This window comes from Apostichopus japonicus, chromosome 6, assembly GCF_037975245.1.
Source record: "Apostichopus japonicus isolate 1M-3 chromosome 6, ASM3797524v1, whole genome shotgun sequence".
Taxonomy (NCBI): domain Eukaryota; kingdom Metazoa; phylum Echinodermata; class Holothuroidea; order Aspidochirotida; family Stichopodidae; genus Apostichopus; species Apostichopus japonicus.
In genome coordinates, this window is record NC_092566.1 from 17,042,765 (window position 1) to 17,168,368 (window position 125,604).

Genomic DNA, 125,604 nt, shown 5'->3' on the forward strand with positions numbered 1-125,604 from the left:
ATTTAACTTAATCTTCTTGCATACAGTTGAAAACTTACGTGTAGCAGTCACATGGTTCGATGAGAACGAATACGGTAAGCACAGGCGCCAAGGGGAGACCTGTTGAATGATACAAAAAGCTCTGAATGGTAGAACCGGAAGGAGGAGGAGGATATTGACCTTAAAAGGGTCATAGGGTGGCGCAGTGCAATAATGTTACCAGTTCTTAGGGTGGCGCAGTGCAAGAATGTTACCAGTTCTTAGGGTGGCGCAGTGCAAGAATGTTACTAGTTCTTAGAGTGGCGCAGTGCAAGAATGTTACCAGTTCTTAGGGCGGCGCAGTGCAAGAATGTTACCAGTTCTTAGGGTGGCGCAGTGCAAGAATGTTACCAGTTCTTAGACTGGCGCAGTGTAAAAAATGTTACCAGTTCTTAGGGTAGGGTAGATCGGAGTGTATATGTATATGAGACAGGTAAATTAGGAGTGATTTAAATGAAACCAAATATAGTAGTGCTCTTTTGCATGAATAACTTGAAGGGTAGACCAAGTTTTCCAAAATATCGAAAGGCTTTCTAATGGACAACGATATCTTGACAGTTTTGCCAGTTTGGCAGTATAGATTGTCCTCCTGGTTGTACGAGGTGTACACGTTCTAAGCTAGGTCAAAATCTCTTCGGGTTCTTTCAATATTGTTAATCTTATTTATGACAAACTAACTAACTTTACCTTGTACGAAGACTGACTTGTTCCTAACAATATTTTACATGTTTTTTTTTGCTTTTTTTAAAGTTTAATAAAGGAAAACACTACTTAATTGAGACCATCATCAAGCCTAAGTAATGAGAATTCAGAGTCAAATATCCACTAGTATAATTTATAATGTGTACTTTATAGGTGTGATCCTACTCTAGAATATAATGTTCTCCGGATTGTGATACACTATTATAGAACGACCTTCTAATGGAACACTCAAGGCAATGTTCTCCACATAGACAAAAACAAGAAGGGTTATTTTACAAATGTACACCACTGGCAATAGGTTGCAAGAAGATATAACATACCGTAAGCAAGTGCAAGGGAAACGGGAAGGAAATGAGGGATGTTACTTCGTTCATATTTCACAAACAGGAAATACATATTTACTGCTTCTACCGTCATCCAGCTTACTGCCACTAAGCAGAAATATTGTATGGCGGATGCAATATATTTGCAGTGTTTGGGTTCTTCAACTGCCCAATCATGAGCTAGAAATGTCACGTAGAAGGCTATCAAGCTGATACAGAGGTTGAGGTGGATCTGTGCTGATTGCTTCACTCGCAATGCCCTAATAGATTTGTAAAAGAAAAAGGGTTTGAAAATCCTTCAGCTGGAACGAAATTTCATATAATGCGAGTTTTATGTAACGTTTTTATGGGATTGCTTCTATGGTAATTTATACAAATAACAACTATTAAATTTGTGTGCAAACTTATTATTGTCAGAAAAGTTGAATGACTGGAGAAATAGATTAATAATATGTTGTCATATGAACAGAATAAGTTTGTGACCGATATATCCGAAGGTGTTTTTTATCCTTAACTTACTTAATTAGCACAAGTGATGATGTGCAAATAGTGAGACCGAGTATAGACAAAGAAGATCCAATCCATGTGACAAGTTTCATGACATGATCTAAGACTGGAGGAAGTTGTACGCCCTGTAAAAGAAACGCGTGGAATATAAGTGACATTCGTGACACGACTATGGCTCACAATCGAACCCAATTGACTCGGCGTTGTAGTATTTTATAGCTTTTTTCCTAATTTTGCTTTGACTACTTTATTACTCTTGTAACTATATATTATTTGAACGTTATAAGATGTTTGCCATTTTCCTCAATTACGGCGCTTTCAGATATTCTTGTTATATAAAAATAAAAAAAATAAAAATACAACTTGGGTCTCGCCAAATGGAAGAGCGAAGAACCAAATTGACCTTGTGTTAGTGAACAAGAGTATGAGGACCTCAGTACTAGACACAAGAACACAAAGGGGTGTAGACGCAATAAGCGACCACTACCTTGTCAGATGCAAAATAAGACTGAAACTGTGTAAATATTTGAATAGATCAAAGGTAAAGCCTAAATTAGATATTGAAAAGCTTAAAGACAGGCAGATGAGAGAGCAATACAATGTAGAGGTCAAGAACAGATATGAAGCCCTGGATGTCGAAACACTAGAGGAATGGTGCGAAGGGCTGGAGAAAGTATATGTAGAAGCAGCTGAGATGACAATAGGGTACACCAAGAGAGTTAGTAAACCTTGGGTCTCAGCAGAGACATGGGTTAAGGTAGATGAAAGGAGGGAAATTAATACGAAGATTAATAGCACAAAATCAGAGAGGATCAAAGAGAGATGGAGAGAGACTTACAGAATAAAAGACAGAGAAGTAAAGAGAAGTGCGAGAAGTGACAAGAGAAAGTGGATAGACAAAATGGCACAAGATGCCCAGAGAGCAGCAGAGAATGGAAGGCTTAAAGATGTTTACGCTATAACACGGAAATTGACAGGTAAATGGAAGAGCACTACTGCTGCTGTTAAGGACATAGATGGCAATATTATTAAAGACAAGCAGGCTAGAAAAGCCAGATGGAAGGACCATTTTAGCTCTGTGTTAAACAGAGGCGATCCAATGAACTGGGTTCGTGAAACTGATGAGCGTATTGAAGCAGAGGTTGAAATCGATTTAGGTGTTATTACAAGGCTGGAAGTACATGATGCATTGATTAAGACTAGCAATGGCAAATCCCCAGGTTTAGATCAAGTAACAGCTGAATTGTTAAAAGCTGATGTAAATGCTACAGTGGAAAGACTAACAGACCTCTTTAATATAATATGGTCAGATGAGTCAACCCCAAAAAGATGGAACAAGGGGCTAATTGTTAAAATCCCCAAAAAGGGGGACCTCACAGATTGCAGCAACTGGAGAGGTGTGACATTGCTGCCAGTTATGAGCAAGATCTTCGGAAGAGTGCTCATCAACAGATTAAAGGACGGAGTGGACAAGGTGTTGAGGCAAGAACAAGCTGGTTTTCGCCCAAACAGGAGTACAACAGAGCAGATATTTACACTGCGTAACATCCTAGAGCAGTCAAATGAATGGAACTCACCTCTGTATGTGCATTGTATTGATTTTGAGAAAGCTTTCGACTCTCTACACCGCAACAGCTTGTGGAATATATTGAAAGAGTACCAGACACCAGACAAGATAATTAGAATTATGAAGGCTTTATATGACAACGTTGAATGCGCAGTCGTGGATGAAGGTGAAACAACTGAGTGGTTCCACGTAACATCTGGGGTGAAACAAGGATGTGTCATGAGCGGGTTCCTGTTTTTGTTAGCAATAGATTGCATGATGAATATGCCTGAATACGAGCCTGACATGACGGAGTAAGAACGTCTTCTCTCTCGGGGCTATAGATATCGGCTTTTTAAAGATATAAATCTTCCATCAAAGTTACAAAAAGATTGAGAAAAGACAGCAATTATACGTGCTAACATAATTGTAAATAACATGAAAAAGAGAGGAAGACCACCTGGCAGTTTTGGGAAGAAAAAACGGAACACGCTTGCATCCCAATCGAACCTATCCTCCAGCCTAACAGGAGCCCCCTCGACACAACACAACCTAGGCGTGGCATCAGATTCCGAAACGGACGCGGACACTACAACCATGTCCGAAAGCTTTACAAGTATGATCGACAAAGTTATGTCAAAAATTTCTAGGAATTGCAGTTGATAAAAGACGAGTTTGGAGAAGCAATTGACAACCTCTCGGAATCTATCGAAGAATTAAGAGGTGAGAACAAACTTCTTAAAGAGAGCTACTCAACTCTGGAAAAAAAAGTCGCTAAACTAGAAGAAGAAAAGACGCTCCATGATACGATGCTTAATAAGCAAGAAAGATTTTCTCGCCGAAATAATGTTAGAATCATCAACGTTAAATCAGTACAGGGTGAAAATTGCATTGAAATTGCACAGAACGTCTTTAAGGAGACCGGAATACCGGATTGTAAAATAGAGAGAGCCCATAGAGACGGTAGGCCCGTGGAAGGAAGAGAAAGACATATTCTGGTAAAAGTGTCTTTTTATCAAGACAAAATTAATATTTTGAGGAAGACAAGAAGAGCTCTCGCCGATAAAGATTACTATATCGTGGATGACCTGTCGATAACAGACCTAAAGGAAAAAAGAAAATGGAGCCAGCAGGTTCAAGAGCTATTCCAGGCTGGGACAAAGCTTCGTTTCGTTGGTGGAGCATGGAGAGGAAGTGATGGAAGACCATACAACTTTTCTTAAATCGGGACTGGAGAGTGGAAAATCTTATCAGTTCGAGTGAAACCATGTATATTGTGATAACAATAACTTCTTCTCTCCGGTTTCGTCTTTATTTCTATTGAAGATTCTTTAAGGTATTCTTTTTTGCCCGTTTGGCTCGTTTCCTTTGTTACCCAACATGGAGAAACTGGGTTTTTGTCTGACGGACACATTTTGCTATCCGTTAGGTTTGATTGTTTTTTTTCCTTATTTATTACTTACTCCTTCATGTCACTTTAAAAATGTTTCTTTTGATTCACAATTCTATTTAACTTTAATGTATTATGTCTGTTACTACCCCTTCAGTACCTCACAAATGTATATAAATGGCGGCTGATTTAACCATTGTTTCTTATAATGCTAGAGGTATTACACAACTTAAGAAACGGAGGCAGCTTTTTTCTTATTTACATAGGCGTAAGTGTGATATTTCTTTCATTCAAGAGACCCACAGCTGTTTGGGTGACGAAAGTTATTGGTGCAATGAATGGGGTGGAAACATTTTTTTCAGCCATGGTTCTACTTGTAGTCGGGGGTGGCTATTTTATTCAAGCCAAACTTAGATTTCACTGTTATCAAGAAAGAAATTCATCAGTGCGGTAGATACATCATTATTGATATCTTGATTCACGATATTGTGCTCACGTTAATTGCTTTATATGCCCCAAATATCGACTCCCCGCAATTTTTTACAGAGATCGCTGACAAAGCAAATTCTTTCAAAGGCGATTCCATTCTGTTTGCGGGAGATTTTAATTTTGTATTCAACTTACAACTGGACAAAATCGGTGGCCAGCCAAAGACTAACTTTAAGGCACGTGATGAGTGTATTGCATTGATGGGTATCTTTGATCTCATTGACGTGTGGAGAGAAAGAAATCCGTTGTGCAAAAATTTTACTTGGAGTTCTAACGTAACTCCTGGCATTCACTGTAGGTTAGATTTCTTTCTTCTCTCTAGGAACCTCCAGCATTGTATACATAGCATAACCTTTTCTCCTGGTATTCAGTCCGACCATTCTATGGTTAATCTTAGTCTAGCCATTCATTCTGAAAACAGAGGCCCGGGATACTGGAAATTCAATAACGATCTTCTAAATGATCATAATTTTGTTGCCCTTATTAATGACCTGATCAGTAAAAACCTGTCAACCGTTGCTTTTGCGGACCCATCATCACAATGGGAGTATCTCAAATATTGTATTAAAAGAAATAGTATGGTTTTCGCCAAAGCCAAGGCCAAAAAACGCCGCCAGAAAGAAGGTGAGCTCCTTTCAAAGATTTCTTCTTTAGAACAGCAGCTTTATATTTCGGACACTGCTATTATTCGCTCACAACTAAAGGAGGCCCAAAATGAGCTGCTAGGAATTTACAATTATAAGCTTCAGGGCACAATCATTAGGTCCAGGGCTAGATGGGTTGAGGAGGGGGAGAAAAACACAAAGTATTTCTTAGGTTTAGAAAAAAGAAATAAAACCAATAGCTCAATTCGGAAACTTCAAAAAAATGATGGCTGTGTTTTGACTAAGAAACATGATATATTAAAAGAAATAAAAAGCTTTTACTCCTCTCTTTACAGAAGTGCAAACACTAGCTTAGCAAAGAACTTCCTTGATAATCTTCCAAATAAATCTCTAAGTGTAGAAGAATCTGATTTATGCGAAGATTCTCTTTCCCTAAATGAGTGTAAACATGCTCTTTTTTCGATGGTAAATGACAAAGCCCCAGGTTGTGACGGTCTGTCTGTTAACTTTTATAAGAAATTTTGGCCAGCGATCGGCCAAACTTTGTTAGACGCATTTAACCATAGTTACCTCAGTGGTACTTTGTCGAAAGAGCAGTCTAGAGGAAGTGTAACTCTTATTTTAAAAGATGGAAAGGATCCTACTTGCCTTACAAGTTACCGTCCTATCACTTTACTGAATACCGATTACAAAATTGTTGCTAAGGCACTTGCGTCACGATTAAAACTCGTTATTCCTAAAGTAATCGGTCCTCAGCAAAGCGGTTTCGTTAAAGGAAAATTCATTGGCGAAAATATTAGATTTGTTTTAGATCTAATTAATTATACTTCTGAGCTAAATGTACCAGGTTTTCTTTTTATGATTGACTTTGAGAAAGCCTTTGACAGACTGGAGTGGAACTTTATCCACTCTACTCTCACTTTCTTTAATTTCGGAAATAGCTTTAAAAAGTGGATTCATGTTCTTTATAACAACAGCAATGTTTGTGTGTGTAACAATGGTTACACTACAGGCTTCTTTTCAATTAATAGAGGTGTTAGGCAAGGCTGCCCCTTAAGCCCTTACATTTTCATTCTGTGTGCAGAAATTCTAGCATTAAAAATTAATTGTAATAATATTATAAGGGGTATTAATATTGCCGGTAAGGAAACAAGGTTGCTTCAATACGCGGATGACACTGTTTTTTTCATTGATCATAACAGACAGTCTCTTAGGGAAATTCTTTGTGTTCTTAATAACTTCAAGCTCTCGTCTGGTCTTGCCGTGAATTTGAGCAAGTCTTATTTGTTTCCGTTGGGCCCTTTTATTCACCATAGTCCAGTGTTTACTAATGATTTCGGTATTAAACTTACTCAAGGTCCAGTAAATTTCTTAGGCATTGTCTTTACTAATAATGGCGACGATCTATTTCGGCTGAATTTCATTCCTAAATTATCCAGATTAAAAACTTGTTTACGTATTTGGTCTACTAGAGACTTAACCCCAGTGGGAAGGAATACTATTGTTAAAAGCCTCGCGCTTTCTCAGCTAGTGTATCTGTTTTTAATACTTCCAAATCCGCCAAAAAGCTTCATTAAAGAAGTTGAACACATCATCTTTGATTTTGTTTGGCATGGCAATCCAGACAAGGTTAAACGTTCATCGATGATAAATTGTTTAGGTGAGGGGGGTTTAAAAGTACCTCACATTGAGAGTTTTGTTAAAAGTTTGAAGTGTACCTGGATTCGCCGTTATACAAATGATTTGGATGGACCGTGGAAAATTTTCTTTGATCTCTACTTATTATCTTTTGGTAAAACACTATTTTTTAAATGCAACTGTAAGAAATCTGATGTCAAAAACATTTCTAATGGTTTTATTAAGCAAATTTGTGAGGCATGGTGTGACATCACTTATATGCCACCCACTGACTCTTTCGGAGATCAATATTTGTGGAATAACTCTCTTACGCATTAATGGTAATGTTGTTTTTAACAGTATTTTGTATAGAAAAGGCATTTTTTTTGTGGGCGATCTCTTCGACGAGAACGGAGCTCCTCTGTCTTTTAAAGCTTTTGAAAATAAATACCAGCTGCGTGCTTTCCCGTTTACAACTTATTGGGGCTTAATAAATGCCATTCCAATTGAATGGAGGAGGTCTGGCTGTTGTAAAGTTAATTTTTCTAATCCATCTTCTACATTGTTTGACAGGTGCACTCATTCTTATTCAGCCTCGCAATTCTGTTACCCACTCTATCTCAAGAAAATCTCTAGGCCGCCTACCGCCATTCAAAAGTGGCAAAATACTTTTGTCGACATTACTGAGCACGACTGGCGTCGCATTTTAAGTATTCCTTGGAGCACTCTTTCTGAGGCCAAGCTTCAATTCTTTCAGTTTAGTTCTGCACAGGATTCTAGGTACTAATAGACTTTTGTTTTTGATGGGGAAGTCAGAATCTCCACTGTGCTCCTTTTGCAAAATTAACGAAGAGTCAATCGAGCACCTCTTCTGGGATTGCTACGTGACGGCAAATTTTATCCTTAATGCCGAAATGCGTTTCTTAAATAAACAATTCTTTTTCTCCAAACAAGATATCTTTTTTGTTTTTGGCAACGTTTACTGTCACCCTTACAACTTCTTAATTATCCACCTGAAGTATTATATTTTCGTATGCAAGACAAGCAACACCGAGCCAAATATCGATGATTTCTTTTATAAATTTAAATTTGCTTTGAGCGTCGAAAGTTTAAATTATTTTAAGCGAAAGCAGCCACGGAAAAATAAAGTGAATTTCCCGGAGCTTAGAAATGCCTTTTCATATTGTCCAAACCTGTTTACGTAGAAGTCTCTTATTTAGCTGTGTGTAGTGCAAATGGTTTCTTTTGCTGTCTACTTACATTAATTGATACTTACTGCAGTTGCTTGAATATGTAACAGACCATACCATTGTTGTTTATGCAATGTATAATTTTTTTGTGTACCATGTTAAGTGATCGTGAATACATATGGAGGAGAAAAAAAAAAAAAGATTGGATGATGAAGAGAGTACTTGCAGGAGAAAGAAGAGGCATCAGATGGAGATTTACCACGCAGCTTGAGGATCTGGATTTTGCGGACGATATTGCCTTGTTATCGGCAAAGCATTACCACATCCAGAAAAAGACAGAGAAAGTAGAAGAGATGGCAGGAAGAATCGGTTTGAATATGAATGTGAAGAAATGTAAGCACATGAGAATGAATAACAGGGTAGATGCGCCACTGAAAATCAACAACATAGAAGTGGAAGACGTAGAAGAGTTTGTATATCTGGGGGCCAAAGTCAGTAAAGATGGAGGAGGTACAGAAGACATCAAAAACAGATTAGGAAAGGCACGTGGTGCATTTAGAAACCTAAGAAGAATATGGACAAATGGTGCAATAGGCAGAAAGACAAAACTAACACTATTCAAAACGCTTGTAAGATCAGTGCTGTTATATGGAAGTGAAGCATGGAAAGTGACAAAGAGAGAGGAGCAAAAGTTGGATGCTTTTCAGTTCAAGTGCATACGAAGAATACTAAAGATACCTTGGACAGAACTAGTTAGCAATGACAGAATTATGCAGCAAACAGGCATAAACAGAATAAGTGTAGAGATACGGAGACGCAGATGGAATTGGATTGGTCATATTATGAGGAAGGAGACAGGAAATCATGCAAGAGTAGCAATGGAATGGGCACCAGAAGGAAAGAGGAAGGTTGGCAGACCCAAGACGACTTGGAGAAGGACAGTAACTAAAGAGAGAGACAAGAATGGCTGGAGAAGCTGGTCCGATGTGAGAAGAGCTGCAGAAGATCGACAGGGGTGGAAAGAGAGCATCTTGACCTTATGTAACAGACGTTACGGAGAAGATTAAGAGAGAGATATAAAAATACATACTCTAGAAATCAAATATGACGCTAACCAACTCGAAATCATTTGTGGTTCCTATGCATATAGAAATATAAAAATATGTATATGAATATGAATATATATATATATATGTGTATATAAATATATTAATATATATATATATATATATAAATATATATATATATATAAAATATGTATATATATATAAATATATATATATATATATACATATATTAATATACATATATATATATACATATATATATATATATATATATATATATATAGATATATACATATACATAAATATATATATATACATACATATATATATATATATATAATATATATATATATATATATATATATATATATATATATATATATATATATATATATATATATATATATATATATATATGCGTTTACATGATATCGTTTTCTTGGACAATGAACTGACCATTAAAACAGTAAAGCTGGATAGGTGATCACATTTGCATACGGTTAAATTTCCTTCCATTGACGTTGAACATCCGTCAGTTGACCATATGCCGTTGTTAGTGCCATTGGGAACATGATATACGCACAAACGTTGATCGCAAACTTTGTCTTTCTGGGAAGGACAAATAATAGAACAGATTTGTTGTTTGTTTTATTATTCCAATAAAAGGACTTTTGGTATGGACTATAGGTGTATTCATTTATTTTTAGTTCATGGTAATTCTTTACATTTACAGACTAGGATATCTTCAAACATTGTACGTTTACATGCATTGCAATTATCATTAAGAAAATAACGACCAGTAATGACAATACCTAAACAGATATACCGCATACCACGAATATTAGTCGCTAGCTCTTCAAGCAAGTAACCAGGCCAAGGTATATAGGGACAGTGCCTCATCCCAATTGGAGCTACTCTCATGTGTACCAGCTACAGAACACTAATACTGTACCGATTCTGGAATATCGGTGCCCCTCTTTTTATTATTTGTGCCTCTCCAACTTACATTTCGTGGCTATGGACACGTGGCTCATGAAACCCACGTTAAAATGTGATGCAATATGTGTAGTTGCCCATAGAAAAGGCAATGAAATGTGCACTTAACTGTTCATTTACTTAACTTACACGTAATTAAGGAATTGGTCAACTTAATTTCCAATACTCCCAGACAATCTCCATTCTGACAGGCCTATTTGTAACTTTATGCCTGCGCTAGTAGTGTTAAGAACATGACATGTAAGCATATCAAAATAGTCGGCATGTAACCTACCATTTATCGCGTAACATACAGTCTAAAACTGCTAAATTACAAGGCAAATTATGATCGTTATCTGCAAGATGGTACGCAACTTTTACCAAGATAACAGTTTAACCTGAGTAAGTACCTCGGGAAGGAAGAACCGTAATACAACACGCGGATCTAGGTTTTCCAATGGTAATCCATCAACATTAACTGAAATGACTTCACTAGAGATGATGTGGCTGTTCTTCTTGGTATTTGAATTTTCTGTCCCGAAAAGGCTTGCATTTTTATATATTACAAAGCTTATCGGAAGTGCTCTGTTATTCGTCTCATCTGTAAAAGCAAGAAGAAAAGGAACTCAAATTTCTAAATCTACCGTCTGAATCAACCGACTATAATATTTGTCATGTTACTTGATGGAACAAACTGTGAAGTCTGGAAAAGTCTGGAAAGTGTGTCGTATACAATAATTAATTTTATAAAACATGGATGTTGGCAATTATATTTAAATGTATTGATGTTTTGCCGCGCATGTTAAGGGTGATTAATTCATCCCAGCCAAGTAATGGAGAACGCCCGATATCAATGTCAACATCAATTTAGCCTTGTAGGAACATTGTCAAAAAATTAACATATTCTCAATGTAAATATCTTGAAAACCATAATTGTACTACAAACACGACTAGCGCTCCTTTCTATATTTCTTTTTTTTTCTGCCCAAAAGTATCATTTTAAACTTATTATACTTTTAATGCACTACACCACAACATTCCTGTGGTCTATGTGTAATTGTGCAGATATTAAAATTTTAAAAAAGCATCACGATATGAAAATGGACTCATCACAACTTGAGTAATTCTTACCTTTCATAGCTTCTTCGAAAACCTCTGGTGGAAGGTAAATTGACGTTTCAGTGTCATCAGACCGCGTCTCATTTACATCGTTATAGATGACAGTATCATTGGATTGCGACTTCACCAGTGTTAACCCCTTCGTTATGCTTGGATTAAATATAAGTGCTTTCACTACTATATTGTCTTCGGTTTTCGAAAAGTTTGTCCCAGTTTGCTGAACGTGTGATATTTGCAGTTCCAATGCGGCAATAGTTCTTCCAGATGGCTGCCCTAAGTTCATGAGTTCGCTGGCAGTTGCCACAACAGAACTTGTAACCTATTAAAGCCAAATATGGATCAATTACCACTTTATCTTAGGAAAGCAATCTTGGATACGGTTTCATACATAACAACGTATGTGCAGTAAACACGTATAAAGTTATTAAGAGTTAAAAAGTTTAAAATGTTTTTTTTTTTAACTTACTTGAGTTGTGGTTAAATGTAAAGTAAGCTATTAGTATAAAAACATTTTGAAGAACTACAATGCACACTATTCCCAAAGTACGTGTCTTAAATATTATTTTTCATCCCTGTCGATGAGAATTAGTTGAGACTAGTGGAACACTAGAAATTGTGTCACGCGTTAAGCGATCATCAGACAACAGAGAGTTGTCTTGTGAACGCTCAAAGGGTGAAACCCAAAGTAACAACTACATGTAATCCACTAGTATCTACTAATTCTCATCTCTACTTCGCTCTGTCCACCGGACATAGAGCACTTTGCGCACTCTGCACACGATAGACGCCAATCAACCATATATATATATATATATATATATATATATATATATATATATATATATGTATATATATATATATATATATATATATATATATATATATATATATATGTATATATATATATATATATATATATATATATATAGATATATATATATATATTTATATTATATACATATTTATATATATATATGTATATAAATATATATATAAATATATACATAAATATATATATATATAAATATGTATATGTAAATATATATATATTATATGTATGTATACACTATATATATATATATATATATATATATATATATATATATATATATATATACATATATATATATACATAAACATTTATATTAGTGTTTACACGGGTCCAAAAATCGGGAACCGGGTACCCGAGGGCCGTTACCCGTCGGGTATCCGGGTACCCGGAAAAAAATTGTTTACCCTCGTGTATCACGATTTTCAAGAAATTACATATTGGATGCTGTAATAAATGCATTATATTCTCTACTGACAATGTTTTCATGTTCAGATACGTAGGTGTAAGATAAGGTATAAAATCTCCCTCAATAATTTTTATTTGCTTCTGTTTCTTTCATTAACTTGTTAATAAATTAATTATTTAATTTTAATTAGCATTACTACTAACATCGCACTGCCGCCGCTGCTTATGCTAGCTCGTGCACGTCTATTGGATCAAACCATATAAATATCCAATTTAGCTCTTAAACAGTTTTTAATACTACTAGGCCTACTATCTATTATGCAGGCCCAGGGTTCGCATTAGCCGCGAGATTGCGCGATTCGCGCAATTTGATCGCATTTGGAATAAACGATTAGTAAAAAGCCACTTGCGATTACTATTTTTTAGTTATCCCGTCTATAATCCATAAACATCGCGTAAAATTCCTTGTCAGCCTTTCCTTCTTTGAAATAAACGAATGAATAAATAATAATTTCTTCCACATGGTAGCCTAACACCGCACTAAGTCAATGAGAAATCTAGCTAAGCCTAACCATCTGTTTATCTGCTGGAGTTGTGACGCAGTTATAAGACATCCATGGAATACTTTCGTTATTGCTGTTACGTTCGACCACATGGTTGCCTAACACTACACTAAGTCAATAGGGGTAGTCTAGCCTAGCCATCTGTTTATTAGCTGAAATTGTGACGCAGTTATTCGATATCTATGGAAAGCTTTCGTTATTGCTGTTATCTTCGAACACATGGTAGCCTAAGAACACACTAAGTCAATGGGAAATCAGCCTAACCATCGGTTTGCAATTTTTTTTTAAACAATCACACTTTGCGTATGATTCGGGTAATAAATTAGGAACCGGGTAGTATATCGCGTCGAGCGGCCCCCTTCGTTATTGCTGTTATCTTCTACCACATTGTAGCCTAAGAACACACTAAGTCAATGGGAAATCAGCCTAACCGTCGGTTTGCCGATTTTTTTTTTTTTTATAAATCACACTTTGCTTAGGATTCGGGTAATAAATTAGGAACCGGGTAGTATCACGTCGGGCGGGTACCCGGGTACCCGGATAACCCGTGCAAACACTAATTTATATATATATATTTATGTATATATTTATGTATATATATATTTGTATGTATACACTAATTGAACGTGCATTTCAATTGAGAAAAAGCTTGAACTAACGTCTGGTGAAGAACTATTTTCGTTAGTGATGGCTTCATAAGCATCAATCAGTTTGTTTATGTCGTCTTCTTGAAGCTCGTCAACTTGGAGTGCTACCTGGGCTATGTCCGCAGCTATTTGTACCTCGTTTTCTTTCGTTATGCTAGTCTAAGTGAAAAAGAGAACATAAACAACTATTTATGATTTTCTTTTGTAATGTATAACTGCAAAAGCTGGAATTGGTGGTCATAGATACACAGTGCAATCAACCTGAAAGTACATATGTGGCCAATACTGGTGATCTTTAAATCCAATGTGTCCCTTAGAGGATATTTCTAAACATAGTTATTTCTTGGCAAGATGTTACTTCAAATTTTGATTGGTTCTATGTCATACGTATTCATTAACATTACCATTGCATGACGAGGAGGTGGGGGAGGGGGTTAATAACCAGTGGCGTCGCTAAACATTTCAATCTTGGGTGCATAGCACTTCATTAGGGGGGCACAATGTTATTTGTTAATGCTCTCCTGGGGGGCTAATGAGAGGGGGTATGCCACTCCCCTTTGAGAAAGTTTTGATGAAGTAAGAGTCCTCAGATGCAATCCTGGTTCTATATGTTGTGCAACTTGAAGTAACTTTATGTTCAAGAATTTTCGGGCTTAATCTGTCCGACATTTATGTTTTTAATTGAGGCAGATAAGGTTTCTGTTTGAGTATTATTCGAACACCACAAATTGTATCTGGGGGACACTTGGGGGGCACGATTTTATTTTGGTAGGGCACGTGCCACCCATTGGCGACGCCACTGTTAATAACACCAATGAAACGTCTGTAAATGGTATCCCATAATAGTGGCTGTCGTTCAAGTTTTAAAATCGCCACTTTAATCAGATCTGAATGGTTGCTTAAATCAGAAAGATTTATCATTGCTATATCATTATTGCCGGCTAAATATTTGTTCAAAAATGTATAGAAATTTTACTATTTTTCTAACGGATACTTTTATAGCAATTAGCAGAAGAACGAAGAAAACAGGATCAAATCAAAATAAATGTTAATCGCTTTACCAATTTGGTGTCTCGATGATGCCTAGTCGAATACATGACCAAATAAGATTGATATGTTACCTGTTGAGTGCTCACATGAACAGAAAATTCCTTTAGTCTAGTAGTATTTTCAAAGGGTTTGAAAGTCAACAGAAGTCCATTTGTAACCCTATCCATGTAATGATCGTGGATGAAAACTGGCTTATAACACGCCTTCTCTTTTCGATGATTCTCAAGGAAATACGAAATAGTGGGGTACTTGCCTCACCCATTCTTGCTCCTGGGACCGACAATTTGAATCCCCTGTATCCGACGGGCGAGAGTATACCTCAGTATCCGACCACTTTGTCAAATGCTGACGGAGATCATTGAAAACACAGAACCAAGCCCATTTACCGAGGAGGATTTGAACCGGGAACCTAGAACTAATCCGGCTATAAGTATATTGTTTGATTATACCACACACTGTCTTACGCTTCTCCGTAACTTATTGATTCAATTGGAGCAAATTGAAAGTACAAAAAGGAAGAAGCGAATACTTTAATGCTTCTTTTGTCATATTATTAATATTTCACAATACTTACGTTTGCTAGTCTAGTAACTTCCTCGTTGGCACCCTCTCTTGAAAAACATTTGATCAGTTTCGGTGTATCCCACCCTTTTCTCCCACAAAAACGTTCGGCCTTTGGTAAGTCAACTGTGTAAAACGTATATACATCCAGTAATTCTCTACTTGCACCTTTTCAGCTAAACTTGAAAAACATACGTCCAAATATATGATACAAATTAAATTGCTCAGGATAAAGTACATTTGCTTTAGCCTGATTTAAATGTGTTATCGCACTGGTTTGACTTGTCAACAATTATAGCACATGTGACAATTGTCTCGTAAAAATATATTACATATTTAATTTCTTTAATTCCTCTTAGGGTCAAAGCTGTAAATTCTCACCCATAAATTGAACAGATTGTTACATAATCTTCTCCACATGCTTTCATATATGATATGTGTCAGTTTGTAGTTCTGATATGCTCAAATACGTAGTAACGTCATGTTTATAAAGGGCCTTTTTGCAGGTAACTCTAGGGTTACTCATCTTGCTCTGCTAGAATTTATGGTACATCGATCTGATTGAATAAGCTTGGTTTATTTCTGGCAAATTAAGGGAACGTATGATCTGACTCATATTAAACTAAAGCGCTACTTTTATAAAACAAAAAGGGATATATGAATAATTAAAAGTGTGCTTACTTTTGTTGTTTTTATCTTCACAGGTATCGGAAGAATTGATAGTATTTCCTTCGTTCCCTTTTGGAAACGTCAGCGGAACTCCAAGAAGGGAAACATCACCCTCTGGACATTTATCTGCTTGTAACAATGATGAAAACATATCGGTAGTGAAACGCCAAGAGCGCTTTTAACAGTCAGCCAGCACCGAGCTTTGCCACTCTGCAAGAACACTAATTCTTTTGTCAGCAAGAAAATTTGCTTCATTGAATTGAATCCATAAAAATAGCAATGGGACATATTTTGTTGACCGGTTATATTTTCGTTTCTAATTTAAGGAAATTGATACAGATCTCAATAACCAATTTTTCAGTAAGCATCTTCGGGTTATTGTTTCTTAAGAGTTTCATTTTATTCAATTTAATAATGATATGTCGTTGGTTCTTTGCTTCTGTGACAACGGTCCCAATTTTCATTTATACTGTTAAGCTATTAAGCAAAATCAAACTCTCTCGTGTTCTGTCAAATATCTGCACTAATGTAGTAATATTACCTACACGTCGTCACACAACTGTCTTGAGTGTGTTTATATATAGGTACCCCCATGCTAGCATTTTGTCAACCCTCAACCTTAGAATTCTATTCATTTCCTCCAGACTCCCTAACTCAGTTTGTACTTCTGCGACCAACTTCTGTTGCGGTAAACCTCGATGCCAAATACGTATAAATATGCATAAATATGCAAACATGCTATATATATATATATTATATATATATTTCTATATATATTTATTTATATATATATATATTTTATATATATATATATATACATATATATATATATTTAATTATTTATATATACATATATTTATATATATATATATATATATATGTATATATATATATATATATATATATATATATATATATATATATATATATATATATATATATATATAACCCTAACCACAAGTACGCAGACGCAACAGAACAGCAGCAATACACGTAATTGCATCATTTCCAATTTTGTTCTTCCTTTAAAGTGGTCCTTAATAAACTGACTGTAGTGATTTTTTGTCATTTCTTTTTTCATGCTTGGATGTTGAAGAGGATGACATAAACTACTGGTAGTTTAAACATATGAAGGATTGAAGAAGATTCCGTAGCGAGAGCTAGCAGATGGGTTGGAGAGCACTATTCCAACCTTTGAGCTCTTCTAACTCAAAATCCAAACTGTCATGGTGGCAAACGTTGAATATACCATGATAGTCAGTTATCATATGGTGGGTAGGACATGTCAGTTGAAAACTTATATTAATGCTCCAGCGGCCTTGTTATGTGACCAGTCTATTGTGTAAGTCAATGGAGCAGTTAACTGTGGTATACGACACCAGTAATCCGATAAGACGTTTTTGAAAAATGCTGGTTTTTCATTTGCGTTATAGATGCAGTACCAGTCACGACTGATACATGAGAACCTCATTAAGGTAAAGTTAACGAGTTTTACCGCAACAATATGAGTCTGTATGATGTGTGCTGTGGAACCTTTCCTATATGACCATTCATAGGAAGGAATATGTGGTAAATTCATTGATCTTCCTTTGTGACGTTTTTGAAATAAGGTATCTTAAAGTGGATACTTTATGTAGCAAGCGTGAACTGTAAGCAAAACAAGTGAACTGCTAGAGTACGCACCAATCCAAAAACATTGCCTGTTCTGTTTTCTTTATTTGAGGTTGTTCTTAAGATTTTCAAGTGGATGCATAAGAATATATGCACTCATATTCACTGGTATTCAGTTATAGCTTTGCAACCCTGTAAGTAATATATCATAGACAGTCCATGGCCACCACAGAAAAAAGCAAACTAAAGGCAAACACAACATATTTGTCGCTATTGATATATCATGTATGATGCGCACCTCCTTTTTCTAAGCTCCCGATTGGTGCAAAATGCGACACACGATTACAAGTAAGTTCTTTTCGCTAAAGTTTCGCTTCGCATATTTAAGTTTTCTACTACAGACAAGAAAATAGATGTACATTTGAACTGTACTTTTAAGTACACTAGCAGAGTCAACAAATATCAGGTGTCAAGTTTGGATTTTGAAACCAATGACAATTGGACTCGATTGACGTCTCTGTTTTGATAACAATGTCTTTTATACAAGAACATGACAATTATTTAATTCGACATTTAATCCAAACATAGATGACTATTGTTATAAAATACTGCATGGACGTTTATCAAAATATGCTCAACATTGTTTTCCTGGTCGTAAATAATTGAGTCACAAAATATATAAACGACACAGTTGTCACATCTGAATTTCATAGTAAACATGACCTACCAAAGGTCGTGATGTCAATGTACAAATTCATTATCCTTATTTTAAGCATCCATGCTATACATTAATAGCACTACACATATTTAAACAATATTTTTGGCAATTAAATTTCAAAAACAAAAAAAATCATACCAGTAATTATAAGAGCATTATAAGAGCATGCAATAAGACTTACAACTAGTCTTTCTGCTGTTACCTTCTTATTGACCACTCTTACTTGCACAACATTCAAATGTATCAGGGATAAAGTTCAGAATTATATGTAATCTCATTCCTTACCTCTGACTCTAATTATCTCTACTTTTCATTTTGGTCGACTTAATTTATTACATAAACATGCCTCAAAATATGCCATCCCAAATGTATTCTTTTGTGGGGCAACTAGGGCCTCGACATGCCCTTAAATGATGGAAGTCGGCTTGAACCACACCGGGGCTACACCCCTCTTTATTAAACCTCGGAATCACTTCTGGCGCTATCTTTTCATGCACATACCTATCAGCCTGAGGAATTTACGTTGCACCGCTCCCACCCGCCCCACTTGTGAAAACTATCTATTCCAAAACATTTAGATTATTCTCCATTTTCCAACGATTATACAATCTCATTTTATTTCTTAAACATCGTGTTTCTCTTTCAACATTCATATTTACCCTTTTTTTCTTTCAAATCATGACAAACCGTTCCAAAAGAAAAAATTCCATTTAGAAGCATTTGCTCCAATGTTTTGAGGTAACTTTATGTTTTTTGGGGTGGTCAAATGCACATGTCCCACTGCCCCTCGGCGTTTGTGACCTGCTTCCCCACTACCTGTCATACCTGTTAAACTGCTCTGCTCCGGTTGGATTGAACTGTCATCGTCGGTTGGCTGATCTGTAATCGGTACAGTTGATTCTGCAATCATGATGAAATAAAGTAAGTTTCACAACCTTAATCACATTCAAAAGCAACAAATAGGAAATTATTTTCTGGCTTCTTGTTAAGGAGTAGCTGGCACGTTCGTTCCTTTCGCTTGCTGTCATATAGTAGAGTCTGCTAAGGTGGAAATTCTGTTTAGACACGATACGCATAAAAATATAACTCATATTTATTTATTCATTCCAAGATTGGCGACAGTTCATCACCGCAGTTTCTGCAGTGTATACGCAAGTTAATAAACTACACTACATTGGTATGGAAGTTCTACGTAGCCAAATCAGTTGATATTTTTTTGGTTTTTTATGATAATTTTTTCTTCTTCAAATTTAGCCAAAAATTCAAAAGAGCGAGCCTTTTTGTCCTTCCGATACATCGTGTAACTTGTCAACTTGCCAAAGCCGAAACATGAAATGAGCACAAATAACTGAACAACAAAGTATACAAGAAATAACGGTGTGAAACCAATGAAATATAAACTAAACAATCAAACACAAGAAACAAAGAAGCTAATTACGTTTAAAGAAACTTGTACAATTATAATGTTAAATATATAGACACATGCCTCTGTTAAGGTCTACCAAATGTGAATTAGTCTTAAGATCTCTATTGGGCTCGAGCTGTTTACGTTTTCTTCATATTAAGAAAAGCTTTGTTATACCAAAGTGAGTTTTAGGTTATTGAACAGATCAAGAGAGTGGTTCTGCAGATTAAAACTGCATGGGGACACTTTTAGGTGTATATTTTTTGTTATGGTTATTGAAACGTAAGCGAAATTTGTTGTCTGATTCAACAACATGTATGCCATAATCACAAACGTTACAGTGAGATATGTATATGACATTTTCACAATCACTATGGCGGCGTTTCGGGAAATTTAACATTGCGGATATTTATTTTGGCTCCAACCGTGATATGTTAACACACTTCACAACTTAACAACCGATATCACCTTTGCGGGACAGATGGAGAGACGAAAAGTGTGAAGAATACCAGCAACCGCTTGAGAAGATGGGGTTAACGCAATGCAGGAATAAGGGTCGTTATCATACTAAAGAGAGTATGGATCATCTTTGAGATATTATTACAAAGTAAAATATCAAAGGAATGATTAAGTACAATGTCCTCACAAGTGATTACCCCGTTGGCGAGAGGGATTTTAGTGTAAAAAGATGTAACAACCATAGAAACCAATAGAACTCCACTTGGGACGCCGGTAGTGAGATTATTGATAACTCTTAGACATGTGTCGTATCCTGTAAAAGGGCTAGCGATGTTATGCAGTAGGGGAGTAAGGAAAGAATCAACAACTTCTAGAGAGATGCATTTACCTTTGGTATTAACTGAAACCTCAGCCAGTATACGTTCACAAGTCTCTGTAACCGTACTTAACTTCTTTATTGCGATTGTATGGTTGTATGTTTAATAATTCACTGTATTGGAAGTGTTGTATCTTGTTTATAAGTTTTAAATATCTTACCACAATTTTCTTCGTCTTCGCCGTTAATACAGTCGGCCGTGCCGTCACATCGGAATGATTGTGAAACAGTGATATTTTCGTCACAACGAAATTGAGCCACCGTCGGACATGGCAGACCTTGTAAAAATAACAATATTGACACCTTTGGGTATAATCATTACATAAATAAATCTAACGTTCTATGTAATTCTAAACACTCAGCAAATGATTGACAAAGCATATACTTGTAAAATATGTTATAATTTTTCCTATATTATACTTTAAATAAATGGACCCAAACACATATGGCGTTATGCGCCTTAGGTAGGCTATACTGCCTAAAAACAACATTAAATCAAATCAAATTTCATCTTGAAAACTATTATTTAGAAATATTAACGATTATATATTGTATCTTCGGTGTCATTCTATCCTGAAAGAAACTGATTTTATACTGTTGACAAAAAAAAGATAACTTTTTCAATATAACGTATTACAAAAGGCTTGATATCTCTCACATGTGGACATTTCTTTATGATTAATATTATAACCAATCCGTCGACAAATTTATTGACCACTAACCTGTGGGGCCGTGCGGGTGCCTTATTTAGGAAAAGCGTTTAAAGTGGAAACATAATTACCTAACCCAAACGGTAACAAACAGATGCAACTGGACAGCAGAAACAAACGTAATGGAATCTGCGTTCCCATATTGTCCTTCCTTTTCAAAGCGTTTCCAATGATATAGTAGTATGTTCAATTCACTTAGCTGGTATGGTTAAGCGACGTAAGTAATGTTTCCCTAAACACAGAACAAGTACGGTGCGTATGTCATAGCCAAGTGAACTCGATCAGCACTTTTTGAATATGCTGGTTGTCATTTGAGATCCACACAGACCAATCCGTCGACAAATTTATTGACCACTAACCTGTGGGGCCGTGCGGGTGCCTTATTTAGGAAAAGCGTTTAAGGAGGAAGAATGAGCGTGACAAGGAACAAAGTAATAAGTGATACAATTAAAGCAAAATCAGGAGTAATTACCTAACCCAAACTTTAAAAAGGAAGGACAACAAGTACGGTGCGTACGTCATAGCCAAGGGAACTCGATCAGCACTTTTTGAATATGCTGGTTGTCATTTGAGATCCACACAATAACATGCGGTCATAATTTTGGTAAGTTTAACATTTCTTTATGCTGTTTGATGTAATTCTGTACTAACAGAAGCATTACAAGAATATATCAACGGTAAATGCATTTTCATCATGTACAATAGGAGAATGATGTATGTCTCCCGCTGATTGTTTTAATTTTATTTCCTTCATGATAATTTCATGTTCGTTTGAAGTTCAAACTTTTTGTACCAAAAGTGTACTGTCAATGATTCCGAAATCTCCAGAAAATAACGTTTTGTTCTTCTACAAATTTTGATTTGATTTCATAAGTTGCCTTGTTATAACATTGTACCAATTAATCCAGGAATAAAGCTTATCAAATTAGTAACCTAAATGTTCTAGGAAATTAAATGTATTAGCAATTTTGAAGATCTTGTGTGCGATGTTACATTAAATGTGTAAAGGTAGCAAAGAATTGCTAAGCTTTTTGACTATCTGGTAACAAGTTTTACATTCTATATGCCTCTCGCTTTTTTCCTCTTTATCTTTTGCTTCGAGGGGGTTGGAGGAGGGCACGCGGCCAAACCTTCCAACTAACGAGTGGCTAAATCATGTCATCTAAAAGTTTGAATTTTTTACTCTGCTAAGCTCTTGATAAAGTCTCTTATAACTTTTTTTCTGTCTGTAGATTCTCCCCAGATTTTAAGGCATCCATCATAAGTATTTACTCTCCAGCTCCTCACACTCCTTCATAAGGAGCATGTTAAATTTGTTATTCATATAGATCTCAAATTAAACGCTTCTTGGACATTGTTCCTCTAGATTGTCATGCGTTCTTAACTTGACTGCTCGCTTGTATAGGTGAAGACTACTTGGGAAGTTTTCATCTTCACTAATTCGCTAACTATGAGTAATACTTTAGGAGTTTTTTTTGTGACAGTGAAAATCATTAGCTTTACAAGACCAATTTCATTCGAGCTTCCTAATTATTGAATAATTTGAATACAAGTAAACTGTTTTGAAGATTTCCCTGCAGTTTGCGACTTGTATAAAGCTTTATTGCTAGCATATAAGAATTGAAAATTGAATCAATGTAATTTCATCCCTCTTCTATCACTATATGAAAATACATCGCACGGATTTATTTCAAGTAAAGCGGACAAGTAGAGTTATTGGGAATGATGGCCAGTTATTGGTGGCGAATGCTGGTGATTATTGATTGACAGTTCCCGTTGATTGACATACTGTAGTATCATAGTGCACGTCAACCTTCCTCTTTAGTGTTCTCCTACGAATTGGTGCCAGTGTTGTCATATTTGTTGTATTTCAGTGTTCTGTATTTATGTTGTATTTGGTGACATTCAAGGGGCAAAAAATAAAGCGGTTTCAAATGTTAAACTTATCGTTTCTAGGATCACTCTTTTGAGTCTCTTTGTTTCTTCAAATCATTACGACGAGCTATTTTTTCGCACGCCAGATTGACCTTCCCAGACTGTTATACTTCTTCAAATCACCCGACTTCAAAGTCAGTACGTGTGGATGCACCATATAAAACCCTAGGTAGAATTAGTGCTACTAAGAGTTCTTTCTTTTTACAGCCTGCTTCAGCGGAGCCACTCTTTGTCCAAACAAAGCTCCAAAACCAAACCAGGATAAGAAATAAAATCCTCCGGAGTCTCAGTTGAAGCTTCCCAAAACCCTGTTTGTCTTAGCCAAACTTTCAGGAAAGCCAAACCCAACACCTTAATATCCCAATCAGAACCTAGAAACATTGAAATAACATCAGGAAACCCAGAGTCTACAAATTCTCTTCTAAAATCTAAAACAAATGCGTCCAAAAATAACTCCGCAGTTGTTTGTGGTATTAACCCTGGTTTTACTGACAACGAAATTAAAGTAGAACTTATTGATCAGGGGAATAAACCAAATTATGTTAAATATTAATAACTAAGATAACCAACAAGGAAACCTGGAAAGTTAAAGTTAGCTTCTTGGTCGCTGACGACAGAGACAACCTTGTTTAAAAAAAAAATAGTTCACCCTAGGATGTTCCATACATAGAGTAGAGCAATACCAAGATAGTCCACCAGTCCTCCAATGCTAGAAATGTTAAGGCTTTGGCCACACATTCGACAACTGTTAAAACGAAACAAAATGTCTAACATGTGGTGGAAACCACACAGTATAAGAGTGCACACATTTAAAGAAAATAAACATACTGAAAATTGGAGGCAAACATGTAGCACTATACAAACTTTCAAGAAATAAAACAGAACAGACCTGATGAAAGTTCAAAACAAGAATCTCATTCCCAAATAGCCACTCCGCAACAATCGAACTAAAAAATAGCATTGATTCCTCCTCAGTTGACTTAGTAGATTCTTTGTTGAGCTCTTCAAATTTGTTACCGAAAAGGCGCTATCATTTTAATAAAAATGACATTTGAACCTTCATATTAATATTATTTATTTTTCCTTTAAGATATGGACCTATTATCGCAGTTTTATTGCCTGGTTGGTAGCAGAAGGGGCCGCTCTATCACATAGGCCTCTTTTGGGAACGATTAAACAAATCACGATTTCGGCCAAAAATTGAAAATATCATAAAGCTACACCCTTACCAAAATGTCAAATTTCGACCAAAAATCGAATCTTTCCGATTTCGATCAGGATGAATTATATCGGTTCCCGTAACTCATATCTGTTGTTTCATCTATAAAAATCCGTTGACTGAGCCATCATTTTTATAAAAATGACATTTGAACATTCCTATCAATATTATTTAATTTTCCTTTAAGATATGGACCTATTATCGCAGTTTTATTGCCTGGTTGGTAGCAGAATGGGCTTCTCTATCACATAGGCCTTTTTCGGGAACAATTAACAAAATCACGATTTACGCCAAAAATTGAAAAAATCATATACTCTTACCAAAATGTCAAATTTCGACCAAAAATCATATCTTTCCGATTTCGATCAGGATGGAATATATCGATTCCCGTAACTCATATCTGTTGTTTCATCTATAAAAATCCGTTGACTGAGCTACCATTTTTCATAAAAATGACATTTGAACATTCATATCAATATTATTTAATTTTCCTTTAAGATATGGACCTAATATCGCAGTTTCATTGCCTGGTTAGTCGCAGAATGGGCCTCTCTATCACTTAGGCCTGTTTCGGGAACAATTAACAAAATCACGATTTCGGCCAAAAATTGATTTGGCCATTATCCGGATATCCAAATTTAGAAGTAAGGTAAACAGCTGGGTGTTGACAAGGAAAGGGCAAGTACTGTAGAGAGTGGAAACGTACTACGAGGCGGAGTCGGACAGGAAGGAGCAGTAATGGAGGTGAATATGGAGAAAGGAAAATCATTCGAGTGAAGATAGCCATCAGGTGTGAAGAGAAGAAAGGGGATGAATGGGGCAGTGATGAAAGAAAGAGGCAGGGGAAGTATGTCCTACCATAACTTCGTTGTTGTGACCACGTGGTTGAACGGTTGGAAGGCAGTGGATCCACTATCGTTCCATGCAAAGACGAAATGTATGTAACGGTAACCAAAGCATCCAACACATTGTATATCACCCGATACTCATAGCTAGTATACAGTAACTAATGTTCATGTTCCACAACCGTGCATCAGTAACTACTGCGCTGTGTTCGCATCACGGTAACATGTGCTACAGGTGGCACAGTAATTACTGCAAAGCTGTTACACATTGAACTCCGAGTCGGAAGGCGAAAATGCGAGGCGGCTGGGTAGCGAAGACTACTCCCTAACCAAACAATACGGAGTGCATGGTCTTATTAGTTAATCGGTTTGATTTAAAAATTCTTCACGGACAGGTGAGTGTGTGCAAGTCGCAAACAGATACAAAACCGATACACAAAATGGGACCTAAGGTGGGGTAGGGGGAACCTAGATTAGCCTAATGGGTAGTTTCACGTCTAAATTAGGCCTTAATATAGTAATAGTTTACCACGTCAAATTTTCAAAGACTCCTTGTCCAGTCGCGCAGTTCTTTTTCTTACATGGGAACTTGCAACAACTTTGCAGTTACTACTGTGCCACCTGTAACACATGTGACCGTGTTACGAACACAGCGCAGTAGTTACTGATGCACGGTTGTGGAACATGAACAATAGTTACTATACTAGCTATGAGTAACGGGTGTATAAGTCCATATCTGACGTGCTGTGGTCTGAATGATTGAAATGTCGCCTAACTGAAGAACCAGTCTGAATATTGTTACATGTGAAGCTGTGGGCATATAAATGTATCTTTGGGTCACCTACATATAAGCACACCACAGGTTTACTACTGACTATGGCTTATTTTGATAATCGCTTCTCGGCCTCTTTGGCTAAGGTCATGAGTAGTTTGCTCCGTGACCTATGAAGAAGGATCATGTGTAATGTCTGTTACTTTTCTAAGGGACTCGTAGTACACATCTGGCATTTATCACACAGTCACAGTGTCGACTCAAGGGGGCTGGGGTTGAGAGTCAACCAGTAGTTTTAGTTGTTTGGTCCTCGTGCTCAGGTTCTTTTTTATTCCTTTTTGCGACTAATGATCAAGAATAAAAAGGGCAGGTAAATTACGTTTGATGTGGTGAAGTAATTGGCCTTTGTTTTGTGTGTGTGCTTTGCTACTTAAAAAGAACAGAATAATATTATTGCAATGACTCGCCAAATCTTACAATCGTCTGCGAGAAAGGGTTTGACGTAATGTGAACGTCATTTGTGTAATCTATTTTACTGTTTTTTTTTTAATTAAGATAACAGATTACACAATTAAAACGAAGACACGTTCTTCAGCTCGAAATAATGATTGGTGCAAATAAAACTAAATTCTGACAAAATCTCTGCTTTGAATCAAATGCAAACTGAATGCTACTATTTTTTTTACTTTTAATCATTACTATCAATAGGTCGATCAAATCAATAGTAATAACATAGTCAATATCTAACTCCCAAAGCAATAATCATAAGTATTTATGACATACAATAGGCCGAAACAGAAGCCACTTCATAACTATGATTAAACATATTCATACTGAATAAGCATTTACTTCGTCAAGTAGCCAGATCTTCTTTTTGCATTAATGGATTATCTACTGAATGACTTATTTACATAACAAAGAGAAATATTTACAGTTCTCCATGAGACTTCCTCATAAACAATACTATCAATAGGCCGATCAAATCAATAGTAATTACATAATCAATATCTAACTCCCAAAGCAAAAATCATAAGTATTTATGACATAAAACATGCAGAAACGGAAGGCACTCCATTACTTTGATTTAACATATTCATACTAAATAAGCATTGACTTCGTCAAGTAGCCAGATCTTCGTTTTGCATTAAAGGAATATCTACTGAATAACTTATTTACATAACAAAGAGAAATATTAACAGTTCTTCATGAGACTTTCACATAAACGAAACTATCAATAGGCCGATCAAATCAATGGTAATTACATAATCAATATCTAACCTCCAAAGAAAAATCATAACTATTTATGACATACAATATGCCGAAACAGAAGCCACTTCATATCTATGATTAAATAAATTCATACTTAATAAGCATTGACTTCGTAAAGTAGCCATATCTTCGTTTTGCATTAAGAGAATAACTCTACTGAATGACTTATTTACATGACAAAGAGAAATATTTACAGTTCTCCATGAGAATTCCTCATAAACAATACTATCAATAGGCCGATCAAATCAATAGTAATTACATAGTCAGTATCTAACTCCCAAAGCAAAAATCATAAGTATTTATGACATAAAACATGCAGAAACGGAGGGCACTCCATTACTTTGATTAAACATATTCATACTAAATAAGCATTGACTTCGTCAAATAGCCAGATCTTCGTTTTGCATTAAAGGATTATCTACTGAATAACTGATTTACATAACAAAGAGAAATATTAACAGTTCTTCATGAGACTTTCACATAAACAAAACTATCAATAGGCCAATCAAATCAATGGTAAGTACATAATCAATATCTAACTTCCAAAGCAAAATCATAAGTATTTATGACATACAATATGCCGAAACAGAAGCCACTTCATAACTATGATTAAACAAATTCATACTTAATAAGCATTGAGTTCGTAAAGTAGCCATATCTTCGTTTTGCATTAAGAGAATAACTCTACTGAATGACTTATTTACATAACAAAGAGACTTTTTGCAGTTCTTCATGAGACTTCCGCATAAACAATACTATCAATAGGCCGATCGAATCAATAGTAATAACATAGGCAATATCTAACTTCCAAAGAAAAATCATAAGTATTTATGACATACAATATGCCGAAACAGAAGCCACTTCATAACTATGATTAAACATATTCATACTTAATAAGCATTGACTTCGTAAAGTAGCCATATCTTCGTTTTGCATTAAGAGAATAACTCTACTGAATGACTTATTTACATAACAAAGAGACATTTTTTGCAGTTCTTCATGAGACTTCCGCATAAACAATACTATCAATAGGCCGATCAAATCAATAGTAATAACATAGGCAATATCTAACTTCCAAAGAAAAATCATAAGTATTTATGACATACAATATGCCGAAACAGAAGCCACTTCATAACTATGATTAAACATATTCATACTGAATAAGTATTTACTTCGTCAAGTAGCCAGATCTTCTTTTTACATTACAGGATTATCTACTGAATAACTTATTTACATAACAAAGAGAAATGTTTACAGTTCTCCATGAGACTTCTCCATAAACAATACTATCAATAGGCCGATCAAATCAATAGTAATTACATAATCAATATCTAACTTCCAAAGCAAAAATCATAAGTATTTATGACATAAAACATGCAGAAACGGAAGGCACTCCATTACTTTGATTTAACATATTCATACTAAATAAGCATTGACTTCGTCAAATAGCCAGATCTTCGTTTTGCATTAAAGGAATATCTACTGAATAACTTATTTACATAACAAAGAGAAATATTAACAGTTCTTCATGAGACTTTCACATAAACAAAACTATCAATAGGTCGATCAAATCAATGGTAATTACATAATCAATATCTAACTTCCAAAGCAAGAATCATAAGTATTTATGACATACAATATGCCGAAACAGAAGCCACTTCATAACTATGATTAAACAAATTCATACTTAATAAGCATTGACTTCGTCAAGTAGCCATATCTTCGTTTTGCATTAAGAGAATAACTCTACTGAATGACTTATTTACATAATAAAGAGACATTTTTGCAGTTCTTCATGAGACTTCCGCATAAACAATACTATCAATAGGCCGATCAAATCAATAGTAATAACATAGTCAATATCTAACTTCCAAAGAAAAATCATAAGTATTTATGACATACAATATGCCGAAACAGAAGCCACTTCATAACTATGATTAAACATATTCATACTGAATAAGTATTTACTTCGTCAAGTAGCCAGATCTTCTTTTTACATTACAAGATTATCTACTGAATAACTTATTTACATAACAAAGAGAAATGTTTACAGTTCTCCATGAGACTTCCTCATAAACAATACTATCAATAGGCCGATCAAATCAAAAGTAATTACATAATCAATATCTAACTACCAAAGCAAAAATCATAAGTATTTATGACATAAAACATGCAGAAACGGAAGGCACTCCATTACTTTGATTTAACATATTCATACTAAATAAGCATTGACTTCGTCAAATAGCCAGATCTTCGTTTTGCATTAAAGGATTATCTACTGAATAACTTATTTACATAACAAAGAGAAATATTAACAGTTCTTCATGAGACTTTCACATTAACAAAACTATCAATAGGTCGATCAAATCAATGGTAATTACATAATCAATATCTAACTTCCAAAGCAAAAATCATAAGTATTTATGACATACAATATGCCGAAACAGAAGCCACTTCATAACTATGATTAAACATATTCATACTAAATAAGCATTGACTTCGTCAAGTAGCCAGATCTTCGTTTTGCATTAAAGGATTATCTGCTTAATAACTTATTTACATAACAAAGAGAAATATTAACAGTTCTTCATGAGACTTTCACATAAACAATACTATCAAAGCCGATCAAATCAATGGTAATAACATAATCAATATCTAACTTCCAAAGCAAAAATCATAAGTATTTATGACATACAACATGCAGAAACAGAATACTCTCCATAACTATGATTAAACATATTCATACCAAATATGCATTGACTTCGTCAAGTAGCCAGATCTTCGTTTTGCATTAAGAGAATAACTCTATCGAATGACTTATTTACATAACAAAGAGAAATTTTTGCAGTTCTTCATGAGACTTCCTCATAAACAGTACTGTCAATGGGACGATCAAGTCAATAGTAATTACATAAGTATTTATGACATACAACATGGAAAAACAACAATCCGTAACTATGATTAAACATATTCATAATAAATAAGCATTAAAGTTGTCAAGGAGCGAGATACTCGCTGTGCATCTAACAGAAGTTCTTCCTTTCTTGTGCAACAGTTAGCAATGCTGATAACATCAAAAAAAATAAGCACGTTGTGTTTAGACCTAATTATAGACCTACGTTTTACTCTAAATATTCTCAGAATGAGCTTTTGGACGTCTACCTTTAAGGTCTCGTTTTCAACGAACTTAGGGCTACATCTCCTTCTTCATGAAATTCTTGATCCACGTCTGTCCCTTTTCATTAATGTCCATGTCCCTACATTAATCAGTAGGTGAATATAGAATTTGGCCCCCACCTTGGAAATCATATGCACGCCACTGACTGCATGGGAATGAATTTTCCTATAAAAGAACGCACTTCGTCTCAAAAGAACTTTACGGCTACTAATGAGTTCATCTAACTGTTCAAAAAACCGTGGCGCAATACGGATGACTGTCTCTACCGTTCATTTTGGGAAACTAAAGGAGTCATTATCTGTTTTCCTTGTTTGTTTTAAATTGTGTAACGTTCCAGTACTTCTTTAACGTGAAATAATCCTTTCCTAGATTAGCGGTCTAGTTTAGGCCCGCGACCCGGGATCTTCCATGAGACAAAACTACTACCACCACCAACCAGACCCCAACCATCAAACTCGGCAACTTGTGAGAAAGTTTAGATTAATTTCCCGATATTTGCAATTATAATCTTTCAAGCAACCATACTTTGCGAATCGTCGTTTTAGTGTTGCATATGCATGACTTTGTCAAGTTTTGGTGGACAGGACCTGTCAAGAAAACGACATTTCATACGTAGGTGGAATACTGTTCGAGTACCAGTGTATAACAAATCCTATTTTTCATGTCATTCGTTTACATTGTCTAAGTATATTCTAGACTTTATTTCTTCCATCTATCCTATTTAGTGGCAGAGATGACGAGTTAGTCTCATTGCTTGTTACGCCCGATTGCAAACAATTTGTCATTATGCACTTTGAAAAGATTTGTCTTACTTCTGGGTTCTTCAGACAAATGAAAATGAAGAGAACAAATCCTTGAAGAGAAGTAAGTAAGCAAAAAAGTATTTCAAAGAGTTGCATTTGGAAGTTCGGTAAAATGGAAAGGAAACCGAAAATCCAAGAGAGCCCGAGAAGTATCCAGAACAGGGCGAACTGTTGTATTCGAAGCAGTATCTCTCTTCTCTTATGAAGTTGAGCATTCGTTGACAGAATTGGCCGAAAGACCACATTTCGAATGACCATGATGAATATTACGACGTTGGCTGTGACCAAAAGAAAAAGCCACAAAAGGAATCCAAGGTAGAGGAAATATTCATTCGGCAAAAAGCAACTGTATCTGAAAAATAAATGAGAAGTAGTTATCGACCGTAGGGTTGATGATTACGAGGTAGTCCGGTACGTGCGTTATATAGCTTTAAATTAGATGATTAACTAGCTGCCATAAGGCTTTCAAAAGACAGTCGTAGGGTCTGGGTCTCGTCAATGTGACCCTGTTCCTTCACAGGTCTCACAAATGAAAGACACTATCGACTGTGATGACAGACAACAAACAGCATCATTCTTCGCACACTTCGTTTAATACGATTTAACTTAATCTTCTTGCATACAGTTGAAAACTTACCTGTAGTATGCACATGGTTTGTTGAGAAAGAATACGGTAAGCACAGGCGCCAAGGGGAGACCTGTTGAATTATATAAAACAAAATCTGAATGGTAGAACCGGAAGGATACTGGATAATGTTACCAGTTATTAGGGTAGAGTAGATCGGAGTGTATATGTATATGAGACAGGTGAGTTGGCAGTGACTTAAATAAAACAAAATATAGTAGTGCTCTTTTGCATGAATAACTTCAAGGGTAGAACAAGTTTTCAAAAATATCAAACTGCTTACTAATGTACAACGATATCTCAGCTTGACAGTTTTGCCAGTTTGGCAGTATAGATTTTCCTCCTAGTTGTATGAGGTGTACACGTTCTAAGCTAGGTCAAAATCTCTTCGGGTTCTTTCAGTATTGTTAATTTCATTTATGACAAACTAATTAACTTTACCTTGTACGAAGACTGATTTTTTCCTAACAATATTTTACATGTTTTACTTTTTGTAAAGTTCAATAAAGGAAAACACTACTTAATTGAGACCATCATCAAGCCTACGTAATGAAAATTCAGAGTCAAATATCCACTAGTATAATTTATACTGTGTAATTTATAGGTGTGATCTTACTCTAGAATATAATGTTCTCTGGATTGTTATACACTATTATACAACACCTAATTGTATTCTGGTCATTTGATTGGTCAATTGCTCGTTGATTGCATTCAAAATCTATTTCACTCTATGAAATAGAACCATGGGTTATACTTTTTTGGTAGCACTTTTTTCAATGGTAAGAGAGCAGAGAAACCTGTCTCTTCAAAACAATCTGTTGCATGAGTGCATTTAACCCATCTTAATTTAATATGTTGCATAAAACAAATAATGAATGGTTTCCATTCGTGCAATAGTGCAAATATTTCATTCGTTAAAACATGTAACTTGTTCGATTCAACTCGGCTGCGCCTCGTTGAATGGAACAAATTACATCTTTCAAAACTCATGAAATATTTGCACTATTGCACTCATAACCAGTCATTATTTGTATATCATAGCACGACCTTCTAATTGAACACTCAAGGTAAGTTTCTACACACAGATAGGAACAAGAGGGGTTATTTTACAAATGTACACCACTGGCAATAGGTAACAAGAAGATATAACATACCGTAAGCAAGTGCAAGGGAAATGGGAAGGAAATGCGGGATGTTACTTCGTTCATATTTCACAAACAGGAAATACATATTGACTGCTTCTACCGTCATCCAGCTTACTGCCACTAAGCAGAAATATTGTATGGCGGATGATATCCATTTGCAGTGATTGGGGTCTTGAGTTGCCCAATCTAGAGCTAGAAATGTCACGTAGAAGGCTATCAAGCTGATACAGAGGTTGAGGTGGATCTGTGCTGATTGCTTCACTCGCAATGCCCTAATATATTTGTAAAAGAAAAAAGTGTTGAAAATCCTTTAGCTGGATCGAAATTTCATATAATGCGTGTTTTATGTAACGTTTTTATGGCATTGCTTCAATGGTAATTTATACAAATAACAACTATTAAATTTGTGTGCAAACTTATTATTGTCAGAAAAGTTGAATGACTGAAGAAATAGAGTAATAATATGGTGTCATATGAACATAATAAGTTTGTGATCGATATATCAGAAGGTGTTTATTTTAATCCTTAACTTACTTAACTAGCACAAATGATAATGTGCAAATAGTGAGACCGAGTATAGACAAAGAAGATCCAATCCATGTGACAAGTTTCATGACATGATCTAAGCCTGGAGAAAGTTGTACGCCCTGTAAAAGAAACGCGTGGAATATGAGTGACATTCGTGACATGACTATGACTATAGCTTTGTTTCCTAATTTTGCTTTGACTACTTTATTACTCTTGTAACCATACAGATATATATATATATATATATATATATACATATATATATATATATATATATATATATATATATATATATATATATATATATATATATATATATATACGTTTACATGATATCGTTTTCTTGAACAATGAACTGACCATTAAAACAGTAAAGCTTGATAGGTGATCACATTTGCATACGGTTAAATTCCCTTCTGTTGACGTTGAACATCCGTCAGTTGACCATATGCCGTTGTTGGTGCCATTGGGAACATAATATACGCACAAAGGTTGATCGCAAACCTTGTCTGTCTGGGAAGGACAAATAATAGAACAGATTTGTTGTTTGTTTTTTATTCCAATAAAAGGGCTTTTGGTGTGTACTATATGTGTATTAAGTTATTTTTAGTTCATGGTAATTCTTAACATTTACAGACTAGGATAGCTGCAAACATTGTAAGTGTACATGCATTGTAAGTGTACATGCATTGAAAATAACGACCAGTAAGGACAATACCTAAACAGATATACCGCATACCACGAATATTAGTCGCTAGCTCTTCAAGCAAGTAACAAGGCCAAGGTACATAGGGACAGTGCCTCATCCCAATTGGAGCTACTATCATGTGTACCAGCTACAGAACACCAATACTGTGCCGATTCTGGAAATATCGGTGCACCTCTTTACATTATTGGTGCCACTCCAACTAACATTTCGTGGCTATAGACACGTGGCTCATGAAACCCACGTGAATATGTGATGTCATATGTGTAGTTGCCCATAGAAAAGGTAATGAAATGTGCACTTAACTGTTCATTTACTTAACTTACACGTAATAAAGTAATTGGTCAACTTTATTTCCAATACTCGCAGACAATCTCCATTATGACATGCCTATTTGTAACGTTATGCTTGTGCTAGTAGTGTTAAGAACATGATATCAGAATAAAATAAAACTGTTAGCACACTGCTTATCCACTAGAGAGCCTGTGTAATAGAATGTGTATAAGTAAGTTGGCCTGACGTTTCGATCCTAGCAGGATCTTCTTCGGAGGCTAATTGACAAGTAAAGTAACAGAAGGGACAAAAACAAGCACCTAAAACAGACAGGTTAATGAGCACGGTGAACACAATGAGATAGATGAAAGGGGATTATAAGTAGACAATGGATGGTGAGAAGAAAGCAACAGGGAAAGAGGAGAGGTAGGAGATAAACAGTCGAGGGGCAAAGAGAGGATTAAAGGAACAGGGTATGGAATAAACTGGAGTGGGACAAAGGCAGAAAGGTGTGGAGAAAAAAGGAGGGGAGGAGAGCTGTGGGGGGCCCGATATCAATGTCATCAAGATGCAAGATGGTACGCAACTTTAACCAAGATAACAGTTTAACCTAAGTAAGTACCTCGGGAAGGAAGAACCGTAATATAACAGGCGGCTTTAGGTTTTCCATTGGTCCTCCATCAAAATTAACTGAAATGACTTCACTAGAGATGATGTGGCTGGACATCTTGGCAATTTCTTCCATCAAATTCATGCCTGTATCTGTCCCGAAAAGGCTTGCATTTTTATATATTACAAAGCTTATCGGAATTGCTGTGTTATTCGTCTTATCTGTGGAAGGAAGAAGAAAAGGAACTCAAATTGCTAAAGCTACTGTCTAAATCAACCGACTATAATATTTGTCATGTTACTTGATGAAACAAACTGTGAAGTCTGGAAAAGTCTGGAAAGTGTGTCGTATACAATAATTAATTTTATAAAACATGGATGTTGGCAATTATATTTAAATGTATTGATGTTTTGCCACGCATGTTAAGGGTGATTAATTCATCCCAGCCAAATTATGGAGAACGCCCGATTTCAATGTCAACATCAATTTAGCCTTGTAGGAACATTGTCAAAAAATTAACATATTTTCGATGTAAATATCTTGAAAACCATAATTGTACTACAAACACGACTAGCGCTCCTTTCTATATTTCTTTTTTTCCTGCCCAAAAGTCATCATTTTAAACTTATTATACTTTTAATGCACTTTACCACACCATTCCTGTGGTCTATGTGTAATTATGCAGATATTAAAATTAAAAAAAAGCATCACAATATGAAAATGGACTCATCACAACTTGAGTAATTGTTACCTTTCTTAGCCTCTTCGATAACCTCTGGTGGAAGGTAAATTGACGTTTCAGTGTCATCAAGCCGCTTCTCATCTTTACCGTTATAGGTGTCAGTATCATTGGAATGCGTCTTCACCAGTGTTAACCCCGTCGTTATGTTTGGATTAAATATAAGTGCTTTCACTACTACATTGTCTTCGATTTCCGAAAAGTTTGTCCCATTTTTCTGAACGTGTGATATTTGCAGTTCCAACGAGGCAATAATTCTTCCAGATGGCTGCTGAAAGTTCATAAGTTTGCTGGCAGTTGCCACAACAGAACTTGTAACCTATTAAAGCCAAATATGGATCAATTACCACTTTATCTTAGCAAAACAATCTTTGATACGGTTTCATAAATAACAACGTATGTGCAGTAAACACGTATAAAGTTATTAAGAGTTAAGAAGTTTAAAATGTTATAATTTTTTACTTAATTTAGTTGTGGTTAAATGTAAAGTAAGCTATTAGTATAAAAACATTTTGAAGAACTACAATGCACACTATTCCCAAAGTACGTGTCTTAAATATTATTTTTCATCCCTGTCGATGAGAATTATGAGAATTAGTTGAGACTAGTGGAACACTAGAAGTTGTTACTATAACGTGTGTCACGCGTTGAGCGATCATCAAACAACAGAGAGTTGTCTTGTGAACGTTCACCGTGTGAAACCCAAAGTAACAACTACATTTGATCCACTAGTCTTACCTAACTCTCATCTTTACTTCGCTCTGTCCATCGTAATAAAGCACTTTGCGCACACAAGATAGACACCAATATGAATATATATATATATATAGATATATTGACCGTGCATTTCAATTGAGAAAAAGCTTAACTAACGTCTGGTGAAGAACTATTTTCATTAGTGATGGCTTCATAAGCATCAATCAGAATGTTAATGTCGTCTTTTTGAAGCTTGTCAGCTTGGATTGCTACCTGGGCTATTTCCGCAGCTATTTGTACCTCGTTTTCTTTCGTTATGTCAGTCTAAGTGAAAAAGAGAACAAAAACGACTATTTATGTTTTTCTTTTGTAACGTTTAACTGCAAAAGCTGGAGTTGGTGGTCATAGATACACAGTGCAGTCAACCTGAAAGTACATATGTGGCCAATACTGGTGATCTTTAAATACAATGTGTCCCTTAGAGGATATTTCTAAACATAGTTATTTCTTGGCAAGATGTCACTTCAAATTTTGATTGGTTCTATGTCGTACGTATTCATTAACATCACCATTGCATGAAAAGGAGGTGGGGGAGGGGGTAAATAACCAGTGGCGTTGCTAAACATTTCAATCTTGGGTGCATAGCACTTCATTAGGGGGGGCAAAATGTTATTTGTTAATGCTCTTCTGGGGGGGGGCTAATGAGAGGGGGTATGCACCCCTCTTTGAGAAAGTTTTGATGAAGTAAGAGTCCTCAGATGCAATCTGGTTCTATATTTTGTGCAACTTGAAGTAACTTTATGTTCAATAATTTTCGGGCTTAATCTGTCCGATATTTATGTTTTTAATTGAGACAGATAAGGTTTCACAAATTGTTTCTGGGGGACACTTGGGGGGAGGCACGATTTTATTTTGGTCGGGCACGTGCCACCCATTGGCGACATTACTGTTAATAACACCAATGAAACGTCTGTAAACGGTATCCCATAATAGTGGCTGTCGTTCGAGTTTGAAAATCGCCACTTTAATTAGATCTGAATGGTTGCTTAAATCAGAAAGATTTATAATTGCTATATCATTATTGCCGGCTAAATATTTGTTCAAAAATGGATAGAAATTTTACTATTTTGCTAACGGATACTATTATAGCAATTGGCAGAAGAACGAAGAAAACAGGTTCAAATCAAAATAAATGTTAATCGCTTTACCAATTTGGTGTCTCGATGATGCCTAGTCGAATACATGACCAAATAAGATTGATATGTTACCTGTTGAGTGCTCACATGAACAGAAAATTCCTTTAGTCTAGTAGTATTTGCACAGGGTTTGAAAGTCAAAAGAAGTCCATTTGTAACCCTATTCATGTAATGACCGTGGATGAAAAGTGGCTTATAACACGTCTTTTCGATGAGTCTTAAGGAAATACGAAACAGTGTGGTACTTGCCTCACCCATTCTTGCTCTGGGCCGACAATTTAAATCCCAGGTATCAGACGGGCGAGAGTATACCTCAGCATCCGACCACTTTGTCAAATGCTGACGGAGATTATTGAAAGCACAAAGCCAAGCCCATTTACCGAGGAGGATTTGAACCGGGAACCTAGAACTAATCCGGCTATAAGTATATTGTTTACCACACACTGTCTCATGCTTCTCCGTAACTTATTGATTCAATTAGAGCAAATTGAAAGTACAAAAAGGAAGAAGGGATTACTGTAATACTTCTTTTGTCATAATATTAATATGTCACAATACTTACGTTTGCTAGTCTAGTAACTTCCTCTTTGGCACCCTCTATTGAAAAACATTTGATCAGTTTTGGTGTATCCCACCCTTCTTTCCCACAAAATCGTTCGGCCTTTGGTAAGTCAACTGTGTAAAACGTATATACATACAATAATTCTCTACTTGCACTTTTTCAGATAAACTTAAAAAACATACATCCAAATATATGATAAAAACTTATATTGCTCAGGATAAAGTACATTTGCTTCAGCCTGATTTAAATGTGTGATCGCACTGGTTTGACTTGTCAACAATCATACCACATGTAACCATTGTCTCGTAAGAACTTATGACATGTTTAATTCCTTTAATTCCTTTTAGGGTCAATAAATTCTCACCCATAAATTTAACAGATTGTTACATAATCTTCCCCACATGCTCTCATATATTATATGTGTCAGTTTGTAGTTCTGATATGCTCAAATACGTAGTTACGTCATGTTTATAAAAGGCTTTTTTGCAGGTAACTCTGGGATTACTCATCTTCGTCTGCTAGAATTCATGATATATCGATCTGATTGAATAAGCTTGGTTTATTTCTGGCGAATTAAGGGAACGTACGATCTGACTAATATTAAACTAAAACACTACTTTTATCAAACAAAAATGATAGATGAATAATTAAAAGTGTGCTTACTTTTGTTGTTTTTATCTTCACAGGTCTCGAAAGAATTGATAGTATTTCCTTCGTTCCCTTTTGGAAACGTCAGCGGAACTCCAAGAAGGGAAACATCTTCCTCTGGGCATTTATCTGCTTGTAACAATGATGAAACATATCGGTAGTGAAACGCCAAGAGCGCTTTTAACAGTCAGCCAGCACCGAGCTTTGCCACTCTGCAAGAACACTAATTCTTTTGTCAGCAAGAAAATTTGCTTAATTGAATTGAATCCATAAAAATAGCAATGGGAAAGATTATGTTGACCGGTTATATTTTCGTTTCTAATTTAAGGAAATTGTTACAAATCTCAATAACCAACAGTTTTCAGTAAGCATCTTCGGGTTATTGTTTCTTAAGAGTTTCATTTTATTCAATTTAATTATGATATGTCGTTGGCTCTCTGCTTTTGTGACAACGGTCCACATTTTCATTTATACTGTTAAGCTATTAAGCAAAATGAAACTTTCTCGTGTTCTGTCAAATATCTGCACGTATGTAGTAATATTAGCACCTACACGTCGTCACACAACTGGCTTGAGTGTGTTTATATATAGGTACCCCCATGCTAGCATACCGTCAACCCTCAACCTTAGATTTCTATTCATTTCCTCCAGACTCCCTTACTAAGTGTCTACTTCTGCGACCAACTTCTGTTGCGGTAAACCTTGATACCAAATACGCATAAATATGCATATACATATAAATATATATATATATATATATATATATATAACCCTAACCACAAGTACGCAGACGCAACAGAACAGCAGCAATACACGTAATTGCATCCTTTCCAATTTTTTTCTTCCTTTAAAGTGGTCCTGAATAAACTGACTGTAGTGATTTTTTTGTCATTTGTTTTTTCATGCTTGGATGTTGAAGAGGATGACATTAACTACTGGTAGTTTAAATATATGAAGGATTGAAGAAGATTTCGCAGCGAGGGCTAGCAGATGGGTTGGGGAGCACTATGCCAACCTTTGAGCTCTTCTAACTCAAAATCCAAACTGTCATGGTGACAAACGTTGAATATACCATGGTAGCCAGTTATCATATGGTTGATAGGACATGTCAGTTGAAAACTTATATTAATGTTCCAGCGGCCTTGGTATGTGACCAGTCTATTGTGTAAGTCAATCGAGCAATTAACTGTGGTATACGACACCAGTAAACCGATAAGACGTTTTTGAAAAATGCTGGTTTTCATTTGCGTTATAGATGCAGTACCAGTTACGACTGAAACGTGAGAACATCATTAACGTAAAGTTAACGAGTCCTACCGCAAGAATATGAGTCTGTGTGATGTTGACTGTTGATCCGCTCCTATTAACCCATTTGAAGGTATATGTGGCAAATTCATTTATCTTCTACAGACAAGAAAAATTTACATCTGAACTGTTCTTTTAAGTACACTAGCAGAGTCAACAATTATCAGGTGTCAAGTTTGGATTTTGAAACCAATGACAATTGGACTCGATTGACGTCTCTGTTTTGATAACAATGTCTTTTATACAAGAACATGACAATTATTTAATTCGACATTTAATCCAAACATAGATGACTATTGTTATAAAATACTGCATGGACGTTTATCAAAATATGCTCAACATTGCTTTCCTGGTCGTAAATAATTGAGTCACAAAATATATAAACGACACAGTTGTCACATCTGAATTACATAGTAAACATGACCTACCAAAGGTCGTGATGTCAATGTACAAATTCATTATCCTTATTTTACGCATCCATGCTATACATTAATAGCACTACACATATTTAAACAATATTTTTGGCAATTAAATTTCAAAAAACAAAAGAATCATACCAGTAATTATATTTGCTATAGGAGCATGCAATAGGACTTACAACTGGTCTTTCTGCTGTAATCTTCTTATTGACCACTCTTACTTGCACAACGTTTGAATGTATCAGGAATAAAGTTCAGAATTAAATGTAATCTCATTCCATACCTCTGACTCTAATTATCTCTACTTTTTATTTTGGTCAACCTAATTTATTACATAAACATGCCTCAGAATATGCCATCCCAAGTGTATTCATTTGTGCGGCAACTAGGGCCCCGACGTACTCTTAAATGATAGAAGTCGGCTTGAACCACCCAGGGGCTACACCCCTCTTTATTAAACCTCGGAATCACTTCCGGCGTTACCTTTCATGCATGTACCTATCAGCCTGAGAAATTGAGGTTGCCCCGCCCCCATCCCGCCCCACTTTTGAAAACTATTCACTCCAAAACAGTTAAATTACTCTCCATATTCCAAAGATGACAAACTATCGCATTTTAATTCTTCAACATCGTGTTTCTCTTTCAGTATTCGTATTAACCCCTCTTTTGTTAGTTGAACATCATGCCCAACCGTACCATCAGATAAAATTCCATTTTAAAAGCATTTTGCTCCAATGTTTTGAGGTAACATGATGAAATAAAGTCAGTTTCACAACCTTAATCACATTTAAAAGCAACAAATAGAAAATTATTTTTCTAGCTGCATGTTAAGGAGTAGCTGGTACGTTCGTTCCTTGCGCTTGCTTTTATATAGTAGGGTATGTTAAGTTGGATATTCTGTTTACGAACGAGACGCATAAAACTATAACTCAAAGTAATTTATTTGTTCAAAGATTGGCGTCAATTTATCACCGCAGTTTCTGCAGTGTATACGCAAGTTAATAAACTACACTACCTAGTATGAATTTATATATTAAGGAAAGCTTTGTTATACCAAAGTGAGTTTTAGGTTATTGAACAGATCAAGAGAGTAGTTCTGAAACTTAAAACTGCAAGGGGACCTCTTTAAGGTGTATTTTTTTTTAATTGTTTATGTAACGTTAGCGAAATTTCGAGTCTGATTCAACAACATGTATGCCATAATCAAAAACGTTACAGTGAGATATGCATATGACATTTTTACAATCACTATGGCGGGGTTTCGGGAAATTTAACATTGCGGATATTTATTTTGGCTCCAACCGTGATATGCTTACACACTTGACAACTTAAAAACCGATATCACCTTTGCGGGACAGATAGAGAGACGAAAAGTGTGAAGAATACCAGCAGCCGCTTGAGAAGATGGGGTTCACGCAATGCAGGAGTAAGGGTCGTTATCATACTAAAGAGAGTATGGATCATCTTTGAGATATTATTACAAAGTAAAATATCAAAAGAATGTTTAAGTACAATGTCCTCACAAGCGAGTACGCCGTTGGCGAGAGGGATTTTGGTGTAAAAAGATGTAACAACCATAGAAACTAATAGAACTTCACTTGGGACGCCGGTAGTGAGATTATTGATAACTCGTAAACATGAGTCGTATCCTCCGAAAGGCTAGTGATGTTATGCAATATGGGATTAAGGTAAAAATAAAAAATAAATGTACATCTGAAGTGTTCTGTTAAGTACAGTACCAGAGTCTACAAATATCAGGTGTCAAGTTTGGATTTTGAGAACAATGACAATTGTATCAGGAATACAGTTCAGAATTAAAATGTAATCTTATACCTGACCTCTGACTCTAATTATCTCTACTTTTCATTTTGGTCGACTTAATTTATGACATAAGCATGCCTCAGAATATACCATCCCAAGTATATTCTTTTGGGGGCAACTAGGGACCCGATATCCCCTTAAATGATGGAAGTCGGCTTTAACCGCCCCGGGGCTACACCCCTCTTTATTAAACCTCGGAATCACTTCTGGCGCTACCTTTTCATGCACGTACCTATCAACCTTAGGAATTTAGGTCCCCGCCCCATCCCGCCCACTTTTGAAAATTATTCACTCTAAAACACTTAGATTATTCTCTATGTTCAAACGATTATACAAACTATCGCATTTTATTACTTACAAATCGTGTTTCTCTTTCAACGTTCATATTTACTTTTTGTTTTACTTGCACATCATGCCCAACCGTACCAAAAGATAAAATTCCTATGTAAAGCATTTTGCTCAAATGTTTTGAGGTAACTTTATGTATTTTGGGTGGTCAAAATGCACATGTCCTACTGCCTCTCTTCGTTTGTGACCTGCTTCCCCATTACCTGTCATACCTGCTAAACTGCTCTGCTCCGGTTGGATTGAACTGTTTTCGTCGGTTATCTGATCTGTAATCGGTACAGTTGATCCTGAAATCATGATGAAAAAAGGTAAATTTCACAACCTTAATCACTTTCAAAAGCAACAAAAAGGAAATTATTTTCTGGCAGCTTGTTAAAAAAACTATAACTCAAATTTATTTATTTATTTATTTTAAAATTGGCGTCAAGTAATCACCGCAGTTTCTGCAGTATATACGCAAGTTAACTAACTACACTACATTGTTATGGAAGTTCTCGTAGCCAGCTGATTTTTTTTTAGTATTTTATGATCATTTTTTATTCTTCAAATTTAGCCAAAAATGCAAAAGAGCGAGCCTTTTTGTCCTTCCGATACATCGTGTAACTTGTCAACTTTCCACAGCCGAAACATGAAATGAGCGCAAATAACTGATAAGAAATTATACAAGAAATAACGGTGTGAAACCAATAAAATATATACTAAACAATCAAACACAAGGAACAAAGAAGCTAAATACGTTTAAAGAAACTTGTACAATTATAATGGTTAAATATATAGACACATGCCTCTGTTAAGGTCTACCAAATGTGATTAAGTCTTAAAAATTCTATTGGGCTCGAGCTGTTTACGTTTCTACATATTAAGAATAGCTTTGTTACACCAAAGTGAGTTTTAGGTAATTGAACAGATCAAGAGAGTGGTTCTTGAAATTAAAACTGCAAGGGGACATTTTAAGGTGTATTTTTTTATGTTTATTGAAACGTAAGCGAAATTTCGAGTCTGATTCAACAACATGTATGCCATAATCACAAACGTTGCAGTGAGATATGTATATGACATTTTCACAATCACTATGGTGGCGTTTCGGGAAATTTAACATTGCGGATATTTATGTTGGCTCCAACCGTGATATGCTTACACACTTGACAACTTAACAACCGATATCACCTTTGCGGGACAGATAGAGAAACGAAAAGTGTGAAGAATACCAGCAGCCGCTTGAGAAGATGGGGTTAACGCAATGCAGGAGTAAGGGTCGTTATCATACTAAAGAGAGTATGGATAATCTTTGAGATATTATTACAAAGTAAAATATCAAAGGAATGTTTAAGTACAATGTCCTCACAAGCGAGTACGCCGTTGGCGAGAGGGATTTTGGTGTAAAAAGATGTAACAGCCAAAGAGACCAATAGAACTTCACTTGGGACGCCGGTAGTGAGATTATTGATAACTCTTAGACATGTGTCGTATCCTCCGAAAAGGCTAGTGATGTTATTCAATAGGGGATAAAAGAATAAAAAAATAAGAAAAATATGTACATCTGAACTGTTCTGTTAAGTACAGTAGCAGAGTCTTCAAATATCAGGTCTCAAGTTTGGATTTTGAGACCAATGACAATTGTATCAGGAATAAAGTTCAGAATTAAAATGTAATCTTATTCCTGACCTCTGACTCTAATTATCTCTACTTTTCATTTTGGTCGACTTAGTTTATGACATAAGCATGCCTCAGAATATACCATCCCAAGTGTATTCTTTTTGGAGGCAACTAGGGACCCGATATCCCCTTAAATGATGGAAGTCGGCTTTAACCACCCAGGGCTACTGCCCTCTTTATTAAACCTCGGAATCACTTCTCGCGCTACCTTTTCATGCACGTACCTATCAGCCTGAGAAATTTAGGTCCCTGGCCCCATCCCGCCCCTCTTTTGAAAATTATTCACTCTAAAACACTTAGATTATTCTCTATGTTCAAACGATTATACACACTATCGCATTTTAATTCTTTAACATCGTGTTTCTCTTTCAACATTCACATTTACCCTATTTTTACTTGCACATCATGCCCAACCGTACCATCAGTTAAATTCCATTTAGAAGCATTTGCTCATTTTTTTGTTGTTGAGGTAACCTTATGTTTTTTGGTGGTCAAATTCACATGTCCCACTGCCCACCGGTGTTTGTGACCTGCTTCCCCACTACCTGTCATACCTGCTAAACTGCTATACTCCGGTTGGATTGAACTGTTTTCGTCGGTTATCTGATCGGTTATCGGTACAGTTGATCCTGAAATCATGATGAAACAAAGTAAGTTTCACAACCTTAATCACATTCAAAGCAACAAAAAGGAAATCATTTTCTGGCTACTTGTTACAAAAACTATAACTCAAATTTATTTATTTATTTATTCCAAAATTGGCGTCAATTAATCACCGCAGTTTCTGCAGTAGATACGCAAGTTAATAAACTACACTTAATTCTTATGGAAGTTCTACGTGGCCAGCTGATTTTTTTAAAGTATTTTATGAGCATTTTTTATTCTTCAAATTTAGCCAAAAATGCAAAAGAGCGAGCCTTTTTGTCCTTCCGATACATCGTGTAACTTGTCAACTTTCCACAGCCGAAACATGAAATGAGCACAAGTAAATGAACAACAAAGTATACAAGGAATAACGGTGTGAAACCAATAAACTATAAACTAAACAATCAAACACAAGGAACAAAGAAGCTAAATACGTTTAAAAAAACTTGTACAATTATAATGGTTAAATATATAGACACATGCCTCTGTTAAGGTCTACCAAATGTGAATTAGTCTTAAGAATCCTATTGGGCTCGAACTGTCTACGTTTTTCTACGTATTAAGAAAAGCTTTGTTATACCAAAGTGAGTTTTAGGTAATTGAACAGATCAAGAGAGTGGTTCTGAAAATGAAAACTGCATGGGGACCTCTTTTAGGTGTATTTTTTTATGGTTATTGAAACGTAAGCGAGATTTGTTATCTGATTCAACAACATGTATGCCATAATCACAAACGTTGCAGTGAGATATGTATGTGACATTTTCACAATCACTATAATAATAATAATAATAATACACAGTTCTTATAAAGCGCAAATACACACTTAAGTCTCTATGCGCTGAAGGACAGAAAACTACAAACAAGAGAACAGGTGAGTCTTTAAGAGAGATTTGAAACTGGTTACTGACTGAGCTTCTTTAACTTTGATCGATAAGTCATTCCAGAGGACAGCGGAAGAGAACTGAAACGAGCGAGAGCCGTATGACTTAGTGCATACAGGAGGAATGACCAGTAAAGATTTCGAACTGGATCGGAGGCAACAACGTGGCGTATAGTCCCGGATGAGGTTTTGTAGGTACACTGGAGCAAGTCCATGGATACATTTAAAAGTTAGAAGCAGGATTTTGAAGTTGATGCGTTGTTTCACAGAAAGCCAGTGAAGATCACGAAGGATTGGTGTGATATGTTCAGACCGTTTGGTGCGGGTTATCAACCTTGCCGCCGAATTTTGTATCCGTTGAAGCTTATTCACCTGCTGATCGGGCAAACCGTATAGCAAACTGTTACAGTTGTCAACACGGGATGAAACAAAGGCGTGGACTAGTGTTTCGGCTGTTTGCTGATCCAGGCAGCGGCGAATCTTTCCAATTTTATGAAGAGCAGAAGAAGCAGATCGGCATATGTTATTAATATGTTGATTCATATCCAGATTTTTGTCGAAAATAACTCCTAGATTCCTGGCATTGTTGACTGGCTCGACGTGTGTGGTTCCAATCTTCAGTGAAGGAATTGGAGCAGCAGTTCGGAATTTAGAAGATATATGAATTAGTTCAGTTTTGTCGTCATTCAATTTCATGTCATTTGCAGCAGACCACGACCTTATATCGGAAATACACGCTCCAAGTTTTGCGAGTGTGGCTCCATGATCACATCCAGATTTAATCGCATAGACTTGTGTGTGACACTATGGTGGCGTTTCGGGAAATTTAACATTGCGGATATTTATTTTGGCTCCAACCGTGATATGCTTACACACTTGACAACTTAACAACCGATATCACCTTTGCGGGACAGATACACTCAAAAAACGTTTTACACAGGTTAAGTAAAATTTTACCTAATTTTCATGTCAAATAAGAACACTAAAACATTTAAGTAAAAATTACTTAACTGCCGGTTTGTAAAGTTTTACATGTTTATTATGTAACGCAAATACAATACTGTTATGTAAAATTTTGTCAGAGAAGTTTACATAGCACCCGTTCAGTAAATATTTTACACAGGTTTTTAGGTTAATTATTACCTAATACTTAGGTAAACAATTTATGGATGCATGTTTTGAATCGCTCACAACAGAGAGGTACATTTAAGAGAGAGCAAAAAGCAATGACAACACAAACAATTCAGAATGTGCGATTTTCAGCAATTAAACACCCTACTACCTTCCTATTCCAGAGGTCCATATATTATATCCCATTAAATGTAAAATGAACAATTTAGGCTATAAAAGTATTGTCTTGTGGAATTAAGTCAACTTAAAAGTGCCAACATTTTCAATTGCTACAGTGCAGTTACTTGGTCTTTGTTCTTTGAACATGCCTTTTGGTATTCCAGATTAAGCACAAAGAAACAACTCTTCCCGAAGTCAATTTCAAATAAGCCACAACTTTAGATATATGCTGATCCGTGGGATGAGAAAACGTGGAGTGCTGTCTATGATGAGAGCTACACTGCAGTTACTTTGTCTGTGTTGTTGGCTCATGCATTTGGTATTCCAAATTAAACACAAAGAAACAACTCTTCCCAAAGTCAATTCCAAATAAGCAACAACTTTAGATGCATTCTGATCCGTGAGATGAGAAAACGTGGAGTGCTGTCTATGACAAATGCTAAACTGCAGTTACTTTGTCTTTCTTGTTTGCACGGTAAGCATGAAAATTTCGAATCTGGTTGCCCTTCACACCACCAGGCAACTGGTAGACAACTTTTCGGAAAAATTCCCAGGCAAAAAGACATGTAATTTAGTATAATTCAGAATAAACACGTAGAATGATTTGAAGCACACATCAATGGCTTCATAAATGTCCTCTGGGGGTAGGGCATGTCTCTCGATGATCACAAATGACTGCTTGAGATGTATTTTGCTTCCTCCAAGAAGTAACACATATGGCTGAGGTCTGTCTGAAATCTTTTGCAAATAGAATTCCAAGTTGATGCTTCCTAAGTAACAACATTGAAAAGAAAAAAAATTCCCATCATAGTGAAGTTCCTTGGAGCATAAGCAGTTATTTACATGTACCCCTCACAAAGCATTGCCATTCCTAAAGAAAATTCCCACAATTTAATCAGTTGTGATTCTAACTTCTTCAAGTACAGTACGTTTAAAACTAGAAAGCCAGATGGCCTATAGTGATTCCTTGTCAAAACAGGAACTTGCATTAAACATTCATCAGACAATGTAGGCAACTTTTACAACCAATGCATCATGTTAACAATGCTTAAAACAATGCTCACTCCCACTGTATGCAATTTTGTAGATTGCTATGAATTATAACAGCTAGATCACTTCCATAATATAGCTAAATGATAATTGGGCCTACTGTAGGTCTAAAAGTATCACCAGTCCACATCAGCTTCGGCTTACTTGCTACAACTTACAAGCTAAAATGGCAATTAGTGGTAAGTATATATTGCATTACATGAATATATGTTTATCCCTTATTAAACATAGTACCAGCGTAACTTTAGGCCCATGCCCGATGCTATTTGAAATGTATTGCCTTGAAATAGCCTAAGTATACCCTACTAGTACTAGGCCTAGTACTACTTAAAAAAGTGACTCACAGTGTATACGAAGTTACGGTTAACGTACAATAGGAACAGAATGCACTAGGTTACAATAAAGGCCTAGACCAAAGTCCTCCGTCCGTCCGTAGGCTATTCCGTTTAATGTTCACTTGTATGTAGGCTACACGGATTCGTTGGCAATTATGAGTTGACTATGACAAACAGCAGCTAGCCTATGATATTAACTTATTGTATGACTTTAACGTTAGGTCTACGTAACGCAAGCGATTCAAATGCATTCGTTTACCCAACTTAGTCGTGGGTCCCAACGTGGTCGTGGTTCTTGTCACGTTCACTTACATAATTTCAAAACATACCTTCGAATTTTTCAATCAATTCTTCCAGGACCCAGTCTCCTAACGTCATTTTCCATGTCATTATAGCTTGTAATGGCACACTGAGTACGTAACGGTATGTGGCTTGCACGTATGTATGGCCGTGGTTACTATAGAACATTTAGTAACGATAAATGTCGACAAACTGGTACAAGTAGTGTTGTATTATGTAAACTTTGCTTCCGTTTGGTTAACGCTTTGGTAAAGGTTACTTGTTATCATGTAAAATGACTTAGTTGATGTTTACAATAAGTTTGTGTAATCCTCAATCGCATGCTTTTACAGAATGTTGTGTAATATTTACATAATTCCATGTACTTTTTTACAACCCGTGATTTACATAACATTATTTTACATATTGTTTTCTGTGTGTAGAGAGATGAAAAGTGTGAAGAATACCAGCAGCCGCTTGAGAAGATGGGGATAACGCAATGCAGGAGTAAGGGTCGTTATCATACTAAAGAGAGTATGGATCATCTTTGAGATATTATTACAAAGTATAATATCAAAGGAATGTTTAAGTACAATGTCCTCACAAGCAAGCACGCCGTTGGCGAGAGGGATTTTGGTGTAAAAAAGATGTAACAGCCAAAGAGACCAATAGAACTTCACTTGGAACGCCGGTAGTGAGATTATTGATAACTCGTAAACATGTGTCGTATCCTTCAAATAGGCTAGTGATGTTATGCAATAGGGGATTAAAGAATAAAAAAATAAGAAATAAATGTAAATCTGAACTGTTCTGATAAGTACAGAAGCAGAGTCTATAAATATCAGGTGTCAAGTTTGGATTTTGAAACCAATGACAATTGTATCAGGAAGAAAGTTCAGAATTAAAATGTTATCTTATTACTGACCTCTGACTCTAATTATCTCTACTTCTTTTCATTTTGGTCGACTTAATTAATGACATAAACATGCCTCAGAATATACCATCCCAATGTATTCTTTTTGGGGGCAACTAGGGACCGGATATCCCCTTAAATGATGGAAGTCGGCTTTAACCACCCGGGGCTACACCCCTCTTTATTAAACTTCGGAATCACTTCTGGCGCTACCTTTTCATGCACGTACCTATCAGCCTGAGGAATTTAGGTCCCCGCCCCCATCCCGCCCCTCTTTTGAAAATTATTCACTCTAAAACACTTAGATTATTCTCTATGTTCAAACGATTATACACACTATCGCATTTTAATTCTTTTAACATCGCGTTTCTCTTTCAACATTCACATTTACCCTTTTTCTTTACTTGAACATCATTCCCAACCGTACCATCAGATAAAATTCCATTAAGAAGCATTTGCTCAATTTTTTGGAGGTAACCTAATGTTTTTTGGTGGTCATATACAAATGTCCCACTGCCCATCGGTGTTTGTGACCTGGTTCCCCACTACCTGTCATACCTGCTAAACTGCTATACTCCGGTTGGATTGAACTGTTTTCGTCGGTTATCTGATCGGTTATCGGTACAGTTGATCCTGCAATCATGATGAAACAAAGTAAGTTTCACAACCTTTATCACATTCAAAGCAACAAATAGGAAATTATTTTCTGGCTACTTGTTAAAAAAACTATAACTCAAATTTATTTATTGATTTATTCCAAAATTGGCGTCAATTAATCACCGCAGTTTCTGCAGTAGATACGCAAGTTAATTAACTACACTTAATTGTTATGGAAGTTCTACGTAGCCAGCTGATTTTTTTAAAGTATTTTATGATCATTTTTTTTCTTCAAATTTAGCCAAAAATGCAAAAGAGCGAGCCTTTTCGTCCTTCCGATACATCGTGTAACTTGTCAACTTTCCACAGCCGAAACATGAAATGAGCGCAAATAACTGAACAAGAAATTATGCAAGAAATAACGGTGTGAAACCAATAAAATATAAACTAAACAATCAAACACAACAAACAAAGAAGCTAAATACGTTTAAAGAAACTTGTACAATTATAATGGTTAAATATATAGACACATGCCTCTGTTAAGGTCTACCAAATGTGAATTAGTCTTAAGAATTCTATTGGGCTCGAGCTGTTTACGTTTCTACATATTAAGAAAAGCTTTCTTATACCAAAGTAAGTTTTAGGTTATTGACCAGATCAAGAGAGTGGTTCTAAAAATTAAAACTGAATGGGGACCTCTTTTAGGTGTATTTTTTATGGTTATTGAACCGTAAGCGAAATTTGTTATCTGATTCAACAACTTGTATGCCATAATCACAAACGTTACATTGAGATATGTATATGACATTTTCACAATCACTATGGCGGCGTTTCGGGAAATTGAACATTGCGGATATTTATTTTGGCTCCAACCGTGATATGCTTACACACTTGACAACTTAACAACCGATATCACCTTTGCGGGACAGAGAGAGAGACGAAAAGTGTGAAGAATACCAGCAGCCGCTTGAGAAGATGGGGTTAACGCAATGCAGGAGTAAGGGTCGTTATCATACTAAAGAGAGTATGGATCATCTTTGAGATATTATTACAAAGTAAAATATCAAAGGAATGTTTAAGTACAATGTCCTCACAAGCGAGTACGCCGTTGGCGAGAGGGATTTTGGTGTAAAAAGATGTAACAACCATAGAAACTAATAGAACTTCACTTGGGACGCCGGTAGTGAGATTATTGATAACTCGTAAACATGTGTCGTATCCTCCGAAAAGGCTAGTGATGTTATGCAACAGGGGATTAAGGGGAAAAAATAATAAATAAATGTACATCTGAACTGTTCTGTTAAGTACAGAAGCAGAGTCTACAAATATCAGGTGTCAAGTTTGGATTTTGAAACCAATGACAATTGTATCAGGAAGAAAGTTCAGAATTAAAATGTTATCTTATTACTGACCTCTGACTCTAATTATCTCTACTTTTCATTTTGGTCGACTTAATTTATGACATAAACATGCCTCAGAATATACCATCCCAAGTGTATTCTTTTTGGGGGCAACTAAGCATCCGATATCCCCTTAAATGATGGAAGTCGGCTTTAACCACCCGGGGCTACACCCCTCTTTATTAAACCTCGGAATCACTTCTGGCGCTACCTTTTCATGCACGCACCTATCAGCCTGAGGAATTTAGGTCCCCGCCCCCATCCCGCCCCTCTTTTGAAAATTATTCACTCTAAAACACTTACATTATTCTCTATGTTCAAACGATTATACACACTATCGCATTTTAATTCTTTAACATCGCGTTTCTCTTTCAACATTCACATTTACCCTTTTTCTTTACTTGAACATCATGCCCAACCGTACCATCAGATAAAATTCCATTTAGAAGCATTTGCTCAATTTTTTTGAGGTAACCTAATGTTTTTTTGGTGGTCATATACACATGTCCCACTGCCCATCGGTGTTTGTGACCTGGTTCCCCACTACCTGTCATACCTGCTAAACTGCTATACTCCGGTTGGACTGAACTGTTTTCGTCGGTTATCTGATCGGTTATCAGTACAGTTGATCCTGCAATCATGATGAAACAAAGTAAATTTCACAACCTTAATCACATTCAAAGCAACAAATAGGAAATTATTTTCTGGCTACTTGTTTAAAAAAACTATAACTCAAATTTGTTTATTTATTTATTTATTCCAAAATTGGCGTCAATTAATCACCGCAGTTTCTGCAGTAGATACGCAAGTTAATAAACTACACTTAATTGTTATGGAAGTTCTACGTAGCCAGCTGATTTTATTTAAGTATTTTATGACAATTGAATCAGGAAGAAAGTTCAGAATTAAAATGTTATCTTATTACTGACCTCTGACTCTAATTATCTCTACTTTTCATTTTGGTCGACTTAATTTATGACATAAACATGCCTCAGAATATACCATCCCAAGTGTATTCTTTTTGGGGGCAACTAGGGACCCGATATCCCCTTAAATGATGGAAGTCGGCTTTAACCACCCGGCGCTACACCCCTCTTTATTAAACCTCGGAATCACTTCTGGCGCTACCTTTTCATGCACGTACCTATTAGTCTGAGGAATTTAGGTCCCCGCCCCCATCCCGCCCCTCTTTTGAAAATTATTCACTCTAAAACACTTAGATTGTTCTCTATGTTCAAACGATTATACACACTATCGCATTTTAATTCTTTAACATCACGTTTCTCTTTCAACATTCACATTTACCCTTTTTCTTTACTTGAACATCATGCCCAACCGTACCATCAGATAAAATTCCATTTAGAAGCATTTGCTCAATTTTTTTGAGGTAACCTAATGTTTTTTTGGTGGTCATATACACATGTCCCACTGCCCATCGGTGTTTGTGACCTGGTTCCCCACTACCTGTCATACCTGCTAAACTGCTATACTCCGGTTGGACTGAACTGTTTTCGTCGGTTATCTGATCGGTTATCAGTACAGTTGATCCTGCAATCATGATGAAACAAAGTAAATTTCACAACCTTAATCACATTCAAAGCAACAAATAGGAAATTATTTTCTGGCTACTTGTTTAAAAAAACTATAACTCAAATTTATTTATTTATTCCAAAATTGGCGTCAATTAATCACCGCAGTTTCTGCAGTAGATACGCAAGTTAATAAACTACACTTAATTGTTATGGAAGTTCTACGTAGCCAGCTGATTTTATTTAAGTATTTTATGACAATTGTATCAGGAAGAAAGTTCAGAATTAAAATGTTATCTTATTACTGACCTCTGACTCTAATTATCTCTACTTTTCATTTTGGTCGACTTAATTTATGATATAAACATGCCTCAGAATATACCATCCCAAGTGTATTCTTTTTGGGGGCAACTAGGGACCCGATATCCCCTTTAAATGATGGAAGTCGGCTTTAACCACCCGGGGCTACACCCCTCTTTACTAAACCTCGGAATCACTTCTGACGCTACCTTTTCATGCACGTACCTATTAGTCTGAGGAATTTAGGTCCCCGCCCCATCCCGCCCCTCTTTTGAAAATTATTCACTCTAAAACACTTAGATTGTTCTCTATGTTCAAACGATTATACACACTATCGCATTTTAATTCTTTAACATCGCGTTTCTCTTTCAACATTCACATTTACCCTTTTTCTTTACTTGAACATCATGCCCAACCGTACCATCAGATAAAATTCCATTTAGAAGCATTTGCTCAATTTTTTTGAGGTAACCTAATGTTTTTTTGGTGGTCATATACACATGTCCCACTGCCCATCGGTGTTTGTGACCTGGTTCCCCACTACCTGTCATACCTGCTAAACTGCTATACTCCGGTTGGACTGAACTGTTTTCGTCGGTTATCTGATCGGTTATCAGTACAGTTGATCCTGCAATCATGATGAAACAAAGTAAGTTTCACAACCTTAATCACATTCAAAGCAACAAATAGGAAATTATTTTCTGGCTACTTGTTTAAAAAAACTATAACTCAAATTTATTTATTTATTTATTCCAAAATTGGCGTCAATTAATCACCGCAGTTTCTGCAGTAGATACGCAAGTTAATAAACTACACTTAATTGTTATGGAAGTTCTACGTAGCCAGCTGATTTTATTTAAGTATTTTATGACAATTGAATCAGGCAGAAAGTTCAGAATTAAAATGTTATCTTATTACTGACCTCTGACTCTAATTATCTCTACTTTTCATTTTGGTCGACTTAATTTATGACATAAACATGCCTCAGAATATACCATCCCAAGTGTATTCTTTTTGGGGGCAACTAGGGACCCGATATCCCCTTAAATGATGGAAGTCGGCTTTAACCACCCGGGGCTACACCCCTCTTTACTAAACCTCGGAATCACTTCTGACGCTACCTTTTCATGCACGTACCTATTAGTCTGAGGAATTTAGGTCCCCGCCCCATCCCGCCCCTCTTTTGAAAATTATTCACTCTAAAACACTTAGATTGTTCTCTATGTTCAAACGATTATACACACTATCGCATTTTAATTCTTTAACATCGCGTTTCTCTTTCAACATTCACATTTACCCTTTTTCTTTACTTGAACATCATGCCCAACCGTACCATCAGATAAAATTCCATTTAGAAGCATTTGCTCAATTTTTTTGAGGTAACCTAATGTTTTTTTGGTGGTCATATACACATGTCCCACTGCCCATCGGTGTTTGTGACCTGGTTCCCCACTACCTGTCATACCTGCTAAACTGCTATACTCCGGTTGGACTGAACTGTTTTCGTCGGTTATCTGATCGGTTATCAGTACAGTTGATCCTGCAATCATGATGAAACAAAGTAAGTTTCACAACCTTAATCACATTCAAAGCAACAAATAGGAAATTATTTTCTGGCTACTTGTTTAAAAAAACTATAACTCAAATTTATTTATTTATTTATTCCAAAATTGGCGTCAATTAATCACCGCAGTTTCTGCAGTAGATACGCAAGTTAATAAACTACACTTAATTGTTATGGAAGTTCTACGTAGCCAGCTGATTTTATTTAAGTATTTTATGACAATTGAATCAGGAAGAAAGTTCAGAATTAAAATGTTATCTTATTACTGACCTCTGACTCTAATTATCTCTACTTTTCATTTTGGTCGACTTAATTTATGACATAAACATGCCTCAGAATATACCATCCCAAGTGTATTCTTTTTGGGGGCAACTAGGGACCCGATATCCCCTTAAATGATGGAAGTCGGCTTTAACCACCCGGCGCTACACCCCTCTTTATTAAACCTCGGAATCACTTCTGGCGCTACCTTTTCATGCACGTACCTATTAGTCTGAGGAATGTAGGTCCCCGCCCCATCCCGCCCCTCTTTTGAAAATTATTCACTCCAAAACACTTAGATTTTTCTCTATGTTCAAACGATTATACACACTATCGCATTTTAATTCTTTAACATCGCGTTTCTCTTTCAACATTCACATTTACCCTTTTTCTTTACTTGAACATCATGCCCAACCGTACCATCAGATAAAATTCCATTTAGAAGCATTTGCTCAATTTTTTTGAGGTAACCTAATGTTTTTTGGTGGTCATATACACATGTCCCACTGCCCATCGGTGTTTGTGACCTGGTTCCCCACTACCTGTCATACCTGCTAAACTGCTATACTCCGGTTGGACTGAACTGTTTTCGTCGGTTATCTGATCGGTTATCAGTACAGTTGATCCTGCAATCATGATGAAACAAAGTAAGTTTCACAACCTTAATCACATTCAAAGCAACAAATAGGAAATTATTTTCTGGCTACTTGTTTAAAAAAACTATAACTCAAATTTATTTATTCCAAAATTGGCGTCAATTAATCACCGCAGTTTCTGCAGTAGATACGCAAGTTAATAAACTACACTTAATTGTTATGGAAGTTCTACGTAGCCAGCTGATTTTATTTAAGTATTTTATGACAATTGTATCAGGAAGAAAGTTCAGAATTAAAATGTTATCTTATTACTGACCTCTGACTCTAATTATCTCTACTTTTCATTTTGGTCGACTTAATTTATGACATAAACATGCCTCAGAATATACCATCCCAAGTGTATTCTTTTTGGGGGCAACTAAGCATCCGATATCCCCTTAAATGATGGAAGTCGGCTTTAACCACCCGGGGCTACACCCCTCTTTATTAAACCTCGGAATCACTTCTGGCGCTACCTTTTCATGCACGCACCTATCAGCCTGAGGAATTTAGGTCCCCGCCCCCATCCCGCCCCTCTTTTGAAAATTATTCACTCTAAAACACTTACATTATTCTCTATGTTCAAACGATTATACACACTATCGCATTTTAATTCTTTAACATTGCGTTTCTCTTTCAACATTCACATTTACCCTTTTTCTTTACTTGAACATCATGCCCAACCGTACCATCAGATAAAATTCCATTTAGAAGCATTTGCTCAATTTTTTTGAGGTAACCTAATGTTTTTTGGTGGTCATATACACATGTCCCACTGCCCATCGGTGTTTGTGACCTGGTTCCCCACTACCTGTCATACCTGCTAAACTGCTATACTCCGGTTGGACTGAACTGTTTTCGTCGGTTATCTGATCGGTTATCAGTACAGTTGATCCTGCAATCATGATGAAACAAAGTAAGTTTCACAACCTTAATCACATTCAAAGCAACAAATAGGAAATTATTTTCTGGCTACTTGTTTAAAAAAAACTATAACTCAAATTTATTTATTCCAAAATTGGCGTCAATTAATCACCGCAGTTTCTGCAGTAGATACGCAAGTTAATAAACTACACTTAATTCTTATGGAAGTTCTACGTAGCCAGCTGATTTTTTTAAAGTATTTTATGATCATTTTTTCTTCTTCAAATTTAGCCAAAAATGCAAAAGAGCGAGCCTTTTTGTCCTTCCGATACATCGTGTAACTTGTCAACTTTCCACAGCCGAAACATGAAATGAGCACAAGTAAATGAACAACAAAGTATACAAGGAATAACGGTGTGAAACCAATAAAATATAAACTAAACAATCAAACACAAGGAACAAAGAAGCTAAATACGTTTAAAGAAACTTGTACAATTATAATGGTTAAATATATAGACACATGCCTCTGTTAAGGTCTACCAAATGTGAATTAGTCTTAAGAATCCTATTGGGCTCTAGCTGTCTACGTTTTTCTACGTATTAAGAAAAACTTTGTTACACCAAAGTGAGTTTACGGTTATCGAACAGATCAAGAGAGTGGTTCTGGAAATTAAAACTGCAAGAGGACATTTTAAGGTGTATTTTTTATGTTTATTGAAACGTAAGCGAAATTTCGAGTCTGATTCAACAACATGTATGCCATAATCACAAACGTTGCAGTGAGATATGATGTGACATTTTCACAATCACTATGGTGGCGTTTCGGGAAATTTAACATTGCGGATATTTATTTTGGCTCCAACCGTGATATGCTTACACACTTGACAACTTAACAACCGATATCACCTTTGCGGGACAGATAGAGAAACGAAAAGTGTGAAGAATACCAGCAGCCGCTTGAGAAGATGGGGTTAACGCAATGCAGGAGTAAGGGTCGTTATCATACTAAAGAGAGTATGGATCATCTTTGAGATATTATTACAAAGTAAAATATCAAAGGAATGTTTAAGTTCAATGTCCTCACAAGCGAGTACGCCGTTGGCGAGAGGGATTTGGGTGTAAAAAAGATGTAACAGCCAAAGAGACCAATAGAACTTCACTTGGGACGCCGGTAGTGAGATTATTGATAACTCTTAGACATGTGTCGTATCCTCCGAAAAGTCTAGTGATGTTATGCAATATGGGACTAAAGAATAAAAAAAAATAAGAAATAAATGTACATCTGAACTGTTCTGTTAAGTACAGTAGCAGAGTCTACAAATATCAGGTGTCAAGTTTGGATTTTGAAACCAATGACAATTGTATCAGGAATAAAGTTCAGAATTAAAATGTTATCTTATTACTGACCTCTGACTCTAATTATTGTTATGAAATAGTGATACCATCTCTTTGATGTTACCGAAACACTCCATCGAGACACCTTACAGGCCCCTTATATATTTATCTAGGTCATGGATTCAGTTTTCCCACGAGAAGTTTTAACTATCTCATTGAATCTTGTTACAGGACCTTTTCCCAAAATAGATTCCATTATGTCTGCGGAACATTCGAGAAGGTTCTCTCACGTGGTATGGAAGTTTCCATAGAAAAGGGAGGGACTTCCAAACTCCCAACCAATCAGGGCAGATCAGTGCCAGCGCACTTATTTTTATATCGTTAAGTTAATACAGGATGAGCAGGTTATTGGCTGCCTTCTGATTGTGCGCAGAAGGATGTTATAGAAGTAAGGTATAAAAGGGGGTGGGGGTTTCGCAAGTTTATCACTCCGTCATAAGTTTGTGTCTCCGTCATCAGTTCGTGACTTCGTCATTGCTTCGTCATCATTTCATCACTCCTTCTAATTGCGTAATTGACGGAGTCAAATCATTGTAATTTTGTTTTATTTGTAAGAGAATCGACAGAGAAGAAATTATACCGAATCATTAATCAAATCCTATCTCGTCAAATTGTTTTTCTGTGAACTCATTGTTTTCTCCCGTTCGAGACATCTCCTGAAGAAGCATAAATACGGCATCAAGATAACCCCAGTACCTTTCTATCGCGAGTCCCGATATAGTATTACTATCGGAGGAGCCGGGCTCGTCACAATATTACATTATCTCTACTTTTCATTTTGGTCGACTTAGTTTATGACATAAACATGCCTCAGAATATACCATCCCAAGTGTATTCTTTTTGGAGGCAACTAGGGACCCGATATCCCCTTAAATGATGGAAGTCGGCTTTAACCACCCAGGGGCTACACCCCTCTTTATTAAACCTCGGAATCACTTCTGGCGCTACCTTTTCATGCACGTACCTATTTGCCTGAGGAATTTAGGTCCCCGCCCCCATCTCGCCCCTCTTTTGAAAATTATTCACTCTTAAACACTTAGATTATTCTCTAGGTTCAAACGATTATACACACTATCGCATTTTAATTCTTTAACATCGCGTTTCTCTTTCAACATTCACATTTACCCTTTTTCTTTACTTGCACATCATGCCGAACCGTACCATCAGTTAAATTCCATTTAGAAGCATTTGCTCAATTTTTTTGAGGTAACCTAATGTTTTTTAGTGGTCATATACACATGTCCCACTGCCCATCGGTGTTTGTGACCTGCTTCCCCACTACCTGTCATACCTGCTAAACTGCTATACTCCGGTTGGATTGAACTGTTTTCGTCGGTTATCTGATCGGTTATCGGTACAGTTGATCCTGAAATCATGATGAAACAAAGTAAGTTTCACAACCTTAATCACATTCAAAGCAACAAAAAGGAAATTATTTTCTGGCTACTTGTTACAAAAACTATAACTCAAATTTATTTATTTATTTATTCCAAAATTGGCGTCAATTAATCACCGCAGTTTCTGCAGTAGATACGCAAGTTAATAAACTACACTTAATTCTTATGGAAGTTCTACGTAGCCAGCTGATGTTTTTAAATTATTTTATGATCATTTTTTCTTCTTCAAATTTAGCCAAAAATCCAAAAGAGCGAGCCTTTTTGTCTTTCCGATACATCGTGTAATTTGTCAACTTTCCACAGTCGAAACATGAAATGAGCAGATATAAATGAACAAGAAATTATGCAAGAAATAACGGTGTGAAGCCAATGAAATATAAACTAAACAATCAAACACAAGGAACAAAGAAGCTAAATACGTTTAAAGAAACTTGTACAATTATAATGGTTAAATATATAGACACATGCCTCTGTTAAGGTCTACCAAATGTGAATTGGTCTTAAGAATTCTATTGGGCTCGAGCTCTCTACGTTTCTACATATTAAGAAAAGCTTTCTTATACCAAAGTGAGTTTTAGGTTATTGACCAGATCAAGAGAGTGGTTCTGAAAATTAAAACTACATGGGGACCTCTATTAGGTGTATTTTTTATGGTTATTGAAACGTAAGCGAAATTTGTTATCTGATTCAACAACTTGTATGCCATAATCACAAACGTTACAGTGAGATATGTATATGACATTTCCACAATCACTATGGCGGCGTTTCGGGAAATTTAACATTGCGGATATTTATTTTGGCTCCAACCGTGATATGCTTACACACTTGACAACTTAACAACCGATATCACCTTTGCGGGACAGATAGAGAGACGAAAAGTGTGAAGAATACCAGCAGCCGCTTGAGAAGATGGGGTTAACGCAATGCAGGAGTAAGGGTCGTTATCATACTAAAGAGAGTATGGATCATCTTTGAGATATTATTACAAAGTAAAATATCACAGGAATGTTTAAGTACAATGTCCTCACAAGCGAGTACGCCGTTGGCGAGAGGGATTTTGGTGTAAAAAGATGTAACAACCATAGAAACTAATAGAACTTCACTTGGGACGCCGGTAGTGAGATAATTGATAACTCGTAAACATGTGTCGTATCGTGCGAAAAGGCTAGTGATGTTATGCAATATGGGATTAAAGAAGAAAAAAATAAGAAATAAATGTACATCTGAACTGTTCTGTTAAGTACAGAAGCAGAGTCTACAAATATCAGGTGTCAAGTTTGGATTTTGAAACCAATGACAATTGTATCAGGAATAAAGTTCAGAATTCAAATGTTATCTTATTACTGACCTCTAACTCTAATTATCTCTACTTTTCATTTTGGTCGACTTAATTTATGACATAAACATGGGTCAGCATATATCATCCCAAGTGTATTCTTTTCGGGGGCAACTAGGGACCCGATATCCCCTTATATGATGGAAATCGGCTTTAACCACCCGAAGCTACACCCCTCATTATTAAACCTCGGAATCACTTCTGGCGTTCCCTTTTCATGCACGTACCTATCAGCCTGAGGAATTTACGTCCCCGCCCCCATCCCGCCCTCTTTTGAAAATTATTCACTCTAAAACACTTACATTATTCTCTATGTTCAAACGATTATACACACTATCGCATTTTAATTCCTTAACATCGCGTTTCTCTTTCAACATTCACATTTACCCTTTTTCTTTACTTGAACATCATGCCCAACCGTACCATCAGATAAAATTCCATTTAGAAGCATTTGCTCAATTTTTTAAAGGTAACCTAATGTTTTTTAGTGGTCATATACACATGTCTCACTGCCCATCGGTGTTTGTGACCTGGTTCCCCACTACCTGTCATACCTGCTAAACTGCTATACTCCGGTTGGATTGAACTGTTTTCGTCGGTTATCTGATCGGTTATCGGTACAGTTGATCCTGCAATCATGATGAAACAAAGTAAGTTTCACAACCTTAATCACTTTCAAAAGCATCAAATAGGAAATTATTTTCTGGCTACTTGTTAAAAAAACTATAAATCAAATTTATTTATTTATTTTAAAATTGGCGTCAAGTAATCACCGCAGTTTCTGCAGTGTATACGCAAGATAATAAACTACACTTAATTCTTATGGAAGTTCTACGTAGCCAGCTGATTTTTTTTTTTTTGTAGTATTTTATGATCATTTTTTCTTCTTCAAATTTAGCCAAAAATGCAAAAGAGCGAGCCTTTTGTCCTTCCGATACATCGTGTAACTTGTCAACTTTCCACAGCCGAAAACATGAAATGAGCGCAAATAACTGAACAAGAAATAACGGTGTGAAACCAATGAAATATAACCTAAACAATCAAACACAAGGAACAAAGAAGCTAAATACGTTCAAAGAAACTTGTACAATTATAATGGTTAAATATATAGACACATGCCTCTGTTAAGGTCTACTAAATGTGAATTAGTCTTAAGAATTCTATTGGGCTCGAGCTGTTTACGTTTCTACATATTAAGAAAAGCTTTCTTATACCAAAGTGAGTTTTAGGTAATTGAACAGATCAAGAGAGTGGTTCTGAAAATTAAAACTACATGGGGGACCTCTTTTAGGTGTATTTTTTTTATGGTTATTGAAACGTAAGCGATATTTTTATCTGATTCAACAGCATGTATGCCATAATCACAAACGTTACAGTGAGATATGTATATGACATTTTCACAATCACTATGGCGGCGTTTCGGGAAATTTAACATTGCGGATATTTATTTTGGCTCCAACCGTGATATGCGTACACACTAACAACTTAACAACCGATATCACCTTTGCGGGAAAGATAGAGAGATGAAAAGTGTGAGGAATACCAGCAGCCGCTTGAGAAGATGGGGTTAACGCAATGCAGGAGTAAGGGTCGTTATCATACTAAAGAGAGTATGGATCATCTTTGAGATATTATTACAAAGTAAAATATCAAAGGAATGTTTAAGTTCAATGTCCTCACAAGCGAGTACGCCGTTGGCGAGAGGGATTTGGGTGTAAAAAAGATGTAACAGCCAAAGAGACCAATAGAACTTCACTTGGGACGCCGGTAGTGAGATTATTGATAACTCTTAGACATGTGTCGTATCCTGTAAAAGGGCTAGCGATGTTATGCAGTAGGGGATTAAGGAAAGAATCAACAAATTCTAGAGAGATGCATCTACCTATGGTATTGACTGGAACCTCGGTCTTTTTAGCCAGTATACGTTCACAAGTCTCTGTAACCGTACTTAACTTCTCTATTGCGATTGTTTGGTTGTATGTTTAATAATTCACTGTATTGGAAGTGTTGTATCTTGTTTATAAGTTTTAAATATCTTACCACAATTTTCTTCGTCTTTGCCGTTAACACAGTCGGCCGTGCCGTCACATAGGAACATTTGTGGAACAGTGATATTTTCGTCACAACGAAATGGAGCCACCGTGACCGTCGGACATTGCAGACCTTGTAAAAATAACAATATTGACACCTTTGGGTATAATCATTACATAAATAAATCTAACGTTCTATGTAATTCTAAACACTCAGCAAATGATTGACAAAGCATATACTTGTAAAATTAGTTATAATTTTTCCTATATTATACTTTAAATAAATGGACCCAAACACATATGGCGTTATGCGCCTTAGGTCGCCTATACTGCCTAAAAACAACATTAAATAAAATCAAATTTTTATCTTGAAAACTATTAATTTATTGTATCTTCGGTGTCATTCTATCCTGAAAGAAACTGATTGTATACTGTTGAGAAAAATAGATAACTTTTTCAATATAACGTATTACAAAGGCTTGATATCTCTCACATGTGGACATTTCTTTATTATTAATATTATAACCAATACGTCGAAAAATTTATTGACCACTAACCTGTGGGGCCGTGCGGGTGCCTTATTTAGGAAAAGCGTTTAAAGAGGAAACATGATCGTGACAAGGAAAAAGTTATAAGTTATAAAATTAAAGCAAAATCAGGAGTAATTACCTAACCCAAACGGTAACAAACTGATGCAACTGGACAGCAGAAACAAACGTAATGGAATCTGCGTTCCCATATTGTTCTTCCTTTTCAAAGCGATAGAAAACGTTTCCAATGATATAGTAGTATGTTCCTCTTTGTTTCAATTCACTTAGCTGGTATGGTTAAGCGACGCAAGTAATGTTTCCCTAAACACGGAGCAAGTACGGTGCGTACATCATAGCTCAGGGAACTCGATCAGCAGTTTTTGAATATGCTGGTTGTCATTTGAGATCCACACAATAACATGCGGTCATAATTTTGGTAAGTTTGACATTTCTTCATGCTGTTTGATGTAATTCTGTACTGACAGAAGCATTACTAGAATATATCAATGGTAAATGCATTTTCATCATGTACAATAGGAGAATGATGTATGACTCCCACTGATTTTTTATTTTATTTCCTTCATGATAATTTCATGTTCGTTTGAAGTTCAAACTTTTTGTACCCAAAGTGTACTGTCAATGGTTCCAAAATCTCCAGAAAATAACGTTTTGTTCTTCTACAAATTTTGATTTGATTTCATTAGTTGCCTTGTTATAACATTGTGCCAATCAATCCAGGAATAAAGCTTATCAAATTAGTAGCCTAAATGTTGTAGGAAATTAAATGCAATAGCAATTTTGAAGATCTTGTGTGTGATGTTACATTAAATGTGTAAAGGTAGCAAAGAATTGCTAAATTTTTTGACTATCTGGTAACAAGTTGTACATTATATATGCCTCTCGCTTTTTGCTTCTTTATCTTTTGCTTCGAGGGGGTTGGAGGAGGGCACGCGGCCAAACCTTCCAACTAACGAGTGGCTAAATCATGTCATCTAAAAGTTTGAATTTTTTACTCTGCTAAGCTCTTGATAAAGTCTCTTATAACTTTTTTTCTGTCTGTAGATTCTCCCCAGATTTTAAGGCATCCATCATAGGTATTTACTCTCCAGCTTCTCACCCTCCTTCAAAAGGAGCATGTTAAATTTGTTATTTATGTAGATCTGAAATTCAAACGCTTCTTTGTACATTGTTCCTCCAGATTGTCATGTGTTCTTTACTTGACTGCTCGCTTGTATAGGTGAAGACTACTTGGGAAGTTCTCATCTTCACTTGTCACTGAATCTTTGGAACAATACGCTAACTAATAGTAATTTTTAAGGAGTGTTATTGTGGCAGTAAAAATCCACAGCTTAACGAGACCAATTTCATTTGAGCTTCCTAATTATTGAATATTTTGAATACAAGTAAACTGTTTTGAAGATTTCCCTGCAGTTTGCGACTTGTATAAAGCTTTATTGCTAGCATATAAAAAGTGAAAATTGAATCAATGTAATTTCATCCCTCTTCTATCACTATATGAAAATACATCACTATGTGCACGGATTTATTTCAAGTAAAACGGACAAGTAGAGTTATTGGGAATGATGGCCAGTTACTGGTGGTGATCTCTGGTGATTGTTGATGGACGGTTCCCATTGATTGACATAGTGTAGTATCAAAGTGCACGTCAACCTTCCTCTTTAGTGTTCTCCCACGAATTGGTGACAGTTTTTACATATTTGTGTTGTTTCAGTGCACTTTATTTATGTTGCATTTGGTAAAATCCAAAGGGCACAAAATAAAGCGGTTTCAAATGTTAAACCTATCGTTTCTAGGATCACTCTTTTGAGTCTGTTTTTTTTTCTTCAAAACGTTACGACAAGCTATTTTTTGTCAGATTGGAAGCTCATAATCATGTTTCTTTATAGGAAAGAACCCGTCGAAAGCCCTCTTCTACGCAAGTTATAATGGTGATGTACAATTGTCATTGGTTTGATTTTAGCATGTCGTATGCCAGCATCGACGAGTTTGGCAGAAGACAGTCCTGACCATGAAATAATATTGTCGACCCATCGAAGACGAGGTCTGCCAGGACCGCGACGAGTACCGGCAGGAAGACCACCAATCGCAGCACGTGCAAAGCCACCCTGTCTTGCCGCATGTCCAAGCCACATGGTTTTCCTACGAATGATTTCGTTGGATGAGAAACACAACCGACCGCCAATCATCTCATGCAGCCGTTTGAAACATGGTTTTGCCATCTGATGTTAAGCAACGCACCACAGATTGACCTTCCCAGAATGTAATACTTCTTCAAATCACCCGACTTCAAAGTCAGTGTGGCTGCACCATATAAAACCCTAGATAGAATTAGTGCTACTAAAAGGGTTTTTTACAGCCTGCTTCGACGGAGTCACTCTTTGTCCAAAAAAAGCTCCAAAACCAAACCAGGATAAGAAATAAAATCTTCCGGAGTCTCAGTTGAAGCTTCCCAAAACCCTGTTTGTCTTTGCCAAACTTTTCAAGAAAGCCAGACCCAACACCTTAATATCCCCAATCAGAACCTAGAAACATTGAAATAACACCAGGAAACCCAGAGTCTACAAATTCTCTTCTAAAACCTAAAACAAATGCGTCCAAAAATAACTCCGCAGTTGTTTGTGGTATTAACCCTGGTGTTACTGACAACTAAATAGAACTTATTAATCAGGGGAATAAACCAAATTTTGTTAAATATCAATAACTAAGATAACCATGAGACAACCTTGTTAAAAAAATAGTTGACCCTAGGATGTTCGAAACATAGAGTAGAGCAATACCAAGAAAGTCCACCAGTCCTCCAATGCTAGAAATGTCAAGGCTTTGGCCACACATTCGACAACTGTTAAAACGAAACAAAATGTCTAACATGTGGTGGAAACCACACAAAATAAGAGTGCACGCATTTAAAGAAAATAAACATACTGAAAATTGGAGGCAAACATGTAGCACTATACAAACTATCAATAAATAAAACAGAACAGACTTGATGAAAGTTCAAAACAAGAATCTCATTCCCAAATAGCCACTCCGAAACAATCGCACTAAAAAAAAATCATTGACTCCTCCCCAGTTGACTTAGTAGATTCTTTGTTGAGCTCGCTAAATTTGTTACGCCATTGTCTCGGCCCTTTCCAACCTAAATCTACACTAACCGTTGAAGAACTAAATAAAAATATTTTACTTTTCAAATTCTTAATCTCCATTATCTGATGAATAATAACATTTCCAGTTCCTTCAAAGATCTTCATATTAGTATTAACTATGTCAGCTCATAACTCCCACACCTTCTTTGCGAAGCTAACATTCTCCAGCTCGATCATCTCCATCCAGGAAACTAGATAGTTCAAGCCACTTTTGTAATCCCAGAATGAAGGAAATTGTCTTATCCATCAGCAGAAAACAAATAAATTAAAGAGATCTTTTAGTGAGATTGCTGGCGAAAAGATCCTAAAATTGTTGGGAAGAAAGTTAAGTCTTCTTAAACACAATCTGGAACATAGCTCGGTAAAATCTAATAAACAGTAAAAGCTATCGTATTGTTGACCCGTCTGACCAAATTTATCTCCTTTTTAAGGCTTCCACTAAGTCTAGCATTTTGGACATCACCACAGGTCCAAATTAAGACAGTGCCAGAAAAACCTTCATTAATAATTTTATTAACTCCAACCGAGTGTATTTTACTCCCAATTTTGATGACATTACTATTCAAGAGAACGAAATTACCGCCCCCATTTGTAGTAAGGAGGGCTCCTCTGGCAAGCAGTGCTTCTGCACTGAGCAGGACTACCCTCATTAAAAGACGACAATAATAAAAAAAATAATAATAATAATTAAAAAATAATTACGACACTGGCTATTACCAGCAGTGTGAGTGTTTTAGGATTTTAATAATTAACGTTATTTTACAATAGAAAGTCAAATGGGTAACATATATCACATCACAACATTGCTCAGCAAATTGGTACATTGAAGTGATAACAGTCTCCTTACCTTGGGAAATACGTGAGTAGAGTAAAGCAGAAGAAGATTGGAGGTGCCTTGCAAAAGCCTCGGTGTCGCCATCATTGTAGCAGGCCTGTATGTGAAACAAATGTCTAGTTACTATTTTAAAACTCTTCAAGTACCCTTGAAGGGTAACTACCTTGTTTTCTGCCAATTGAAGTAGGGTGGGATCTTTTAACAGAGTGTGAAAACTCTAAGCTATATAGTAGTAGTTTCGATCTAGCTATATAGATTAATGACACCAGTAAAGGTATTCTACTTGTTAAAGTCATTCAAGTATGAGTGGTGATAAATACGTAAAGATGAACAGTATATACCGTAACAAGCAGCTTTCAGTTCATTTTCATCATATCCAGCTAAAAGAGTTCCTAGCAATGTAGATGATACGAGATGTGGGGGTAAAATGAAAAGATTTCAGGGAAGAGTGATCAAAAGTAGTAGAGGATTTATATGGGATATACCATTCTAGGTTAGTAAAGGCGGTTTTGGTGAAGAAATCCTGAACTCTTCTAGCAATTTACCCCAGTTTAAAGGGAATTGTGGCAACGGGAGAGGTCGATATTCTTTCCGAACTATAGTCTTGGAGAATACAAGATATGCCATATGTATAATCAAACAAGACCATCTCTAACAGTTCTTTAACAGTTCCAGAATATAAAGGCTAGCGAAGTGGGGCAAACCAAACATGTTTTACTTTTAAATCTCAACAATGTTCCATGTTACTGACCAAATTATATAAACACGTAAACCTAAGTTAGGTCATTATATCTTCTTGACAATAAAAAGTCCACTGCACCCGAAACTCTGTATTACTTTATTACCTTTTTATGATCCTTGATGACTTGTTGAATCGGATTACTATTATTCTTATCATCACGACTATACAATTCATTAAACTCTCATTTATAGAGAGTCCCCTGTTATGTTTTTGTTTTAACATTCTTTTTTAAAGTGATAATGCAACTTAAATATTAAAACATTTATGAAGACCTACTGATCAGAAGAACATTGATCCACATCTCATTTTCATAACCCGTTTTCATGATAAGCCTACACAATATTGATACACCTTCACTTTATTTGGATGACTAATTTATAATCTGTAGTAATGGTACCGAATACACCAAAAACTGTTTGGTCCAATTGAATTAATTATATGCCCTTGTAAAATATTTCATTTGTATAAAGTGATGTTATTTTATGTTGGTAAAGTGTGGTCAAGGGACTTCATCACAACTAGTAATTTCAATAGTTAAAGGCTGGGGTGGTGGGCGTAATTATATCTTCAGTCCAAAAAAACAGAGACAGTTTAGTGTATTGTAATGTAGGATAATTCTCCAAATACAATGTATGAATTTCTCAATTTTATGTCTCAGGAAAGGAACAAGGTATCACGACGGGAGTTAGATATATGCATTCCTTGTTCCTTGAAACCTGATCCTATTAACTCAATAAATAATCGTCTAGCGGTAAAGTCTCCCCTATTTCACAAATTGCAATGAGGAACCATCGAACATTTTATGCAACACCAACCAACTTTAACTGGGTTTAACAGTGCTTTAAGTTCTACATTTAACTATTCTCACATCGTGCGAAGACAATAACGATTTGGGTTAATTTTCTCCTTAAATTGTTAGTTATGAGCAAGTCTCTCAAAGACCAACCGAGTGAATAATTGATAGGAGATTATGCTGGAGAATTGAAACAATTATATTTGTACAAACGATGGCAGACTGAAGGCCATGAAACAAGAGTATAGTGTCGTAACGGGTGAAACCTTATTGAAAGCCTACACAAGGATTCAGCAATTGTCTCCGTAGTGTTGGTTTTGGCTTGCTACATATCGAAACTAATTACTGAAAAGTGAAAAAGTGTCATGTGTTCCGATGATCCGGATACTTTTCCTGCTGCAGCTACTTAAAAGTTCAGTTTCTCTTTGGCACAGTAAAACTAACAACTTTTTTTTCACGATTGTTGACACAAGCTGTGTTCTGACAGTATCAGTAGTAAAGTACCTTGCTAAACCATTTTTTCATGGAAAAGAGAAACGATATTAATATTGAGGGGAAATGTCGATTGACTTAGCATGCAGAGATGTACATTTCATTTCTTTTTCACGTTAATTTAATAACGAGAGCAGCTTCCGCGAAAAATGAAATTTAACACTGCTTAATTTTACTTGAACTAGATCATACAATAAATAGTAATAAATAATATACTTGAAAGGACAAGTCAGACTAAGGTATATGCGTGTACAACAGTATATAATATTTATATATATATATATATTTATATATATATATATATATATATATATATATATATATCTTGGAAGCAATTTGCCGAATGCTTTCATTTATGAATTTATTGAAAGTGTTAAAATCACGAATGAATGTCGCAGATTGTCTTAAACAATTTTCGTATTTATCTTTAATAATTGTGAGACTCAGTTTTAGTTTTTACAGTGAGACTTCGTATTGATTGATTAAAACGTGATTGATTGTTTAAAGTGATTGATTAAAACGAAAAAAATGCGGTTTCAACATTAAAACTAGGGAAGGAGGTAAGGAATAGAGCTTTTACACCAAACATTACCCTTTTGATTGTTTCTAAATGGGCACATTACTTGGCAAGTTTCCTGCTTCAAACGAAACTGCCATTAGCAATGTACGTATAACAAAATGCACACAATCGTGCTCTTTCTTTATGTATGTATGTATGTATGTATATTAGATCCTCCTGCAAGCAGGAACTCGCGAAGAAGCCTAATTGGCTTATCAAAGCCGCAAGCTGACCGAAGTCAGTCTCTCACATTCATATTTAACGTCCATGATTATGAATTGTTAATTGTCAACAACCCTGTAACTGGACGACATACATTAATCTGGGAGGGACTCGAACCGGGGACCTTATGATTGAAAGGCACCGGTGTTAACCACTGAGCTAACACTCCACGAGCTAACACTCCACTGAGCTAACACTCCACTCCACCGGTGTTAACCACTGAGCTAACACTGAGCTAACACTCCACTTTATGATATCCTTTTTTTCGAGAATTGATAAAACAAAACAAAGGTGTTGCTGTTTTTCCAAACCAGGCGATCCTTCTGGATAAGCTATACTACCCGACGATAACTGAACCACTGACACAGAACTACACTTGCTACACCTTCCACTAGTTTTGTTTTGTGCGCCTGTGTTTCTGTGTGAGTGTTTGTGTGTGTTACGAAAATAGTCTCGTCACCTTCAACACAGAGAGGATTCACCAAACAGTAACAACAACAAAAATGCAATGTAGGTCGTTCTTCCTCATAGATGGTCATGTTATAAACGGGAAGTTACGGTGTCCGTTCCAAAACATAGTACTCTGTGACTAGAGGCATCATACTTCCTTCTTCTATGTAGTTGCGCTGTAACGACTTCAGCATGACGTAAATGTATGCATTGTCGCATAGTTTACGCTTTCGATGCATTACAACAAAGAGAATCATGTTAAAAACAGGTAACGGTTTCACTATAAGATATCATTTGCTATTCAACGCGTTGTGGTGTTCATAACTAATTTACAGATCTGCTGTACGTATTGAGGTAAGTGCACACAATTTAATGAACATATATTTTTTCACGGGAGTGATTTTTGCAAAATATTTATTATCTAAGTAGGACACATTGGAATGCCCTCTTCATTTGTTGTAATCATCCATTAGTCAATGCCCCCCCCCCCCCTCCAACATCTTTTGAAATTCTCAAACAATGAACCATAGTTGCATAGACGGTCAAACTTCAATATGTTGTACCAGCAATGATCTTGCGAACATGCAAGGACTTATGAAACTTAAAAACAATGAAAAGTACTGTAGATGCATCAGCTGTAATAAGTGCCTTTTTTGGTTATTCTTGGATTTCTAAGAATATGACGATCTTGCAAGTAATGCGCTTACCATCCAAAACTAAAAACTGCCTAATTTGAATCATATTTTCCCAAAACATATTAAAAACTTAAGTCGCTGCAACACTTCCCGTGAGTACTTGTTGAAAGAAGCAAGATATTTTTCCTTTTGACTTACCTTGTTTGGTGAGCAATTATATTCCAAACAGTTTTCAGGGTATAATTAAGGTGAATCGACCGACCCTTATCAGGGCACTTTACACTTTTAAGTATTATAATCCAAGAGGCGACGATCAAGTCTTTGAATTGTGTCTTTCATTGCTCAAGAGTGACTTATAACGGCTGACAATATTTCCCTTAAGCATCATCAATGTGATATCTCCAGAGAAGAGTTCTGTCACCTTCAAAATACCGACTTTTCGTCATACATTTCCCCGAATCAAACAGTTAATAAACTATAGATATAACTTTTAAGGGTTATGCTCTCTACTAACTTTCTGCGTGGATACAATGGAGCCATATCCAGTCGGACAAAACAAAAGCGCCCCCCCCCTTCCCCCCATACACTCACACACGCAACGCATTAACAAAGGTGTTGGGTTGTTGTAAAGAAGGAAAGAAAAAACATAACGATTGACATCGACGGTACAAAGGAAAACATTTGTGAGTCACCTCTATATTCTAATTTTGTGCATTGTCTAGTATCTCTGTAAGAAAGGAGGAAATGGAATATGATGCTTTCACTTTTCATGTTGACAAAAGTTAAAACTACAATGAACATTTCTTGCCATAAGCAATCAATCCCAATGACATGATTGCAAAACTATATAAAGTAATGACATAATATAATCTCGTGTCGCACGATTTCACTTTGCAAGTTGTTCAAGTCAAGTTCAAGGTTTGCATGAGGTACTTTGAAAACCGGTATAACTGCCCAACATGATAGGAATATACTTTCTCATAAGTGACTGCCATTTTTTTCGAATGATAATGAGCACAATCTATTTATTTTTAGTAACATTTATTGCGTCATAGCTTTGAAGCTCATATTCGTACTATATAATCATAGTACAAGAGAGGTCATTAAGTGGCCTATAACAGTTCTTCTTTCCCTTGCCATATTTGATTCTCGAAGGAAAGGTTTACAAAAATAGTATTTTCTTTGTCAAATATTCATCCATGGAACAGAATATCAATTTTAACTCCACATGTAAATGCATTTTATGGAGCTTTATGTGAATATGTCAAACTGGGTGGTTAACGTCTTCATTCTGTTATCGTCATTCATTCCACAGCCACAACGTCTGTTTTTGTTAATGAAACTGTAATATTCGCATTCATGTAAGTCAATATCATACACCGTATCCCACAAAAAGGGCAGTGGTATGAAAGTTTTCTCGGCGGAAACAAGTAGTCTCTTCCTCTTCCAGCTCAAGACTTTCCGGCAAGCAAGATTTTGGAGTGATTGTCACCAAATGGATACCTGCTATTATTCGAGTGAGGAGGACGAGTGGGATGAACTAAACCAACATCTGTTATCAAGCGAGAATGGACTGAGCCAACCTCTGATACCAAGTGACGATGGGCCAAATCGACCTTTGACATCGATTCACAAGAGACGGATACCTGATAAGAGGTATAAAGAATCAGACCATTACGTGGACATTAGTAACAATAGGATTTCTTCCATTGTATGGGCGGCAATGAAAATGTCATGCATTTTTCATCAAAGGAAACTAGTTGTTGAAAGGCAATGTTTCCGTTGTCAGATTCAACACACGAGCCAATCAGTTCAGGTAAGTACAAATATTACAAAAACCATTAGCCATGTTGGCCATAAAGAAATATGGGAACAATTCTTTGACTCATTTTGGGGTATCCACGGACACATTTGGTCAGAGAAAAAGAGTTTTGAATTTCTTCCAAGTATAAGCTTATGCTTGTTATGAAAGGAGGCAAATGTTTCAGAACCCACCGGGAGTAAATGAAACTATCCAGTTCTAAATAGTTTTTGTGCAGAGGGGTTCAACTGAGTTCAGCGAAGTCTTCCATAGACTTAGTACTTGTGAGTTGTTAATTGGGAAATGGTGCTTGGTACTGTCGTTCCATTGATTTCGAACCAACTTGACTGCTCTCTGCAGCCTTGAAGAATAGGGTGTCTTCACCTTTCTTACTTATTTTACTCTTGGCCGTCGAATGAGAATATCATGTGGTGGTTTCTGCATGGAGCAGGAATCGGCGCGAAATCACAAGCATGTCTCGTAATTTTCTAAAAACAGAGGTTTCGTATAAGCCGGTGTTAATACAAAATCATTACGTTAATAGAGTTTCCAATTAAATTTCGGTTAGACTTCCTAGCACCTGGGTTCACTAAAAACTAGATTCAGTAAGTTTTGAACTAGACACAAGTCTGAGTTGATAATTCATTCAGATTTTTCTTCGCGAACGCTGGTGTCGCATTACTGACATTGAGCCGCAAGCCCATTCATTAATAACGGTGCCAAAAATACCATACGGTAACAGACGCCACTCATGTCGACTGAAACCATATAAGTATAGCAAACATGTTTCATACGCACTGCTTCACAGAATAATAATTGTGGACTGAGAGAAAGATGAATGGATATTGACTGAAGAGACGGATTTGCCCTGATTTTCTTTACACCAATAGGGCGACGGTCAAAAGTCCACGTGGGAGGAGATTGAAGTGTTGCACAAAAACCTGGACGTCAGTGGACAGGGCTACTACAAGGACGAAGATAACTGTGGGCCAGAGAAGTACCGGTTACAACCCTTTATCAACGGAGACAGCTCTTCACACAGTGATTCAGGACATCGCGAACTCATTTGCCCTCAGTGTGATAGTTTCTGGTGGAATTTTCATGGAAAGGTTAACCGTTACACGGATCGAGATCTAGGTGACTTGACCTGTTTTTATACAGGACGATGTAGTTCATACTATACCAAACCATACCACGCCACCATGTTACATCTTACAGTTACATAGACACTTTACTGCACTGAAGTGCAGCACTACAATGCACTGAACTACACTACACTGCACTGAACTACACTACATTAGGCTACACTACACTGTGCTACGCAACGCTACACTTCATGGTATTGTATTGTATTGTATTGAATCATAGTACGCAACATGCACTACAACATATACCAATTACTTCATAGGGCATGTAAAGTAACACATCCCTGATAAAATTCATGCATGCTTTTGCATACGTTTTCATGGAAAAACGGTAAGCACTAACTAATATCATGTACGTATGGCATTACAAATTCATCATGAATACCTTTCTTTCTTTTCTTTTCTTTTCACTTATAAAGGAGTTGAGCCGTGGAACCATCTCGGAAGCTGGTTTTTATCTTTGCTTGGTACATTTAGCGCTATAGCTATCATACTATACGATGCTACTTATTATTTACATGGCTTATGGGGAGAACAATCTCAGATTATTCATCTCATATCGTACGCAACATTTATGCTCAATCTTGTGCTGTATCCTCTCCTCAACATGATCTGTAAGATCAGGGCAATCACGCAGAGACAAGTTCCTCAGCTTTCATGGTCCACGGGACTCAATGAAAGATACCTCGTCAAACGACTGCAGTATCTGGATATCCCCAACAGAGGTAAGCTCTGATCTGAAAAAGCCATTTTCTGTCATATTGTGTAGTCGACGAGAACCAAGTCGAGCCTGGGGACAATATGTAACCGCCCACAACCGCCCCCCCCCACCATGTCACTCTTCATTTGCTATTGAGTATTGCATGACAATGAGAACATTATTGTATATCCCATACTTTCCCTGCCCCTTCCATATCTCACCAGGTCTCCTACCGTTATGCCTATAGTTTTATGGTCGAGTTCAACCTTTAGCAATGTTTGTTTCAGTTAATATGGTAAAAAAAGAAAAAGTTTTCTCTTTAGACATATAAGATGAAATATATTTTGTAGTAGGTGTTATTATGGTCTGTTTGTGTTATGTCTGACACCACAAATTTTGAAAATGACTGATTTGTTAAATATGATATTATATGATGTGCTGTTTTGCGTTTCTTCCATTGCAGGAGTGCCAGGGAAGCTTCTTCTATCATTCGGGTTATTCTGTGCCGTATTCCACACTGTATACCGAGGAAAGTTTTACTTAGATTTGTGCAAACGATTTTCCTGGCATAGCGGTGTATCGGTAATATGCGGCGGGGTGATAATGGTCATGTTTGTCACTTTCCAGTACATGATGTATCTGACAAGGCTCTCGTTCCAACGTCACTTCTCGCTAGTCGTCAAATTCATCGAGAATAACCAGGGTGATTTAGATAACTGTCGCTACATCTTAGGGAGCGCATTTCTGGACTTTAATTGCTTTAGGAAACTGATCGCCATATATATGAATTTATTCATCCCAGTTCTGACTTGGGCTATTACTACTCACGTGACTTGGCAATATTTCGTGAATGAAAAGAGTAGTAAAGGTCACATGAGTGACAAGTCCAAGCAATATGAGACATGTATCAATATTCTGATCTGGTTGGAAATCATCCTGTTTCTGGTCGTGCCGATCTGGTCTATTGGTGGACTGGATACTACCTATATCTGGACGAGACTACGGCTCCGTGTACTCACGATCCCGAGGAGAGCGTCAAATGTATTTTGGCGTAAACTCTCTCGTCACATGGACATCATTAACGAACATTACGATCGAATCAATTTCACAATGATTTTTTCAATCATTGGTTTCTTCATGGCGCTTGAATTTGGCAACAAGCAGACTACGACTTTCGTCATACCAGAGCCGTACTGTGATAACGTCTCAGAAATTGTATTTGGGCCGGGCGACTAACGACTAACGCAAAATGAAGAAACACAAGTAAACACTTGAAGCAACTTCTTGTTCTTCTTCATTTTCTTTTTCTTGTGTTATATCAGTCAACAATTGGTGCCATGGGATGATAAAATCCTTTACAAAATTCCTTACAAAATAGACCTATGTGTACATACACGTGTTAGTCACCGTTATAACTATGGAGCTGTTGAAGTAGCGTAAAACTAATCATATCGATGTAAAATCACTGTAAATGCATAACGTTGTCTGGAAGCCCCCGATACACACAGAGAACACAGTTACTACTGTAAATCTTAAAGTTTTGTACCAAAGTAAAGACTGGATCGTGCTATAAATCGCTAGCATGTGCTATTAGGATTACAGTAAGAACTGAGGATATATGTAATTCCAACAAATCCAGTTGTTTTTTGGGGGATTTGTTGGAATTACAAATATCCTCAGTTCTTATTGTAAACCTATTAGCACATGCTACCGATTTATCAGATTTGTCAGCACAATCTAGTACTTACTGTTGTACAAAACTTTAAGATTTACAGTAGTTACTGTAATCTCTGTGTGAATCGGCTGCCGGAAGAGATATTATCACATCCGTTATTTCAGTTTCACTATGGTCACATCTGTAAAATTGGCGAGTTTGTTAACTTTTATCAGATTTTTAGTCTACAGCAATAATCAACTGTACGGGACGTTTATATATTTTTATTACACAGCAGGACAACAACATATGTGGCTGAACTAAAAAAAATACATGGATAGTAGGGGTTTTCTGTCGTCTTTGCTTGTCGATTAGTTTGTATTATGAAGTGTAAAATGCATTTCATTAAACAAGTTTCACTTTTAGTTATCGTGTTAACAAGCTTGTTTGTCGCAAACATACGTACATCCCATGGACGTATTAAACCGAGGGTATTATACTTCCATGTATACACACATCATACATATACGCGTGTCATCACTATCGCAAAAGATTCCTTTTGCCTTCAGCAAGAAATTAAAACAAATGCTAATATCTCTGTTTGCGACAATGCTAACCCCCTTACGCCGTTTCTTGCATTCGGTCATTTTTGGTCCAAAAAGTTATCATTTAACCTAGTGGATATGAATGTACAAAGGCACTTGTGGAAATAAACAAAAGAATGAATTTACACTTACTTTTCATTATTAAAAAAGTTGAGTTAAGAATACATTTTACGATTTACGTTGTCACATGAGTAAAACTTATACCATTATGTCTACGTCTGAACAAAATGGTTGATTCAAAATGGAGTCTGCGGTCTTTTCTTCAACCATTGAGACAGAGCGGGAGTCTCCAAGATTCGATTAACATGAGCAAGTAGCTTTGGCTCTGTGACCTTTAACCCTGGAACACGCGCGACCATGTCGGTTAAATATGTAGCTGCATCTAAGTCTGCCAGAGATAACTGTAAATTAAATGATGAGAAATCAAGGAATGATTTTGGTGAAGCTGTTTTTTCAGTAAAAATATCTGAAATGTAATATAAGTGGCATCGTGACGTCAGAAAAGGTTACATGTAGGCCATGTGAACACAAATAAAACTTGTTGGATTATTAGCGGTTTTTTAATTAATGAAGCTAGTATACCACTCACATATTAAGTACTTATAAGCCTTTTGCGGGAATGGATGGATGAATGAATGATTTGTACTAACTTAAAGTAACTCTGAGTACTGAAAGTAAAATTCATTGTGGGAGAAGATGAAAACAGGGTCCATATGAATGCTCCAAAATAAATTAAATTATCTTCGACCAGAGAACTTAATTCTTATGACATAACTTTGTCACATGAAGTGACTAAGCTTTAGGCGGAAGCTATGGATTAATGTCAACAAGCAAAATCTGTAAATTAAATTAATATAAATTGTACTCAGTTGTTGCTAGTACATAATACGGGCCATCATTGATGGACCTCCTAAAAAGAGCTAAACGATCATTACAGAACGTTAGAAACATGGAAACAATATTTTACGATCAAATGGAATACACGGACCTGTAGAGCCAAATCGGTCTCTACATAAATTTAATCATGATGAAATTATTACAAATTTATGGATTTAGTCCAATTAAGAGTACGATATAGATTTCGAATCTGGACTACCAACATACTCATGGCTGGTATACAGCAACTATGCTGTTCATGTCCCAAAACCGTGCATCAGTAAGTACTACGTTATGTTCGTAACACGGTAACATGTGTTACAGGTGGCACTGTAACAACTGCAAAGCTTTTAACTTGTTCCCATGTAAGACAAGTAACTGTGCGTCTGGATAAGGAAGCTATGAAGATGAGAATGCCTACGAGATGAAGTAAAGGAGGTACGGTAAACCGCTTGATTCCAGTTCACACCTCTTTTTAAATTACGCCAATACGTAATGCCGAGAACGAAGAAAGGCAATGTTCGGGTATATCCATGTTATAGCATAAAACGACTAGATACGGCTTCATTATAGAATCGCGTACTAATGAACTCGCACTAAATGGTTGGTACAGCAACTATACTGTTCATGTCTCACAACCGTGCATTAGTAATTACTACGTTATGTTCTTAACACACGTAACATGTGTTACAGGACATGAACAGTATAGTTACTGTACTAGCTATGAATATCTGGTGGATGGATTTGTAGTCATGTCTACTTATTATGTCGGGTGTGCAGATACCAGTTCACTGTACATTCGGCTAACGGAAAGAGAGTTCTTTTTTAGTACGCCAAGATATTATTCAATGAACAAAAAAAATTAACTTGCGTGAAAGATGGAACAAGCCGTAAACGACAGAGACAGTTTACAATCAAATGCTGCTTTTTGTGTATACTAAAGTGCATTTCATCAAATATTACATTTTTTTTACAATCATAGGAAGTGAAATATAAATCACATTATGCACACTTTCGTGAAGGAAAAAGTCTTACTCTGTTTCCAACATAGAATCCATTACCGCCATCGTTCGCTTCCAACAAATTAAGAAGAAACTTGAAGTGTTTAGTAGCTTCTGTCTCTAGCAATTCTTTGAGGATGTTCTCCTGTCAAGTAAAATAAATATTACATTCGATCAAAGAAACATTGTTGGTACAATTGCTTGCTTTTACAGGACATTGCAAATTTGTGAAATATTCATATCATTGCTAACGCATTCATGTGTCAGTTATATTCAGTAGGACTTTGTCTATGTATCTTTGGCATGCATATATTTATGAATACAAACATTAATCGTGATTTTCATTTACATCTTATTCTCACAGTTATATAGACATTATTGTAAGGCAACATCCGAAAGAAAATGCACTCCATGAACAAAAGAACACATTTTTCCTTGGAAATATACTTCACAGACAAGAACAATTCCTATGAATGTTTCCATAGATTTAAGCCAATGAAATAAGTTACTATAGTACTCTCTTTCCCAGATTGTACGATATCTTGCAACATGTCTATCCATATATATTATGAAATGAATTACCTCCCATCAAACTTGGGTTTGAAGCTGTTTGAAATAAAGAAATTTGTTGAAAGCAAATGTTCATCGTATTAGTTTCAAACAATACCAATCCTCTATTCCTCACTTTAATGGGACTATGTATAACATGCCGCAAGATGCACTAATGAATAACCATGAAGAAGATTGTTACGTATGAAATATCAATAAGGACGAAACGTGTCCTAGACAGATCATTGGTTCTCTTCATATTCTATTATCCAAACATACAGTACATACATGAATAACTAATATATTTTATTTGCAGAATTATAACACAGCAAAAATCAAATAACTGTCAGTTTATTGACACAATTTGGTCATAGTTAAGAGACAAACCTTTCTAGCTACATCTTTCTCATGAAAATAATTCCTCATAGCTAAGCCCAGGTCAACCAAACATTCGCAAACTTGGTCAATTTCAGCTGCTTCGGATTCGTTGTCTCCATACAGCTCTGAAAATAAAGGGATGAACACAAATATACAGTAGACCAAAAAATAATAAGCAAAATAAATAATATAAATAAACAAACAAATAAGCAAATAAACAAAGAAGAAGAAAAAGTTTATATTCTATAAAAACAAACTTATTATCCCCGTAGGAACTCTCGCGAGGTCGACGAGGGGTTTAACTCCTTTTTATTTGAATACAGTACAGTTTAAAGTATAAACTACCCATACCCGCACAACCCACCTACGTTCTCCCGTAATCGCAGTTTACACCAGAGCACCCGCCCCCCCCCCCCCCCCCACCCCCACCCCCATACACCACACACACACGCATACGCCTTAAAAATATGGCAAGGGCATTGACACGACATAAACATTCAATTTCAATAAACCTCATTTTACGTCCTTGTTGTTTGTCAAAATAAATTCGGGTGAGGTGTATGGCAGAACTTTAAAGTAAGTCAAACGTACTGAAACGTCTCGCTAATGTTCGGTTAATCGCACCGCTATGAGCTAATGGTTTGCCGTCTATCTCAAGGAGAGGAACTTGTCCGAAAGGCATTGCTGTGAAGACAAATGAATCGAATAGAAATTATGTCAACAGTATAGTGATCCTTCTCTCTCTCTCTCTCTTTATCCGATCAATCACAACATAAAGTACTAGATAGGGATCTGTAGACTATAGAATTGTAAAGTCGATTAGGTTATAGCTTTGTAAACCACCATGCCACCAACAGATGAAAGAAGGATAAAAATTAGAAATCTTGTAATACGGTGTGGTGAAGGATAGATATACAATATCAATGGTTCTACTAGGTTCCTTTATACTCTATAACAGAACTCTAGTTCTACCTTTCAAAGACCGACCTCTTTCTTCACACGGCCGCTCATACCGCAAGTGACAGGTGTATGCCCTAAACCTACTTATTAGCATATGCTTTACATTGAGGGGATGGGTACATTTTTGTTATTCTTTTTTTTATTGTAATCTTTAATAATGGTAGTCCTGCTCATTACAGAGGCACTGCTTTCCCCAGAGGAGCCCTCAATTATTAATTTCATTAATTATTATTCAACCACTAGTCCACCAACTACAGTCTAACGGTATTTGCGAATTTTCGAGAGCTTGCCATGTCTACCAAACCTAACATACCCCATTGTACCCACAAAGTCAAATGCACAGTGAATGTGAAATGTAAACCTACACGTTACCAAAACTCCACACCAGTATAGGCTAGCTATAAAGTATACATGTTAAAACCCATCAACTTACTCTTTCTCAGTTCAGGCCATTCCTCCCTTTTTAGCCGATTGTCTTCGTATTCCTGACCAGCTACAGCAAATATGAAACGAGCAGTTTCTGCTCTGGCCTTTGCGTTGAAGTAAGTTAATTTATAGGTAGGCATTTTGACTACAGGTATTAACTAGTACAGTATTTTGTTGCTCGAGGACGTCGTTGGATTCAAATCTCACTCCTATGTTTACCTCACTGCATGCGGTAACGATAGCCTACCCCAGAAACTGTAGCGTCTAGACAGTTGAGCTTGAAAAATCTATATCCGGTAGCTTCTACTGCTCTACGTATACTCTAATGTAATACGTTGTCTGTGTATATATACAACAGCTTATCTGAGTAGTGAGTGAGTCAGCTGTTTTTGATACAGACCTACCAGAAACCTATGTGTCTTACCTACACAACTACTGTATTTCCAAAGCAAAGTTCAACGCAGTTTGGTTTATTGATATGATCACAGTGGCGAGCTCAATTGAGGGGGGCAAAGGCCATGTCGGTGGAAATGTTGCTTTCAGTTGAGGGAATGTTGCATTTAGCCGTATTCGTAAGTAAAGGCTTGTGTCTAGGGATCCTTACATAGACCTAATAATAAGCAAATATGCCTCAGAATGACCCACAATTCTGGGGCAAGATCCCCAGGCACGCCCCCCCCCCCCCCCACTTATAGAGTAGGCTACAACGACCCCATTGCATCCCCTCTTTATAAAATCCTTCTCCCTACCAATCAGTTGGGGAGATTTCAAAAAGTAAACCTTTTTCCTGCCAGGGATCTCATTACTTGGAAGAACACATATTACAAAGCGTGGAACTCGTGGTGATTTAGACGGAGTTTTCTTAAAATCTCTATTCATATCACTGACCGTATCCCGGTTTCTACTACACCAGAAAATCGTTCTGAAACTGAAACCTGGCTAAAAAGAAGATGACCATGTCATTATAGGAGAATTAACCACCGACGAATACTCTTTCATCAATGTTCCGAGAGGTGCGGGAACTCGAGATGGAGGTATAGGAATCCACCATCATTATTCCGGCAACATCAACTAACTCTACTAAATCCTCGTACGACAAACTCCTTCTCTTTATTCCAAAGACATGAACAGTAACCAGTAATCGAGCTTCAAGGTAGCTGCACCACGCTTATGATCGAAATGATCTCCCACGAAACACCAGGGAAGCCAAGTTCCTTCAAATATTCATGTCCCATCCTTAAAACTCACCTTTTTCGTTGGCCATCTGAATTTTGTGTTCATGTTAGGTTGTGTATATTTTCACCATGTCGTAGTGTATGGATAATGTGCTTGCTTTTGTATTCTGTATTTTAATTTGGTTTTTCTGCTTTGTGTTCACAGCTGGGTAGGGCGCTTTAGAAATGCATTTGGTATTTAGTATGTGCAGCGTAAAGGTTTTAAAATGAAGTGTATTAGCTTGCCATGCACTTCTTAAAAATGCCAACGACGTACCGTAGAGCAACTTTTAACTATCGCGTAAGTCTCTAGCCTAGAAATAAGTGATATTAATATGAAACATAGTAAGTACAATAACAATGCGCAGTGACCACACGGAATTATGTGAACTGCTTATGATTGGTTTATAGCTTCATAGTGGCAGTGATAATACAGTAAGATCTCTACCATTATCTGCAAATCATTTACATATTTAGCGGTATGATCGTGTATTAATTTACACCCGCTACCACATATCGGGTTGGTTGGCAAGACAAGAATAGAAAATGCGTTCTGGAAATTCGGTATGGGCCGTATGGCACTATAAAAGACTTGCTCTTTATAAAGACTGAATGATGCAAAATATATGAACATAAATTTGTATTCCATTTGTAAGCGATATATGAGATATTTAGGTTGGAGTTCAGGCTGAAGTTAACAGGTTAATGCAAGAAGTGGGTATTACCCTTCCATTGCGGTTTATCGATAATTTAATACAAACATATAAAACAGAAAACAATTGGGTGATCGGCAAGTTTACACAATTGAGAGATTCACTTAATTCTACACATAGTATCGTAACAAAAGTAAATAGGCATGCACGTTTCTAGTGGAATCAGGGATGAGACGGGACGGGACAGTGGCAGGGACGGGACAGGGACGGGACAGAGACGGGACAGGGACGGGACCTCTCACTTATTTTTCTTATATTTTGGGGGGACATAATTTGGCTCAAAGCATGATACTCTATTGGTAACATTCATCACGCTTCGCATGCAAGTGGTTTTCCCTAAGTTCTTAAAAACGTTGTCTTATGTCCCGCTATTTCCGTAGTAAGTTTGGTATTTCCGGGGACCTTCTCCCGAGAAATCCTTGATCCACTAAAAGACTTTAACCTTATAGTAGTGGAATGTACATTAACAGATGTCAGTTGTTAGTCAGCAACCATGCACAAGAGTTTGTCATGATATTTTTCAAACTGTGGATCCACAGCCCCAAATTTGGAATGCAAGAGTCCAAGAGTTATGCTGTGGGGAAATGGTTTAATACGCATGAAAAACTTCAAATTCCAATAGCCCTCAAATCAAATTGTTTATAGATGTCAAGTGGTGCTTCCCTATTGGTTAGTAGATTGTCGTTTCTTAATCTATGCTTTCATGGCTGGTAATTCTCCAATTTTGTCAACCAGTTCTTTAGCTTTGGTAAAGGGTGACATGTCCACTGTACAACCAGGAGTAATGACGTCGATTAAAAAACAGAATATCGGCTATGGTGATCTGGTAATTGGCAAGAAACCGAAACAAAAGGAAATGTGGGATTCATGAGAAACAAAAAGGAAGCACAAGGAGTTATAACACAAACGTCACCCAGTCAACGACTCTATCCCTCCCACCCCCCCCCCCCATCTCTCTCTCTCTCTCTCTCTCTTACACCACCAGTAACGAAATCAAACCTAACGAACTGACGTTCCTACTATAATGTTATCCGTGAATAAAGGTAAACTTTTAGTCGGCATATCGCTTTTAGTCTAATCGAAACTAATCAACGGTCAATAGGTATGCACACATTATGTTACTCATTAATTCCAACTTTGACGTTGATCTCAGCCTTATCTGTTTGGAAATTGTTGTCTCGATTTGTTTGCTGGTCAAAGATTTACCTTAATTACTGAGGCTTAGTTGGCGTGAACATTGATACTTTAACTCCACCCCGTACTAAAATTTTGAAATCTGCATGCGAAACGCATATATCTTCAGTGTAATTTATGCAGGAAAACCATTTGCCTTTTTTCCCCTTCCTTTCTGTTCAAGTGTTCTTGTTTCACAATTCCCCTGCAGTACTGGTTTTATAATTCTCTAGCTTTCCCTTAAGGTAATAATCATAATTCCCTGATGTACCTTAATATGGAGTGTTAGCTCAGTGGCTAACGCCGTTGCCTTCCAATCATATAAGGTCCGGTTCGAGTCACTCCAAGATTAACGTATGTCGTCCAGTCACAGAGTTGTTGACAATTGACAATTCATAATCATGGATGTTAAATATGATTGTAAGAGACTGACTTCGTTCAGCTTGCGGCTTTGATAAGCCAATGAGGTTTCTTCGCGAGTTCCTGCTTGCAGGAGGATCTAAAATACATACATGCATATACATACATATACATACATGCACACACACACACACATGCTGACAAAGAACAGATAAACATAAGATAGTTTTTCGCGTCTGTCGTAAGTTTATCGGGTTAGTTATTAATCCAAAGGTGAAGAGAGTGCCGTTTTATTAACGGTAAGTCATTCTCCTCAGAATATTGACATGAACTGTTCTTGTTTAACTTCACAGTACTGGTATATAGATCAATGGCCTACACTCACAGAACAAATTCAAATATAGAAGGAAAAGACAAGACTTTGATTTGACAAGGACGAGAATATTGATATCTGACTCCTTGGCCGAAACTCTACATCAGACAAACATAAATGGTTGAAAGTTGCACGAAGTGTCAACTATATCTATCTATCATGTCGTGATATAGCTTAAATATAACAGAAAACTGCAAATTATATGATATCCGTCATCAAATAATATAAAAATAAATTAAACCATTCGATAAGATTATTTAGTTTCAAATCATGCTCAGCGTAATTTAGAGAATTCACGTACACACATCGATATTAAAATACCTGTATATTTATAATTTGTGTTTTAGCTGATCTTCCGTATCATTAAAATTACTCTCATGCGAAAATTTTGCGTACATTGTTATTGGACAAACCACTCGTATTTTCAAATGTGACATTGTAAACATTACGCATATAAGATATTTTAACAACGTTACATAATATTATATCATATCTATTATTCTTCCAAATTGTGCTAACTAATACTGCTTTTAAATGGTATCAAACCATATGTAATAATCATTGCTCTCAAGAAACAGCCACTATACATACCGTCCGTCGTAATGGAACAATTCAGCTTAATATTCACTGTTTAAAAAAGTCAAAACGTCATCTAGGTATTTAACCAAGTGCTTGCTGACCGAAATAAAGTCTTTGCTTGAAGAAGGGTGGATATGTCAGGTAGAGCCCGGGAACAATTATGTCAATGGCTCTTAATTGCTTTCGTAATTTCTATGAAAATTATAATACAAAAAAAAGATAGTTATAATCCTCTCGCGAAATTTTTCCCTGTCCCATGTCCCTGTGATATCACATTCACATAGTTTCACACGTTACAATATATTGACCAGATGCTAATCTGTGTTTGCAACCTATTAAAATACGAAAAACTCGTTATTATTTCAGCTCTTAACAGTATTGTTTATCACTGATTTATACGACAGAGGATACTGTGTCTTTAGAAAACACAGTGACAAACGCCTATTCACATGGATGCGATAAATGTATACAGTACGTAGTAGTAGTTGCTAAATACTCGTGGTGCAAATAGGGTGATATAAAATATCTATAGCATTAGAAAGATTCCTGTCAGGAACTAATTATGTTGCCTCTGTTTAAGATAGTATACTTATAGCTAGGTATCCCGAGTTTTGAGTGTTTCCATCTGATTTTCATCTTGTGACGTTAACTGACCCTTGGCTTTTGCAAATCCTTTCCTTACCTGTGGGTTTTTGATACAGATGAAAACAACCAAAATAACACCTTGGACAGATGTGAAAATACAGAACAATATCTCAAAGACATATATCTTCCAATTTGGTAACATCGCGAGAAACCCGAAGATCCAAGAAAGTCCCAAAAGAATCCAGAACAAAACAAATTGTTGTATTCTTGTGATGACTTCTGTCTTCTTGTTCACCTGAGAGTTGGTTGAGATAAACGGTCGGAGAACAACTTTACGGACGACAGCGACAAACATAATCATGTTGCATATCACCAGGAGAAGTACTTCCAACAGAAATCCAAAGTAGAGCGAAATGCCAGACGGTAGAAAGCAACTGAGAGAAAATATATACGTTGTCATGGTTTTGATTTGTTACTAATATAATCACTGTGTTATATGGTTGGAAACTACAAAAATGGGTTTAAGAAATTTCACAATAAAGTTCCCTAATACATACCCTAAATACATATTTAACTGACCTGTACTGGACACATTTATATATCTACAACTAAAACTGGTCTCAACATTATGTAACTCTTGTCGAATAGAAAATTCAAAGTAAATCTTACTATGAATATGCATCAGGTCTTGATAGGAAGTATACACTGAGTACAGGCAAGAGCGGGAGTCCTGTTGACAAACCAGAAAAACAAAACAAATGGAATTTATTGAATTTTACTTTAACAAGGACTTACCCGGCAACGGCGGTTACAAGTGGGTTAGGAGAACAGGGAATTGGATGGACGTTCCTTCCCCTAGACTTGTTACAAAAAAGTGCAAATTTACATCATTTCGAACCTTTTTGTTAATGAAAAGTACCCTTTTTCCATATTTGCAGTGAAAAACTGTCAATTTGTAATTTTTTTAAATGTTACCTTTCTGTTGACAAATTGGATAAAGTGTAATTAGAAAAAAATAGCAATTAAGGTCCAAAGGTTCTAAATTGATCGGATGATTGGCTTGCTTCCTCCAAGCAAAGTCACATGTCACGATTTGAACCCCCTGACGTCACTGCTAGACCCACCGACTACTTCCGCACCCAATCGTAAAGAAACAACGAAGACGATAAAACACAAGAAGAGGTCCCGCTTACCGTATGCCATGACACAAGCGATCGGTACAAAGTGGCGTATGTTCGACCTTTCATATTTCACGAATAAGAGGTACATGTTAACTGCTTCGACGGACATCCAGCAAACCGACGTTAGAGCAAAATAGTGTACAGCGGAAGCAAGGTTCCTACAGTGAATGGGATTATGTGAGGAACGTTCGCCTGCAAGGAACGTGACGTAGAAGGCTATCAAGGACAGGAATAGGTTCATGTGGATCTTGCTCGCTTGTTTGGCTCGAAGCGTCCTGTCGAAGAAACAAATATGTAATTGCATAATTTTATATATGAGACAGCAGACATATCGGGAGTTCCTATTCATATTTTCTCTTATAGTCGCCTTATGCTCCTACTTGTCACCATGGATTAGTGATCACAGTACATTGTGGAAATATAGTGTAAAAATTAAGTAATCGCGTATTTATACATAGAGACTTCTATTCGTACTCGGTGTCCTGAATTTGTATTGAATTTGTACTCGCACTTTGGGAAAACGAGTTTATACACACACACACACACACATACATATACATATATATATATATATATATATATATATATATAATAATAATAATACTAATATAAAAAACATAAAAAACCTACTTTACACAAAGCAGCAGCAGGGTGCACGCAAGCAGTCCTATTACAGAAAGAAGGGATCCTACCCATGATATCACAGTCAACAAACGGTCGATACCGTGTGGAATATTCTTACCGATGCCCTGTTATTGGAAGAGAAATGAAAATTCTACGTTTTTCATGATCACCAATGTGCTACAGCAAACAACATTGGGCTCTATACTTTCAGAACTAGATTTTTGCAAGGTATTTCTAATTGTTGTCTGGATTAATGATACCGTAAATACCATGTAGATTTCATACATACATAAATGGATACATGGTATCAGTTACACTGTGCGCTAACATATATGAAAATATAGACTTAAAGAAAAACGTCCTAAATATATAGCAATGGTATATAGTTTGTATCTCGGCGTTTATGTTTGTTGTGCTCACATGCAAAAGAAGGAGGTACAAAGTGGAGGCCATTGTACAGACATATTTGAAACAATATTTAAGAAATCAAAATCTTTCAAGTAAATTGATGTGTGACTTACGACTAGCACAGCGAAGCTCGTAAGATGATTGCATGTACATATTGTGTGGGTTACATCCTCAGTGAGCTCACATCCCTCTTCAGACCAGAACCCGTAATCAGTTCCCTCACGAACGGACCAGAAGACACATTTTTTATGAAGTACAATCTCAGTGTCGTTAAGAAGCTGCATAGTAAATTAGAGGTATACGAAATATATGCATCAAAACATTTCGGTCACCGTAGTTATGTACCAAACGTTGCACAATATTTACATGTTCAGAAGAATCTCTTTCGTTCTCTCTCTCCACCAACCTCTCCACCCCCCCCCCTCTCTCTCTGTCGCTCTCTTGGGCGAGGGAGGGTGGATATTGGCGTTTAGCTTGCAGTTTATCGCCATATCATACTTCGTTGGTATACATGTGGAATAGTTCCTTCACTATGTAAAATGACATATCAGCATGGAAAAGATATTTAAATCTTTGTTGCATTTTTTGTTTTCAACTGATTGCCAGGTTGTAATTATTCTTGCTATTTACACTTACTTCAGATGTAGTATTTCGAAATTGTATAACAACAGCAGATTCTGCGGGAAGATCCTTGACAACAAACCCTTCGACGTTCGCCCCAATTATTTGACTGGCGACAGTTTCTCGCAGTGTTATATTATCTACTGCAGTATCAATACTTCGATTCGACGTTTGAAAGAGACCCGAGTCTCTGTAGATGAAGAAACTAATGGGAACAGTTGAGTCTGTAGAATTCTCGTTTGCTGTTAGGTCAAGACAAAGTTTTTTTTCAATTCCAATAACATCAACACTTACTCTGGAAGATTGTCTTTACCATATTTCAATGAATCACATTAACTTAAACCTAATAGCAAAGAATGAGACAATCACTCATAATATTTTAGGAATGAAATGCAAATCGTTTCAAAATTAAATATGTATTTAGCCATGATCAAATATTAGCATCTATATGCATCAATACCATCTAGTCTGTGACATGATATTCCGTAATAAATATATAATATGAAATATTAGGACATAATGTTCGAACCTGTCACGGCGTGTTCCAAAACCGACCCATGAATGAAGATGGCTGTTTGTCTCCCTCTGTTTAATGTACTATTGGCATGATCCAAATTGAGGTCACCATTGGTTAAACTGATTGCATCTTCATCAGGATTGTGAAAGAATGTGATGAAGTCTGGCACATGTGAATCCAGTTTTACTGCTTTTACGGCAATATTACCTTGCACCTCTGTGAAGTTCTGTTCGTTTTGTTGCACGAGCGATATCTGTCTTTCGAGTAACTCTATGACGTTGTTCGATGATGTAGTCTGGAGGTTCATAAGGTTGTTCACGGTTCCTACGACGGCTTTTGTGACCTAAACAGTTGTTTATAAAATAAAAAAACATATTAAAAAAAACATTTAAAAAATAAAATTTAAAAATAAATTTAAAAAAATACTTTTAAAAAACATCTTAACCTTAATATTTTATAGACGATTTAGCTATTTTATTTTATTTTTGTTTTTTTTGGGGGGGGGGGGGCGGCGGTTAATAGAAAATTGAATAATTATTTTGATCGTTTCACTAAGTCTTTTTGAAACTGTAGTGTGTTTCAACAATCACTTCAAGAGTAGTTTTCATTTTACGAAAAACTACTTTATGTTACCAAATTAAGAATGTTAAAAAACATAAACATCACTAAAAACTATCAAGCCAACAGCATTAAAATGTATAAGTCCATTAGAATAATTCCATTATGGTTGTACAATCAATTAGTTATATTTCATCGTTACTTCAACTGAACTGCCGTAACAATAACAACGAATTTTAAATATGACCTTATCGACATTTACGTTTACGTTACGATACATAAAAGAATTATAAATGTTATCTATATTCAGAGGAACCAATCACAGTGTAGTGTACGGCTATGTCATCCATATCATACTCAGTAGTTATCAAATATATGTTAAATTGATACAGATAATTCAAGGTATATTACTAACCGCTCTTGAGGAAGTATTGGTATCGACAATTGATTGTAAAGATGTTGCTATATTCTCGACAACTGCTTCATCTGAATCATCTTCGATTTGAGTTGTCACAAAAGCCAATTTCGTAGCCTCGTCCTCAACGTTTTTCTTTGTTACATTAGTCTATATATCGAATGCAAAATCATGATATAAATGACAAAAGTCACTTGTGGTTAGAAAGAAAAAAACAGCAAATTTGAACTGAGTTATACTTTCCAAAAAAAAATACCTTCAGTTGTTTGTTGGCCAAAATTTGTTGGCGATGAACCGTCATCAAAAAGCGTCAACAAGTTATGTGTTTGTTGGTTCAACGTAACCTCTCTAGGCAACAGGGGCGCAACCACCATGGTGGTGTGGGGGGTATTAAATCATCCAAGGGAGAGCGGGACTCCCCCGTCTTCTTTGAATAACATTGCTAAAGTGGAGACTACTTTGATAAAAAATGAAGGCTATGCGTTGCAAATTTACTGTAGAGCTATAAGGTTGTATTGTTCTTAACATATGTATATGCTACTATACACTAAGATTTTCTCTGTCGTATTTTGTCTGTTGTTGGGGGGGGGGGGGCGGGGAAGCTGAGACATCCAACATTTATTCTGGGGGTAAGTCCTTTAGAAGCATACTTGCGTGGACCGACTCCAGCTAAGGAAGACAAAACGCCGAACAGCTTTAAATTACATTACCCAGCGCCGTGCATAATCTTGCAAATGGACTATAGGGGACTGTGGTTGAGAGAGGATCAAGTTGTTTGGGTTTAGCACCCCGGCACTATCTTGGTTGACTTTTGCTTAGAAAGCAAATTGATAAACTTGATTAAAATATTAACGTCCTTAAGTTTAAAAGATTTTTTACTTACGTTTGCGAGTCTCTCTATTAAACTGAGTGCTTCTTCATTGGAAAAACATTTGTTTAATACAGGTTCCATCCAAGAGTGTTCCCCGCAATATCGTTCTGATTGTGGTAAGTCAGCTAAACATGTCAAAAGATGATATATATAATAACATATGTTTACATACATGGCAAGTGCGATACAAAGGTTCAAAAAGTGAAAAAGTTGGGGTAGCAGAAAATCGACAGCAAATCATACATGAGGACGTCACGAAGTTGTATGACACAACTGGAATGTACTCACCGTTTTTAGCACCATTCTCACATGTTTGAATGGAAAAGGAAATTTCTCGCAAAGAACCTTCGGTGAAATTCAGTTGAACCCCACGGAAAATGAGCCCCTCAGAAGGGCACTGAACGGTTGGAATCGCTGTTAAAATATAGAAAAATGAATTTTGAAAATATATCAGTGAAAACAGTCTATTCTGTCGCGTTTACAGTGCAATCATGTTGATCCATAACACATGTGTCATTTTTCTTAATCTTTCGATATTTTATAATCATATGTGAGTAATTTGAATTATCTGCATAACTTACTTCTTGTGGTCCCAATACGTTGCAACACTTTGGTTGATGCTGGTAACAGAAAACATATACTTAGTAGAGAAAACTAACCCTGATATAGACCAATATATGAAGCGTTCCGTGTTTTCATGTTCAACAGTTTGAGCTGTGTAAAATTCAGTAAGTCTGTATAGGACTCTTCAGTTTGCTAAAATATGAGGCAAAATATTGAAATGTTTCAATGAAATGTTAGGTTTTATTCAGTAACGTTAAGGCTACACTGTACAATAATATTACTCCATAACAGCATAATAGCGATACGGTAACACATGAGCATCCAAGTCCCAATACTAACCTATCACCGGTCGCACACTTGTTATAGGGCCGAGTGTTGTCGCATCTGTATGAAAGACAAAATAGGGCTGGCGTGTTATTTCCAGTTAACAGTAGCAAGGAGAAAATGTACGGAGAAAAGCAATAATGATAATTTCTATAGAGCCTGAGAAATAACGTACTACATTTGACTATTACATTAATGAACTACAGTTAAAAGAGCAACATAACGCCATATAAAGGAGATCGGTCCTACAGTAAACTGTCAATTAGTTCATGAAACAAAACAAATAAGTACAGGACATTAATACAAAAACTGCAATGAAGGCCCTCGGGACCAAGGCATCCTAAAGCAGATGTCCACATCAAACTATGCTGATTGGTTGATATTGATCATATGGGTGGATCGATTCATACCGTTTTAATTTTTCCCATAGAAACATACATAATTCATCCTTCGGACGACAGATATGATGATGTATACATTATTTCCCAAAAATTTTATAAGGTATATAACATATAACTAGTGTTGAACCCACGCCGATAACACTTTAGCATTTTGCCTAAAACATGAATCGAAAATGTATACGTTCCATTATAGTTCTCAACATACTCGATTTTTCTTTGACGGTTATAACAATCTTTTATAAGAAACTATTATCAGAGGACAAGGTGCTACAAACTCAAAAACATAAGCCGAAATATTAAGCTTAGGATTTTTGAGGCTTTATTAAAGAGTACTTTTTGTACAATTGCGAACTGTGGGGCACAACGAAGGATCTTGTTCGCAAATTTGACAATTTTCAGAGGAGACTACTTCGTAATATTCTCAACATAAAATGGACCAATAACAATTGGTTATCAAACGATGAGCTCTTCAATGAAACCAACCAAACACCTTGGTCATCCATAGTCGCACATAGAAGACTGAGATTTTTCGGTCATGTAGCAAGACTCCAAGAGGACGCTCCAGCAAAGGCTGCTTTAAGAGAAGCATTAAGACATACTGCTTAACCGGTAGGAAAGCACGTGACTACCTTGCTTGGAAAAATAAAGTCGCAATTTAAGGATGTTAACATTAACAATTTCGAGGAAGCAGTAAACCTTGCGCAAGATCGTGATACGTGGCGGAGGTTTATCATTGAGCATGTCGGATAGACCAGACTCAACTTACTACTACTAGGTGCTACAAACTGAGCAAAATGTAAACGTGTAAGTGAAATAAATTCTTCGGCCAGCAGAAGATGTGACTTTGATTTGAGGAGGCAAAACTACAAAGTTACCTCTAAACGTTCCGACAAATTGGATCATCTGTGCATATATATATACTGTACCCACAACTTTAGTATTCGGTTGGCCTTTTTTTTTTGTCAACAATAGGGCACAACTTAAATTTGAAAAAGGCCCTTTGCTAAATTACGGAACTGTAGTTTTAATGTACACTTCGAGTTTACCCGAAGTGACACTTTTGAGGTTTTCCACAACCCCTCCCCACTTCTCATCTATATGCGCTGCCCGCTCTGCCGCCCTTGCTGCAATCTTACCACAACTGGTCTCGTCAGATCCGTCTATACAGTCCATACTACCATCACAAGCCCATGTCAAAGGTACCAAACTTCCATCCGCACATCGGAAACCTTTATCGTTACGTTGGCCTGTGGTAACAAAAGAGCTAACACTTTTATTCCGGTGAAGCAGTAAGAGATATTGGACCGGGCCAACGGTTCTTTACTGCAATGAGCGTACCATTCACACCACGCCATGCTTCAAAACTTAAGCTATTTTGTTACCAAGGTTATTTCTAATATGATTATAATAATGTGTAAATGTAAGTTGGCCTGACGTTTCCATCCTAGCAGGATCTTCTTCAAAGGCTAAATGACAAGTAACAGCTAGTAACATAACATTGTAGTTATTCTAAAGCACTGAACAAGAGGTCGAAATTTGGCGCTATAATGTAACCCTACGAATGAATTCATTTAGTTATGTTCGTCTAACTTCTGTTTTGAGACAGTCGATGATTTTATTTTCCGTATACAATGTTTTTCTTCTAGAAAGAATCGCCAATATTTAGGAGTGAAGTAAATTAGTATCCACCAAATGGTTTATCTCAAAAGGCCAATTCAGCTATGTAAATTGTATAATGTTTTTTGTCAAAACTTCGAGAGGAAGTAGGAAGTCAAAAGTTAATGCATTTTACGTCCTCCCCCATATCCGTTCCTGTATATTTATTGCTTAACCAAAAAAAATAAAAGGAAACGTGTTTTGAAACAAATACATAAAACATGAATGTCTCATCCCATCAAAATTGCAGCGTATTATTATTACTGAGTGATAGGAAGTGGCTCCGAAACTGGGTACTTGGGAGTATACATCGCTGAGAGTTTGACCTTTCCTTGCCATGTATGAAAGGCAATAAGCGACGTTTTTGACATAGTATCGAGTTTGTCATTTGTTGTGTCTTTCTTTAACCAAAATGAAAGTAAAAATAAAACTGTTAGCAAACTGCTTATCCACTAGAGAACCTGTGAAAGAGAACGTGTAAAAGTAAGTTGGCCTGACGTTTCAATCCTAGCAGGATCTTCTTCGAAGGCTATATGACAAGTAACAGTTACAGAAGGGACACAAACACGCATAGAATACAAACAGATTAATGAGCATGGTGAACACAAAGAGATATATGTACGGGGATTAGTGGAAAAGGGATGGAGAGAATAAAGAAAGAAACCAACAGGGAAGAGGAGAGGTAGGAGATAAACATTGGAGGGACCAAAATGCTATGGAAAAGGTTTTCAATACTATTATTGTTCCACACGTGTTCAATTCGTTGCCTGTCTGGTACCATTACATATTGCAGAAAGACAAAGAAAGAATAAAGAACTTCCTTAAAAACACATCAGCTATATTTCATTTAGATTACAAGATACTTGTAGATAAAGTAAATGCTGTGGGATAAACTGATTTTACAATCACCCTTTGTATATACTATTAAAAAAAGGTCTTCTGCACAAATTGAACAGAAACCTTAGAAATCCTCATCTTGCCAAAATACAGAATACAAGTGTGCTGAAATGCTTTTATATACCGTGCTTCTTTATACATTCAATCCGAGCAATTAGAAAGTGTTTTGTAGTCTGTTTGTTAGGTCGTTTTATGTATTAACTTTTGTATACTATGTATTGTATTTTACATGATATCCTATCTTCTTAACTTTTGCCCACTTTTGTATTAGTTAGTTTGCTCGTTAACTTATTTTATGACTCTATAAGACTATATGACTTTATAAATTTTATGTTTATGCTGGAATGAATGAATGAAATAATAAATAAATAAAAATACCATGCACTGTTTAATTAATTCTAATAAATTATGCGCGGAACTATTCTGTGTACAAACTTCGTTTCCTCGTCCACGCGGATTGACATTGCGCAAGCCTCATGTAAATTCCCAATGAATTGTATTTTGTGCGTGTTTTTGTCCCCTCTGTTACTGTTACTTGTCATTTAGCCTTTGAAGAAGATCCTGCTAGGATCGTAACGTCAGGCCAACTTACTTTTACACAGATTTCTAATTTCTTATAATTTGCGCTTAGAAAAGTGCATGTGAGTACAAAAACTGTCTTTCATAGGAAATTATGTGAGTCACTGAATAATATGTACATTACCTTTTTCAATAAAATGCTAAAATAGCGTTACATGTCAGTAGAAAGTACATTAAGTTGAGTGTTCGATGATAGTTTCATCATTATGTAAACAACGTGTGGCTTGTTCTCTTCTTATAGATGTACGTGCATGTTTTTTATAGCTTTATGCATTTGCTGCCATCATTTAACACAAAGAGTAAAAGGAAATGCAGTAGGACAAGACAATAGTCTTTATTTCATAGACTGTCAGCCGGCATGTGTCTTCTTTTTTTCGTCTAAAATTGTAGTCTGTATAAGCTAATTTCAATAGAGGAATTCAACAGAAACCCCTTTTTACAATATTATCAAACAACTGTTACCATATCTGCTTTTCCTTTTTTCCCCCTTTTTTTTTGGAAGGTGGGCATTTTGAAAGTCGTCACATGACAAGAGAAAATGATTTAATTGCCTTTTTAAATGCCCCTCATGTTTCACGTGTAGTTACTAGATGGGTGTGATATGAAGAGCAGAATGATTAAGTTTCGCAGTTGGTTGCCGACATTTGACCAGCTTTATTAACGGTCATTTGCTAACTATGTTCTTATGCTGAAGAATGGGACCAGTGTAAAGGAGTTTGGTGGCAAGTCAATTTTTTTGGCAGGAAGCAGGCTCACGTTTTCCGATATTTTTGGAGGTTATCATCATTTTCAACATTTCTTCATCATTGTTGACAGGAAGGCGATTCCCACTTCGAGACAGTCATGCACTGAACATTGTGGCTGCATTCGGTTTCCTTTTCAAATATCATTTCGTCTGCAAACTTGGATTATCCTCCACAACATGTGTTTGTTTGTAGGTTGTCGTGTACAAGATCTCTTGTTATGTCCGGGACACTTAATAAGTTGATTGTATGTCTAACAGTTCCTATAGTTACAGCTATGTTATTTGGGAGGAAAGGGGCTGTAAAACGTGAGTATCTGATCATAAAGAAATGGAAAGCAAGTTGACTTCACCGTCACTCATTTGCTTCGTGTTTGTTACAAAACTGTTACAAAACGTTACAAAATTTACAAAACTGCTCTTTATCGGCTAAAAATTGGCAACTTAATGCCATTCTTCATGTCATTCTGTAAAACTGCTCTAAAATGCATCATCCCAGATCTATATCAAAACATATAATGACAAACCAGGAACTGTCAATTTGCCCTTCTTTTTTCCCGTTTCCCTCTCATTGAGCATCTATTGAGACTACTCACGGATAGATCAGTTTACGATATGAAGAACTATTGAACTGATCAATTTCCGTAACTAATCCTAACCAAATGTCAACTTGGCTTAACTTTCTAAGATTTATATATATAATACATTGCCATTATAACCGAAGTAGTTGATCTATGGTTTTCTTAGAGAGACGGAAATACGGAGAACATATTTTAAGTTGATTATTAAACTGAACTTCCCGACTTGATTTCGATTTGTAAGATCATGTGATGTGATAAACCAGAACAGGATACTACATACAGCATATGATATCCTTTGTCGTTCCTATAGCGAACTTAGGTATATTTAGAACTATATGGCACTAAACTATATATATCGTTGACTGTATTCACGGCTGCCATGATATAACATTTTAATATACATGAAATCGGTGTTGAGAGTTGATCAAACAACCTAAGAGCTATGACACAACAGACAAAAAATTGTTGAGGAAGAGAAGATATATAACCGAATTCACTACACGTTTCTGTCAGATTAATGACAATGCTTCTGGTAGCAAGCAGATTTGTAATCACAACAGGATGAGTATAAATACAGAGTTAGACCCAACCATTCCTACCACCCCCCTCACCCACCCCCTCCCTGCTCCCGTGAAATGTGTGAGAGTAAACCTAATCGGCACGAGTAGGATTAGGTCATTTTGCATTATTAACTATATTTCTATTCAAATATGTCTCAAAGACAATTATACAAGTTACACAGAGCGAGGACGAGTAAAGAGTATAAGGACGAGTAAAGAGTATAAGGACGAGTAAAGAGTATAAGGACGAGTAAAGAGTATAAGGACGAGTAAAGAGTATAAGGGACGAGTAAAGAGTATAAGGACGAGTAAAAAGTATAAAGACGAGTAAAGAGTATAAGGACGAGTAAAGAGTATAAGGACGAGTAAAGAGTATAAGGACGAGTGAAGAGTGTAAAGACGAGTAAAGAGTATAAAGACGAGTAAAGAGTATAAGGACGAGTAAAGAGTATAAGGACAAGTAAAGAGTATAAGGACAAGTAAAGAGTATAAGGACGAGTTAAGAGTATAAGGACGATTTAAGAGTATGAGGACGAGTAAAGAGTATAAGGACTCGTAAAGAGTGTAACGATTTGTAAAGAGTTTAAGGAGGAGTAAAGAGTGTAAGGACTCGTAAAGAGTATAAGGACTCGTAAAGAGTGTAAGGACGAGTAAAGAGTATAGGGACGAGTAAAGAGTTTAAGGACGAATAAAGAGTATAAGGACGAGTAAAGAGTATAAGGACGAGTAAAGAGTATAAGGACGAGTAAAGAGTGTAAGGACGAGTAAAGAGTATAAGGACGAGTAAAGAGTGTAAGGACTCGTAAAGAGTATAAGGACTAGTAAAGAGTATAAGGACTAGTAAAGACTGCGAGCTCACTACATGTATCATATCTCTTGCGGAAAGAAATAGACTGGTCAATGATCACCTAACCGACTTGTTCAGGCTTAAACTCCTGGGAATTTCAACGACGTTCCGATTCAGAGTGATCTTATAGTTGCAACTTAAAGATGGTTTCGTTCATTTGTTTGTTCTATTTTGAAAAGTTCATCAGTTCTGAACAAATTTTGTACGTAACATTCTGGCATCGTTGTAACAATACTTGGTTACAACCAATCCAATGTCCCCCTGCAATTAGTATATAATCATCCCATCGTATATGTGTAATTCATGTGAAACAATAAAATCATTACACTTACAAACCTTCCTTGTTTGTCCCGACAATGTCTTCATTTGGAATAAAATGTTGTACTGGTTTTACATTACATTAGCTTGTGCGCAATAGCACATTTTAGCAAAATTGAATGATAAATAAAACGTTAAATCACACGATCATCGGCCGAGGTACCTTAGATTAAGAGGTTGCTTGGTAACGTAGGACATGTAACACAACATGTGCATATTGAACGTAACTATGGAACGCCGTTCCCCAAAAAACTTCCGTTTAAGTTGTTTCTGTATGTATGTATGTATGCGTGTATGTATGTATGTATGTATGTATGTATGTATGTATGTATGTATGTATGTATGTATGTATGTATGTATGTATGTATGTATGTATGTATGTATGTATGTATGTATGTATGTATGTATGTATGTATGTATGTATGTATGTATGTATGTATGTATGTATGTATGTGTGTATGTATGTGTGTATGGGTGTATGTATGTATGTATGTAGACTAATCCTGTTTGTGTGTACCTATGCATACACGAACGCGTACTTATGCATAATTAGGTATACACCAACTCGTACATGTGCACAAACTATGTCTACGCAAACGCATATGCACAAACTAGCTATACGCAGATGCGTACATATATGCGCAAGCTTGTATTCAGCTACGTTTCATATCTCCGAAAGGATATATGTTGAATAATGGGATGCAGGTTAACCCCAAACCCACACTCAGACAATATCGGAGAGGGAAGTTAGTAGGGTTTAAGATAGACCAGGATTTTTTCAACTATAATTACAGACACCGTTACAATTTCTCTGAGGCTATAAGTACCAAACGCGATTAGCCCTTTTTGGTCACTTGTTGGCTTTCAGAACAATCGCCCACGCGAGTAGCGTACTAAGGTGGCATACTCCTATAAGAGTCTATATCCATCCACTCGATTTCTCTCCCTCAGAAAAAGTGCCAAAGAGCAGCCGGAGAATATTTTTTGACCTGTTATCAATCAGAAAATTGGGTCAATTGAGGCAATTTAAGACCCCTTTAGGCCTCCCACGAGCAGCGTAGGAAAATTGCTTACTACTGAGTGAAGAGGTTTGTTTACAAGTGACGAAAACTTCCGACTCGGATAGCAAAAAATCTGCGCGGTCATGGTGCGAAAAATTGATAGTGCCATGAAAGGCCAACTTGTCAGCTATACGGTGATGGGTAGCGTTTAGCTATTGAAAACATTTTTGATTATCACAAAATGTAATTAAAACGAAAAATGATATCTCGTACATTAATTTCGTTTATACTGGTCATTTATTGGCCCAAACTTTTCACGGGGATAACTTAAGTAATTGATGGGAGTCATTATGTTCTTCTGTTTACCTTGTTTAGTGAAGTGATTTTGCATTGAATTGACGCAGTTACCTATAGTGTGTGGATATGAACGCGTTGATGTATACCTAATTTGTGCATTATGTACGCGTTTGTGTAGACATGTATGCACAACAGTATTATTCTACATTTATTTTACACAAACAAAACGAGGTGTTTGCTCGAAAGGCGTTCCCTACATACCGTAGACTCTTCAATATATCTGACGTTTTACATATAGTAGCCTAGGTATTTACTATTATTATACAATTGATTCTCTTATAGGAATGCTTTACCGCGCTATTAGCTTACTCGATGACCATGCATGCAGATTTAACATCAACAAACTGAAATGACCCTATGTGAGTGTGTGGTTTACAGGACAAGCACAACTCGGACGGCCATGTTGCACACGTCAATCAACAACCTTGTTTACAGCGCCGTCATTCGTACATGTGTACTAAAATGACAAGAGGTAGGAAAATTAAGATAATGATATTTATAAAGCACATCGGTTTGACCTACGCTTATCTATGTATACCTTATTTTGGAAGTTCCTTGCACTTATGATCTGGGTCCCCCCCCCCTGCCCCACCTCTGGAATTTCTTCCGCCATTAAATCAGTTCCCAACTAATTCCTCAACTAACTTGAGTGGAGAACAATTCGAAGGGTTAGTATGGGCATTCGGTACTTTTCGCCTATGCTTTCTTATACACATCTATTTCGAAAGCTACCGGTGAAAATCTTTCATCCACCACCACAATAAATTGAGAAACTTTTTTTCAGCGCCGAGACAACCAGATTCCATTCAAGATTGCTGAAATTTAGGGGTAACAACTTTCTTTCAAACTGTTTCCTGTTATAGAATGAATATCACATCATTATCACTTCAATTGATTAATAAATAATGCATTCGTGGAAGAAAATAGTTTGAAAGTTCAAAAGTTTAGAAATATATATAAAATTATTCTTAGTTTAGCATTCTTCATTGAGTAATCGTTGCCGTATAAAAAATTCAAATAATTAATCGATATTATTACAATCATATGATATCAAAAAAGGTAGTGAATATAAATTGACACAATAAAAGAAAGTCTTGAAATAATGACCTAATCTAATGCAAGTATACCAATGTTTTCCAAATCAGCTAAAGTACTGCTTGGTGCGAATTTCAGAACCCAAAACCTAGTAGAAAGATACAAGTGTAGAATTTTACATTACCCTCACAACTTGAAATGGCACATGAAATTACAGTAACCAATATTTGACACAGTATTGTCCTCATTTTAGGATCCAATTGGAGCAAATTATCACTTTCTAAGTTCCAGTAACACTCAGATGAAAGTCAATCTTGAAACGGCACATAAGTGACATGTAGCTCTGTCGACTTTAAGTTCGGAATCGCCAGTTGTGTACTGACGAGCAATGTGAATTTGTTTCATTTTTTTAATGCAATTTCCGTGTGTTTACTTTGACTGACACGGCTGACACGCCAGACATTCCAACTCCATACCTTATAAACCAGGAAGCTTGTATAGTGTCATATTCAGTGGCGGTTATATATTGATAGTCACAGACAGGCGGTAGGAGCCGGGGGGGGGGGGGGGCACTTAGAGAACGTCCCTCCATGGTTTTTTTCAACATAGCAAATGTGCCCTACTGGGAAATAAAATGTCCCCTTTAGATGAAGAACTGTCTTTTGGAATATCTTAAGCCTTTGTTAATTTTAAAATTTTGTTTTTATTATTTATTATCAGTCTGTGCATGCTATTTTTTAAAATGGCATCCCATATCTTTTTTGTAGAATGGTTAACAATAAACAATCTTAATAAAAAGTATTGATAGCATACTAACACATCATATATATTTAAGTGATATGGCCGGTGTGTATCGGTTTATAGCATAACGAGGTGTGGTTGTGGAATGAGAAAGTGCCTGATGTTGTGCCCCCCCCCCCCGACTTTTTGGAAGCTTCCTATCCCCTGGTCACATTGGCTTTCCAACCACTTGGTTCGTGTTATTTTTATACTACACGTCTCGAACCTTGAAGTTATTTTACGCGATGCAACCAATATGAACCTTTTGACCTCATTCACCTCTCTTTCCATCGATCTTAGCGCAAACAGGAATTTCCTTTCATATTTGCAAAAACGAATAACGCTACGCTTCCTTCCTTGTAGGAAGCACATAGGCTGATTTGTTGACACTATATCCACCAAACAGCTACAGTTTTAGTGCAGTTATGCGTCGTAGCATTATGTATAATAACGAACATTTTCAGACTTGAACCAGATGCAATGTATATACATGTTCATATTCATGTTGACTTAACCTATTCTTTTAACAAGAGGGAAATGTGTTTCTGGACCAAATGAATCCGTTTGAAATATCGAGACTGAATTATGAGAAAGTTGACTATCTCGTCCAGATTTTTGGTAAATCTAAACCCTTATGATTTTTTTTTTTTCAAATTTCGGCCGTTTTCAAATCTCCCCAAACTGACAGAAAAGGATGGCGCCCTTTGAAGTTGAAATCAGAACATCATCGTGTGAAATTAGGACTCGAAAGTCGCTGAAAAGACAATATATTTTCAACATAAAATCTTTATGTCATAATTTAATACATATTAAATTTCGAAGCGACATTGGATGATAATTTCACTTCTTACCAGAGGGAAATGTGTTTCTGTTCCAAATGACTACATTAGATATATCGAGACTAAAGTCTGAGAAAGTTGACTTTTTCATCCAAATTTTTGGTAAGGCTATATATATAAACCCTTAAAAAAATGTCAAATTTCCACATATAGCTCATAACTGTTGTTTAATCCATGAAATCGGTTGACTTAGCTATCCTTTGCATAAAAATGACCATTGAACCTTCATATCAATGTTATTTAATTTTCCTTTAAGATATGGACCTATAATTGCAGTTTTATTGCCTGGTTGGTAACAGAATGGGCGGCTCTATGACATGGGCCTGTTTTGGGAACAATTTATAATATCACGGTGTCGGCCAAAAATTGCAAAAATCATAAGGCCTTACCAAAATGTCAAATTTCGACCAAAAATCGAATCTTTCCGATTTTGATCAGGATGGATTATATCGATTCCCGTAATTCATATCTGTTGTTTAATCCATAAAAAATCCGTTGACTGAGCTACGATTTTTATTAAAATGACATTTAAACATTCCTATCAATATTATTTAATTTTCCTTTAAGATATGGACCTACTATCGCATTTTTATTGCCTGCTTGCCTGCTTGGTAACAGAATGGGCCACTCTATCACATAAGCCTGTTTCGGGAACAATTAAACAATCACGATTTCGGCCAAAAATTGAAAAAAAAAACATAAGGTCATGCATGCCCTTACCAAAATGTCAAATTACGACCAAAAATCGAATCTTTCGGATTTCGATCAGGATGGATTATATCGATTCCCGTAATTCATATCTGTTGTTTAATCCATAAAAATCGGTTGACTGAGCTATCATTTTTATAAAAATGACATTTAAACATTCATATTAATATTATTTAATTTTCCTTTAAGATATGGACCTATTATGGCAGTTTTATTGCCTGGTTGGTAACAGAATGGACCGCTCTATCGCATGGACCTGTTTTAGGAGCAATTAAGCGGTTGGAAGGCAGTGGATCCACTATCGTTCCATGCAAAGACGAAATGTATGTAAGGGCAACCAAAGCATCCAACACCTTGTATATCACCCGATACTCATAGCTAGTATACAGTAAATACTGTCCATATTCCACTACTATGCCACCTGTAACACATGTGACCGTGTTACGAACACAGCGCAGTAGTCACTGATGCACGGTTGTGGAACATGAACAATAGTTACTATACTAGCTATGAGTATCGGGTGTGTAAGTCCATATCTGACGTGCTGTGGTCTGAATAATTGAAATGTCGCCTAACTGAAGAACCAGTCTGAATATTGTTACATGTGAAGCTGTGGGCATAGAAATGTATCTTTGGGTCACCTACATATAAGCACACCACAGGTATACTACTGACTATGGCTTATTTTGATAATCGCTTCTCGGCCTCTTTGGCTAGGGTCATGAGTAGTTTGCTCCGTGACCTATGAAGAAGGATCATGTGTAATGTCTGTTACTTTTCTAAGGGACTCGTGGTACACATCTGGCATTTATCACACAGTCACAGTGTCGACTCAAGGGGGCTGGGGTTGAGAGTCAACCAGTAGTTTTAGTTGTTTGGTCCTCGTGCTCAGGTTCTTTTTTATTCCTTTTTGCGACTTATGATAAAGAAGGAAAGGGGCAGGTAAATTACGTTTGATGTGGTGAAGTAATTGGCCTTTGTTTTGTGTGTGTGCTTTGCTACTTAAAAAGAACAGAATAATATTATTGCAATGACTCGCCAAATCTTACAATCGTCTGCGAGAAAGGGTTTGACGTAATGTGAACGTCATTTGTGTAATCTATTTTACTGTTTTTTTTAATTAAGATAGCAGATTACACAATTAAAACGAAGACGCGTTCTTCAGCTCGAAATAATGATTGGTGCAAATAAAACTAAATTCTGACAAAATCTCTGCTTTGAATCAAATGCAAACTGAATGCTACTATTTTTTTTACTTTTAATCATTACTATCAATAGGTCGATCAAATCAATAGTAATAACATAGTCAATATCTAACTCCCAAAGCAAAAATCATAAGTATTTATGACATACAATGTGCCGAAACAGAAGCCACTTCATAACCATGATTAAACATATTCATACTAAATAAGAATTTACTTCGTCAAATAGCCAGATCTTCTCTTTGCATTAATGGATTATCTACTGAATAACTTATTTACATAACAAAGAGAAATATTTACAGTTCTCCATGAGACTTCCTCATAAACAATACTATCAATAGGCCGATCAAATCAATAGTAATAACATAGTCAATATCTAACTCCCAAAGCAAAAATCATAAGTATTTATGACATACAATGTGCCGAAACAGAAGCCACTTCATAACCATGATTAAACATATTCATACTAAATAAGAATTTACTTCGTCAAATAGCCAGATCTTCTCTTTGCATTAATGGATTATCTACTGAATAACTTATTTACATAACAAAGAGAAATATTTACAGTTCTCCATGAGACTTCCTCATAAACAATACTATCAATAGGCCGATCAAATCAATAGTAATAACATAGTCAATATCTAACTCCCAAAGCAAAAATCATAAGTATTTATGACATACAATAGGCCGAAACAGAAGCCACTTCATAACTATGATTAAACATATTCATACTTAATAAGCATTGACTTCGTAAAGTAGCCATATCTTCGTTTTGCATTAAGAGAATAACTCTACTGAATGACTTATTTACATAACAAAGAGAATTTTTTGCAGTTCTTCATGAGACTTCCGCATAAACAGTACTGTCAATGGGAAGATCAAGTCAATAGTAATTACATAAATATTTATGACATACAACATGGAAAAACAACAATCCGTAACTATGATTAAACATATTCATAATAAATAAGCATTAAAGTTGTCAAGAGCGAGATACTCGCTGTGCATCTAACAGAAGTTCTTCCTTTCTTGTGCAACAGTTAGCAATGCTGATAACATCCAAAAAAATAAGCACGTTGTGTTTAGACCTAATTATAGACCTACGTTTTACTCTAAATATTCTCAGAATGAGCTTTTGGACGTCTACCTTTAAGGTTTCGTTTTCAACAAACTTAGGGCTACATCTCCTTCTTTATGAAATTCTTGATCCACTTCTGTCCCTTTTCATTAATGTCCATGTCCCTACATTAATCAGTAGGTGAATATAGAATTTGGCCCCCACCTTGGAAATCATATGCACGCCACTGACTGCATATGAATGAATATTCCTATAAAAGAACGCGCTTCGTCTCAAAAGAACTTTATGGCTACTAATGAGTTCATCTAACTGTTGAAAAAAACCGTGGCGCAATACGGATGACTATCTCTACCGTTCATTTTGGGAAACTAAAAGAGTCATTATCTGTTTTCCTTGTTTGTTTTAAATTGTGTAACGTTCCAGTACTTCTTTAACGTGAAATAATCCTTTCCTAGATTAGCGGTCTAGTTTAGGCCCGCGACCCGGGATCTTCCATGAGACAAAACTACTACCACCACCAACCAGACCCCAACCATCAAACTCGGCAACTTGTGAGAAAGTTTAGATTAATTTCCCGATATTTGCAATTATAATCTTTCATGCAACCATAGTTTGCGAATCGTAGTTTTAGTGTTATATATGCATGACTTTGGCAAGTTTTGGTGGACAGGACCTGTCAAGAAAACGACATTTCATACGTAGGTGGAATACTGTTCGAGTACCAGTGTATAACAAATCTTATTTTTCATGTCATTCGTTTACATTGTCTAAGTATATTCTAGACTTTATTTCTTCCATCTATCCTATTTAGTGGCAGAGATGACGAGTTAGTCTCATTGCTTGTTACGCCCGATTGCAAACAATTTGTCATTATGCACTTTGAAAAGATTTGTCTTACTTCTGGGTTCTTCAGACAAATGAAAATGAAGAGAACAAATCCTTGAAGAGAAGTAAGTAAGCAAAAAAGTATTTCAAAGAGTTGCATTTGGAAGTTCGGTAAAATGGAAAGGAAACCGAAAGTCCAAGAGAGCCCGAGAAGTATCCAGAACAGGGCGAACTGTTGTATTCGAAGCAGTATCTCTCTTCTCTTATGAAGTTGAGCATTCGTTGACAGAATTGGCCGAAAGACCACATTTCGAATGACCATGATGAATATTACGACGTTGGCTGTGACCAAAAGAAAAAGCCACAAAAGGAATCCAAGGTAGAGGAAATATTCGTTCGGCAAAAAGCAACTGTATCTAAAAAATAAATGAGAAGTAGTTATCGACCGTAGGGTTGATGATTACGAGGTAGTCCGGTACGTGCATTATATAGCTTTAAATTAGATGATTAACTCGCTGCCATCAATACTATTACATGATGATTTATGTTAAGAACCAATAATGAACTTTAATAAGGCTTTCAAAAGACAGTCGTAGGGTCTGGGTCTCGTCAATGTGACCCTATTCCTTTACAGGTCTCTCAATTGAAAGACACTATCGACTGTGATGACAGACAACGAACAGCATCATTCTTCGCACATTTTGTTTAATACGATTTAACTTAATCTTCTTGCATACAGTTGAAAACTTACCTGTAGTATGCACATGGTTTGTTGAGACAGAATACGGTAAGCACAGGCGCCAAGGGGAGACCTGTTGAATTATATAAAACAAAATCTGAATGGAAGAATCGGAAGGATACTGGATAATGTTACCAGTTATTAGGGTAGAGTAGATCGGAGTGTATATGTATATGAGACAGGTGAGTTGGCAGTGACTTAAATAAAACAAAATATAGTAGTGCTCTTTTGCATGAATAACTTCAAGGGTAGAACAAGTTTTCATAAATATCAAACGGCTTACTAATGTACAACGATATCTCAGCTTGACAGGTTTGCCAGTTTGGCAGTATAGATTTTCCTCCTAGTTGTACGAGGTGTACACGTTCTAAGCTAGGTCAAAATCTCTTCGGGTTCTTTCAGTATTGTGAATTTCATTTATGACAAACTAATTAACTTTACCTTGTACGAAGACTGACTTGTTCCTAACAATATTTTACATGTTCTACTTTTTGTAAAGTTCAATAAAGGAAAACACTACTTAATTGAGACCATCATGAAGCCTAAGTAATGAAAATTCAGAGTCAAATATCCACTAGTATAATGTATAATGTGTACTTTATATGTGTGATCTTACTCTATAATGTTCTCTGGATTGTTATACACTATTATACAACACCTAATTGTATTCTGGTCATTTGATTGGTCAATTGCTTGTTGATTGCATTCAAAATTCGCTCTATTTCACTCTATGAAATAGAACCATGGGTTATACTTTTTTGGTAGCACTTTTTTCAATGGTAAGAGAGCAGAGAAACCTGTCTCTTCAAAACAATATGTTGCATGAGTGCATTTTACCAATCTTAATTTAATATGTTGTATAAAACAAATAATGAATGGTTTCCATTCGTGCAATAGTGCAAATATTTCATTCGTTAAAACATGTAATTTGTTCGATTCAACTCGGCTGCGCCTCGTTGAATGGAACAAATTACATCTTTCAAAACTCATGAAATATTTGCACTATTGCACTCATAACCAGTCATTATTTGTATATCATAGCACGACCTTCTAAATGAACACTCAAGGTAAGTTTCTACACACAGATAGGAACAAGAGGGGTTATTTTACAAATATACACCACTGGCAATAGGTAACAAGAAGATAAAACATACCGTAAGCAAGTGCAAGGGAAACGGGAAGGAAATGCGGGATGTTACTTCGTTCATATTTCACAAACAGGAAATACATATTGACTGCTTCTACCGTCATCCAGCTTACTATTACATTTACAATTACATTCGTTAAAACATGTAATTTGTTCGATTCAACTCGGCTGCGCCTCGTTGAATGGAACAAATTACATCTTTCAAAACTCATGAAATATTTGCACTATTGCACTCATAACCAGTCATTATTTGTATATCATAGCACGACCTTCTAATTGAACACTCAAGGTAAGTTTCTACATACCGTAAGCAAGTGCAAGGGAAACGGGAAGGAAATGCGGGATGTTACTTCGTTCATATTTCACAAACAGGAAATACATATTGACTGCTTCTACCGTCATCCAGCTTACTGCCACTAAGCAGAAATATTGTATGGCGGATGATATCCATTTGCAGTGATTGGGGTCTTGAGTTGCCCAATCTAGAGCTAGAAATGTCACGTAGAAGGCTATCAAGCTGATACAGAGGTTGAAGTGGATCTGTGCTGATTGCTTCACTCGCAATGCCCTAATATATTTGTAAGAGAAAAAAGTGTTTGAAATTCCTTCAGCTGGATCGAAATTTCATATAATGCGTGTTTTATGTAACGTTTTTATGGCATTGCTTCAATGGTATTTTATACAAATAACAACTATTAAATTTGTGTGCAAACTTATTATTGTCAGAAAAGTTGAACGACTAAAGAAATAGATTAATAATATGGTGTCATATGAACATAATAAGTTTGTGATCGATATATCAGAAGGTGTTTTTTTAATCCTCAACTTACTTAACTAGCACAAATGATAATGTGCAAATAGTTAGACCGAGTATAGACAAAGAAGATCCAATCCATGTGACAAGTTTCATGACATGATCTAAGCCTGGAGAAAGTTGTACGCCCTGTAAAAGAAACGCGTGGAATATAAGTGACATTCGTGACATGACTATGACTCACAATCAAACCCAATTAACTCGGTGTTGTAATATTTTTATAGCTTTGTTTCCTAATTTTGCTTTGACTACTTTATTATATATATATATATATATATATATATATATATATATATATATATATATATATATATATATATATACATATATATATATATATATATATATATATATATATATATATATATATATATATATGCGTTTACATGATATCGTTTTCTTGAACAATGAACTGACCATTAAAACAGTAAAGCTGGATAGGTGATCACATTTGCATACGGTTAAATTCTTTTCTGTTGACGTTAAACATCCGTCAGTTGACCATATGCCGTTGTCGGTGCCATTGGGAACATAATATACGCACAAAGGTTGATCGCAAACCTTGTCTTTCTGGGAAGGACAAATAATAGAACAGATTTGTTGTTTGTTTTTTATTCCAATAAAAGGGCTTTTGGTGTGTACTATATGTGTATGAAGTTATTTTTAGGTTATGGTAATTCTTAACATTTACAGACTAGGATAGCTGCAAACATTGTAAGTGTACATGCATTGTTAATGTACATGCATTGAAAATAACGACCAGTAAGGACAATACCTAAACAGATATACCGCATACCACGAATATTAGTCGCTAGCTCTTCAAGCAAGTAACAAGGCCAAGGTACATAGGGACAGTGCCTCATCCCAATTGGAGCTACTATCATGTGTACCAGCTACAGAACACCAATACTGTGCCGATTCTGGAAATATCGGTGCACCTCTTTACATTATTGGTGCCACTCCAACTAACATTTCGTGGCTATAGACACGTGGCTCATGAAACTCACGTGAATATGTGATGTGATATGTGTAGTTGCCCATAGAAAAGATAATGAAATGTGCACTTAACTGTTCATTTACTTAACTTACACGTAATAAAGTAATTGGTCAACTTTATTTCCAATACTCCCAGACAATCTCCATTATGACATGCCTATTTGTAACGTTATGCTTGCGCTAGTAGTATTAAGAACATGACATCAAAATAAAATAAAACTGTTAGCAAACTGCTTATCCACTAGAGAGCCTGTGTAATAGAATGTGTATAAGTAAGTTGGCCTGACGTTTCGATCCTAGCAGGATCTTCTTCAGAGGCTAATTGACAAGTAAAGTAACAGAAGGGACAAAAACACGCACCTAAAACAGACAGGTTAATGAGCACGGTGAACACAATGAGATAGATGAAAGGGGATTATAAGTAGACAATGGATGGTGAGAAGAAAGCAACAGGGAAAGAGGAGAGGTAGGAGATAAACAGTAGAGGGACAAAGAGAGGATTAAAGGAACAGGGTATGGAATAAACTGGAGTGGGACAAAGGCAGAAAGGTGTGGAGAAAAAAGGAGGGGAGGAGAGCTGTGGAGGGCCCGATATCAATGTCATCAAGATGCAAGATGGTACGCAACTTTAACCAAGATAACAGTTTAACCTAAGTAAGTACCTCGGGAAGGAAGAACCGTAATATAACAGGCGGCGTTAGGTTTTCCATTGGTCCTCCATCAACATTAACTGAAATGACTTCACTAGAGATGATGTGGCTGGACATCTTGGCAATTTCTTCCATCAAATTCATGCCTGTATCTGTCCCAAAAAGGCTTGCATTTTTATATATTACAAAGCTTATCGGAATTCCTCTGTTATTCGTCTTATCTGTAAAAGGAAGAAGAAAAGGAACTCACATTTCTAAAGCTACTGTCTAAATCAACCGACTATAATATTTGTCATGTTACTTGATGAAACAAACTGTGAAGTCTGGAAAAGTCTGGAAAGTGTGTCGTATACAATAATTAAATTTATAAAACATGGATGTTGGCAATTATATTTAAATGTATTGATGTTTTGCCGCGCATGTTAAGGGTGATTAATTCATCCCAGCCAAGTAATGGAGAACGCCCGATATCAATGTCAACATCAATTTAGCCTTGGATGAACATTGTCAAAAAATTAACATATTTTCAATGTAAATATCTTGAAAACCATAATTGTACTACAAACACGACTAGCGCTCCTTTCTATATTTCTTTTTTTTTCTGCCCAAAAGTCATCATTTTAAACTTATTATACTTATTATGCACTATACCACAACATTCCTGTGGTCTATGTGTAAATATGCAGATATTAAAATTTAAAAAAAGCATCACAATATGAAAATGGACTCATCACAACTTGAGTAATTCTTACATTTCCTAGCCTCTTCGATAACCTCTGGTGGAAGGTAAATTGACGTTTCAGTGTCATCAAGCCGCGTCTCATTTTCACCGCTATAGGTGTCAGTATCATTGGCATGCGTCTTCACCAGTGTTAACCCCTTCTTTATGCTTGGATTAAATATAAGTGCTTTCACTACTACATTGTCTTCGATTTCCGAATAGTTTGTCCCATTTTTCTGAACGTGTGATATTTGCAGTTCCAACGAGGCAATAATTCTTCCAGATGGCTGCTGTAAGTTCATAAGTTCGCTGGCAGTTGCCACAACAGAACTTGTAACCTATTAAAGCCAAATATGGATCAATTACCACTTTATCTTAAGAAAACAATCTTGGATACGGTTTCATAAATAACAACGTATGTGCAGTAAACACATATAAAGTTATTAAGTGTTAAGAAGTTTAAAATGTTATAATGTTGTATTAAATTGAATTGTGGTTAAATGTAAAGTAAGCTATTAGTATAAAAACATTTTGAAGGACTACAATGCACACTGTTCCCAAAGTACGTGTCTTAAATATTATTTTTCATCCCTGTCGATGAGAATTATGAGAATTAGTTGAGACTAGTGGATCACTAGTAGTTGTTACTATAACGTGTGTCACGCGTTGAGCGATCATCAGACAACAGAGAGTTGTCTTGTGAACGTTCAACGTGTGAAACCCAAAGTAACAACTACATGTGATCCACTAGTCTTACCTAACTCTCATGTTTACTTCGCTCTGTCCATCGTAATAAAGCATTTTGCGCACACAAAATAGACACCAATATGTTTATATATATATATAGATATATTGACCGTGCATTTCAATTGAGAAAAAGCTTGAACTAACGTCTGGTGAAGAACTATTTTCATTAGTGATGGCTTCATAAGCATCAATCAGAATGTTAATGTCCTCTTTTTGAAGCTCGACAGCTTGGATTGCTACCTGGGCTATTTCCGCAGCTATTTGTACCTCGTTTTCTTTCGTTATGTCAGTCTAAGTGAAAAAGAGAACAAAAACGACTATTTATGTTTTTCTTTTGTAACGCTTAACTGCAAAAGCTGGAGTTGGTGGTCATAGATACACAGTGCAGTCAACCTGAAAGTACATATGTGGCCAATTCTGGTGATCTTTAAATACAATGTGTCCCTTATAGGATATTTCTTAACATAGTTATTTCTTGGCAAGATGTCACTTCAGATTTTGATTGGTTCTATGTCGTACGAATTCATTAACATCACCATTGCATGACGAGGAGGTGGGGGAGGGGGTTAATAACCAGTGGCGTTGCTAAACATTTCAATCTTGGGTGCATAGCACTTCATTAGGCGGGCAAAATGATATTTGTTAATGCTCTTCTGGGGGGCTAATGAGAGGGGGTATGCCACCCCTCTTTGAGAAAGTTTTGATGAAGTAAGAGTCCTCAGATGCAATCTGGTTCTATATTTTGTGCAACTTGAAGTAACTTTATGTTCAATAATTTCCGGGCTTAATCTGTCCGATATTCATGTTTTTAATTGAGACAGATAAGGTTTCTGTTCGAGTATTATTTGAACACCACAAATTGTTTCTGGGGGACACTTGGGGGGGGCACGATTTTATTTTGGTCGGGCACGTGCCACCCATTGGCGACATTACTGTTAATAACACCAATGAAACGTCTATAAACGGTATACCATAATAGTGCCTGTCGTTCGAGTTTAAAAATCGCCACTCTAATTAGATCTGAATGGTTGCTTTAAATCAGAAAGATTGATAATTGCTATATCATTATTGCCGGCTAAATATTTGTTAAAAAATGTATAGAAATGTTACTATTTTGCTAACGGATACTATTATAGCAATTGGCAGAAGAACGAAGAAAACAGGATCAAATCAAAATAAATGTTAATCGCTTTACCAATTTGGTGTCTCGATGATGCCTAGTCGAATACATGACCAAATAAGATTGATATGTTACCTGTTGAGTCTCACATGAACAGAAAATTCCTTTAGTCTAGTAGTATTTGCAAAGGGTTTGAAAGTCAAAAGAAGTTCATTTGTAACCCTATTCATGTAATGACCGTGGATGAAAACTGGCTTATAACACGCCTTTTCGATGAGTCTCAAGGAAATACGAAACAGTGTGGTACTTGCCTCACCCATTCTTGCTCTGGACCGACAATTTAAATCCCAGGTATCAGACGGGCGAGAGTATACTTCAGCATCCGTCCACTTTGTCAAATGCTGACGGAGATTATTGAAAGCACAAAGCCAAGCCCATTTACCGAGGAGGATTTGAACCGGGAACCTAGAACTAATCCGGCTATAAGTATATTGTTTGATTATACCACACACTGTCTCATGCTTCTCCGTAACTTATTGATTCAATTGGAGCAAATTGAAAGTACAAAAAGGAAGAAGGGATTACTGTAATGCTTCTTTTGTCATATTATTAATATGTCACAATACTTACGTTTGCTAGTCTAGTAACTTCCTCTTTGGCACCCTCTGTTGAAAAACATTTGATCAGTTTCGGTGTATCCCACCCTTCTTTCCCACAAAATCGTTCGGCCTTTGGTAAGTCAACTGTGTAAAACGTATATACATCCAGTAATTCTCTACTTGCACTTTTTCAGATAAACGTGAAAAACATACATCCAAAAATATGATAGAAACTTATATTGCTCAGGATAAAGTACATTTGCTTTAGCCTGATTTAAATGTGTTATCGCACTGGTTTGACTTGTCAACAATCATACCAAATGTGACGATTGCCTCGTAATAATTTATTACATATTTAATTCCTTTAATTCCTCTTAGGGTCAATAAATTCTCACCCGTAAATTGAACAGATTGTTACATAATTTTCCCCACATGCTCTCATATATTATATGTGTCAGTTTGTAGTTCTGATATGCTCAAATACGTAGTTACGTCATGTTTATAAAAGGCTTTTTTGCAGGTAACTCTGGGATTAATCACCTTCGTCTGCTAGAATTCATGGTATATCGATCTGATTGAATAAGCTTGGTTTATTTCTGGCGAATTAAGGGAACGTACGATCTGACTAATATTAAACTAAAGCACTACTTTTATAAAACATAAATGATAGATGAATAATTAAAAGTGTGCTTACTTTTTGTTTTTTTATCTTCACAGGTCTCGGAAGATTTGATAGTATTTCCTTCGTTCCCTTTTGGAAACGTCAGCGGAACTCCAAGAAGGGAAACATCTTCCTCTGGGCATTTATCTGCTTGTAACAATGATGAAACATATCGGTAGTGAAACTCCAAGAGCGCTTTAACAGTCAGCCAGCACCGAGCTTTGCCACTCTGCAAGAACACTAATTCTTTTGTCAGCAAGAAAATTTGCTTAATTGAATTGAATCCATAAAAATAGCAATGGGAAAGATTAAGTTGACCGGTTATAGTTTCGTTTCTAATTTAAGGAAATTGTTACAAATCTCAATAACCAACAGTTTTCAGTAAGCATCTTCGGGTTATTGTTTCTTAAGAGTTTCATTTTATTCAATTTAATTATGATATGTCGTTGGCTCTTTGCTTTTGTGACAACGATCCACATTTTCATTTATACTGTTAAGCTATTAAGCAAAATCAAACTTTCTCGTGTTCTGTCAAATATGTGCACGTATGTAGTAATATTAGCAACTACACGTCGTCACACAACTGGCTTGAGTGTGTTTATAAATAGGTACCCCCATGCTAGCATTTCGTCAACCCTCAACCTTAGATTTCTATTCATTCCCTCCAGAATCCCTTACTAAGTGTCTACTTCTGCGACCAACTTCTGTTGCGGTAAACCTCGATAACAAATACGCATAAATATGCATAAATATGCATATACATATAAATATATATATATATATAACCCTACCCACAAGTACGCAGACGCAACAGAACAGCAGCAATACACGTAATTGCATCCTTTCCAATTTTTTTCTTCCTTTAAAGTGGTCCTTAATAAACTGACTGTAGTGACTTTGTTGTCATTTCTTTTTTCATGCTTGGATGTTGAAGAGGATGACATTAACTACTGGTAGTTTAAATTATATGAAGGATTGAAGAAGATTCCGCAGCGAGAGCTAGCAGATGGGTTGAGGAGCACAATGCCAACCTTTGAGCTCTTCTAACTCAAAATCCCAGCTGTCATGGTGGCAAACGTTGAATATACCATGATAGCCAGTTATCATATGGTTGATAGGACATGTCAGTTGAAAACTTATATTAATGCTCCAGCGGCCTTGTTATGTGACCAGTCTATTGTGCAAGTCACTCGAGCAATTAACTGTGGTATACGACACCAGTAAACCGATAAGACGTTTTTGAAAAATGCTGGTTTTCATTTGCGTTATAGATGCAGTACCAGTTACGACTGAAACGTGAGAACATCATTAACGTAAAGTTAACGAGTCCTACCGCAAGAATATGAGTCTGTGTGATGTTGACTGTTGATCCGCTCCTATTAACCCATTTGAAGGTATATGTGGTAAATTCATTTATCTTCTACAGACAAGAAAAATTTACATCTGAACTGTTCTTTTAAGTACACTAGCAGTGTCAACAAATATCAGGTGTCAAGTTTGGATTTTGAAACCAATGACACTTGGACTCGATTGACGTCTCTGTTTTGATAACAATGTCTTTTATACAAGAACATGACAATTATTTAATTCGACATTTAATCCAAACATAGATGACTATTGTTATTAAATACTGCATGGACGTTTATCAAAATATGCTCAACATTGTTTTCCTGGTCGTAAATAATTGAGTCACAAAATATATAAACGACACAGTTGTCACATCTGAATTACATAGTAAACATGACCTACCAAAGGTCGTGATGTCAATGTACAAATTCATTATCCTTATTTTACGCATCCATGCTATACATTAATAGCACTACACATATTTAAACAATATTTTTGGCAATTAAATTTCAAAAACAAAAGAATCATACTAGTAATTATATTTGCTATAGGAGCATGCAATAGGACTTACAACTGGTCTTTCTGCTGTAATCTTCTTATTGACCACTCTTACTTGCACAACGTTTGAATGTATCAGGAATAAAGTTGACAATTAAATGTAATCTCATTCCATACCTCTGACTCTAATTATCTCTACTTTTTATTTTGGTCGACCTAATTTATTACATAAACATGCCTCAGAATATGCCATCCCAAGTGTATTCTTTTGTGCGGCAACTAGGGCCCCGACGTACCCTTGACATTTTCACAATCACTATGGTGGCGTTCCGGGAAATTTAACATTGCGGATATTTATTTTGGCTCCAACCGTGATATGCTTACACACTTGACAACTTAACAACCGATATCACCTTTGCGGGATAGAGAGAGAGAGACGAAAAGTGTGAATAATATCAGCAGCCGCTTGAGAAGATGGGGTTAACGCAATGCAGGAGTAAGGGTCGTTATCATACTAAAGAGAGTATGGATCATCTTTGAGATATTATTACAAAGTAAAATATCAAAGGAATGTTTAAGTACAATGTCCTCACAAGCGAGTACGCCGTTGGCGAGAGGGATTTTGGTGTAAAAAGATGTAACAGCTAAAGAGAGCAATAGAACTTCACTTGGGACGCCGGTAGTGAGACTATTGATAACTCTTAGACATGTGTCGTATCCTGCGAAAAGGCTAGTGATGTTATTTAATAGGGGATAAAAGAAGAAAAAAAGAAAAGAAATAAATGTACATCTGAACTGTTCTGTTAAGTACAGAAGCAGAGTCTACAAATATCAGGTGTCAAGTTTGGATTTTGAAACCATGACAATTGTATCAGGAAGAAAGTTCAGAATTAAAATGAATAATCTTATTTCTGACCTCTGACTCTAATTATCTCTACTTTTCACTTTGGTCGACTTAATTTATGACATAAACACGCCTCAGAATATACCATCCCAAGTGTATTCTTTTTGGGGGCAACTAGGGACCCGATATCCCCTTAAATGATGGAAGTCGGCTTTAACCACCCGGGGCTACACCCCTCTTTATTAAACCTCGGAATCACTTCTGGCGCTACCATTTCATGCACGTACCTATCAGCCTGAGGAATTTAGGTCCCCGCCCCCATCCCGCCCCTCTTGTGAAAATTATTCACTCTAAAACACTTAGATTATTCTCTATGTTCAAACGAGTATCGAACTATCGCATTTTAATTCTTTAACATCGCGTTTCTCGTTCAACATTCACATTGACCCTTTTTCTTTACTTGAACATCATGCCCAACCGTACCATCAGATAAAATTCAATTTAGAAGCATTTGCTCAATTTTTTGAGGTAACCTAATGTTTTTTGGGTGGTCATATACACATGTCCCACTGCCCCTCGGTGTTTGTGACCTGGTTCCCCACTACCTGTCATACCTGGTAAACTGCTATACTCCGGTTGGATTGAACTGTTTTCGTCGGTTATCTGATCTGTTATCGGTACAGTTGATCCTGCAATCATGATGAAATAAAGTCAATTTCACAACCTTAATCACATTTAAAAGCAACAAATAGGAAATTATTTTCTGGCTGCATGTTAAGGAGCAGCTGGTACGTTCGTTCCTTGCGCTTGCTTTTATATAGTAGGGTATGTTAAGTTGGATATTCTGTTTACACACGAGACGCATAAAACTATAACTCAAATTTATTTATTTATTTATTCCAAAATTGGCGTCAATTAATCACCGCATTTTCGACAGTAGATACGCAAGTTAATAAACTACACGAAATAGTTAAGGAAGTTCTACGTAGCCAGCTGATTTTTTTTAGTATTTTATGGTCATTTTTTCTTCTTCAAATTTAACCAAAAATGCAAAAGAGCGAGCCTTTTCGTCCTTCCGATACATCGTGTAATTTGTCAACTTTCCACAGCCGAAACATGAAATGAGCAAAAACAAATGAACAAGAAATTATACAAGGAATAACGGTGTGAAACCAATGAAATATAAACTAAACAATCATACACAAGTAACAAAGAACCTAATTACGTTTAAAGAAACTTGTACAATTGTACTGGTTAAATATATAGACACATGCTCCTGTTAAGGTCTACCAAATGTGAATTAGTCTTAAGAATTCTATTGGGCTCGAGCTGTTTACATTTCTACATATTAAGAAAAGGCTTGCTATACCAAAGTGAGTTTTAGGTTATTGAACAGATCAAGAGAGTGGTTCTGAAAATTAAAACTGCAAGGGGACCTCTTTTAGGTGTATTTTTTATGGTTATTGAAACGTAAGCGAAGTCTGGAGTCTGATTCAACAACATGTATGCCATAATCACACACGTTACAGTGAGATATGAATGTGGCATTTTCACAATCACTGTGGCGGGGTTTCGGAAATTTAACATTGCGGATATTTATTTTGGCTCCAAGAGTGATATACTTACACACTTGACAACTTAACAACCGATATCACCTTTGCGGGACAGATAGAGAGATGAAAAGTGTGAAGAATACCAGTAGCCGCTTGAGAAGATGGGGTTGACGCAATGCAGGAATAAGGGTCGTTATCATACTAAAGAGAGTATGGATCATCTTTGAGATATTATTACAAAGTAAAATATAAAAGTAATGTATAAGTACAATGTTCTCACAAGCGTTTACCCCGTTGGCGAGAGGGATTTTGGTGTAAAATAGATGTAACAACTATAGAAACCAACAGAACTTCACTTGGGACGCCGGTAGTGAGATTATTGATAACTCTTAGACATGTGTCGTATCCTGTAAAAGGGCTAGCGATGTTATGCAGTAGGGGATTAAGGAAAGAATCAACAAATTCTAGAGAGATGCATCTACCTATGGTATTGACTGGAACCTCGGTCTTTTTAGCCAGAATACGTTCACAAGTCTCTGTAACCGTACTTAACTTCTCTATTGCGATTGTTTGGTTGTATGTTTAATAATTCACTGTATTGGAAGTGTTGTATCTTGTTTATAAGTTTTAAATATCTTACCACAATTTTCTTCGTCTTTGCCGTTAACACAGTCGGCCGTGCCGTCACATAGGAACATTTGTGGAACAGTGATATTTTCGTCACAACGAAATGGAGCCACCGTGACCGTCGGACATTGCAGACCTTGTAAAAATAACAATATTGACACCTTTGGGTATAATCATTACATAAATAAATCTAACGTTCTATGTAATTCTAAACACTCAGCAAATGATTGACAAAGCATATACTTGTAAAATATGTTATAATTTTTCCTATATTATACTTTAAATAAACGGACCCAAACACATATGGCGTTATGCGCCTTAGGTCGCCTATACTGCCTAAAAACAACATTAAATAAAATCAAATTTTTATCTTGAAAACTATTAATTTATTGTATCTTCGGTGTCATTCTATCCTGAAAGAAACTGATTGTATACTGTTGAGAAAAATAGATAACTTTTTCAATATAACGTATTACAAAGGCTTGATATCTCTCACATGTGGACATTTCTTTATTATTAATATTATAACCAATACGTCGAAAAATTTATTGACCACTAACCTGTGGGGCCGTGCGGGTGCCTTATTTAGGAAAAGCGTTTAAAGAGGAAACATGATCGTGACAAGGAAAAAATTATAAGTTATAAAATTAAAGCAAAATCAGGAGTAATTACCTAACCCAAACGGTAACAAACAGATGCAACTGGACAGCAGAAACAAACGTAATGGAATCTGCGTTCCCATATTGTTCTTCCTTTTCAAAGCGATAGAAAACGTTTCCAATGATATAGTAGTATGTTCCTCTTTGTTTCAATTCACTTAGCTGGTATGGTTAAGCGACGCAAGTAATGTTTCCCTAAACACAGAGCAAGTAAGGTGCGTACGTCATAGCTCAGGGAACTCGATCAGCAGTTTTTGAATATGCTGGTTGTCATTTGAGATCCACTCAATAACATGACATTTCTTCATGCTGTTTGATGTAATTCTGTACTGACAGAAGCAGTACTAGAATATATCAATGGTAAATGCATTTTCATCATGTACAATAGGAGAATGATGTATGACTCCCACTGATTTTTTATTTTATTTCCTTCATGATAATTTCATGTTCGTTTGAAGTTCAAACTTTTTGTACCCAAAGTGTGCTGTCAATGATTCCAAAATCTCCAGAAAATAACGTTTTGTTCTTCTACAAAATTTTGATTTGATTTCATTAGTTGCCTTGTTATAACACTGTGCCAGTCAATCCAGGAATAAAGCTTATCAAATTAGTAGCCTAAATGTTGTAGGAAATTAAATGCAATAGCAATTTTGAAGATCTTGTGTGTGATGTTACATTAAATGTGTAAAGGTAGCAAAGAATTGCTAAACTTTTTGACTATCTGGTAACAAGTTGTACATTATATATGCCTCTCGCTTTTTGCTTCTTTATCTTTTGCTTCGAGGGGGTTGGAGGAGGGCACGCGGCCAAACCTTCCAACTAACGAGTGGCTAAATCATGTCATCTAAAAGTTTGAATTTTTTACTCTGCTAAGCTCTTGATAAAGTCTCTTATAAAAAAAATTCTGTCTGTAGATTCTCCCCAGATTTTAAGGCATCCATCATAGGTATTTACTCTCCAGCTTCTCACCCTCCTTCAAAAGGAGCATATTAAATTTGTTATTCATATAGATCTCAAATTCAAACGCTTCTTTGGACATTGTTCCTCCAGATTGTCATGTGTTCTTTACTTGACTGCTCGCTTGTATAGGTGAAGACTACTTGAGAAGCTCTCATCTTCACTTGTCACTGAATCTTTGGAACAATACGCTAACTAATAGTAATTTTTAAGGAGTGTTATTGTGGCAGTAAAAATCCACAGCTTAACGAGACCAATTTCATTTGAATTTCCTAATTATTGAATATTTTGAATACAATAAACTGTTTTGAAGATTTCCCTGCAGTTTGCGACTTGTATAAAGCTTTATTGCTAGCATATAAAAAGTGAAAATTGAATCAATGTAATTTCATCCCTCTTCTATCACTATATGAAAATACATCACTATGTGCACGGATTTATTTCAAGTAAAACGGACAAGTAGAGTTATTGGGAATGATGGCCAGTTATTGGTGGTGATCTCTGGTGATTGTTGATTGACGGTTCCCATTGATTGACATAGTGTAGTATCATAGAGCACGTCAACCTTCCTCTTTAGTGTTCTCCCACGAATTGGTGACAGTTTTTACATATTTGTGTTGTTTCAGTGCACTTTATTTATGTTGCATTTGGTAAAATCCAAAGGGCACAAAATAAAGCGGTTTCAAATGTTAAACCTATCGTTTGTAGGATCACTCTTTTGAGTCTGTTTTTTTTTTCTTCAAAACGTTACGACAAGCTATTTTTTGTCAGATTGGAAGCTCATAATCATGTTTCTTTATAGGAAAGAACCCGTCGAAAGCCCTCTTCTACGCAAGTTATAATGGTGATGTACAATTGTCATTGGTTTGATTTTAGCATGTCGTATGCCAGCATCGACGAGTTTGGCAGAAGACAGTCCTGACCATGAAATAATATTGTCGACCCATCGAAGACGAGGTCTGCCAGGACCGCGACGAGTACCGGCAGGAAGACCACCAATCGCAGCACGTGCAAAGCCACCCTGTCTTGCCGCATGTCCAAGCCACATGGTTTTCCTACGAATGATTTCGTTGGATGAGAAACACAACCGACCGCCAATCATCTCATGCAGCCGTTTGAAACATGGTTTTGCCATCTGATGTTAAGCAACGCACCACAGATTGACCTTCCCAGAATGTAATACTTCTTCAAATCACCCGACTTCAAAGTCAGTGTGGCTGCACCATATAAAACCCTAGATAGAATTAGTGCTACTAAGAGGGGTTTTTTACAGCCTGCTTCGACGGAGTCACTCTTTGTCTAAAAAAAGCTCCAAAACCAAACCAGGATAAGAAATAAAATCCTCCGGAGTCTCAGTTGAAGCTTCCCAAAACCCTGTTTGTCTTTGCCAAACTTTTCAGGAAAGCCAGACCCAACACCTTAATATCCCCAATCAGAACCTAGAAACATTGAAATAACACCAGGAAACCCAGAGTCTACAAATTCTCTTCTAAAACCTAAAACAAATGCGTCCAAAAATAACTCCGCAGTTGTTTGTGGTATTAACCCTGGTGTTACTGACAACTAAATAGAACTTATTAATCAGGGGAATAAACCAAATTTTGTTAAATATCAATAACTAAGATAACCATGAGACAACCTTGTTAAAAAAATAGTTGACCCTAGGATGTTCGAAACATAGAGTAGAGCAATACCAAGAAAGTCCACCAGTCCTCCAATGCTAGAAATGTCAAGGCTTTGGCCACACATTCGACAACTGTTAAAACGAAACAAAATGTCTAACATGTGGTGGAAACCACACAAAATAAGAGTGCACGCATTTAAAGAAAATAAACATACTGAAAATTGGAGGCAAACATGTAGCACTATACAAACTATCAATAAATAAAACAGAACAGACTTGATGAAAGTTCAAAACAAGAATCTCATTCCCAAATAGCCACTCCGAAACAATCGCACTAAAAAAAAAGCATTGACTCCTCCCCAGTTGACTTAGTAGATTCTTTGTTGAGCTCGTTAAATTTGTTACGCCATTGTCTCGGCCCTTTCCAACCAAAATCTACACTTACCGTTGAAGAACTAAATAAAAATATTTTACTTTTCAAATTCTTAATCTCCATTATCTGATGAATAATAACATTTCCAGTTCCTTCAAAGATCTTCATATTAGTATTAACTATGTCACCTCATAACTCCCACACCTTCTTTGCGAAGCTAACATTCTCCAGCTCTATAATCTCCATGAAATCTCCCCAATCTCCTACAATCTCCAGGAAACTAGATAGTTCAAGCCACTTTTGTAATCCTAGAATGAAGGAAATTGTCTTATCCATCAGCAGAAAACAAATAAAATAAGAGATCTTTTAGTGAGATTGCTGGCGAAAAGATCCTAAAATTGTTGGGAAGAAAGTTAAGTCTTCTTAAACACAATCTGGAACATAGCTCGGTAAAATCTAATTAACAGTAAAAGCTATCGTATTGTTGACCCGTCTGACCAAATTTATCTCCTTTTTAAGACTTCCACTAAGTCTAGCATTTTGGACATCACCGCAGGTCCAAATTAAGACAGTGCCAGAAAAACCTTCATTAATAATTTTATTAACTCCAACCGGGTGTATTTTACTCCCAATTTTGATGACATTACTATTCAAGAGAACGAAATTACCGCCCCCATTTGTAGTAAGGAGGGCTCCTCTGGCAAGCAGTGCTTCTGCACTGAGCAGGACTACCCTCATTAAAAGACGACAATAATTAAAAAATAATAATAATTAAAAAATAATTACGACACTGGCTATTACCAACAGTGTGAGTGTTTTAGGATTTTCATAATTAACGTTATTTTACAATAGAAAGTCAAATGGGTAACATATATCACATCACAACATTGCTCAGCAAATTGGTACATTGAAGTGATAACAGTCTCCTTACCTTGGGAAAAACGTGAGTAGAGTAAAGCAGAAGAAGATTGGAGGTGCCTTGCAAAAGCCTCGGTGTCGCCATCATTGTAGCAGGCCTGTATGTGAAACAAATGTCTAGTTACTATTTTAAAACTCTTCAAGTACCCTTGAAGGGTAACTACCTTGTTTTCTGCCAATTGAAGTAGGGTCGGATCTTTTAACAGAGTGTGAAATACTCTAAGCTATATAGTAGTAGTTTCGATCTAGCTATATAGATTAATGACACCAGTAAAGGTATTCTACTTGTTAAAGTCATTCAAGTATGAGTGGTGATAAATACGTAAAGATGAACAGTATATACCGTAACAAGCAGCTTTCAGTTCATTTTTATCATATCCAGCTAAAAGAGTTCCTAGCAATGTAGATGATACGAGATGTTGGGGTAAAATGAAAAGATTTCAGGGAAGAGTGAT

The 125,604-nt window shown here is 36.3% G+C and overlaps 5 protein-coding genes and 2 long non-coding RNA genes across 10 annotated transcripts; 2 read left to right on the top strand and 5 right to left on the bottom strand.

Annotated features, from left to right (window-relative positions):
• Positions 1 to 19,485: 19,485 nt before the first annotated feature.
• Positions 19,486 to 21,694, bottom strand: LOC139969166 (uncharacterized). Its single transcript, XR_011793662.1, has 3 exons — positions 21,567 to 21,694; positions 21,006 to 21,122; positions 19,486 to 19,504 (listed from the first exon to the last, which is right to left on the bottom strand). It is a non-coding gene; the product is annotated as an uncharacterized lncRNA (long non-coding RNA).
• Positions 21,695 to 31,629: 9,935 nt separating this feature from the next.
• LOC139969152 (adhesion G-protein coupled receptor G4-like) lies at positions 31,630 to 121,533 on the bottom strand. The gene is made up of 24 exons (XM_071973985.1): positions 121,291 to 121,533; positions 120,632 to 120,754; positions 119,053 to 119,127; positions 62,077 to 62,151; positions 60,081 to 60,155; positions 57,351 to 57,425; positions 56,447 to 56,521; positions 55,536 to 55,610; positions 54,624 to 54,698; positions 53,715 to 53,789; positions 52,798 to 52,872; positions 50,803 to 50,877; positions 45,407 to 45,481; positions 43,409 to 43,483; positions 39,319 to 39,432; positions 38,656 to 38,768; positions 37,075 to 37,221; positions 36,214 to 36,520; positions 35,475 to 35,683; positions 34,234 to 34,386; positions 33,880 to 33,992; positions 33,355 to 33,617; positions 32,213 to 32,273; positions 31,630 to 31,853 (listed from the first exon to the last, which is right to left on the bottom strand). The coding sequence occupies exons 1-24, from the start codon at positions 121,358 to 121,360 to the stop codon at positions 31,775 to 31,777; spliced, it is 2,652 nt and encodes an 883-aa protein (XP_071830086.1). The 5' UTR covers positions 121,361 to 121,533; the 3' UTR covers positions 31,630 to 31,774.
• Positions 71,488 to 78,000, top strand: LOC139969157 (uncharacterized). 2 transcript variants are annotated; one of them, XM_071974000.1, is made up of 5 exons: positions 71,488 to 71,693; positions 73,290 to 73,790; positions 74,666 to 74,912; positions 75,340 to 75,645; positions 76,084 to 78,000. In XM_071974000.1, the coding sequence occupies exons 2-5, from the start codon at positions 73,380 to 73,382 to the stop codon at positions 76,854 to 76,856; spliced, it is 1,737 nt and encodes a 578-aa protein (XP_071830101.1). In that variant the 5' UTR covers positions 71,488 to 71,693; positions 73,290 to 73,379; the 3' UTR covers positions 76,857 to 78,000. The 2 variants fall into 2 exon arrangements, with proteins under 2 accessions (XP_071830101.1, XP_071830102.1); XM_071974001.1 differs by having other exon boundaries at positions 71,489 to 71,693; positions 73,425 to 73,790.
• LOC139969162 (probable glutathione S-transferase 5) lies at positions 76,898 to 82,464 on the bottom strand. The gene is made up of 5 exons (XM_071974006.1): positions 82,077 to 82,464; positions 81,275 to 81,367; positions 80,693 to 80,808; positions 79,791 to 79,901; positions 76,898 to 78,280 (listed from the first exon to the last, which is right to left on the bottom strand). The coding sequence occupies exons 1-5, from the start codon at positions 82,207 to 82,209 to the stop codon at positions 78,116 to 78,118; spliced, it is 618 nt and encodes a 205-aa protein (XP_071830107.1). The 5' UTR covers positions 82,210 to 82,464; the 3' UTR covers positions 76,898 to 78,115.
• On the bottom strand, positions 85,753 to 102,618 carry LOC139969155 (adhesion G protein-coupled receptor L3-like). Of its 3 annotated transcripts, XM_071973995.1 has the most exons (14): positions 102,308 to 102,617; positions 94,687 to 94,797; positions 93,165 to 93,209; positions 92,843 to 92,881; positions 92,550 to 92,675; positions 92,274 to 92,386; positions 91,391 to 91,540; positions 90,430 to 90,760; positions 89,916 to 90,142; positions 89,393 to 89,557; positions 88,878 to 88,996; positions 88,260 to 88,522; positions 87,736 to 87,796; positions 85,753 to 87,500 (listed from the first exon to the last, which is right to left on the bottom strand). In XM_071973995.1, the coding sequence occupies exons 1-14, from the start codon at positions 102,369 to 102,371 to the stop codon at positions 87,077 to 87,079; spliced, it is 2,238 nt and encodes a 745-aa protein (XP_071830096.1). In that variant the 5' UTR covers positions 102,372 to 102,617; the 3' UTR covers positions 85,753 to 87,076. The 3 variants fall into 3 exon arrangements, with proteins under 3 accessions (XP_071830096.1, XP_071830098.1, XP_071830097.1); XM_071973997.1 differs by lacking the exon at positions 91,391 to 91,540 and having other exon boundaries at positions 102,308 to 102,618; XM_071973996.1 differs by lacking the exon at positions 92,843 to 92,881 and having other exon boundaries at positions 102,308 to 102,615.
• On the top strand, positions 94,805 to 104,616 carry LOC139969165 (uncharacterized). Its single transcript, XR_011793661.1, has 3 exons — positions 94,805 to 101,560; positions 101,873 to 101,916; positions 104,310 to 104,616. It is a non-coding gene; the product is annotated as an uncharacterized lncRNA (long non-coding RNA).
• On the bottom strand, positions 105,664 to 116,081 carry LOC139969158 (adhesion G protein-coupled receptor E3-like). Its single transcript, XM_071974002.1, has 10 exons — positions 115,783 to 116,081; positions 115,120 to 115,232; positions 113,514 to 113,660; positions 112,654 to 112,960; positions 111,914 to 112,122; positions 110,673 to 110,825; positions 110,272 to 110,384; positions 109,449 to 110,009; positions 108,307 to 108,367; positions 105,664 to 107,971 (listed from the first exon to the last, which is right to left on the bottom strand). The coding sequence occupies exons 4-8, from the start codon at positions 112,922 to 112,924 to the stop codon at positions 109,739 to 109,741; spliced, it is 1,017 nt and encodes a 338-aa protein (XP_071830103.1). The 5' UTR covers positions 112,925 to 112,960; positions 113,514 to 113,660; positions 115,120 to 115,232; positions 115,783 to 116,081; the 3' UTR covers positions 105,664 to 107,971; positions 108,307 to 108,367; positions 109,449 to 109,738.
• Positions 121,534 to 125,604: the final 4,071 nt, after the last annotated feature.

What these genes read in the sequence shown, in the direction of transcription:
- LOC139969157 (XM_071974000.1), top strand. Translation starts at nt 73,380, where the DNA reads ATGAAAGTTTTCTCGGCGGAAACAAGTAGTCTCTTCCTCTTCCAGCTC. An exon ending in ACACGAGCCAATCAGTTCAG is followed by an intron (nt 73,791 to 74,665) that starts GTAAGTACAAAT and finishes TTACACCAATAG; the next exon opens with GGCGACGGTCAAAAGTCCAC. An exon ending in TCTGGATATCCCCAACAGAG is followed by an intron (nt 75,646 to 76,083) that starts GTAAGCTCTGAT and finishes CTTCCATTGCAG; the next exon opens with GAGTGCCAGGGAAGCTTCTT.
- LOC139969162 (XM_071974006.1), bottom strand. Translation starts at nt 82,209, where the DNA reads ATGCCTACCTATAAATTAACTTACTTCAACGCAAAGGCCAGAGCAGAA. An exon ending in AACATTAGCGAGACGTTTCA is followed by an intron (nt 80,809 to 81,274) that starts GTACGTTTGACT and finishes CTTTATTTTCAG; the next exon opens with AGCTGTATGGAGACAACGAA. An exon ending in GATTCTATGTTGGAAACAGA is followed by an intron (nt 78,281 to 79,790) that starts GTAAGACTTTTT and finishes TTTAATTTACAG; the next exon opens with TTATCTCTGGCAGACTTAGA.
- LOC139969155 (XM_071973995.1), bottom strand. Translation starts at nt 102,371, where the DNA reads ATGAGGACAATACTGTGTCAAATATTGGTTACTGTAATTTCATGTGCC. An exon ending in AAGTGTGCGACCGGTGATAG is followed by an intron (nt 92,882 to 93,164) that starts GTTAGTATTGGG and finishes TTCTGTTACCAG; the next exon opens with CATCAACCAAAGTGTTGCAA. An exon ending in AGACCTGATGCATATTCATA is followed by an intron (nt 87,501 to 87,735) that starts GTAAGATTTACT and finishes ATTTTCTCTCAG; the next exon opens with TTGCTTTCTACCGTCTGGCA.
- LOC139969152 (XM_071973985.1), bottom strand. Translation starts at nt 121,360, where the DNA reads ATGGGAACGCAGATTCCATTACGTTTGTTTCTGCTGTCCAGTTGCATC. An exon ending in GGAGCAGAGCAGTTTAGCAG is followed by an intron (nt 39,433 to 43,408) that starts GTATGACAGGTA and finishes TGTTACAAGCAG; the next exon opens with ATAAATGCCCAGAGGAAGAT. An exon ending in TACGGTTCTTCCTTCCCGAG is followed by an intron (nt 34,387 to 35,474) that starts GTACTTACTTAG and finishes TGTCCTTCCCAG; the next exon opens with ACAGACAAGGTTTGCGATCA.
- LOC139969158 (XM_071974002.1), bottom strand. Translation starts at nt 112,924, where the DNA reads ATGAACTTACAGCAGCCATCTGGAAGAATTATTGCCTCGTTGGAACTG. An exon ending in TACGGTTCTTCCTTCCCGAG is followed by an intron (nt 110,826 to 111,913) that starts GTACTTACTTAG and finishes TGTCCTTCCCAG; the next exon opens with AAAGACAAGGTTTGCGATCA. An exon ending in TTATCATTTGTGCTAGTTAA is followed by an intron (nt 110,010 to 110,271) that starts GTAAGTTGAGGA and finishes CAAATATATTAG; the next exon opens with GGCATTGCGAGTGAAGCAAT.